Below are 143,555 nucleotides of genomic sequence, written 5' to 3' on the forward strand. Positions count from 1 at the left end.
TGCTGTTTCATAACACCCAACATAAAAGCAGGCAGCTTGCTGCACAACAACAGTGTTGGAGGCTGTGTGGGGGCATGGAGGCTGACTCCTCACAAATTTTCTGGAAAAGCACAAAGATAAGGTTATATTGGGGGACTGTAAACGTAGGTATCAACAATATTTTTGGGATATGAAATCCCAAATACCTGCCCTATGATGTATCTTGGTAACACTGACGATGTTGTGATGACAGAAGATCTCTACTTAAGTTTTACTTGCAGCGAGTAAGAGAACCGTTACCAAAAATTGGCTTAATGTTAACACTCCAAAGCAGGAACAGTGTATGGAAATTGTCCTAGACATTTTTGTAATGGAAAAGTTGACATGCATTTTGACAGTCTAAGAGATTTTTTTTAAATTGTTTATATCTTTTTGAAAACTCAACAAAAACCTAAATGAGGGGGGGAAACATGCAAGGCATTCTGCCATGTAAGCATAGCAGGATAAACATAACTACAGCTAAATTCAAGTATGCCAGCACATCTATTATCACTGACAGACAGGAAGATGAAGTGTCACATTTGCCTATAGTACCGTCAATGCTGGTTGTTTGGTGAACCTAAATCAAATATACCCATTATTAATGTTGTTATCTGCAGCTGTGTTTATCCTGCTATGACCAAGCCTGGCATGGTTTAACCCTTGGATGGTTTTTAACCTGCAGACTGTCTAAAATGGTCTAGTTTATTTACTCTTTTGGGGTTGGAGTGAAAACCGACATGATGGTAGCTCTCCGGGAGCAGGGCTGGAAACTATGGATCTTTTTATTTTATTTATTTATTTTCAATGTTCTCCTTTTCTCCCAATTGTACTTGGCCAATTACCCCACTCTTCCGAGCCGTCCCGGTCGCTGCTCCACCCCCTCTGCCGATCCGGGGAGGGCTACAGGCTACCACATGCTTCCTCCTTTGTCTTGATTGTTCTTTGTCTGCCTGTTCAATAGTTTCCTTATGTATTGTTATGTTTTTACTTCTGTATTAATTGTTGTTTGTTTGCCTGCTCAGGGACTACAGATGCAAATTAGCTGCCGGCTAACTCTGGTGCAATTGTAAAATTGTGCGTTGTCCCTGTCAAATAAACAATAAACTAAACATTTGGAGTCGCCAGCAGCTTCTTTTCACCTGACAGTGAGGAGTTTCGCCATGGGGACGTAGCGCGTGGGAGGATCACGCTATCCCCCAGTTCTCTGCCCCCCAACCCCAACCGACTAGAGTAGGCGCTAGTGCAGCGACCAGGACACATACCCATATCCGGCTTCCCACCCGCAGACACGGCCAGATGTATATGTAGGGACGTCCAACCAAACCGGAGGTAACACAGGGATTCGAACCGACGATCCCCGTGTTGGTAGGCGACGGAATAGACCGCCACGCAACCTGGACGCTCCTGCGCTACGGATCTTACCAACATCAAAATTTGACACACATGCCGGGGGAGCTTTGGTGTCCATGTTAGCAAGAGGGTTTTAATTTCTAAGAATAGGGGAAACCACACATTATGTGGTGCACAACTTTATACCTCATAATTGAGCACAGACCTAGAGCCTACACACAAAATGACATTTCGTGTGTAGGCTCTAGGATATTTTTTTCAGTTGACTTGTGAAATGTGTCCATGATTGATGAGAGCACGTGTGGTTTAGCACATAACCAAATCTCCATACATATTAAAATATTGACAAATGTGTAAAAGAGTCATTCATATGTCCTAGAGGGGAGATGTTCAGAACACACCCACCAATCTGTGAAGACAGTTGTTCAACCTCACTGTAATTTGTGGTCAATTAGGCATGATCTGATATCGCTGTGTTGGTGGTGTTCTCGTGATATCATAATTAACGTTGCTCCAGGGCCATCATTGCAATGGACCAACTGGCTGCTGTGAAAAAATGGATGTTACTAAATTTCCTGCTTTTTAATTCAGATGAAACTGAGATGCTGGTCCTTGACCTGCTATTTGTGTTTAAGTTAAAGCAAGACCGTTTGTTGATTTATTGATTGACCAGTGACTCGACTGTATTCAGGTTTAAATGCACAGCAGCCGTATAGACACTACTGGACAATGCACACCTATTATGCAGTCTGGTTAAAGGTGCTGTAAAAGTATTTTCTAATTCTGTTTAAAGGAACTGTAAAAGTATTTTTGCTCATTTTGTTTAAAGGCACAACGCGGGTATTTTCTTGATGTTTTGTTTAGTCAATTTAAAGGAGCAATGCAGGTATTTTCCTGATGCGTTTCCAATGTGTTTCCTTTGTGTAGTTTAAGGTGACGAAGGGCATTGATATTGATTCATATTTGGGGTTTTTCTTATTGTGAAGTTTCTTAAAAACAATACTATATTTTTCTAATTGCGTACTTTCTGAAAGGGACAATACAATGTTTATTGAGGATTTTGGTGAACATATAAAATATATATATATTTGGATTTTTTCATTACAATTTTGGGACTTGAAGCAGCAACATCATCTCTGTATCCATTCCTTTCACATCCCCCCTTACAGGGGCGTAGCATTTGACTTGATAATTTCCCGACTGCTGCTACTGTGGTGACCCGAGTTCTACTTGACGTTTCCAGAAACGAGCATGGCAACTCCTGCAGGAGTTCTGCGAAACCCAAGCGTCGGCTTGGTTCACACAGACGGAAGCGTAGTTCGCGCTCAGGGGTATTACCGCGGACGCTACCAAGTATTACCATGTCGGCTCAGCTCTCGGGACTTCAGCCACAGGCAGGCAGGGTAGGGAGCATACTCAAGAATCCTCCGGAGCAGGTTACGTAAGGCTTACCTGCTGAAAGACTTTCAGACGCTGACCGAGCTCGCCGGCTTGCCTCTCTGCAAGGACTCGGCGACAGCAAGCCGTCAGAGCTAATGGACAAAATGCTGGATCTCCTGGGAAGCCACCAGCCGGACTTTCTGTCCACCCAGCTCTTTTTGCAGCAGCTGCCTTCTCAGGTATGAGCGGCTTTAGCAACACCATCATCACCGACTGTCGGGCCCTGGCCGAGGAGTCTAAGTTTTTCCTGGCCGGTCTACAACACTGCTCGGCCGCGCTGGTCTCGATCCAGGCCGTTTCATTACCGCAGGGGGGCGCAGCGGTCGTCGCCACAACGGCAATGACCCACCGGTTTGTGCTATTACCACGCACAGCTCGGGCCCAAAGCCAAGAGGAGCGCTCCCTGTGCAGCTTCAGCGGGGCGGGAGACGCCGGGGCCGGTGCGGAGTAACTGCCATGAGCGTCGGCCGAGCAGGGAGGCTGTTTATCCAGGACACTATCTTAGGGGGGCGTTTTCTGTGTGAGACCGGGGCGCAGAGAAGCGTCCTGCCCACTTCAGTGGACATGCTTATGGGCGGGCACCGACCCCTCCTGTAAGCTGCCAACGGCAGCCCCATCCGTTTGTTTGGCATAAGTTATGTGAAACTGTTTAGGGGGGGGGGCAGCGTTTCAACTGGGACTTTGTTACGGCGAAGGTGGCCGTTCCCCTCCTCGGCGCGGATTGTCTGTGCGCATGTGGGCTGTTGGTGGACATTGGACGGCGTCGTCTGACGAACGCTGGGGGGGAACCCTAGTTATATGAACAACGACAAAATGGCTGAGAGGGTTATTGCATTGTGACATCATCCACAATAGCTCGCTGGAAAAAAGAAAAACGATGGAGGTGCATTCCCTGTGCCAATCCCGGACAATATGACCCCCTGTGGTCATATGTCCTCCCACCGACCCCGTATTGGCACGCCCACCGGAAGCGCTATTCCGCTTTGTAAGTCGAACCATCTCCAACTAAATGAGCACCACACCTGTGGCCCGGGTAGGAGGAGAACGGCTCTATTCTCAGCCATTTTGTCGTTGTTCATATAACTAGGGTTCGCTTCGCGAACCCAAAGTTACATTTCACGTACTCCAAAATGGCTGAGAGGGTTATTGCATTGAACAACGACAGGATTCGTGCCTCCGTTCCCTAGCCGTCCAATGAACCCTTCAAACCCCTGGTGGGAAGGGGTACGCGTTCTGATGAGAGCATCCTAAGAGGCCTGCTCCAGAACAGCGTCGGCAACCGACCGCACCTTAACGTGCCGGTAATAATGCCGTAAGAAAGTGGCCTCACCACTCCAAACCGCTGCCTGGCGGATGACCTCCCAGTCGATACCTGACAACACAGCTGTCGACGTAGCAGTCCCTCGGGTAGAATGCGCCTTCAGCTTAGGAGCTGTTTTACCCGCTTTGGTATACGCCTCCGTAATACCATCCACCAACCAGTGTGCTAGCCTCTGGGTGGAAAGGGCATAACCTGGTTTGCTCACTCTGTAGGTCAACAGCAGCCTGTCAGACCTACGAATATCTGCTGTGCGCCGCATGTAAATGCGTAAAGCCCGTACAGGACACGAGAGGTGCAAGCGTTTCTCATCCCTAGTCACCGGTGACGGATGAAACGCGTGTATCACCACCGGGGCCCTACTCGTCAGGACAGACACAGTTTTGGGCACGAAGCTGGGGTCTGTAAAGAGCGTGACCATCAGATCACCAGAAAACACCATCCCCTTGATGGTGAGTGCAGTGAGCTCACAACCCCTCGCTGCGGTGATAAGTGCCAAGAGCACAGCCAGCTTAGCCGAGACATAACGCAAGTCTGCCGTAGACATGGGTTCAAAGGGATCTTTCTCTAGTGCGCGCAGAACAAGGGAAGCATCCCAAGTTTCAGCTGAGAGCTTCTTAGCACCCAACAGGTACTGCGTCATGAGCGGGTGCGTGAAAACCGTGCTACCCTCGATCTTCCCCCCGGAAGAACGTGAGAGCCGATACACAGACTTTGACCGAGGAGAAAGACCATAGTCTATCACTCCTACAGACCTCCACAAAAGTCAGTATAGGGCCAATCCCTACTGACAAAGGGTCCATGTCGCGTTCAGCGCAAAATTGGTCAAATCGATTCCACTACCCCTGGTACCTGGAATACGTGGAGTCTTTACGCGCCGCTAAGATGACACGAATCACTTGCGCACTAAGTCCCATAGCTAAGAGCCTGGCTTTGTAAGCATCCACGCCGCTAATCGGGAGCCTCCTATCCAGGGGCCCTCCCGTAGCAGCCCTCCTGCTTGCGTGAGCGCGTCCGCCCACTCCGGGACGTCGAACCGCTCGCCTACTATCCAGGGCACTATTCGCGGAAACCACGGGATGCTCGGTTCGTACGGGGCCATGAGAACTAACCGACCCCCTGTGCGCTCGAACTTGACCACCAGGTCTAGGAGGCACCTGCGCAGGGGGAATGCGTAAAGCATCTCCTCGGGCCATGGATCTAGTCCAAGCGCGTTGACCCCCAACGGCGCTAGGTCGGACGGGAGCATCGAGTACCAACGAGGGCACTTGTAATTGAGTTTCGATGCGAACAGATCCACTTGAGCTACCCCGAACCTCTCCCAGATCATAGCCACTATAGCTGGGTTGAGGCTCCAATTGTCCGCATGCGGGCCGCCTCTCGAGAGGATGTCCGCTGCTTCGTTGTCCTTCCCAGGAACATGAAGCGCCCTGATTGATAGCGCGTTGCTGTTGACCCAAATCCAAATTTGCATGGCCAACTCTCTGCAACGCTTGGACTTCATACCGCCTTGGCGGTTGATGTAGGCCTTTGCCGTCATGCTGTCTGTCATTATCAGTATGTGACGGCCTACGAGATCCTGAGCGAAATGCTGGATAGCCAGCCAAATCGTCTCCGTCTCGCGCGCGTTGATGTGGACCTTCTCCCCAGACGGCCACACTCCTCGCGCTGTTTTGTAGCCAAGGATGGCCCCCCAATCCGAGAGGGACGCATCCGTATAAATCGTTACCTCGGGTCCCCTAGGGCCCATGGGGACCCCAGACATGTCCACGCATGCTCTGTTCCAGTGGTCTAGGTCCTGCGCTACCACGCGCGGGACCAGGATAAGATGGTTGTTGTACCGGCATTCGTTGCCGTATTTCAAGAGGTGAACTGCGAACCACAATTGCAGTCTCCTCATGAACAACAGACCTAAAGGAACAACTTGGTGAGCCGATGCCAGAAGGCCCAGCAGCCTCCTGATCATCCGATAAGTGACATATGTCCCCGGGACGAAATGTGCTAGCGTGGTCCTGGTGGAATGCCATCTCTCTTGCGTAAGGGTTGCGTGCATGGATACCGTATCCAAACTCAGACCCAGATACGTTGCCTGGCACGAAGGCCATGGCGCGCTCTTCTTTATGTTGATAGTGAAACCCATGTACTCCATGAATTCCATCAACTCCTGAGTATGGAGTATTGCTTGTTCCGGCGACCGGGCCAACACCAACAGGTCGTCTAGGAACCATGACAAGCGCATACCTTTGCGCATCAACACTCCGAGCGCTGCTTTCACACACTTTGTGAATGTCAGAGGAGAGAGGCGATATCCGAACGGGAGGCATGTGTACTGGTAACACTGACCCCGGTAACAGAACCGAAGATACTTTCTGTGTCTTTCTGCAATCGGACAATGATAGAAAGCATCTTTTAGGTCGACCGAAGTTAGCCAATCGGACTGTGTCACCATTGACAGCAGAACCGGTGTGCGTAGCATTTTGAAACTGACCTTCTCTACATACTTGTTGAAGGGTTTCAAATCTAGGATTGGGCGCATGCCCCCATCCTTCTTCGGGACCAGAAAGTAACGGCTGTAAAACCCGTCTTCTCTTTCTAGGGGAGGAACCACCGTGATTGCCCCTTTCGGGAGTAACTCTGTGAGTTCGTTGTCTAGGATTTGTGCTTCGGCCACCGACCCCGGTTCCGTATGCACTATTCCCAAGTACGGGGGTACAATACCGTTCTCGAAAAGGATTTGGTGTCCGTGGGCTATCTGATCCAAAACAGAAGCCGACGGGACCAATTCCTTCCACCTGTGTAACATGCGTGACAGAGGTCTCGTTGCCTCCTGTACCTTGCTGTTCAGGTAGCGCGCGTAAGTTGCGCGTAAAGGGTCTGGGGAAGCCCCGCCCGCCATGCCCTGCATCCATAGGGGGGCTTCGTCCTTGGAAAGGAGACCCAGATGGGGGAATTGGCGTTTTGAACCTTTCCAAATTACCATTTGACCCATCAGAGAGACTAAACATTGTCGCATCATAGTCCCCTCCCAGGGGCTCATTTGCGCTCATGTCATTATCATCCAATATTTCCAGCTGGGATGTTATTACATTGTTATCATCATCTTTACCTATAGATTCAGACAGACAATCAGACTTGCGTTTCAAACCTTTAAAACGCAATCACCATCATCACCAACATAAAAACTTTTATTCACATTCACAACCTTTGGAATAGAACAAGTAGACTGTGCATCAGAAACCAAAATAAAAGGCGCAGTGTTTAGCCCTGCGCACGCTGTGTCCCCTGAACAAGCGTCTATATCGCCGGAGACGGCTCTGGAATCAGTCTGTTGGTGTGGGTCGTAACATCCTGCCGAAACACGTCACTTGGCAGCTCCCTTCTTGGAAGTGTCTGTGCTGTCCGGCTTGGCCGCCTTGGCCGCTGGATCTGTGGAAGACTGGGAGTTTGGACGTGAGCCCTGTCCACGCCCGCGCCCCACTTTACCACCTCTTTTTGGATAAGTCTCTCTCCATTTCTGCTTGCGCGCAGGCTTGTCCCCCTGCCCTGTGCCCACCGCGGGCTTAGGGGTAGGCGGGTTCTTCATCATCGGGAGAAGCTCCTTGTGCAAGGTTTCGCGCTCGGCCTGGGCGGCCTTGTATTTGCTGATAATGTCCGGGGTCGTTCCAAACAGGCCCTGGCTCCCTGCGCAGGAGTGGGCCATCCACTCCTTGCAGAATTCCTCTTTTACCCCGGCTGTCTCTAGCCAGAGACGTCTGCGCGAAAGGGTGGAGGCAGCTGCGCTAGAACCGCACTCTAGAGCGATGGAATACAGCAGCGATCCCAGGGAGTCAGCTATGCGTTCCATTTCCAAGATGTACTCACAACCTGCTTCGCTGGCCACTACGTCACCGAACTCGGCCCCGTCGATACCTGCTGTAGCGATGGCGGCTTTGCTTTGCTCGACGTTTGATAGGCTGCAGAGCTTGCGCATGTACGCCGTTATCATCCCAGCCGTTGAGACGAGTCCAGCTGCGCGTGTACTGGCGTGCCATGCATCACACGCGTAACGATCCACCTGTTGGCCCCACTGCGAAGGGTGTTTGGGAGTATCGCGAGACCCCACCTTGGTGTTAGGGTTGAACGATAAAACGTCCCTCTCTGGTTGCGGAATTTTCCAGTCTTTGTAGTTGAGGTTCCTAACCTCGACTGCTAAGACATCAACCCCCTTCTGACTGAACTTTGAGGACGATTTAAGTAGCGGATCCGCCTCCGCCCGCTTAAACGCTCGTTCGATGTGAGGATAAGGTGGTAGAGTGGAGTCCCTGACCCTCTCTGCCATTCGTGGAAAATCGGCTACCACCGGATCTTGAGGATTGCCCGGCTCGGTAACGATGTCGGCAGACTTGACCGCTCGCGCGAACAGATCGCGGACACTGGCGGGGAATGTTTCGGACCCACGTTGCATGGCGTCGCCATCTTTGTTTGGTTGAGACGAACTTGGCTGGTCGTCTTCCACGCCCTGATCGTCTACTTCCTCAGGCAGTGAATCCTCGGGTTCCGCACCCGCCGAATAACATGCCACGGATTCACCAGGGAGCGATAGGATCTCATTGATCCAGTCCTCTCTAACTATCCCGGATGGTGGGATAGCCTCTGGCTCCGGAGGGATGCTAATGCTAGCCGCCGTCCCGTGACTGTAGCTAGGAAGCATCGGAGGGATGTTGCTAGCCTCCGCCCCATGGCTATAGCTAGATAGCACCATGCTAGCCGCCTCGTTAGCAGGTGCGAAGGGATCTGCAAGTCCCCATCTTTGACGGTACAGGGCAGCCCACCTTTGGCGCCCCGATCCTCTGATGGTTTTACAGAAATTGCAGTCGATCTCATTACGGTCTACATCCCTCAAGTAGCCCGTGTAGTGAACATGCGGGATACGGGAGACACAGTCCGGATGGGGGTCCCATTGGAGCGTCGCCGGTTTAACACACCCGCACCAAGCGTAGAATCCGGCCACATCGACCGGATTAACGAACATCTTGGCGATAAAAGGTAAGCTAACTATAAATTAGTATCTAATATACCAGTATATCACTAGATTACTTGCGTATTTGCAGTTTTCCTCTTAGTCCCAGCGATAGAGAAACAGCCATCGACCGATCTCATTTAGTTGGAGATGGAAAGAGGAATAGCGCTTCCGGTGGGCATGCCAATACGGGGTCGGTGGGAGGACATATGACCACAGGGGGTCATATTGTCCGGGATTGGCACAGGGAATGCGCCTCCATCGTTTTTCTTTTTTCCAGCGAGCTTTGTGGATGATGTCACAATGCAATAACCCTCTCAGCCATTTTGGAGTACGTGAAATGTAACTTTTTGTTCCCACGCGTGCACACTCAGCGGACCACACACCGTTGGGCTGTCCAGCATGCTCTTGGCCGCGGATGAGTTTCTCCGCCTCCTCGCCAAGTTCCCGGATCTCCCGCGGACGATTCTCGTCCTCCGCTGCCAAGCACGGAACGGAACGCCACATTTCCACCACCGGGCTGCCTGTACACCCCAGGGCTCGGTGCCTCGACCCGGTCAAACTCACTATCGCCAAGGCCGAGTTTGAGAACATGGAGCGCCTCTGCTTCATTCGCCGCTCCGGCAGCTCATGAGCTTCACCCAACTTTGAACTTGCGAATTACACTTCCAACTGAATCTCTAGGAACACTCAGTACCTTTTCCATCTTTTTGTATCTTCAAGGCAATGATATTGTAGCAAATTAAGGGGGCAGTACGGGAACCGCCGCACCCGGGACGCGAACCAGGGTCTCCCGTCCCACGGGCGACCACGTTAACCAGTCGACTAAAGGGTCCAACCCGTTAGCCAAGAGCTAACGTCTCTAGTTATCCGTGCACGTTACACTACCCTTCTCCTTCGGGAAATGCGTCCCCGCGCTTCAGCATATCAGCTCTCTATGCCCTCGCGCCTCTGGGCGCACGCGCTTCCGATGACCTCACGGACTCACTATCCCACTCCTGACACCAATGTAGCGAATTAACGGGGCAGTACGAGAACCGCCGCCACAGCCGGGACGCGACCCCGTATCTCCTGCACCGCGGGCGACAACGTTAACCAGTCGACTAAAGGGTCCGACCCGTTAGCCAAGAGCTGACGTGTCTACTTATCCGTGCACATTACATTATCTTCTTTGAACTTTTTGGACAATTCTCATGACTTAGCCATATTTCTAACTCGCAATCAAACGTCACCGTCAACAAGCCCCTAGCCAGTCCAGGTATTTGATGTGTTCTATCTCAAGCATACCTGGTGCACCTAATGAAGCCCTTGATTAGTTGCATCAGACGTGCCTGAGACAACACCTGATTTGCAAATGTGTGCTCTTATGAGGGATCCTATTCAGGGGGTTGAAAAATTCTGAGACTGCAGTAGTCATTAAAAGTAACATTGTGTGTTGAATTTGGAAAAAACCCTTGTAATATTAGTTTTATTGAACTATTCAAACTGTCATTGTGTAATTTGCTTATTGCAAACAGCTGAAAAATATACATTTTGCCAATAAACCTAATATGCAATGGGGGCTGAATAATTTTGATTACAACTGTATATATCAATGGACATATACATACTTCTCTACAAAATCATGACAATAGCAATAATATTATGGTAAACTAATTGTGCTTGCACCCTGTCATAATAATCTATTATTCCAGTTAATGTAATTTACTGAGGACATTTCACAAAAGAACTCCACTCTGAGTGCCACCATGTACTTATTGCAAGCAAACAACATAGAAGGGGAATAATAATAATATGGTGTTGCTTTGTGTCCTCTGGGCTTAGATATCAAGTTATTAATTCAGAAAATAAATATAGACACATCACCAACATTTGGACCACTGCCAAAATCCCGCTGAGATGCAATATAAAGAATGGGGATGTAATGGGGTTTTTTTTACTGAGGTGAGGGCTAATTGAAAATAGAATAAACATTGCTTTTTGATGCAACTATTATATATATATATATATATATATATATATATATATATATATATATATATATATATATATATATATATATATCTCACAACATTGTTCATCTGTATTAGAACTTACATGCAAAATCTGATCCGTTTCTCAGTATTTGATGATTCAGGACAAAAGAGATTGCTGCATCCTACCTCTTACAAATGTGTATTCTTTCATCTAATCAAATTTTGAGCATTTCCTCATGGAACATGATTCTAAAATCTTGACACTAATGAAAAAAACATTTGGATTCCCTTACACTGTCTATACCGACTGCAAAAAATAAAAAATGAGGAAGCAACATTTTGTTCTCAAGACCCTTATCCTTTTGTATGGTAGACATGGACGAGGCATCGATGTGTGGTTAAGGTCTTGTGAATTAAAAGTTGCATGCCTCTTGACTGAAGAGGATGTTTTGCAATCGGTGTAGAAAGTGTGCGGGGATACATATTTGTAATGATTGCTCAACCTATGCATTCTTTTGTTCGGGTGTGAATGAGACTATTTGTTGCTGTTATTTTTGTACCAAACCAGTCAAGTTAATTTTTTTTTGTATAGCCCAATATTGCAAATTTGCCTCAAGGGGCTTTATAGCGACGCAACATCCAGTGACATACAGGACACCTTGCACTTTAAAAGGCACACTATTCACGCCACACAATCTGCTGCATACAGCTGTATCTTCAAATCACCACTAGTGGTCATCAACACCCCATGATGTCTACTACTGCATGCTATGTGATCAGCAGGTGGCATATGGTGTTTATCTGAGAGACCGTGAGCTGTGCCATTCAGGCCACAACCCAGCAGGGGAGACATGGACGATCACACCGGGTGACTGCCTTCTCACCCCTTGGCCTCGTCTCTGCTTTAGGGCCTAGGGCTCTTCTGAGGGCCATACACAGTAAATGTCTTAGTGCCACTCAGAGCAGATCAACACACTTACAGGTCAGGGTGTTAATGAGGACCTGGGCGTTTTCCGCTGAGGTTGACAAAGGCCAGGTGGAGGAGGAGGGGGGGGGCAGTGTAGAAGGTAAAGGTAGCCAAGTGGAGATGTTCTCAGTACCTGTATAGTCCAATAAAACTTGTTCACCTGAAGCTGCAACTGCATCACTGTCCTGAGGTCTCAAAACACAGGTAAGCATTTCTTTGTTTTCTGCCAATTTTCCGATTCTTAAAACGCATGCATACATTAAGTGCCGCGAATGTAAAGAGTTGCATTTGCTGATTCTGAGCATAACTCAACTCACTGAATGTGCCAAGGATAGCCTGGCATACAGCCAAGAGGGATAAAGAGGCAGCAAGCCAGAATGCTCTGCCAATGCTGTAATGCCTGGCACAGGTGCATTGTTAAAAGAACTGTTAAACTGATTCATTTTTCATCCAGTACATTTCAAGATGTCCACAGACACTCTATATAATTTCTAACCTACTGCTTGTCTTTAACCTTGACATGAGTGCCAAACTTTAACTTCAAAATTGAAATTTACCCTAAAAAGAGAAATCAACAGTATTTCATCTTTATGCTTGCTCTGAAAGAGATGCAAAAGACTCTTAAGGTTTCTATTGAGTACTACAGCGGCACCCATTGACAGTGAACAGCAGGCTAACCTTGCGGACACAATGATGTTGTTCATGATTGGAATATTTTAGACATAGCCATATTTCTTAGTTCATACCCGTTGGTGCGTTGGAAAATGCGTAAAATTGGGGGGGGGCAAACTAAAGGGTTAATTTAATCACAAACACTGTTCAAGGACGGACTTTGCTTTATCATTATTTTGCCTTTTTTATTGTCCTCAAAATACAATGACATGTGTGCAATCACACCACAAAGAAACACATTGCCCCGCAGCCAAGTTTAATACAATGCCATTTTACGGCCGTCACGTGTAAACTGATCTCTTGCCGTATCCACCTTGGCTGACCCCAAGTTGAGAGTTAAACAGATTTGAGTCGGATATAATCACATTGCTTTTCCAAAGACCATGTTTCACCATGGCTTTTCATCCTGGCCTTTGATATGGAATTGGAAGGCTGAAATATTGTTGTTGTTTTCGTTACTCCAAAGACCTTATTTGGCATTATGGCAGCACGGTAAGCATCAGTCTTGTGTGTGATATGTAAGGACTGTAGCTACATGTTGACTCTAGGATGTCTGCTTTTGCACAACCCTCATTTGGCATTTCATAGTCGGCTCATGATGACTCCACCGATTTTATAACAGTAAATGGCATTGTCTTATTTGACCCCCCCAACCCCCAACCCCACGAGTCTCCTTCCCCAGTGTTACCATTAAGTAGATTCATTCATCTATTTTGTCTCTTAAAGCTTGGGTAAAAAAAAAAAAGTGCATCTGATGTTTCCTTGTTTGTTCATGTTTTGTTCATTGTGTTCTCCAAGAGGTCTCCGTGCTATGGCCCGGATACCATGGGCTGTATCCATGCTGTTACTGCTGGTGCTGTCCTCCCAAGGGGTGGTCTCCACCCCCACCCAGCACCTGTGTGGCTCCCACCTGGTTGATGCTCTGTACTTTGTGTGTGGGGAACGGGGCTTCTTCTATAATCCAAACCGAACAGCCCACAAGAGAGACCTGCAGCCCTTGCTTGGTAAGACTACATCAGAGCTACAGCAGGTCCAGCAATAGAGGGCCACGTTTAACAAACTTCTACTGTAGGATAAATTCTAATTGTCCCCTTGTTAGTAGGAGTCCAAACAGCAGCTGTGGCTTTGCCACAAGATCTCACTCTGGCTGTGTATTTATGCAACATCGACCCACTGTGTTCAAACATCGGATTCAATTTAATGAGAATGCCAATTTGGATGTTAGCCAGAGGAAAAATATTTAGGGAAGTATGCTGGAGAACTTACTGAACTTAAATATATGAATTTGTCCAGCCCATCATTAGTGTGCGAGTCTTTTCTCTGGCCTCCTTTGAAGTCTATCATGGGGCAAGACTTTTGGTATGGAAACCGTTACCAATATCTACTGTGACCAAAGCAATTGTATGACTCTAGTTAAATCCCTAAATTCCTCATTACACACTCCCTTGAACCACATTTATATATTTTCCTTCTGTTAAAACCTCAAAAGATTCTAATGATATCACAAACTTAACTTCAGAGGTCTAAGCTATGCTATGCCCCTCGCTGGATCGCTCTCATATCCCCTCTCAAAGTGGAGACTTAAACAAGACTAAATGGATTGGGGAGATCAGATTACATAGCCATTAAGTCTCCATTAAACTGAACGGTCTAAATGGTAGTTTGAGGAACTGAAGGTGTGCATTGCAGCTGACTTAAACAAGTCCATGGAAACTGTCTCCTCTTCAAAGGGTTCCTGTCCAAAAGTACCAGACAAGAGAAAAAGCTGTGGAAGGATGTGTCTGGCCATGATGAGCCCAAAGTGAAAAGAGGCATCGTGGAACAGTGCTGCCATAAGCCCTGCAGTATTTACCACCTGGAGAGCTACTGTGACTGACTCTCTACTCCAGATATCACCACTCATAGCCAGGAATAAAATCTTGAAGGCAATCTATGGCCGACTGCTTGCTGGCTATGTCTTACCTTACTAAAGGAAATAAAATGGCTTGACCAATAACCCACTGCTGTCTGTGAGAAAAACTGAAATTGTGTTTTTATTTATTTTCTTTTATTTTTGTGCCTGGAAACTGGTGTAAAATATCATGGGTTTTAAATGGTTAGTCTTAGACTTTTTTTTGGCTGCAGTCCTAGAGTGCTCTCTACTGGCAGTGAAAGGGCATCGTCAAGAATGGAATGGACGTTCAACAGTAGATACCCATTAGTAGAAACAATTAAAACAAACAACTCCTTTGGAAAAAAGTACCATCAGTACATTTGATTTTTAAACAGGGTATCTGCAGGTTACAACAAGTTAAATTTAAGACTTTTTTAGACTTTTTTAAGACCACCATGAATGCAATTTAAGACCCATTTCACATCCATACTGGCAAAAAAAGTATGAAGGATACAAAGGAAAATATGAAGGAGTCCCAGAATTACTTGCAAAATATATTTATTAATGACTATACAGAGCTCAAGTGTAATTTTACAAATTAAGACAAAGGGCTATTTACAACCATGTTCCCTGATATCATATAGAATGACGCAAAAAATGTACCTTATCCTGTAGTACGCTGGATAACAATGACTTGTTGGTTTTGTATTCTGAACTCATAACCAACAACTCTTAATACAAACTCTACAGCTAATGCCTACACTATGTGTGTGTCTGAGTCTGTGTGTGTGTCTGTGTGCCCACACAAGGACTAGGCTACGTTGATCTGAGCTCCTCTCTCTTGACCTCAATCTCCTCCACAATGTTCTTGAGCTCAGCTAATTTTTCCTTGCAGCCCCTCCTCAGAGCATTTGACTTTATTATGAGCTGGGCCATCTGACTTCCAGTCTTGCCTTCAGCCTGTTCTGCAAACTTGTCTGCATCTCTAGCCAGACTTTCAGAAACTTCTTGGGAGGGTTTTCCCTTTTTTCTTTAGTTCTTCCAGGTAATCCTCTGCAGCCTTTCTTTTCTGGGCCTTTGCATCGGACTCTTGCTTCCTTCTCTCTTGATCTAGGTGTGTACGATACCTGGACCTGGCTGATGCTGATGTCAAGAGTTCTTTTGTGAGAGGAACCTTGGTAGCCCCTCCATATTGACTGACAAAGTCACACACCAGTCTGTGTGCAACCATCGTGTCCTCCTGCATGTTGACAGTCTCAACTTCTTTGTTGACAGAAAAGCCTCTTTCCACAAAGGCCTGTCCGTGGTACAAAATGAGGTCTCTATTAATGAAGTCTGCCAGTCCAAATTGCGTGATGTACGCCGTCTTGTCCTTTCCACAGGTAAAGGTTTTAGCGATGTCAGAGTCAGGGAACATGGTCGTAAAAAGCTCACTGATGCCATCGTTGCTGTTATATGACTGATGTTTAGTCACCGTGTGTAATATCCATAGCACCTCCGCTTTCAATGTTGGCGTAGATCCAAATGCTGTCCGAAGGTCGCTAACTGGAGGAGTTGCAGAATGTGTCGTGTTGGGGTCGGATATTGAAGCTCCCTCTCCTGATGTGCGACAATATTGGTTGATAGCGGGCGTTTGCTGCTGCGCTTTAATGGCCACTTTGTGTTTCTCTGACTTCGCATGCGATTGTAATGATTTTAAACCCAACGTCCCATGTTGCAAAGTTCTTTTACATAAGCTGCAGCGGGCTTGAAATTGGTTTTCAGCAGGCTTCAACCACGCACTTAATTCACTGTTCTCCAACCATCTATAATTAAACTTGCACTTACCCATTGTATGCAAGTAACATTGGGTTTCGTTTTTCTAAGTACACGCTCGCTAAGGCCGTGGTTTCACACTCACTTTGCTTCGTCCGTTGTCTCTGCCAACTTCAACGACCTGCCTGGCCAGCTAAGCCCTCATGCTGGGTGTGCTGTGCTCTGATAAATTCTGAGCGGGTTGCAGTTAACATTAATGATTATTGGTTCCACTGTGGCAGACACTAGGGGCTATTGCCTCTCACCCAGCAGGGCTGTGAGCTGGGGGCGTGGTTTACGTTCCCGGGCTCTCTGGTGCAAGGTTGTTCCTGTTGTAGTTTGGTTTTGGAGCTGAGGAATGAAGTTCAAACTCGCCTTCGTCCTCTGTGTTTTTCCTCATCCTGCCACATTAGTGACCCCGAATTGAACATGTTTGGAGCAGAAGAAGAGTGTGAATCCACTTCGGCCACGCCTCCCCAACTCTCACAGCCAGCCGTTCTCGCCACGGCTGTGAAGTTCCCTGAGTTCTGGCAGAGCGACCCGGCTTCGTGGTTCCAGCATGTTGAGGCGCTGTTCCACCTGCATGGAATCTCCGCGGACGACTCCAGATACTATTTGGTCGTCGCTGCGCTGGACCAGCAGTCCACATGCCATGCCATGCAGCTGTTGCGCCCCCCGCAACACGGTAAATACGTCACGCTCAAACATCTACTGCTCCGGAGGTACAGCCTATCTTCAGCAGAGAGGGCAGATAGAATCCTTCCCCTATCCGGTTTGGGCGACGGGACAGCTGTGGATCTCATGGACAATATGCCGTCACTGCTAGGCTCGGACGAAGGTGGGTTCCTTTTCCCGCACATTTTCCTGCGCCAGCTCCCGTTTCCTGTGCGCGTGGCTTTGGCTAACTCCCCGTGTCTGGCCGCTGGTGACTGCCGAGGTTTGGCTGAGGAGGCCGATCGGGTCCTGCTGGCTACCAGACGGTTCTCTGTGCAGAGTGTGGCAATGGAGCCTCTGCAGCCGGCGCCGGAGGACGCGGACCGGCAGTGGTGGCTGGAGTGACTGCCCGGAGACGGCGCGGGAGCAGCCTCTGTTTCTTCCACCAGCGGTTCGGCGGCAAGGCGAGGCCCTGCGTACCTCCGTGCATGTTTGAGATGGCGGGAAACTCCAGGGCCAGCGCTCAGTAGCAGCTGTGGGTGCTGGCGGACGTAGTGAGCTGCTCTTCATTAAGGACTCAATGTCAGGAAGACGGTTTCTGGTGGACTCCGGCTCACAAAAGAGCCTACTCCCTCCAGCTAAGACAGACAGGTCGGCCGAAGGCGGCGGCCCACAGTTGAGTGCAGCTAACGGTTCGTCCATTGCGACGTTTGGCACAAGGTTTGTGACTGTTTGTTTCCAAAGGGCGCCATTTTGAGTGGGACTTTGTAGTGGCCGCCATTACTGTTCCTATTATCGGCGCGGATTTTCTGTGTGCTAATGGTCTGCTGGTTGATGTTGCAAACCGCCGTTTAATTGATGCTGTGTCTTTCACCACTTTTCCGTGCGAGACAAGGGGGAGCCGGGCCGTTAACACACGCTAACTTTTTAGCATTAGGTGATGTTTTTCAACGTTTGCTGGCGGATTTTCCATCGGTGACTACACCTGCCTTTTCCACCGTGGTTACTAAACACGGGGTACAACATTTCATTCCCACTCTGGGACCGCCAGTTTTTGCGCGCGCGCGGTGCCTCGACGCGGTAAAATTGGCTACAGCTAAGGAGGAGTTCGCATCATGGAGCGTCTGGGTATAGTGAGGCGTTCCAACAGCCCATGGGCCTCGCCGCTTCACATGGTGCCCCTTGCGGATGGGTCGTGGCGGCCTTGCGGCGACTTTCGCCACCTGAACGTCACCGCCAATGACCGCTATCCCATCCCACACATACAGGACTTTTCCATACGCCTGGCAGGTACCACTATCTTCTCTAAGGTGGACCTGGTGCGCGGCTATCATCAGGTTCCTGTGCGCGCAGAGGATGTGCCCAAGACCGCAGTGATCACCCAATTTGGGCTTTTTGAGTTAATGCGCATGCCTTTTGGCTTGAAGGGGGCAGCGTAAACCTTTCAGAGGCGGATGGACTCGGTGTTGCGTGACCTTGCTTTCGTGTTCCTTTATCTCGACGACATATTAGTGGCCAGTCCGTCAGCTGAAGAGCACCTGGCGCACCTGAAACAGGTTTTCAGTGGTCTGGACGAACACGGCCTGATAGTCAACCCGGCCAAGTGTCAGTTTGGACTGTCGGTGATTGACTTCTTGGGACACCGCATTTCGCCGCAAGGCGCGGTCCCGTTGCCGTCTAAGGTGCAAGCGGTGGCGGAATTTCCCCGCCCAGTCTCTGTTAAGGCATTGCAGGAATTCTTGGGCATGGTGAATTTCTATAACCGTTTCCTCCCTCGCGCTGCCCACCTCCTTCAGCCACTTTACGAAGCCCTGCGGCTTAAGAAGGCTAACGACCCTGTCGACTGGACTCCCGAACGGGTCCAGGCCTTTGACGGAGCTAAGTGCGCCCTGGCTAACGCTGCCCTCCTCGCCCATCCCACACCCATGGCATCCATAGCTTTAACAACCGATGCGTCTGACATGACCGTGGGGGCTGTGGTTGAACAGCGTGTGGCGAATGCGTGGCAGCCACTCGCATTTTTTAGCCGCAAACTGCGAGATAGCGAGCGCAAGTACAGCGTTTTTGACCGAGAGTTGCTGGCACTGCACATTGCAACCCGTCATTTCCCCTTCCTGCTGGAGGGTCGCTCATTCACGGCTTATGTGGATCATAAATCGCTGACTTTCGCCATGTCCAAGGTGACTGAGCCGGCCATCTCCGAATTCACAACGGACATTCAGCATGTGGCCGGGAAGTCCAACCCTGTTGCTGATTGTCTGTCGCGTGTGCTTGTGTGTCCTGTGCACTTCGGTGTGGATTTCTCCGCTATGGCTGCCGACCAGCCCAGTGACCCGGACGTCCTTGCCCTTAGGTCAACGCGTACCGGCCTCAAGCTAGAGGATGCTGTGATGCAGGAAGGCAGTCCCGCCCTCCCTGCGATGTCTCCACCGGCCGTCCCCGCTCCGTTGTTCCAGTGGCCTGGCGCCGTCGAGTTTCCGAATCGATTCACTCCCTCTCGCACCCTGGAGTTCGGGCGTCGGTGAAGTTGGTCGGTTCCAAGTTCGTCTGGCCTGGCCTCCGCAAGGACGTCAAGGGGTGGGCGGCTGCATGTGTGGCGTGCCAGCGCGCTAAGGTCCACCAGCACACTAAGTCGCCCCTCGAACCGTTTCCGATCCTGGCCAGACATTTCGACCACGTGCATGTGGACCTGGTGGGCCCTCTACCTTCTTCACAGGGTTTTACGCACCTGCTCACAATGGTAGATCGGACCACCAGGTGGCCAGAGGCTGTCCCTCTCCTCCACAACATCCTCGGACGTTGCACGCGCTTTTCTTTCCTCCTGGGTCGCCCGTTTGGACACTCCGTCAGATATCACCTCAGACAGGGGCCCCCAGTTCGTGTCGGAGCTCTGGTCGGCACTTGCGCGATCCTTGGGTGTGCAGATACACCGCACTACCGCGTACCACCCTCAGGCTAACGGCTTGTGTGAACGTTTTCACCGGTCGCTCAAGGCAGCACTGTGGGCTGCGCTCTCGGATGGTAACTGGGTGGATCGTTTACCTTGGGTTATGCTCGGGTTGAGTTCGGCTCCTAAGGAGGACCTCGGCGCTCCGCCCGCTGAGCTGGTGCTCGGTCAGCCGCTCCGCGTCCCTGGGGAATTTTTGCATGTGAGTTCCGCTCCTCGACCCCATCCGGCCGTTTATCCTTTTTTGTCCGACAGCACTCGGGTTCCAGGCCCCGTTCACCACTGTTTTCCGCGGTCGTTCGTGCCTGCGGAGCTCATGTCGGCTCGTTTTGTTTTTGTACGGCATGATGCTCACCGCTCGCCCCTCCAACCCCCATACGATGGCCCATTTCGGGTTCTTGAGACGGGTCCTAAGGGTTTTGTGCTAGATATGGGTGGGCGTAGGGAGCGTGTCACGCTTGATAGGCTTAAACCGGCGCACAGGGTGGCAGGCGAAGTTGTGTTTCCGGCCCAGGTTCCCCGTCGGGGTCACCCTCCTTCCAGGACCCCGGCAGTGTCTTCACGGGTTCAGCCTTCTGCTTCTCAGCCGGCATTGGACTGTGTTTCACCTACTGTTTCGGCTGAGGGACGGCGCAGTCGTTATGGCAGGCTGCTTAAGCCTCCAGTGAGACACGGATTTTCTTTCCAGTAGTCCCTTCTGGGTGTTCGGGGGGGGGGGTGTGGCGGACACTAGGGGTTATGCCTCTCACCCAGCAGGGCTGTGAGCTGGGGGCGTGGTTTACGTTCTCGGGCTCTCTGGTGCAAGGTTGTTCCTGTTGTAGTTTGGTTTTGGAGCTGAGGAATAAAGTTCAAACTCGCCTTCGTCCCCTGTGTTTTTCCTCATCCTGCCACACCATGCTCGTTCCGTTTTGTAGTTTTGTTACAGCGTAATCAAAACATTTCTTAAAATAAAAGTGAGATTGAACTTTGTAACTTTATAAAAGTAACGTTAGTCAATTTTTATTTAAGACCTGTCAAAATCGTATTCAAGACTTAAAATAGACAATTTAAGGCCTAAAATTGAGATTTTGCGATTTTAGACTTTTTTAGACTTTTTAAGACTCCGGCGGATACCCTGTTTAAAGAGTATCCAAACCTGTCTTTACAAAGGAAAAAAACAAAAATAATGTAATACACATACAGTTCAGGGAAGTTGAAAATTAAGACAAAAAAATAAAAATGTTTATATTGGACTGTATTCTGTCTTGCACTCAAAAATTCCATCAGCCTTGGTTGTGTGGCTAATAAAACAATCTAATCTAATGGCTGCAGTTTGCGGGCATAATTGCTCATTATTCTGACAGATGTTAGAGAACAGATAATAATTTCACAATTCTTTTTCTTGTTCTGGCCAGACATTGCAGCCACTGGAAACAGACTGTTGTGCTGGTATCAACTTTACAAAAAGTGTCTAAAGAACATTCCCATCATTTTGGATAAAGCAAAGAAATAAATTCAAGAATAAGTGGAAATGTGTGAACTTTGAAGTGAATCAACAATTGTATAGGAGGAAAAATAGTAAAAAAAAAAATTTTTTTAAAAAGTAAAAAAATTAGTAATTCTAAAAAAAATTATTAGTCTAATTAATAATCCTCTGCTTTTTTGAAGTTTTCTAATGCCAAAATTGGCACTATTCATGAGCAGCTAGCCTCTGCTAACAGTATGCAGACTGACTTTCCAATGGCAAGCACCATTAAACTGTCCCCATCCACTGTCTTATGTGACTTCAGTCTTCCAACCGAAAATTGCATTTCTGAACTTAGTCTAGCACCTCCACGTCACCTGGATCCAACTCCCACAGCCCTAGTTAAAACATGCCTGCCCTCTATCATCTCCCTGATAACCTCCATCAAACAACTCTTTTCTATCCCCTGGTACATTTCCCCCTTCACTGAAGGTTGCCATCATCAAACCAACTCCGAAAAAAAATAATTTAGGTTCTACTGACAAAAACAACTACCAGCCATATAGGTACATGCAACAACCAATCCTAGACAGTCCCTCCACAATATTTTGGTCCTTCGAGCCACCACCTTCTCACTATGGTATGGCAAGGTGTCAACCTGCCAGAGCTTCTCCACATTCTTGAGGAGCTCTGAGATCTGGGGGTTGATAGACATCACCAGGCACTGTTGTGGCCGTAGGGTTTGTCGGACTAACCTTGTATGACCCTGGAGAACCCACCCCAGTGTGGTTCGGACAGCTGCAGGACTACCCAGAGGAGCTAACCGGACTGGCTCGATGGGGGTGATGAGTTGGGGCTGATCGGTGCCAATGAGGGCTGGATTGGCAGACTCGCCAGGTGTATGTACTGCTTTTTGAGCTTGACCATTGTGTAGGAGTGAGCTGCCAGGCTGAAGTGAGTTGCAGTGAAGGCCTCTGTGATGAGGAAGCTGGTCTTAGGTTTAGTTGCCGGAGAGATGCGGAAGGACACCGAAGAGCCATGGAGGGTCTGAACATCCTGCCGGATGGTCCTCAAGGCTAGGTCTTTGGGTGTCCCCCTGTAGACCTAGGTCTTGTGCGGCTGCTGGAAGGAGCATGGTAAACTCGGACCCATCATCCAGGATGGCATAGGTGTCTAGAGTGCAACTTCCATGGTGCAGGAGCACTCGGATGACCTTTAACAAGACACGGTTACCTTCAACTGGTCTGTCCACATACAGCAGTGGAGTTCATCAAGCAACTCCCCCCATTAGTTGACTTTGTGGTTTCCCCAGGTGCCCTAGCATTGATCTCGTGTAGAACCTGTAGGTGTTTTCCTTGGCACAAGCCACAGGGCTTCTTGAGGTTGCATTGGGCAGCTTGATGGGGCCTCGCGCAGCACCTCCTACTATTCTGTATCCACTCCTTGAGTTGCTCTTTGGACAGCTTTGTCACTGCCGTACACTGACTGAGGTAGTGTTCTGAGTTGTCACAGAATGGGCAGTAAGGTATGGCTTTACCCTTCCTTTTAGTAGAGCTCCCCTGCTCAGTAGTGTCTTCCTTTTCTTTAGCCCCACGGTGATGAACCACTCCCCCTGATGACCCTCTTGCTTGGGCACTTGCTTCTCCTTTGTCCCCCTAGCTGTTGACTGCCCATTGAGGTCTTGACACCAGGACTCATAGTGCAACCACTGCGAAAAGTCCAGCAGCGTGTAGGTGGGCCCTGACCGGTTGAACATATGTTGGCGGAAATCTGCTCATAGCGCTGGAGGGAACTTGCTCAGGAGGCGGGCTATGTGTGACCCACATCAGAGCTCCACGTCACCGTCTGGACCCAGAGTTATCAGCAAGCCAACCAGTGAATGGACCTGGAGGGCAAGCCTCTTAAATGCTGTGGTGTCTCCACGCCGGACATCAGGTGAGTCCATGACACTGGCAATCTTCTTCAAAGCCATTTGGTGAGGCTGGCCAAATTTTGCATTTAGGGCTGCCATGGTGTCAGTATAGGGCAGAGAATTGAGGTAGGAATCTGCGACCAGCTTTGCCTCCTCCAACTTCAGGTGATCCATCAGAATTTGGTATTTGAACAGTTCAGGACTATTGATAGGCAGAAGGTTCTTCAACGCCATCTTCAAGTGAGCAAACTCACTCGAATCATGGTGGCTGAAATTGGGGATGGTTGGTTTGGGTCCCCGGTAGGTTTGTTCGGCGACAGCTGCTGAGCTGTTGGGAGGATAAACCAGAGGTTGGGACTCTGGCCTTTGCATCCATGGTGAGTGGGACAAGTGCATCGATGGGTACGCAGACTGGTAACGACTAGGAGACTGTTGAGGCAAGTAGGCTGCTGGATAGCTGGGAGCTCTAGGAGGTGGTGGCTGCGAGGTAGGGCACCTCGATAATGTTGGGATTGTGTTGTCATGGATTGACGAGTAGGAAGATATTCCCAATCCAATTCATCCAAGTCCCAACACAAGTGGGGAGCCACGTGACACTGGGTGACCACCTGCCTTAACTGGTGAGGGTTGGTGAGGGCTAGCTTGGGCCCTCATCAGCTGGAGCTCGGCCATGGTCTGGTACAAACACTTCTCCATAGGCTGGACATCGAGTGGCTGTTCTTGGTTCTCAGGTTCAGGCCATAGTGGGGGTTCAGGTCACTCCTCTTCATCTTCACTGAGCTCTTCTTGGCATGGAAGAGGAAGAGAGTAGCTAGGTAAAGCGGGCTTTGGCCTTGGAGGAGGGGGGTCTGGTGATCTGGCTGTAGTCAATGACGGGTGAGCTGGTAAACTGTTGCGGGACTGGTTCGGGTTACATACAGTCTCCACAGCTTCTTAATATCAGCTCTGACCGCCCGGAGCTCTGCTAGGTCAGCATGCATGGTTTGCTGTGACTGTCGTAGTCTCTCGTTCTCCTTTCTGATTTCTAGGAGCTCATCTTGGAATCTTGCTGGTGGTTCTCCTCTCTCCTGAACCCTATAGTGTGATGAGGGGGATTCTCTATAGGTCTCCTCGTGCTGGCTCTCTGTACAGACCATGGACTAGCTGGGGTTCAGGACCGTACTTTCTATAGCTGCTGTGAGTTTCCTCATGGTACGGGTCCCACTCATGAAGAGCAGCATCCTGTCAGCTCTGGTGGCTGTGGAATGAAGCACATGGAGAGCTGGGGGATGTCATCTTGGCAGCTCCCATCCATGTCTATAGTGTGCAGTGCCTGGGGATGATAAGGCACAGTGCCTCTGGCTGATGAAGCCCATCTCGTAATTGTCAAAATGACGTGGTGGGCGTGTCTGACACCGCGGACCAGGTTCTTCTCTGTTGTACTCCATATTGGTGGGTAAGGGTAACCATATAGGTACATACACTCACTGGCCACTTTATTAGGTACACCTTGCTAGTACCGGGTTGGACCCCCTTTTGCCTTCAGAATTGCCTTAATCCTTCGTGGCATAGATTCAACAAGGTACTGGAAACATTCCTGAGAATTTGGTCCATATTGACATGATAGCATCACGCAGTTGCTGCAGATTTGTCGGCTGCACATCCATGATGCGAATCTCCCGGTCCACCACATCCCAAAGGTGCTCTATTGGATTGAGATCTGGTGACTGTGGAGGCCATTTGAGTACAGTGAACTCATTGTCATGTTCAAGAAACCAGTCTGAGATGATTCGAGCTTTATGACATGGCGCGTTATCCTGCTGGTAGTAGCCATCAGAAGATGGGAACACTGTGGTCATAAAGGGATGGACATGGTCAGCAACAATACTCAGGTAGGCTGTGGCGTTGACACGATGCTCAATTGGTACTAAGGGGCCCAAAGTGTGCCAAGAAAATATCCCCCACACCATTACACCACCACCACCAGCCTGAACCGTTGATACAAGGCAGGATGGATCCATGCTTTCATGTTGTTGACGCCAAATTCTGACCCTACCATCCGAATGTCGCAGCAGAAATCGAGACTCATCAGACCAGGCAACGTTTTTCCAATCTTCTATTGTCCAATCTTGGTGAGCCTGTGCGAATTGTAGCCTCAGTTTCCTGTTCTTAGCTGACAGGAGTGGCACCCGGTGTGGTCTTCTGCTGCTGTAGCCTATCTGCCTCAAGGTTCGACGTGTTGTGCGTTCAGATGCTCTTCTGCATACCTCGGTTGTAATGAGTGGTTATTTGAGTTACTGTTGCCTTTCTATCAGCTCGAACCAGTCTGGCCATTCTCCTCTGACCTCTGGCATCAACAAGGCATTTTCGCCCATAGAACTGCCGCTCACTGGATATTTTCTCTTTTTCGGACCATTCTCTGTAAACCCTAGAGATGGTTGTGCGTGAAAATCCCAGTAGATCAGCAGTTTCTGAAATTCTCAGACCAGCCCGTCTGGCACCAACAACCATGCCATGTTCAAAGTCACTTAAATCACCTTTCTTCCCCATTCTGATGCTCGGTTGGAACTGCAGCAGATCGTCTTGACCATGTCTACATGCCTAAATGCATTGAGTTGCTGCCATGGCTGATTAGAAATTTGCGTTAACGAGCAGTTGGACAGGTGTGCCTAATAGAGTGGCCGGTGAGTGTATGGTACCTAAATATAGGTGCATCTGAAAAAATTAGAATATTGTGGAAAAGTTCATTATTTTCCGTAATTTAATTCAAAAAGTGAAACGTTCATGTATTCTAGATTCGTTACACATAAGGTGAAATATGTCAAGCCTTTTTTGTTTTAATCTTGATGATTACAGCTTACAGCTCATGAAAATCAAAAATCCAGTATCTCAAAATATTAGAATATTACACATTTTCCAGAGGGGCTTGGCACCTGCCTACAGTGCCAAAACTACCATGGTATTACTGTGCTTGATTGGCCAGCCAACTCGTCTGACCTGAACCACATAGAGAATCTATGGGGTATTGACAAGAGGAATATGACAGACACCAGACCCAACGATGCAGATGAGCTGAAGGCCGCTATCAAAGAAACCTGGGCTTCCATAACACCTCAGCAGTGCCACAGGCTGATTGCCTCCATGCGCGTCGCATTGATGCAGTAATTCGTGCAAAAGGAGCCCCGACCAAGTATTAAGTGCATAAATGAACATACTTTTCAGAAGGTCGACATTTCTGTATTATAAATCCTTTTTTTGATTGGTCTTATGTAATATTCTAATATGTTGAAATACTGGATTTTTGATTTTCATGAGCTGTAAGCTGTAATCATCAAGATTAAAACAAAAAAGGCTTGACATATTTCACTTTATGTGTAATGAATGTAGACTATATGAACGTTTCACTTTTTGAATTAAATTATGGAAAATGACCTTTTCCACAATATTCTCATTTTTTGAGATTCACCTGTATATATAACTTTGTTAGAAGAAACTTAACGGTAGGGAAAGTGCTCAACAAATAAGGAGCAAAATAATTGACAGATGATTGCTTATGGCATGTAACAGGCTCGTACTGTCTCAAAAAGAATTTACTTGACTCACTGGATTACATATATAGGTACAACATATAGGTACAGTTGAAAAAAAAAGCAGGCAAAATTGTGAATTTGGTTGTGTAAGTTGTTGAAATTGAAATAAAAACTAAGTTAAAAAAAACTACCAGCTTATTTCCAATTTATCATTCATCTCCAAAATCCTTGAGGGCAGTTGCATCTCAACTCCAGATCTACCTTGATAACAATAATCTCTTAACAATTCCAATCTGGTTTTTGCCCAAAACATAGCACAGAAACAACCCTGGTTAAGATCACTAATTACCTCCTTTGTGTAGCTGACTCTGGTCTACTCTCTATCCTCATCCTCCTTGACATCACCGCAGCCTTTAATAAAATATCCCATCAGCTCCATTTGGATCATCTGGCAAGCATTGGAATTGGGGGCATTGTCTATCAGTGGTTTGCTTCCTACCTTCCAGACAGGACACGTTTTGTACAAGTTCAGAATTACCAGTGAGAAAATTTGATAGTTCCTCATAGAGTTCCACAGGGTTCGGTGTTGGGGCCCACTCCTGTTTATTATTTACCTCCTCCCTCCTGGCAACATCTTCCAGCACAATGGTATCAATTTCCACCGCTATGCTGATGATAAACAGCTTTATGTAACCACTAAGCCCACTTCTACTCTCCCCTCCAGTACCCCCACTGCTTGTCTCCCATGAAATACAGATATGAGTGATTAACAATTATCTGAAATTCAGCAGTAGTAAACTGAGCTACTCCTCACTGGAACTAAATCTACAATCTCAAAAACTAACATTTGCTCACTCCCCATTGCTGGAGCCACCATACCTATCTCCGCTTAGGCTAAGAGCCTTGGTGTTATCCTAGATAGTACCCTTTCCTTTTCCAGTCATATAAACATCTCCCGGATTGCCTTTTTCCATATGCAAAACATCTCCAGACTATGCCTTGCTTTAAACACTCCACAGAAGTCTTGTTCAATGCATTGGTTACATCACGCATTGACTACTGCAATGTGATCCAGAATTCTGCAGCACGGATTATTACACTTTCAAAATCCACTGACCATGTCTCCCCTGTTGATTCAATTACACTGGCTTCCTGTGTCACAGCAGATTAATTTTAAAAATGTATTATTAACATTCAAAGCTCTTCATAATCTATTCCATGCTTATCTCACAGACCTCCTTCAGACTTACACTATTGGCACTATCAGCCATCAACCTCGGCACAATGGATGCCAGGGCTTTCTCCTATGCTGCACCTATGCTCTGGAACTCCATTCCCCGTCACGTCCGCTTACTGGACTCCATTAGTGAATTCAAAACTGCTCTTAAAACCCACCTTTTTAAACTAGCATACTCACATTAACAGCATCAAATTCTTTTTTTTTAACTCTTGCTGATGTATGCTCAATTGCTTATTGTGTTTTATGTTGATTACACTGTTTTTTTTTACTGCTTTGTTTTACTGTATTTGATGTAGGGTGGACCTTGAGTGTCATGAAAGGCGCCTTTAAATAAAACGGTTTTTTTTTATTAAAAACAACCAAAACTTTACATACAATGGCCAGCAATACCGTCAAACAATTAATTAGGCAATACAATGTGCCACAGAAATGGTCAATTCCCATCCAGCAGAGGAGTCCAGCCACACCTAATGGTTTCCTGATGAAATGAAAGAAAACTAAATATAAGGTTTCAACATAATTATACATATGACTACAATTATGTGCAAAGGTAAAAAAATCTGTGGTTGGTTGAATTCTAGATAATTTTCCTAGTGAGATCTTGCTGTTTCAGTATAGGTGCAATGAGAAGTCAACTTGGTACTCACCCTCTTGGAGGACAGCTGGAGACTGCGGCTGCCTGTTTTCTTTGCAGTCATGTTGGAAGGCCTTGCTGAGATCAAACCTATGGCGAGGAGCTCCAGGAAACTTCAATTTCAGCTGCTCTATGTCTTTCTTTTGATGAGTCAGCTGGGATCGTAACTTTACCAGTTCCTGTACAAACACACAAAGTTAATAAAAGACAGCAAATCACCAGAACAGAGCAAAGACAGGATTGAGAAAATGAGGGTGGACAGTAAACAACTCATATACTGAACATGTCTAAAGCTTGAAAAAAATTATGGAACTGTTATCAATTTCCTTTTAAGAGCAAGTTTGCCATTTAATGGGTGGTTTGAAACTAGATATGATGGTTCTCACATCACCTGTTTGAGAGCGATGTTTTCATTTTTGAGTTTCACCACATGTTTGATCTTCTGCTTCATGTTCTGATGGCCCAGCAGACTGGTGTAGGCATCAACCAACTTGTTCAGCTCCTCCTTGTTTGCTCCGTTCTCACTAAGCAGTGCTTCTCGCTCTGCTGCAAACCCATTGAGCTGCTCCTGTTGGCATGCATCAAAATTTACACAACTCAGCTAATGCACTCAGGAAAGGGTGATTACACACTTGTGCATATGCACGTATTTGAAAAACCAATGACAGTGGATCTTGACAACTTCTGACATTTCATGTTGTTAATATTTACCTGGAAGGGCTTGACTTTAGCAAACAGCTCCTCATACTGTCTCTTCCAATGTTCAGTCTCTGAACCTGAAATGCTGAGTATAATGAAGAAAGATACATTTACTATATTTGACTACTTAAAAGATCTAAAAATATTCACCCTCAACTTCCAATGAAGGCCTAAACACAGTTTATTTGTGATTTTTGACCTTTTTGCTCACCTTTTTTCCTTTGCTTCCATTAGTCTTCTTTGGAGTTCCTGTCTCTGCTCCTCCATCTCCCACTGCAGGGTGACCTTCTCCTGAGCCAACACGTCTACTTGCTCCTGCAGAGCCTTTCTATCATGTTTTTGTTCCTCTATCTCCCGCTTAAGAACCATCCTCTCCCCCTCCAAAAGCTCTACTTGGGTCTGCAAATGAACATGTTGTTGCTCAATTCGCTTCAGTTCAGACTGGAGTCGTCTGTTGTCCTCGGCAGTTTTTATCGGATTCTGAAGAGTTAGCTTGTCTTGGTTAGTGAGTACTACTTGGGAAATGAGGGTCTTCATTTCTCCCTCTGTCTTCTCTACGTGGGTCTGGAGCCTCAACACCTCTGCCCTGCCCTGTTGGGATGCTTTCCTTTCTTGTGGAAGTTGTTTTAGTGTCTCCTGTTCCTCTTCTCTGGCCTTATCCAGCAGTCTCTGGGCCTCTTCTTTCTTGTGCTGGGAAAAAATCTGGCCTCCATGCTCCTCTAATTTTTCAAGTGCCTCATCTTTTTCTTGTCTGTAAAGCTTTACCTCCTCCTGTAGTTGCTTGATCGTGGCCATACAGCTTCCTTCCAAGGCTTTAATCTCCTCATCTTTTTGAGCGAGGCTAGTCTGCAACTCCAGGAGCATTCTAGAATGCCAGAGATGGAGGGGAAGAAAAAAAATACAAGTAAGAAGGAAAGGTGGCACTAGTTCCAACAGACACAATGCAAGTGAGAAGCCTACCGTGAATGCTCCTCTCTTGTTTTCTCCTGTGCCTGCTGGGCAGCGATGAGTCTCTCCTGGTGCTCCTTCAACCCCTTCATTTCTTCCTCTTTCTGCTGAATAACTTGTTCCATTTCTTCTTTCACCCGCTGGATCATGTTCTCCACCTCTGCCTCCGTTTCGCTCCCTCTTCCTTCGGCAACCCTCAGGGCATGTTGAGTGCTGAAATCGACAACACAATAATAACCTGGTCCTGAACACCAGTAAAACAAAGGAGATCATTGTTGACTTTAGGAGATCCAGGAAGACCACCCCACCCCCACTGCACATAAATGGTGCAGAGGGGCATATTGTGGATAACATCGAATTCCTGGGAATCCACATAACCACAGAACTCACATGGTCACTCAACACCTCCCACCTGGCGAAGAAAGCACAACAGAGGCTTTTCTTCCTCAGGAAACTTAAACAAGTTGGTCTCCCCTCTCAGCTGCTGGTCAGCTTTTACAGAACCACAATAGAAAGCGTCCTCTGTCAATGTGTCACAGTGTGGTATGCCAGCTGCACAGCAGAGAATAGGAAGGACTTGGCCTGGGTAGTAAAGACAGTACAGAGGACTGTGGGAGCTGTGCTGCTGGACCTGGATGCTGTATATGCTGACCACCTACAGAGGAAAGCCAGCAACATCAGCAAAAACACAACACACCCAGTTCACTGTGTGTTCGTTCCCTTGCCATCGGGGAAAAGATACCGCATTCTCAAAACCTGGACTAACAGGCTGAGGAACAGCTTCTTCCCCTGAGCTGTAGCCTCCATCACCCCCCCCCCCACACACACACACACACACACCTGCTTACAGCTACCGAGGACTAACTGGTACTAAAGCCGCTGCAATATGGACAACTACGTGCAATAATCCCATGCACTATTTTGAGCTTTAAAAGCTGCTGCTATCTTTTATTGTCTCATCATTTTTGCTACCTCAGTTATTTTCACTACTTTACTTGTTTATACAAAATGTTGTTTGTTTTTATCTTGTTTTTTTTTAATCATTTACCTTGTCTAGTGTTTCTGGTCTGACAGTCACCAAATGAAATTTCGTTGTGTCCGCACAATGACAATAAAGTATCTTGTCTTAACACTACTCTTCTATGCAAACACACCACTCTTTTATGCAAACACATTTCCTTGTTTTCACTGAGAGGGCAAAAATGTATTTAAATGAAATGTATTTACCTCAAATGACCTTCCATTCTTAATAATATTTATCATCATCATTACATTTATATAGCGCTTTTCTAGACACCCAAAGAGCTTCACATTGAAGGGGGCAACTGACTTCAACCACCAATGTGTGGCACCCACCTGGGTGATGCACGGCAGACCAGCAAGCCAGAATGCTCACCACACATCAGCTTGAGGTGGAGAGGGAGGAATCACTGATCCAATTACATGGGGGGATGATTAAGTGGCCAGATGGAGAGCGCAAGGTTGGGAATTTTGCCAGGGCACCGGGGGACCCCTACTCTTTGCGATAAGTGCCATGGGACCTTTAATGACCAAAGTGAGTCAGGACCTCAGTTTAACGCGTCATCCGAAGGACGGCATCTTCTACAGCACAGTGTCCCCCGTCACTGCACTGGGGCATTGGGATTTGATTTTTTTTTCCGAATTGGGCCAAAGGGAAGACTGCCCCCTACTGGCCCACCAACACCACTTCCAGCAGCAACTCAGTTTTCCCCTTAAAAGAGTGTTTCTCACCTTTCAAGCTCTGTAGCAAGGTCTCCTATCTTAGTCAGGGAGTTTGCATGCTCCTCAAGTTTTCTTATAGTTGCCAGGTGGTTTCCCACTGCTGCTACCTCATTGCCTTTACCAAGACCACAAACATGTAAGTAATAATGTTTCAGTTTGTACCAATCCTGACTGCTCCCCCAGCACACATAATCTGCTCAATCCACGGAATTACTGTAAACCTATCCCTTGCTGTTCCTGTTGATGTTTTCCATCTTTTTTCTCCATTACTGTGTTTATTCTTAAATATGGGGTGATTCTAGTAGTTTAGAAAGTAAACCTGACATAACTTGGATCGCACACACAAATTCCAATTTTACTGTAATTTGTATGTCTTCAGTCTTCTGTCTTGGGGGGTGGGGGGGGGTTATATTTTAAAGAACATTTCCAGATACACTTAATGTCTGTGATAGTGATGAACGAACATCCATTCCTACCATCTCAATAATAGAAAAAAATCCCAACACCAAGGAACAAGACAAAAATGCACAACAGGAGCGCCAACTAAACAAAATAAATACTGATCTTGCCAACTCCTCTTTTCAATGTGTCTTTGGTTGCTCACCTGTCCAGCAATATCCTGGCCTCACTCAACTTTTCCATCAGCGCTTCATTTTCCTGTTGCAGGCATTGGAGTGCCTCCTGGCTCTTCACCTCTGGCTCCTGCTTCTTCTGCTCCTGCTCTTCCATGGCAGCCAGCTCCCCCAACACTTCCTCCATCTCATCCTTCAGCTGGCTCAAGCGTTCTTCATACTCCTCCCTCTCCTGTTTCAGCAACACCGACATGGAGTCCACCAGAGCCTGTAGAAATAGGGAGAAAACATGTGGGATAGACTGAATAGCTTAGATGTCTGGCATTGTACTGGGAAATAAGTGTGCCATTCATAATAAAGCTGTGTGTGTGTGTGTGTGTGTGCGTGTGTGTAACCTTCTCTTTCTGCAATTCTTCAGTAAGAGTTTCATGTTCTTGCTGAAGCTGGATGTGTTTCTTTTTCTCTTCCCTCTTAACATTTTCAAGAGAATTCAGCTCTTTCTTAAACTCCTCGACTCTCCTACATCCCTCCTCCTGAGTTTTTCCTGGAATCAAAAGAAAAATAAGATCCACAAAATTGATTTCAACACAAATCCCCACTCAGAGGAGGACGTAGCTAGGCATACTTCTCTCTTCCTCGACAATCAGGCATCTCTCTTCAAGTTGAGCCACTCTCTCATCAAGCTCTTGCTCTGTCCTCCTCAGGACCCCCCTCAGCCGAGCCAGCTCCACCTCCTGTTGATGCACTGTACACTGAGAGTCCTGCACATCTTGGCTGGACTGCTTTATCTGCTCCTCTCTCTCACTCAGTGTTTTTAGCGTAGACTTCAGCTCCAGCTCACAGTTCTCTAGTCTGTTCTCCATCTCTTGTAAAGCCTTGTGAGATGCCTGTAGCTCTTGCTGGTATTTTTCTGACTGCTCGTCCTTTTGCCTCAGGACATCTTGGGAGTGCTCTAACTCAGCCAGGAACTGCTGCATTTCTTTCTCTTGTTGACTGCTAAGAAATGACAAATGAGTTTCATATCAGCAGGAATCTTAGTGCACTTGCCACATGGCTTTTGCTTACCTGACTTTCTCCTGCTGAGAATCTGCCACAGTGTGCTCAAACTTGGTCTTCTCTTGTAGCTTCAAGCGCAGATCCTACAGAGGAATCTATCAAGTTATCTTTCCACAAGGTATGATCGAAGTAAAAAGACATAAAATTCCTAAAATAAAAAGGGATATCTAAGGGAATAGTTCCACCTGTATTTCATCGTTGGCAGTGTCTAGGTAGTGCTGCAGAACTTTGATCTCCTCTCTCAGTTCACGGATCACAACTGGAAACAAAAGCATAAGGAAAGAAGCATATAAGCAAGCAAACCAATGAATACACATACAAGCAAGCATAAACAGAACTCACCATGCAGCTCATTTATCTGAAGCACAAGCTCTTCATTCTGTGTTTTGGTCACCTGGTACATTTCCTCTGTAAATGAACAAACAAAACAAATACAAAACAGTTTAGCCCTCTTTTCTCCATCCATCAAACTAACTTGTCTCCATGGTAACCATTTACACTGGATTTAAACCTTACCCAAGTCCTTGTTCCTGTCCTTAAGAGATGTTACGGTAGCCTTGGCAGCTTTTAGGTCTGTTTCCAACACCTTCAGTTGGCCTTCAGAATTAATATGCAGAAAACTTAACTCCTGAGACAAAGAACAAACATACAAAACACAATTTATACACAAACATTTTTATTGCAATTGACAAATATTATGGTAAGATTCTAATGGAGTTTTATGAGATAACATATTGACCTGTGTAGGGAAAAGTGTACATGGCCCCTACCTTATTTTTGACATCCAACTGATTCCTTGCCTCCATAAGTTCCATTGTGAGAGAGCATATCTTCTTTTTTGTAGTGTCGGCAGAAACCTAAGACACGCATTTATTCTGTCACAATATCCCTGGCACATTGTTATAACTGAAAACTTTAAAGGAAAAGATGTCATCTGGGTGTAATCAACTTATAATGTAATGAGTATCTAAATATGAGTAGATAGGCAAAACAGACCTTGTTTTTGAGAAGCTCATTAATTTTCTTGAGCTCTGACAGCTGTCTATCCAGGGTGGTGACACTGGCAGAAAGGCCAATCTTCTCCCTGACTGCTACCAGCAACTTGGCATCCAACTTCTTCAGTTCCTCCTCCAGGGCCAGCAAGCGTTTATCCTGCTCCCCTCGTTGCTGCACAAGGGACCGTATCTAGCAGTAAAGAATGCCAAGCTCAAGACTGATGTACATAATAAGTTCAACAATGACAAGACTTGTTAGTCTGCTGACTGTCTGAAGGCTACCAATTAGAGAAGCACAATTTGATAAGTAAGCTTTATGGTCTGAGGTAAACACACCTCTTTCTCCAACAGCCTCTGCTGTTTCATTTCCATGACGATGCCAGTCTTTTCTCTCTTCACACTTGATCCATCAGCCTATATGACGCAGGTACAGGTGCAGTGTTTATGTGATAGCAATAGTATCAATAGTATATGTAGCAACGGTATATGTGATAGTAATAGTAGATGCATGACTGACTTGTCATCTAAATGATGTTGCTACCTGTCAAAGTAGGCAATCATTGGTTAAACTTACAATGTCATCAAATGATGTCTTCCGGACGTTTGATATAAGGACACTTCTGGAAGGTGACGGCGGAGGAACTGGAGACGTAGCGACAGGGGACAAGAAGACGAAAGATTAGGAACATAACTAATGTGCTATAGCTAAATTTTAAAAAGGAAATTTTTTTACAATAATATAATAAAAAAAATCAATAAGAACACACCACAGTCAAAATCATTAAAAGTACAGATACTCCCAATATTTTAAAAACATTCATACTGCATTGCTTCTGGTATCAAATTGAAAGATATCGCTGAAATGGGCTTTGTTGATAGCAGTGCTCTCCCATGTTCACCTCTCACCGAAATCATTGTACTGCGAAGTACTGAGAACTGTATTCTGGTCCTCATATGGCTCATAACTTTTTGCGTACTCCTCATTGCGCTCCTTTGATAGTTCTCCCAGTCGCTTATGGTACTTCGTAGCTTGAGGTCCCCATCCGCCAAAGCTGCTATATATAAGGGACGTAAAAGATCCTTTTTCTACTGTCAGTACCCGACCGTTGTACTTTCTCATCTTATCCCTCTCTGCCTTTACATAGAGTTCTTCTGGTGCTTTCTTTTAAATAAGAGGGACAGTTTGGATGTAACACTTGGACATCAGAGAACGTTCGTTCGAAAGTGCTCCACATTCCTCTTGAAGATATATCTGCTGCTGACCTGTCCGCCACATACTACTACGTTTTCAAGGGGCATCAGTTGGGGTTCAGTAACAACATCTCTGTAATACTTCTCGTTGCAGCTCTGCGTTCAAGTCTCGAAGGTCATGATGTCTCATTGGGCCGTAGTAATTGAGTATTAGGTTGGAGAGATTTTCTATAATCATGGTCGAAGGGTGGTATTCCCTCTCGCAGCATTCAACTGGATTTGCTATCCCCAGACCTCCATATCGTACAGGAGCTCTAGCTAAATTTCGATGCACTCAGTAGCATTTAACCTACCTGCCTGGGCAGATTTGAACCTTTCCGATTTCTGGAAGGACGTAGCTCCCTTCATCTCCCCCGGTTTAATCTCGTAGGACCCCGGGGGCGGGGCACAACCTTGGGTCAAAAACAAAACAACTAATAACTTCGGGTTTAACCATGTCATATGATAATAGCTATGCACATCCAACTAGCATTAATATCGCTAACGTTAATTTAAAACAAATGTCCAACAACTGGCTCAGTCACAAGATAGTTTTCACTGACTGACTCCCAATGGGGCAAAGTTGTAATTTGTGACATTGGGCTATACAAATGAAATTGTCTTGACTGGCTAAATGCGTAGCACTAGCTTAGCTTTCCGCCCAACGTCAGGTAGTTAAACTATTTGACGTGCAACCATTCCTAACATAACTAGCTTGCTGGAGTGTATACTTACCAACATAATCGTTGAATCTCTTTAAGGGCGCTTTTGAAAAAGACATGTCTGTCAAATAAACTCACGATCGATTCAATACAAGGATTCGCGATATGACAACAAGCCGCTGCAGACACACGTACCAAAAACCAGACAAAACTAAACCTTCCGCTGCCGAACGTTCAAATTTACGTCACACCGGTGTGGCCAATGAGCTTCTTGTCTCGTTTCTCATCTCTCGCGAGAGTACGAATTGGCTCTTCAACGTTCAAATCCAACCGTTGAAGCCCGTTGGCGGTGAGTGTTATTATCAGAGTTGGTGAATTTATTTTAAATTAAAGTAAAATGCTAAACTTGAATGGAAGAATTCACAAAACTGTTACTACTTTCCTCTCGCTTGCTGCCGTTCAAATCACGTCTTAAAATATCAAGTAGTAACATAATTTGTTGTTCTAAAAAGCAATAGTTACATTGCTTTTTAATCCAATGGATGATCGTTATTTGTGTATGAGGAAAGAAGCCAGAGGTCACTAGAAATTAATTGTAACGACTGCAATAAAATGTGTTTTTAATGAAGAAAATGCATTCATTCATTCATTCATTATCCAAACCACTTATCCTGCTCTCAGAGTGGCGGGGATGCTGGAGCCTATCCCAACAGTCACTGGGCGGCAGGCAGGGAGACACCCCGGACAAGCCACCAGTCCAGCATTGGGCCGACACACACACACACACACACACACACACACACACACACACACACACCTAGTCTCATTCAAATTGAAAACTTCCAGTCTGAATGTTACAAATATTCTACTCAGACTGTAAATTGACATATTAAATCAATTATTTTGAGTGCCCGGTGACAACCACATAGGTGGCATTAGGGTATCACTGTTGTAATACTGTAAAGCCTTACAATTGCAGTACAATATTAGGATGCATGAGAATTTCTCATGATGTCCATATTCTTTTGGCTAACACTCCTAATCACAGCCACATGTACAAGAAGAACAACAGCCTTTGGCAAAAGGTGGTGTTCATGTAGTAACTGTAGCTATGACTTTTTATTAACTTTTATCGTGTCAAATATAACTCTTCATTCTTTTAAGTTAGACTTTTTTTTTTATTTCATGGAAATACAACATAATTTCAAATCCTTTGCAGGAACATTGTTGTATATCGTATACTCTTTTCGCTTTTTTTGTATTTCAAAACATGGTCACTCATACAACAATATCATAAACAAAACCTTATGTCACAAATGGAGCCATTGATGACAATAAATTACACTTGCCATGCTAAGTTTTGAAGATGATGCATTAGTACCATCATTTTTTTCCATTAGATTACCCATTGAATGAACATAAAGTCAAATTTTGCAAATAAATACAATAAAAGAACTGCAGAAATTACAAAGAAAGTTTCTTCATTCAGAATGGAGCAGAAAAGATAAGAAAAAAATCACAGGGCTATTTGAAGAGGAATATTTTCTGATTTTTCATTATTTAATCTTTCGTATGAAAAAAAAATAGGGACAAACGTTTGCATATTTTGATAACACTGCTAAACCTAAAGCAAAATTCCAGCAACAGTTAATACTGAATATATTTAGGAAAATGCTTTTTCAACACAACTGACATTTCTTAACCTAGAAGGGACACATCATCCCTCACAGGAATTTTAAATGTGCAGTGAGATTTTTTCATAGGTCTGTCAGGTAGACCCACATATCCATTCACACTCAAAACTGGTTAAACTAGTACAGCAATGTCTCTTTACAGCCTAGAGGTATTTTATCACATTTTCTTATTTCATCTGTTTGCTCTGGAAAAAAAAAAGGAAACACATATGCCCAAATGAAGATGTGTCTTTTCAAAATGGTAAACAATATTATTGTATTCATGTCCAGAATATAAAACTTTTCAACAAACTGACAAGATAAAGAAGAAAATATGAGGTTTTCAGTCAGTAGTAGAGGCAAGTATATCAAGGATCAAAATTAAATTATCAATATTTAAAAACAATAACAATTACAACACTCGACACTTCACTTAGTTCAACAGTAAAAATTTACAGTGGAAGTGGTACCCAATAAAATGTGCCTGGAGGCAAGAAAGCTGGAGGTAAAATAAATAAAAGCAAACCAAAAGGTCACATTTGTTCATTCTTTGAAAGCAGGGAGGTGTTCTGTGAGGAGTATTCAATTGTATCACTATAAACAATGTATCATGAACATGGCCAGACCAAATTAATATGCACATGTGTGAAGAGCCTGAAGGTATCATTATCTAAACAGGTCTAGGCCATAACACAACAATATTGACGCCTGGTAGTAGTACAACTAACAGTAGTAGTAGTACTTAGAGCACCATGTTGGTCTTAATGTCATCTAGGACTTGATTGTTTTTAGTTTTGTAGAATTTATTAGTTCTGCATATAACTCGTTAGGTTTAGTTATTTCTGAATGGTTATTTGGAATCCACTGGTGGGTCTAGACTCCCTTAATGGCTGTATCGCTGGACAATGACACAGACTGATTACAGACTAATACAGAACTGCTCTGTTGGCATTTGTGTCACTGTTTAAATGTGCAGTTGTAAAGCTGTAGGAACAAGAAAAGGCATGCATGAGTCTGAGTGAAAGCCACACAAATTGGAAAAGAAAAAGCATGAGAATGATATACATCTGCCACTGGTCTTGAAAACACTATTGATTTCAAGGGATTTAGAGGGGGGAGATCAGAGCCATAGATGTACAAAAGTAGGCTTGTTCAGAGATATAGAATTGCATGTGTACCATGTCTTCAAGAATCCAAGACAACAATCTAGATAGGAAGAGTTTGACTTAACTGGTCTTGGTATATACTTGGTGCCAGCATGTGCCCTCATAGTTAATCTATAGCTCTGAGTAGAGCAGACCATGGAGAGACAGAATGTGTATCAGAAGAGAAGGGTGTGTGTGAATGTATGTGCACGCATGTGGGTGTGTATCATATACAAGGGCTGTTTTCAGCAGGTGGTGGCCAGAGACTGGTGAATAGGAGGCTGGAAACAGCGAACGTGCTCCACAGTGGAACTGTCCGTTTCCACAGCCTTCATGTACTTGTTGAGGATGGCAAAGATCTCATTGTTCAAAATCTGATACTTCCTGATGCGATCCGCCATCTTTTTCAAGGGCTGCAGGGGAGGACATAGAGAGAGCACTTTGAATGGAGCTGGCACACGCAACCACTTCAATCATATGACATAAGAGGAAGTGGCTATGATAGTATCAAAAGTTTTTGTGTGTGTGTGTATGAGCTTATCTGAGAAACTTTGGTAACCATAGCTACACCCACCACATTTTTGATGATCTCATCCTTGCCATCCTGTCTTTGGACTTTCAGCAGGTGATAACAGAAGTCAAAGAGATCAAAGCGGCGCTGTTGACCCAACAGTACAATAATGGAACAGCCGGCCCAATTCAGTCCATCCCCAAAGCACTGCCTGGAGGGCATAAATGAAACAGGCACTGAATTCACAAGCCAGTACAGAAGTTTTCCTACTTGTTAGGACTGTCATTGACTACACTGATTCCCTAGCCCCAAACCCTAACAATCAGAACTACACGCCCAACCTTAATCCTTACTCTTACTTTAGCCTAATCCTAATTCTAACCTTAACCCAAGTTCAACCCCTGAAATAGGCCCATGAAGTAGTGAGGACCAGCCAAAACGTCTTCACTTTGCGAAAATATCCTCACTCAGGAGTTAAAAACTCAAATTGGTCCTTGCAAATATAGCTGAAAAAGAACACACATGCATATATACACGGGTTATGTTCTTTAATCACGTACTCTGCTGTAAACTCATGAGTGCCCACAGGGATGCAATAAACAAACTGCATGGCACTCCACAGGCGGTGAAATTCCATACACTCATCAACGTGCATGACACCATTGGTGGGTGGTGGCCCACGCCACACCCCGTCCTGCAAGAAGCTGCGGATGCGTGTCAGGATGACCTCAAACATGGAAAGGCCACAGCACAGGCGCTCTTTGGTCAACAGGTCCCCCTCACGAGCTATGGCAATTTGCTGGAGAAAAGACAGTCCCAATACAAATGCATGAAAATGATGGGAAGAAAGAGGAAACAAATCAAAACATAAATATGAAACTAATAATAGTAATAAAGCACACAGTTTTTTGTCATTTATTATTCATAATAGACACAGGACTGCAAGGAAACTGATTGTAGAATTGTTGACCTTTATGTCTGTCTGCCTCCATGGCTGACTATTAGTCTTCATGAGGTGCAGAGAGCAGGAAATACGCAAAGCTCACCTGGGGGGTACCCAGCCTCTCAATTAGAGGCACGAGGTGGAGAGGAGCGTACTTTGCCTCCAGCCTTTTCATTCTCACCTCCAGACGCTCTCCCTCTGCAAAACAAACAAACAACAACAGGGAAATATGCTGGAAAATGCATACAATACGCACACAAACACAATGACTAGGTATTTTAAGAGGTACTATTATATATATGTCCCCCAGGGATCTGTTCTTGACCCTCTCCTATTCATCATCTATGTACGCCCCTTGGTCCTAGAATCCACCGCCTTGGTCTCAGTTTCTATTGGTATGCTGATGACACATGGATCTATAGCGATACCAGTCAATTATGCCCTGCCACCCCTGTCATTAATTAATTGCATCCGTGACATCAAGCAAGGGATGAACTTCAACTTTCTCAAACTCAATACTGCTAAGATTGAAATCTTGACTATTGGCCCTAGATCTATTGTCACTACTCACTCAAATCTCAGTTTTGACATTGATGGTGTTAAGAGTCCATCCCTCACTACCAGTTCACAATCTTGATGTCATTTTTGGCCAGTCCCTCTCCTTTGTGACACGATCTCTGGCCAGAGGACCAGCAGCCTCTGTGACATTTCCCTATCGGCCTGCAATCAACAAGTATGCATTGCACCTGCGTACTGGTTGGCCTGTGAGTATGTGCACCTGTCATGGTCTGTGATCTGGGCTCCCCCATCTCCTGATTGGTGCTTTGGTTCACCTGTGCCCAGTCTCCTTGATGGGCTGGTGATGGGGTGCACCTGTGCTGGGGACTATTTGACTGTGTTTTGCAGAGATTCTGGGTCAAGTCTTGGAGAGGCTTTACATTGGTCTGCAGAAGGTCTTGTCTCCTGAACCCTCATCTGCCTCCTCTGTGCGAGAGAATGTTTTTGCTAAGCTCGTGTATACTGAACCCTCATCTGCCTCCTCTCTGTGAGAGTGTTTTTGCTAAGCTCCTGTTTCCTGAACCCTCATTTGCCTTCTCTGTGTGAGAGAGTGTTTTGCTGAGTTTTTGTATTTTATGTTTATTCAAGTGTGTTTTATTGCCTGCCCTGTTTGGCAGTGTTTTTTCATCATTTTGTGTTTTGCTGAAGCCTAGTAAAGAGACTTCATACTTTACCAACTGCCTCTTCTCTACAATTGGGTCCAAATACGCGGCATCACAATTTGAAACCCATATCAGTTCCATTGTTAAGACTGCATTTCTAACATGGCCAATGCTGAAACCCTTGTCCACATCTTCATTCAATCCTGTCTTGATCATTGTAATGCACTTTCCTCTCATAACCGTCTTCTCCAGATTTTGATGTTTTGGGTTTTTTTTTATTTTGATATACTATATTAATCCCCAAGGGGAAATTCCTCTCTGCATTTAACCCATCCTAGCTGTGTAGCTAGGAATGGTGGACAGCCACTGTGCAGCCCCACTGTTTCCCCTCTTTCCATCTCACCATCTCCTTGATTTATGTCTTGTTAAAGACATACTGCAGTCACATGGTATTTCTGAGTTTTGGTGCCTAATTTCCCATGCTTAATTTCTAAAGATTTGTAATGTATCAAGTTTCTTAGCATAAAAATGGATGGAGTTGGGATGATTATAAGCTGGGGCTCGGATGTCAGGGTTTTTTTTTTTTGGAAACGGAAGATCCGCTGTGGCAACCCCTAACGGGAGCAGCCAAAAGTAGTAGTAGTAGCTTGGACGTCCGGTTTGTTTCTATTCGGTCGACTTGTCTCTGCAGATGCAATGTGGCCCTAATTTAGCAGTGTTTGGTTGGAGGACACACTGTAACTGCGTGGCATCATCAGCATATACTCATACCGTCACATGAGTTCCGGTTCTCCGGAAGACGTAAATATCATATGACTGCGGTACCTTTTTAATGTTCTGTCGTTACGTCTTGAGTGTTAGTGCTGGTTTTTCCATTAAGTGACCCTGAGCTTCGGAAAGGTGCTCTATAAAGGTGTTAAATGAACGTTCCTGATTGTTATTATAGGTTAAAATATTCTCTAGATAAAAAAGAATCACAATATTTATGAAATGCTTGGAAAATTGCTTCTAAACCATCCTGAAAAACTACTAGGAAAAAAACACTCCTTTTTAAACCTGTGATGGAACCAGATTTGTTTCATATTGCATTTGCCACTCCCTGCTGGTGGTTCTGAGTAGTTCCTCTTGTTAACCCCAGAAACGGGAAGAGCTTCACTTCCCCTTGGGATCTTGCTAGAGACGGCCGCATGCTCCTTCTATTGTGGAAAAACTACTATGATTTGAACACTTGACCCCTTAACATACCTTTGATATAGACTCTGGGCAGAATGTTCTGAAAAGGGGCTGCATGAAGCAGATCACACACTTCCTCCTGGGACTGGATTTAAAATACAGCAGAAGACAGGGTCATTTGAAATCAGAGCATATTTCCCAATTTGCATTGCGGACATCTCTACAGAGCATGCAGTTAGCCATGGTGAGATGCTTCTTTGAAAGATACCCAGCGGTGTACGCTTTCTTTTCTTGAAGTCAGCCATTCAAGCCTCAAATCAGAATTTTTACACGACTATAATGTAGTAAGAAAGCGGGCATTTAGCCACAGGTCAATATAAATAGACACCATCTGACTAATAAAGAGAGGCAGATAAGAAATCTGGGATGAGAGAGCCTCTGTGTAAATGATTATATGTATGTTTACCATAACATAACCATTGAGATATTACAAGGATTATAAATGATCACTGTGTAGGTAAGACATCCTCACTGATCTGGCTTAGCACAAAGGGGTCAAATTTACTACCATCAGAACTGACTCATCTGCTTGGGTAAAGCTTTTGTGAGTGACAGGCTTAATGAGAATTATGTGAGTGTTTACGTACATGTTTAATAATGGTTAAGCGTTGTGCGTTAACGTGAATGAATTTGTTATGGATGCTGATCCTACAGTTCTCTGGTGTTGGAAAAGTAAGATTGCTGTTGATCCAGTCTATTGTGCTAAGCAGTAGTCAGAGTGATTGCCAAGTCAAGAAATTCCAAAATAAAAGCAGAGAAGCAGAAACCTGGCCCTGAGGACAATGGATGGAATAAAGAGAAGACCATGCAAAGTTTGATGCAAAACACACTCAACCATACACCCACACACACGATCGACAAGCAGTCGAAGCAACATAAAACCAAACACATTCACATACTGTGCAAACACCCTATATATAATTTTTACAAATTAATACAATCAGAAAGAAAGAGTGGCAGCTAAGTAGTAGATGTGAGACAGGCAAAACAAGCACCTAGATTGAAGGAGGCAAAAGTGCTGTAAGACTAACACAACTAACTAGACATGTACTATCACCTCTGCCATGGAGGACAAGGACAGGAAGATTCTGCAGGGTACCAGTCTCAAATTTGTATTTACTTCTTAACTTGATCAAGCATTTTTCTTCAGTTGTAGTATGCAATTGTTGTAGGTTCACATATACAATTGATTTTTTTCTAAAAACCTGAGTGAACCGATGTAGTCCCAAGAGATAATTATTTCAGTTAAAATAAAGATCTCAGTCCTTTTGCTTCCATGGGTGTGTGGAGGTGAAACTCTGTGCCAAGGTAATATGGCAAAGTAGAAAAAAAAACAAAAAAAACAAAAAACCAACCACAGCAGCTCAAAACAACGAGAAAGAAGGACAAGAGAGAGATGGTTCGATGTCTTGTGTTTTTTCTTTACCCAAGACAGAACCTAAATCCTTACCACCTGTGGTAATTGCCAGCGTGTAATGAAAAATAGAGCAATGATTCAGAAAAGAAAATATAAAGATCAGACATAGGGACTCTTGGACTGGACTGGGACTGGGAACCTGACAGTTTCCATCCATAATTCATCAGCTGATAGCTCAAGATGTAAATCAACATCATAAATTGGCTAAAAACCTTCAGGCACCCAGGTTATTGATCACTCACACAAAATCATAACAGTCAAGATAGCTACACATTATCAGTCCTTTTCACTGAGCATGCTAAGGGACCACAGGGCAAACTAGAAGAACGGGGGCTTAGGAAGAGGTGCAGAAGAAGGAGACCTCAAAAAGAAGAGAAGTATAGAAAGAGAAGTAGAGGAAAGGAGCACGAGCAATCAACACAAAGAAGAGAAGATGAATAAAGGACTAATGTACAGTAATATGGAGAAAAGCAGATAGCAGGAAATGGTCTCACCAGAGCTTGCTCGATGAGCAGACAGAAGAGGATGGCATTGCCCACCTCCCTTAAGCTTTGGAAGACATCCGTCTTCAGCTCAGCATATTCAATGATGTCCTTGAGCTGGTGGTGGAAGAACTCAAGAATACCTGTAATGAAAGAGGGGGGAAGTTTTGGGGGGGCTGGAAACAACTGCCTTTTTGCTCAGATGCTAAACGCTTTACCAAAATTTTGCTTTTTTTCAACTGTCCAAAGGTAAAGCAAAACATCAAGTAAGTATTAACACTTCATAATATCAACTGAGGAGACACTGTCTTGTCTATTTCTATGGGCAGAAGTCGGAACAGTGTCAGTGGGTCTGTGTGGCAGACCGACCCACATACTGTCCTTGATTCAGTCCCATACCGTAGAGGACGTAAGGATCATTAGCTGCTGACAGTATGATCACTGACATTAAGCCAGGCCAGGTACAGGACCCAAAGTACAGAACATCAGTAATCTACAGATTACTAAGACCTTCTCATGGGGATATCCCATCTGACTGGTCTCTAATCTGGACAGACAGCCTGAGCCAATATGCAGAGAGGCAACAGCAGGCAAGAACAGTTTGCATGGCTAATTTCAAAAGAACATCCCTCCCAATCATATGGCTAAAAATTTGATTTTTATTGACAAATAATAATAATAATAATAATAATAATAATAATATGCACTTTGTTTTTGTGACAGTGGGAGCTACATGTTCACCTGGGGAGCCATACTCATGACGTGGCAGGCGGCAGATTTTGGGCATGACTTCTATCAGTGTTTTCACATATTGCAGGATGGTGCCCTGTAACTGAAAAGCGGGAAGGACGAGAAATAGGGCACAGAAGGTAGGGAGAAAAGATGGCATGAGGAAGAAGAGGGGAGAAATTATCGTGAAATGCCAGTTTACTGAGCAAAGATGGTGGAACATGTGTATTAGAAAATGTGACAGAAAGGCAAATACCAGGCTCTTGACAATTTTGAGCAGCTCCTCCATTACCACAGCAATGCCTTGGTAACCAAGGAGACGGCAGATAGTCTTAAAGTGAGGGGGGCCAACAAAGTTCCTGTAGGAGCTATATATGTGGGAGTAGGCAATGTTCAGAGGCTGGGGGGGGGGCAAAAAGATGAGGGGATTCTTTGTGAATATTGTTGCCCACCTAGGACAATAATCAGTTAAAGAGTTGTGTTTTGACAGCAAAAACAGCATTGATGATCATGCAGGTACCAGATCTCCACTTTATGAAATCACTGACACCATACCTTTGACCCATATAGATAGTAAGGCTGCACATTGGCTGGCTTGTCTCTCTGAGGTTCCTGGGTGAAGGGAATTGCTGTGCGAACAAAGCTACAGCGAAAGAGATGTTGAAAATGAATAAAATAATTCAGTTACTAATTTAAGGAGTCTGGGAAGATACATATCCAGAAGACACAGACTGACCGGTTTGTGGATCCATTATAGCAGTAGTTGGGCAGGAAGTCAAAGTTGAGTTCCCAGAATACGTGGAGTGTAATGCGACCATAAGGAGCGGAGACATTGTGGTTGGCCTCTCGGAACATGGCATCAAAGCTGTCCAGAGTCATGTGCTTCGACAGGAGTCGGTGTGTTAGTCTGTTAATCTCCAATAACCATTCCAGCTCCTTAATAGGGGAGAAAGGGAAAGAGACATGGAGTATGAGAAAGCTAGTTAGAACAGAAAGTTCATTACAGGAAGCTTTGAGAGAGAAAACAAATTTTCAGTACTGATAACATCGGATCATAACAAATCAAGAGTTAAAACAAAACCATCAGTTGTCTAATAGAGCGACAGCCAGGGGAGAATGTGTAATAAGAGTCTATGCAACCGTACTACATTAAAAGCAGTCCTTTTAGTGTTGCGAGAGTGTCCTCAGTGTGCTCTCACCACAATGGAGGTTAGATCCTCGCTCTCAAAGCGGCTGATGGCCTGATCCAGAGACTTGTACATGGCCGCTGAGATCCTCTGGGTGATCAGACGATTCAAATCAATAGAGCGCCCTAGTAGCTGGAAAAGAAGGAAGGAAAGGTTTTGGAAAAATAACAGACATATTTTCCCAATAAAATTCAGAGAAGCATGCTAATGACTTCAACACAGTCATACAGCCTTCTTTAATATCACATTGTGTGTTTGAAACAAGACTTGGTTAAAACCTAGTATATGCTTGGACCATGTATGGTCAATGTTCGAAATTGTGGCTAATTTGTTATAGAGATAGTCAGTGGTAGTGTCTATAATGTGAATTCCTGGATATTAAATGTTCATCTGCAATTTTCTGTAGTGGTCCCAGTAATAATTGTCATTAAAGTGTACTGAAGTAGCATATCACATATCATGGTTAAGCTACATCAGAGCACCAAAAAAAAGAGTTATAAATGCAGTTGCAAGAACAATACTTTCCACTCATTTCTTGGGATGTTTGATTTGAAAGGGAGCTTAATTTAACTGTAGTGACAACTCTTGTAATTATTTGTTAACTCCCCCTCTTTCATCTGTCTGCTGATGTCTTGTTTTTCTAAGACTTGCTCTGTACTGACAGGTGAATTCACAAAGAATGGATTGCAGCCACGGATAACACCACAAATTGTACATCACTTGCAACCACTATCTGCCCCATCTCAAGGCCCGATTCACAAAAGATACTGCGGGAATGATATTACAATGCAAACAAGCCCATAAAGTTTTGCAGCTGAGTGCAATTTGCCCTTGTTTTGTGTCTGATTGCAATTATCCATGGGGCAAAGTATAAATGGTGGCTTTTGCACCAAGAACAAAACAGGTTCAATGTCATCCTTGATGTTATCAAGTGTAGCAAGAATTGTCAGACTTAGCAACCTGTATCTGGGAATGATTTCGGTCTCAGTTAAAGCTAGAATGTAAGACTTTTACATATAAATGAATGCCCGTAACGTTCAAGACCACACGATGATGATCAAGCCTGTCACTGTCAGGTAAATCTTTGTATTTCGCAGTATACCGGAGTTTTAAATCTGGTGGCTGTGGCGACATTCCCCCGCCAGCGCACTTGGAGGTGCTAAATTTTACGTCAACCAGCAATGATTGGTTTTTTTTTTACATTTCCCCCCACAATTTCCCCCCTTTTTCTCTCCAATTGTATCTGGCCAATTACCCTGAGCCGTCCCACCCGCCGCTCCACCCCCTCTGCCGATCCGGGGAGCGCCCCGACCGACCAGAGGAGGCGCTAGTGCAGCGACCAGGACGAACACCCACGTCCGACTTCCCACCCGCAGACACGGCCAGTTGTGTCTGTAAGAACGCCCGACCAAGCCGGAGGTAACACGGGGATTCGACCCAGCGATCCCGTGTTGGTAGGCAACAGAACCAGCAATGATTGTTTTGCCAGAGCTGAACTTCCGTGTGACGAAAGCGTTCGCATGCCTCTGATTGGCTTGCCTTCAGGGCTTTCTTTTGGAAAGCTTCCGGGCTTGGAAGCAATGGCAGAAAAATCTAAGAACCATCCAAGAAAAGTTTCTAATGCTCCAGAGAGAAAAGAAACTTGGCGTTCAGGGGACGGATTAAAGTCCAAAAAGAAAGCGATCGACGGCGAGGACAAACACTGACATCCACTGGCGTAAGCTTTTCCTGTGGAGAGCGCTGAAAAAAAGAGAAGTAATTACTATCACTGCCAGAAGGGGGAGACAAAACTTCCGCACTGCAGGTTTAAATCAAAAAGTGACATTCTTCAAAATATCCGCTGACGAGCACGCCTGGCATGGCGACGTCATCACCTGGCTACAATCACTGCCGCCATATTTAAAATGTTAATTGTGTGCATTTATCCCTATTAAGTAATCGCGTTTGCCACGCTCCACCAGGAGTGAGGGGCGAGAAATAAACTACAATGTATCAGATTCATTGCCAGTGCATAGACACCGTATAACCAAACATTTGTCCTGCTAAAGTTACATGCCTAATGTGGGGATGAATGCACAGAATTAACATTTTAAATATAATGTTATCGCTATGGATAAATAGCTATAGTGTCGCAGACACTAGCTAACATTAGCTACCATTTTATATAGACTTGGCTGGCTTGCTAGCATTGGGAAGCAGTATCTACGCACAAGCAACAGTGATATTTCATTTAAAATACACAATTACCAGTTTTTATTAAGTGAAATTATAGTTATTTTAAGAAAAACTAATTCATCCGTCTCATCATTCATCTACTACTACTACTTTCGGCTGCTCCCATTAGGGGTTGCCACAGCGGATCATCCGTTTCCATTTCTTCATGTCTTCTGCATCTTCCTCTGTCAAACCAGTCACCTGCATGTCCTCTCTCACCACATCCATAAACCTCCTCTTTGGCCTTCCTCTTTTCCTCTTCCCTTGCAGCTCCATATTCAGCATCCTTCTCCCAATATACCCAGCATCTCTCCTCCACACATGTCCAAGCCATCTCAATCTTGTCTCTCTTTCTTTGTCTCCAAACCGTCCAACTTGAGCTGTCCCTCTAATATAATCGTTCCTAATCCTGTCCTTCTTCATCACTCCCAGTGAAACTCTTAGCATCTTCAACACTGCCACCTCCAGCTCCCTCTCCTCTCTTTTCATCAGTGCCACTGTCTCCAAACCATACAACATAGCTGGTCTCACAACCATCTTGTAAACCTTCCCTTTAACTCTTGCTGGTACCCTTCTGTTGCAAATCACTCCTGACACTCTTCTCCACCCACTCCACCCTGCCTGCACGCTCTTCTTCCCCTCTCTTCTGCACTCCCCGTTACTTTGGACAGTTGACCCCAAGTATTTAAACTCATCCGCCTTCATCACCTCTACTCCTTGCATCCTCACCATTCCACTGTCCTCCTTCTCATTCACGCATAAGTATTCCGTCTTGCTCCTACTGACTTTCATTCCTCTTCTCTCCAGTGCATACCTTCACCTCTCCAGACTCTCCTCAACCTGCACCCTACTCTCGCTACAGATCACAATGTCATCCACAAACATCGTAGTCCACGGAGACTCCTGTCTGATCTCGTCCGTCAACCTGTCCATCACCATTGCTAATAAGAAAGGGCTCAGAGCCGATCCTTGATGTAATCCCACCTCCACCTTGAACCCATCTGTCATTTCAACCACACACCTCACAACTGTCACACTGCCCTCATACATATCCTGCACCACTCCCACATACTTCTCTGCAACTCCCGACTTCATCATCTCCTCTCTCGGCACCCTGTCCTATGCTTTCTCTAAATCCACTAAGACACAATGTAACTCCTTCTGGCCTTCTCTATTCTTCTCAATCAACATTCTCAAAGCAAACATCACATCTGTAGTGCTCTGCTTCCTTCTCCACTCCTCAGGTATCCTCTCACTTTCCAAGACTGTGTTAAACAATCTAGTTAAAAACCCCACTGCCATCTCTCCTAAACATCTCCATGCCTCCGCAGGTATGTCATCAGGACCAACTGCCTTTCCATTCTTCATCCTCTTCATAGCTGCCCTCACTTCCTCCTTGCTAATCCACTGCACTTCCTGATTCACTATCCCCATATCATCCAACCTTCTCTCTCTCTCTCTCTCTCTCTCTCTCTCTCTCTCTCTCTCTCTCTCTCTCTCTCTCTCTCTCTCTCTCTCTCTCTCTCTCTCTCTCTCTCTCTCTCATTTTCTTCATTCATCAGCCCCTCAAAGTACTCCTTCCACCTTCTCAGCACACTCTCCTCGTTTGTCAGCACATTTCCATCTCTATCCTTGATCGCCCTAACTTGCTGCACATCCTTCCCAGCTCGGTCCCTCTGTTTAGACAATCGGTACAAGTCCTTTTCTCCTTCCTTAGTGTCTAACCTCTTATACAACTCACCATACGCCTTTTCCTTTGATTTTGCCATCGCTCTCTTCACTTTACGCTGCGTCTCCTTGTACTCCGGTCTACTTTCTTCATCTCTGACTATCCAACTTCTTCTTTGCCAGCCTCTTCCTCTGTATAATTTGCTGTACTTCCTCATTCCACCATCAAGTCTCCTTGTCTTCCTTCCTCTGTCCTGATGACACACCAAGTATCTTCCTAGCTGTCTCCCTCACTATTTCTGCAGTGCTTGCTCAGCCATCCGGCAACTCTTCACTACCGCCCAGTGCCTGTCTTAACTCCTCCCTGAACTCCAGACACCATATATTAATCTGGCTTTAAAAACCAAAGTCCAAACTCGCGGTAGCTCAGGAAGTTAGCTAGGCTAGTCATCACCATAGCAACGAAATACGCCCAGCGAGATTTTGCGCGACTTCCATCCGTGGCTGTATCCCATCTAACCACAACCCGCAGTGGAAAGTCTGTGCGTCAGTTACTACCAACTCTCTGAGGACACTAATAATTTTCTCTCTAACCGTGTGTGGCTATTAGCACTGGTGTTTGTGAGTTGCGCTTTTTTTGCAGTGAGGCTCATCTGCATAGAAACGGGCCAATTGTGTGCCAAATGTATGCATATTACCTAATTTATATACACTCACTGGCCACTTTATTAGGTACACCTTGCTAGTACCGGGTTGGACCCCCTTTTGCCTTCAGAACTGCCTTAATCCTTCGTGGCATAGATTCAACAAGGTACTGGAAACATTCCTCAGAGAGTTTGGTCCATATTGACATGATAGCATCACGCAGTTGCTGCAGATTTGTCGGCTGCACATCCATGATGCGAATCTCCCGGTCCACCACATCCCAAAGGTGCTCTATTGGATTGAGATCTGGTGACTGTGGAGGCCATTTGAGTACAGTGAACTCATTGTCATGTTCAAGAAACCAGTCTGAGATGATTCGAGCTTTATGACATGGCGCGTTATCCTGCTGGAAGTAGCCATCAGAAGATGGGAACACTGTGGTCATAAAGGGATGGACATGGTCAGCAACAATACTCAGGTAGGCTGTGGCGTTGACACGATGCTCAGTTGGTACTAAGGGGCCCAAAGTGTGCCAAGAAAATATCCCCCACACCATTACACCACCACCAGCAGCCTGAACCGTTGATACAAGGCAGGATGGATCCATGCTTTCATGTTGTTGACACCAAATTCTGACCCTACCATCCGAATGTCGCAGCAGAAATCGAGACTCATCAGACCAGGCAACGTTTTTCCAATCTTCTATTGTCCAATTTTGGTGAGCCTGTGCGAATTGTAGCCTCAGTTTCCTGTTCTTAGCTGACAGGAGTGGCACCCGGTGTGGTCTTCTGCTGCTGTAACCCATCTGCCTCAAGGTTCGACGTGTTGTGCGTTCAGGGATGCTCTTCTGCATACCTCGGTTGTAATGAGTGGTTATTTGAGTTACTGTTGCCTTTCTATCAGCTCGAACCAGTCTGGCCATTCTCTTGTGACCTCTGGCATCAACAAGGCATTTTCGCCCATAGAACTGCCACTCACTGGATATTTTCTCTTTTTCGGACCATTCTCTGTAAACCCTAGAGATGGTTGTGCGTGAAAATCCCAGTAGATCAGCAGTTTCTGAAATACTCAGACCAGCCCGTCTGGCACCAACAACCATGCCACGTTCAAAGTCACTTAAATCACCTTTCTTCCCCATTCTGATGCTCGGTTTGAACTGCAGCAGATCGTCTTGACCATGTCTACATGCCTAAATGCATTGAATTGCTGCCATGTGATTGGCTGATTAGAAATTTGCGTTAACGAGCAGTTGGACAGGTGTGCCTAATAAAGTGGCCGGTGAGTGTATGTGCTAATACCACTGGAGTACCGAGACGCTATTTGGTTGGCAGCATAGTTAGGGGTGTATTTCATCCTTTGTGGGTGCTTTGAGGATTACACAGTTTCTTTTTGTCTTATTTATGCAGATTTAGCGGCCGCAAAAGCTGCGCAATCCTGTGAATTTGCCAGTGAGTGTTTTGTCAGTGATTGTTATTTGGGGTGCTTTAACTGTGCACTCTCCCTCATGCCTCTTAGCGCTCACCCACCCAATCTCATGCAACTTCAGTGACATTGTTGGGCACCTGATCCAGCGGTCCAATCGTGTCAAACATGATCAGTCAGTCAGTCAGTCATTCAGTGAGTCAGTGACATTCACATTTGTAGGGCTGGCCCGCTGGTCTGGTCCAGTCAAAAAGAAAACCTTCATAAAGAGGAGCTGAATGCATAAAATGAGATAATGTAGTGTAGGAGATTGGAAAAAACAAGAAATTTGTTACCAAACAAGTGTCTTTTAGTATAAGATGCAGGACAAAACATTCTGAAAAGCTCTGGATGAATCCAGAGTATACATTTAAACCTGTTATGCAGAACTACTTAGGATACTATTTCTTTTGATTTTTGGGAGTTTTTTTGGGGGGGGGGGGCTTGCCCCTGAGCAATTCTTTCCAGTACCTGCACATGTCTCTGTTTGAGCAGCGTCTCATAACGGTTTGATGGAGGGTAGGGAATGATCACACCATAGTTTTTACACTCTGCTCTGAAGCGCTTGTCCAGGAGGACACTGTGGGAGAAAAGAGCATATCATTCCTGTGTAATCCATTTTGCACATAAGCTTAAAAAGATTTAGTCTTCAGAGACTACTATGGGCCAGTAATTATACAGCAGAAATGTTTAAAAGAATATGCAAGTCACTTCTCTTACCTTCCAGCCATTGCTTTGTAGTAGGCAAATATCTGATCGGCTAATTTGTAGACAAACTGATCAAAGCAAAGGTTTACCTGAAAACAAGGATGCAACACAGAAAGCACTTTATCAGGCAATGAGAAAAAGTAAAATTTCTTGGCATGCTATATAAGATGGTCTTTGGTTTCAAGATTTAATAGACCAAAAACGGGGAGAAAAATGTAGAAACTCTTAACCCTCACCAAGGCACTCTAAAATGTACTGCATTAAAAAGCCTGTATTATGATGGCATATCCATTAAAAAAAAAAGTTTAACAACCATGTATACTGCTTGCCATCAAGGGTTTTAACCAGCCATCACAATAAAATGCTTTTTACTATAATACAGTGTACAATGCCATGGTGGGTTTTTGGAGTTTACTTATATTTAATTTTTTTCTGTTTTTGGTCACTTTATCAAGCTTCTGGTTTAAAGGTAAATATCAATGCACTGGATTCTAAAATGGCAATATTCTTTTTAAAAAAGCATGTTGGATATCAAACATTACCTCAGCCTCAATTTCATCGTAGAGGAATTGTTTCTTGAACTTTGTGAGGGCATAGTAGCCACTGTCATTGTACAGGTCTAGAGGATACAGCACATATCTGGGGGCGAGAATATTTGTAGTTTCAATATTTATTGTGCACTGCCTCAACAGTCGAAAAAAATACAGATGCAGTCTTTTAAGTAAATCACTCAAACTAAGCATATCCTTAAAAGTCCCATGAAATGTTATTTAGAGCACCGCAAACTCCCGCAATTTGATGTATATATTCAAATGAAAGATCAGTGGAACTCACCTACTCCTCCATCTCACTCTATATGGCTCAGGGACATTTTGTATTTTATTAAGATGGAGAAAATAAGATGTGTCACAAAGGAATCACCAACCAGATTTTATAAAACATGGGGTCCTTTCTTTAAAATTGTTAAGGAACTGCAGTCACTTGACACCCCATAAACTTGGGGTAATCTATTTACATGTGTGGTGATATGGGCGTATCCCTTAACTATTTTTTTACCATTATATTTTTTTCTGTATAATCTATAATTTCATTTTATAATATTGTTTATTTGTCTTGAGTGTACAAGCTGTGTTTTCTCTAATTGGCTAGGTGGCCAGGCTACGTATATCTGTTTTGGTTTTTTTTTTCTATGTTGAATTTTGGTTGCTGTTATTTTTTTGTTTTTGTTTTTTTCTCTATATAAATATAAACACTGACTTCATATATATGTCTGTACAACATTTTGATTGTCAAATTTCAATAAAAAAAGTTGTGAAAAAAATTAAGTGGAGGGAATCTGATTTGCCCAACAGCCAATAATGGCTGGGGAATTTTTAGAGGAATGTGGACATCAATATGCTATTGACTAGTTTGAAGTTGGTAGTAGAAGATCTTTTGTACTCTCTCCATTTCATGCCCTGTTCATTGGATTTTTTTTTTAAGTGTACACCCGCAAGTGCAGGGTGACGCAACCTAGAAATTATTGTATTTTTCAGGGAAAGAAAAACGTTAATCTCACAAAACAAAACAAAAAAAAATAACACAAGTTCTTTTTATAATATTCTAGAACGTTGTGTTAAATAGGTGTAAATCAAGTGCAGATAAAAGTGTTAATAAGAATGAAAACACATTTTTCATTTCATGGGACCTTTTAACAGTTAATTTTCACATGATGAAACAGTTATTGGGACTATGTCTTACTCCATCATGGAGGGCTCCTTGGTCTCCAGGATGTGATCGGTGAGGATCCAGGGCATGGACATTTCGATGGGGAACTGAATTCTGCGGCCCATGGTCAGCTCCAGGAAGAACTCCCTGAACCAAAGCTGGGACAGGTCACAGCACTGTTGCAGGGCCTCTGGAGAACAGGACAGCATGAGCAGAACAAGTAAGAAAGAAAAAGAAAAAGTTGTCATGATACCAACATTTTCAACTTCAATACAATACCTGCAAAAATATTGATATTCAATACCATTTTTGATAACACATAAAAAAACAAAACCAAGAACAACAAAAATCTTTTTTTTTTTTTTTTTTACAGAATTTCTATTGACCAAAACAGAAATCCATCCATCCATTATCCAAACCGCTTATCTTGCTTTCAGGGTCACAGGGATGCTGGAGCCTATCCCAGCAGTCATTGGGCGGCAGGCGGGGAGACACCCTGGACAGGCCGCCAGTCCACCACAGGGCTGACACACACACACACACATTCACACCTAGGGACAATTTAGTATGGCCGATTCACCTGACCTACATGTCTTTGGACTGTGGGAGGAAACCGGAGCATCCAGAGGAAATCCCCGCAGACACAGAAAGAACATGCAAACTCCACACAGAGGACGACCCGGGACAACCCCCCAAGGTTGGACTATCCCGGGGTTCGAACCTAGGAGCTTCTTGCTGTGAGGCAACCATGCTAACCACTGCGCCACTCAAAACAGAAATAGTTTATAATTTATTTTCTATATAACAATATTTCTATACAATTGAAACTCAAACACCAACAGTTACAGTTAATACGGCACAAGTATAGCAGTGTATTTGGAAAAGAAAGTGATACGTCGCTCGCGCTCCCTCTCTCTGTCAGTACCTGTGTTTGTGTGTGTATGTGTGTGTGTGTGTGTGTGTGTGTGTGTGTGTGTGTGTGTGTGTGTGTGTGTGTGTGTGTGTGTGTGTGTGTGTGTGTGTGTGTGTGTTTGTGTCTCCAAGTCATTTTGACAAATCGGAAACAGAATCTTTATTTGGCCATGTATGTTTGCACATACATGGAATTTGACTCTGGTTTAGTGACTCTCAATGTACTTACAGCACAAAAATCTTCAGGAATATGTATATATACAAGGATTGACTATATACACATGTGAAACAGGAAGGCAATAGTCCAATAGTACAGAGTGCAAAAATGCTGGAATAAATATGTTTGCAGGTTACTTATGTACATGAGGTAGGTGGACATGTCAGAATATGCATGTATACCTAAAACATAAAGTATATACAGCATGCTTAGATTTATTATGACAATGTTAAGTGTTTAGCAGAGTGACAGCATAGGGAAAGAAACTGTTCTTGTGTCTGGGTGTTTTGGCATACAGTGTTCTGTAGCATCAACCAGAGGGGAGGAGTTGGAACAGGTTGTGACCAGGGTGTGATGGGTCTGCAGTGATGTTGCCTGCCCATTTCCTGACTCTGGAGATATATACGTCCTGAATAGTGGGCAGGGTGGCATCAATGATTTTCTCAGCAGTTCTGACTGTCCGTTGTAGTCAGTTCCTGTCCCGTTTCGTGGACGATCCAAACTAGACAGTGATGGATGTGCAGAGAACAGACTGGATTATTGTAGAGTAGAACTGAATCAGCAGTTGCTGAGGCAGGTGTAACTTCCTGAGCTGATGGAGAAAGTATATCCTCTGCTGGGTCTTTTTGATGATTGTGTCTGTGCCCACCTTAGGTCCTGGGAGATTGTGAATCCCAGAAACCTGAAGGTTTCCACAGCACACACAGTGCTGTTGAATATGGTGGTGATGGGGGGGGGGGTGTTGGAGGGTTCCTCCTGATGTCCACTCTCATCTCCATAGTTTTGAGCGTGTTCAGGTCCAGGTTGTTATGACTGCACCAGAGGGCCAGCTGTTCAATCTCCCATCTGTATACAGACTCATCACTGTTCCAGATGAGGCTGATGGTCAATGTGTCATCTGCAAAGGTCAGGAGTTTAACAGATGGGTCACCTGAAAAGCAGTCATTTGTGTAGAGGGAGAAGAGCAGAGGGGAGAGCACACATCCCTGGGGGGGTGCCAGTACTGATTGTCTGGGTGCTGGATGTGATTTTCCCCAGCCTCACCTGCTGTCTCCCATCTGTCAGGAAGTTTCTGATCCACTGACAGGGGGGGCTGGTACAAATGAGCTGGATGAGTTTGGAGTGCAGGATGTCTGGGACTATGTTGTTGAACACTGAGCTCAAGTCCACAAACAGGACCCTTGCATATGTCACCGGGGAAGTTGAGGTACTGGGTACTGTAAGATGTAGTGCTGTCCCATGATAACAGCATCATTTGCTGACCTATTTGCCGATAGGCAAATTGCAGGGGGTCCAGTAGGGGGCCTGTGATGTCCTTCCGGTGGGCCAACACCAGTCTCTCAAATGATTTCTAGGTGACAGACGTCAGGACGATGGGCCTGTAGTCATTTAGTCCTGAGATACAGGGTTTCTAGTGGAGCTTTTGAATCAGGGGGGGACTTACCCCACAGCTCCAGTGATCTGTTGAAGATCAATGTGAAGATGGGGGCCAGCTGGTCAGCACAGATTTTCAGGCAGGAGGGAAACCTGCCATCTTGGCCTGGTGCCTCCCTGATCTTCTGTCTCTGGATGAGCTGACACATATCTGACACATACACAGGTTTCAGTGAGGCACAGGGTGGCAGATCTTGCAAAGTCCATGTTTGTTCCGTAGAGGAGCAGCAGTTCGTCCATCTTTTTGGCCAGACAGCGGACATTCGCCAGGTGGATTGATGGGAGTGCAGTTTGAAATCCCTGCTGTTGCAGTTTAACAAGCACTCCGGCTGGTGTCCCCCTGTCGTCGGCTCTGGCGAAGCCCATACAGAGCTGCTGCTCCTCCAACTAAAAGCTCAGTAAAATTTTCCAGTTCGATGAAAAATTATTAAAAAAGTTTGACCAGTGGATAGTTGGGGGTTTCAAAGTTCTTCCCTGCTGAATGTGAGCAGAGAGTGAGAGCACGTGGTTCCCTTGTAGGCAGAATAGTGAGACTTATACATTCTGACCAGTGAGTCCAATGTCAGGGAAGTGAAAACCTTCATGAACTGGAACTTGAAGCAGCAAAACTGGCTGCTACATATGTATATTTTCATGCTTAGTCGTATTAAACAATTAAAAAAGCCCACATAACAACTAACCAAGATAAAACAAAAATTACTGGCATCGGGATAACGTGGATCTGCAAATTATTTTCACACACCAGAAATGCCCACTATTTCTGGCACTTTTCACCCAATAATGTTTCTTTTGTCTGTGTCTCTGTAATTTGGCAGAACCGAGGCATACAGTTCAGCAAAATTCACCACGGTTAATCAGCATCTCCTCCACGGTGTCAGAATAAGGTAGACTAATATTTGTAAGGGGGAGAATTTTCACAGCAGACATTCCTCTCATATCCAACCGGTTGCTGCTATGCGCATTTCTTGCAAGGTGGGATTAAACTTTCAACTTTTATTTGAATTTCACCACCAGCTTACCTCGTGCCACCAAGTTATCCATCATGTTCTGGACAAGCGGTTAGCGGACTCTTATTTAAAGTGAATGGAGGTGGCGGAACTGAGCAGCTTCCCCACTTCAAGTGTGACTAACCAGGCTGTTATCGAATGCGTGGCTCAATGGAGATTGATATCGTAAAGCATTCAGAATTGATCCTTACTGTTAAAAGTCAATATTTCTGACAACCCTAGTACAGATGAATCCAAAACATGTGAAAATATTTTAGATTAATGGGTGATTTCAACAACAATCTCATAGTTATAACTCTGAAGGCCTTAAGATAGATCTATCCATTGATTTTTTTCTTCTTTTTTTGCCAGAGCGGCTCTCCAATAATAATGATATGACTCATGAATAATTTCACGAGTCATATCAAGTCAATTTTATTTGTATAGCTCAACATCACAAATTACAAATTTGCCTCAGGGGGCTTTACAGCAACACAACATCATTATCATCGTCGTTCCGCCTTGTGGGTAATGTAGTGTGGAATAGATTTGTCCTCACCGCTGAAATTTAGCAGATGTGTGAAGAAGAAAGACTGTTTATGGAAGTCTTCTATTGCCAGGACTATGGGTCCATCAAGACTGCTGCGCAGAGTCTTCTTAGAGCCACTCTTATCTGCTATCAGAGACTCCAGCATAGTACGCACCATGTACAGCTAGACAGAGGACACAGGTGATGAAGTACCGTCATTTAAAGAGGTTATGCAATGCTTCTAATTGAATTACAAAAATGATGTCAATGAAATATGAAATACAAAAATTAAAAATACCAGTTGTATCAATTTTTGGAATATTCTACATACTATACATCTGCTGGCCTGACGATAAAGTGTACTTGAAGACAGGTGACTTGGGAATATCTATATGTGTATTTGACATGTTTTGGAAAATAACTGCATAGATAATGTAAGAATGTTTACAGTGAAAAAGTTGTGCTTGGAACCAACAGTGAAATCCTTTTCTTCCCCTTGCACCTTGTCTCTTCCCCTGACTTACCTGTGTGCTGGAGGGTCCTACCGCCCGGCGGGGAACCTTGATGTCGAAACCTCCTTTGGGATCTTTTTCGCCCCTCAGACAAGGGTCATTGGGAGGTTCCCTTGCCCCCTCCCAGTCACAGATAGTCTTACGAATGGCCTGAAGAACACTATGACAGAGGAGCAAGTCGTATCAGATGACTTGCAATATGTCAACAATTTGCCACAATCTACTAACATTTACATTTACAATGTGTTATATTATGTATATGTAATCTGTAGCCACTGTTTGTTAATAAAAACATTGTTCCAGAGGTAGTAATGACTTAAATTCTGCCCTTAATGGCCACAGATCTCTGTTAGGTTTAAGAGATCAGGGGACATGTCTGTGAATGTTCTCATTCATCCAGGTCATGGTTATCCAAAGGAGTTGAATCAAGTGCAACTGGACTTGGTATATATCCGTGAAGACGTTTCGCCTCTCATCCAAGAGGCTTCCTCAGTTCGTGCCTTTCTGACTAGACCAAGCTAGTCTGACTGGCTTGGTCTAGTCAGGGGACATGAAAACATAACCACATCCACTACGTTTATCGTCAGATCTCTGCTCTCCAGGTGTACCTGATGAGGACATTCTTCTTTTTACGCACGGCCTGACGCAGAGGCTCTCTCAGGGTCATCTGGGCAAAGTCCTGCAGTGCTGCATAGATGGTGTTCCTTATGGCCTGGTTAAACACTGACTCCATACGGCCCATCAGAACCTATATGACATACACCCCAACATTATCATGATCAATGTCACGTTCTCAATGGTCCACATCAATCGGGTAATGGGGTAATTGGCCGAGTACAATTGGAGAGGGAAAAAAAAAAAAGAAACATTGTCAAACTCAGGTCTGTTGTATCACAACCTGAGCTAAAAATGATTATTCATGCTTTGATATCATCCTGGCTAGACTACCACAATTCCCTTTTCACCTGCTTCAACAAATCGTCCCTGGACCATCTGGTCCAAAACACTGCTGCAAGGCTGTTGACCAGGTCCAGCAGGGCGACTCACATTACACCCATTTTACTGTCTTTACATTGACTTCCCATCAAGTTAAGGATTCATTTTAAGGTTCTTGTTTTCACATATAGAGCCCTGCATGGTCAGGCAACTGTGTACATCTGCGACCTGCTCCATCCCTATAGCACCGGTAGGTCGCGTAGGTCTTCTGACCAGGGCTTTCTGGTTGTCCCTCGCTCTTGTTTGGAAACAAAAAGTGATCGTGCCATTGAAGTTGTAGCGCCGACACTGGGGAATGCTCTTCCTAGAGACATACGACCTGCGGTCTCTGTTGACGCCTTTAAAAAGCAGCTGAAGACCCGTTTGTCTCGCCTCGTGCTGTCTAGTGTTTGTAAGTTTGTATCTTTTTAAGGTCTTTTATTGCTTATGTTTTATTGTTTGTTTTTTTTACTGCTTTTATGGTCTTATTTTTAGCAATATTACTCTTGTGACGCACTTTGTGACCTTGTTCTATGAAAGCTGCTATACTAAATAAACTTTTCTTACTTACATCCACTTCCAAGACTTCATACTTAACAACTCAGCATTAACCATAACAGTGAAACATAAGGCAAATGCATCATTTTTGCATCTAAATTCAATTATCTAAATAACTGTATGAGTAATCCTAATAAAATCCCTGTGTGCAATAGCGTTATCGAACGCCCTACAAGGACAAAGCAATGGACAGAAGTCTTACATGGTTGCCAGTGTTTTACCTGCAGTCCTTTGATCATAGCAATGACCTCGACCAGGGCAAATTTTTCCTCACTGGTGTAATTGTAGCGTGTGGCCCGCTCATACTCCTCTGCTGTGCCTGGACAGTCCTTGTTACAGAACTTATCTGTGGGGTGGACTAGCTTCCACGAGTACTGAAAAAAAGACAATGGGGAGAAAAAAAAGATGAATTTGACTAATGACCACGGCCCAGGATACATCAATGAACAATTTAAGAGTGGCAAAAATATTTGACATAAGTCTTTCATATATTCCTTAACAACCCCCCCCCAACACATACACACACACACACACACACACACACACACACACACACACACACACACACACACACACACACACACACACACACACACTTGTGAATGTGTATGCACGAATATGCGCCACTATTCATCCTTTACTTACCACTTCCATGACATGCGTGCTCCACTTGGACAGCAGCTGGAGGCCTCTAAGTGCCAGGTCAAACAGCTCTCTGTACTCCTCATCAGACTTCTGGCTGTCCAGGCCAGAGCCTGTCACCACTTCACTGTTGCTATAGCGTGCCAGCTCTGAGATGAAACGGATGTGGTCCTCTCTGATCTGCACCATCTGCTCACACAGGTTGTACTGCGGCGAGATGCTGCTCTGGGTGCATGTCCATCTAAGCAAAAAGAGGGCAAGGTGGGGTTGGGGAGAGCAGATGGCGAGCTGGTCAAGGGTTGGCACTGGGCTGTGGCTCAAGGAAGGCCTTTGTGGGTTTGGAGCTGAGTGTGAGCACTTCTGTGATTGGTCGAATAGGTGAGCAGTCCATGAGTCATACAAGGATTTGGGGTGTTCTTACTTGGACTTGTTTTCCTCGTAGTGAGCGCTGGTCTCAATGTAGCGTGACAGCTCTATCTGCATGTCTCCAAACAGTGGCACCACTTGGAGCTGAAATACAAAGGTGGTACGGGTTGCCTCTCACATGTGGCAAATAGGCATATGAACCACCAGGTGAAAAAGACAGAAGTCAGGGCCATCCTTACCTTGAAGAATTTGTCGATCTTGCTCAGGTTGATCCTCTTTTTGGCGTCTAGTTTGTAGATGTTACTGACATTCCCATCCATCAGGTACAGACCAAAGCCCATCACCTGACACACAGAAAAATATTATTGGGTTTACATCAGACACTTAGCTAATAATTGCAGGTTTTAAAACATCCATTACAGCAGTTTAAAGATCATAATGTGTACCTTCAGCAGCATGTGTTTCTCGCTGGGTGTCAAATACATCTTGTTTTCATAATAATCTACACTGATGTTGACTATGTCTGCCAACAACTCCTCGTAGCCTGAAATCACCTCCAACTGTTGGTGCAGGCACTACACAGAAAAAGCAGTGGTAGGCAGGATGCATATAGACAAAACGGCAGTGCTTTCTCAAACAGAAAACAAGAAAGGTTAACACGTCACTTGACAGACATAACCAATGCTGCTGGGTGAAAACACTTCAACTACTAAAAGTCAAATTCTCGAAATAAAACAAAAACAAGAGACAAACAACGGTGTCTTTCTGAAATTATGTGATGGGTTTTGAATTATTTTTTTGGCATCATTAAACTGTTACATTCAATTCATTAAACTATCACATCAGGGACTAGATTAAATTTCAAGTCATGTGAGGATACTGAAAAACAATAACAAATTAAAAAAAAAGCGGCAAGAGAGTGGAAGATGTGATGGCATGCCAACCTGAGTGATCCTGTTGTGGTTGGCTAAAAACATTGAAAGATTTTGGGACTCTTGGATGGACTGAGGGTCGGCCATCTTCCTTAGGAACTGGGCTGCCCTGGAGACACACGGAAAAAAGCAACACTTAAGTGTGCAAAGAAAAAGCAACAAGAACAAAAGACAAAATCCCCCCCCCTTTTCTCCCCAATTATATCTGGCCATATCTGAGCAGCTTCCCCACTTCAAGTGTGATTTCAACCTGGCTGTTATGGAATGCATGGCGCAATGGAGATTGATGTCGTAAAAAATTCAGAATTGATCTTTACAGTTAAAATCAATATTTCTGACAACCCTAGTACAGATGAATCCAAAACATTTGAAAATATTTTAGATTAATGGGTGATTCTTTCTGGCCAATTACCCCACTCTTCCAAGCCATCCTGGACGCTGCTCCACCCCCTCTGCCAATCCGGGGAGGGCTGCAGACTACCACATGCCTCCTTCGATACATGTGGAGTCGCCAGCCGCTTCTTTACCCCCCAGTTCTCTGTCCCCCCTGAACAGGCGCCCAAATCAACCAAAGGAGGTGCTAGTACAGCGACCAGGACACATGCCCACATCTGGCTTCCCACCCGCAGACACGGCCAATTGTGTTTGTAGGGACGCCTGACCAAGCCGAAGGTAACACGGGGATTTGAACAGGTGATCCCTGTGTTGGTAGGCAATGGAATAGACCGTTACGCTACCCGGACACCCAGAAAAATAAAAAAATTAAAATTAGACTATGCAAATTGCAATCCCTGTAACATTTCTTTAATTCATGGCACACTACCTTTTGTAGGCTGAGTGGTCATTTTTGACACTACACTTCATGTTCTTGAGTTCGTCCAGCACTGCAAACATGTTGATGAACTTGCCCAGGGTGAGCAGGTAAGCCTCCGACACAAAGTCCTTCCTTCTCTCAGCATGGCACAGGCGCTTCACTTCACTACAGAAACGTTCTATGGCCTTACGCTGGAACAGCAGAGAAATCTGGATGTTTGGAAGTTCTGAGCATTTCATCAACACACAACACATTTAAGAAATTACTTGCCACAACTTCATAATGTTTCCCATGTCTTATAAATGGAAAATGGACTGCATTTTATATAGTCCAGTCAAGTCAAGTCAATTTTATTTGTATAGCCCAAAATCACAAATTACAGATTTGCCTCAAGGGGGCTTTACAGCAACACAACTTCCTGTCCTTAGACCCTAAATGCTATATAGCATTTTCTTCCAAACCGCTTGACAATTAATGCCTCACATATTCACACACACACACACACACACACACACACACACACACACACACACACACACACACACACACACACACACACACACACACACACACCAATGGCGGTGTCAACCATGCAAGGTAACAACCAGCTTATCGGGAGCAGTTAGGGGTTTGGTGTCGTGCTCAAGGACACCTCAACATTTTTGCAAGTAACCCTGCAGTTACTGGACGCACTGTGGAAGTTTCGCTTGCTAAAAAGTCTGGTTTAAGTATTTTCAGAACTGGACACCTTGATGTCAAGGAAGCCGAACCTCCAGTACCCAAACAGGTCAATAGGACCATAAACCCACCCTGTTCTCCATCAAAGGTTGCGCTGGTTTCGTTGACTCTAGTCTTCACAACCTGTGCCTCACCTGAAAGTACATGAACTTCATGAGCTTGGTCACCTCAGGCTCCAGCACCTCAACCGTCTTCTCGTAGATCTCCACTCTGTTGGGCTGTTCGTTGCATTTCACCTATGGAACACAAGAGGGCGATGTAATCCAGCTTGACTCGTCTGCTCAAAGGCAATGACGTAATTCCCTGGCGAGAACCAGAGCACGGGGTCTTTGAGGTTGCATGGTACATGTGTCATAGCACTCTTCACGGATAACCTTGTCCATAACCTCAAGGGTTTCAAGAGCTGTTTTCTTAATCTGGGTGTATAGGGCCTCTGTTGGCAAACAGTAGAATTTTGTCTTTTTCTTTCACTTTTTGGTACAAGAAATGGGAACCCTCTTCATCACGATTCCTGCAAAAAATCTTAGTTACAAATATATTTTTGTGCAGCATTTAATACATGATGTGTGATTTTTTTTTCCAGTTGAAAACAGTGCTTCCAGCACAGCTTTAATTTCTTGGTCTATGGGTATATGATTTATGGACCGTAAAAGATATAGATCATCTTTCTCTGAGGCGGAAAGTTAAAAATTTGAACTGAAAGCAAAATATGCAAGTAACTAATGATTTGAAGTTGGCTGCCATGTGACACTTTTTACAACAGTCACAGCAACACATATTGTTCAAGACATTTGGAATAAAGAGAAAAAAATACTGAAAATAAGATGAGAAAGAAATAAAGAGTGGATATTAATTCTCTCATACCAGTCATAAGGTTATTGAGCTTTATAAGTTAGTGGATGAAGAGGTTTCTCAATTGACGTCATGAAAAGCGAGTCGGTGTGTGTGTGTGTGTGTGTGTGTGTGTTACCTGAGGGATGGCTCTGGAGCAGCTTCTCCAAGTGTAGAGCATCACAGCATACTCATGTCCCTCCTCAAGCATCTCATTCTGCACAAACAGACAACTGTTATAGCCCGGCTGTTGCATTATATAAACACACATATTTAATTTTTCCTGATTTTCACTGGAAACAAGTTTAAAGCAGATACAGCTGAGCCAGGAAGCTAAGTGTAGCCTCTCCCACCTGTTCTCATGTTTCGCTTTCAAAGGTTGCTCCTGAAGCTATCAGAATCACTACTACTACTGCTACTACTACTACTACTACTACTACTACTACTACTACTTTTGGCAGCTCCTGTTAGGGGTTGCCACAATGGATCATCCGTTTCCATCTCTTCCTGCCGTCTGCATCACCCTCTGTCACACCAGCCACCTGCACGCCCCCCTCACCACATCCATAAACCTCCTCTTTGGCCTTCCTCTTTTCCTCTTCCCTGGCAGCTCCATATTCAGCATCCTTCTCCCAATATACCCAGCATCTCTCCTCCGCACATGTCCAAGCCATCTCAACCTTGCACCTCTTGCTTTGTCTCCAAACCGTCCAACCTGAGGGGTCCCTCTAACATACTCGTTCCTAATCCTGTCCTTCTTTGTCACTCCCAGTGAAAATCTTAGCATCTTCAACTCTGCCACCTCCAGCTCCACCTCCTGTCTTTTCATCGGTGCCACTGTTTCCAAACCATATAACATAGCTGGTCTCACAACCATCTTGTAAACCTTCCCTTTAACTCTTTAACTATCAGAATCAGAATCATGTTTATTGACCATGTAGGTTTGCACATACATGGAATCTGACTTCGGTTTCGTGGCTCTCTCAGTGAACTATGCAACGTCAGTGAACACAGATAATGTAGCCCAAGAATGTGTTTTTAAGAGACTAGCTTAATCCATAATGCAAGCACTGCCTATAATTTTCCTGCCAATACGTTTCATTTTGTGGGGTATTTATCTTTCAGTCAAGTAGCTAGGACCTACTGGATGATTGCACAAATTAAGCCTCAGTAAAACAAACGGTTCTTGTCTTTCCTCTGCGGCTGTTTCCATCAACGCTTTCATGCGACTTTTGAAGTTCAGAACAGATAAACTGAATGGAAACATCACATTTAATAAAAAAAAAAATTACCAAACATCACAAAAAAAAACTTCTACACCTGCTTGAGGCGGAAAAGTTAGCATGTCGAAAGAGGAGATGCAATAAAGGTGATGAAAATGCATAAATAAAGGAAGATGTAATCGTGACACGTCCACGAAACACAATTGGGATGATAGTAAAGTGAGTAAATTGCCTTTGCTTCAGCCATTGTAATACCACCCCTTGAATTACACTACAATCTTCATCTTCTGCACATCGGGGAACCCGGCCAGGTTCAGCTAACATCATGTTATAATGATTACTCCTCAACTGGCAAGTACATATCTGAAAATCCTCCATTTCTCTCCCCGAGGAGCTGGCACTTGTTAGCTGCTGCGTTAGCTGTCTACCACCTTCATCTGCGCTCTGCTGATGGCATAGCCCTGTGGAGCCACAGGGCTCCACAGTGGTTTATTCGCACAATACTAAGTGACAGAAACATGCTGATATGCATGTTCTACTCTTCAAACTTCCCACAGCATCTGGATAAAAGCGTGACTTGTGCAGCATTGTTCTTTCGAAAGAGGAAGTTTTCAGAAGTCGGTGAGACGGGCTTTTCTATCCCTCGGGCTAAAAGAGAGAATGCCCTCAAATAGACTGGCTCCACCTCAGTGGGACTTCCTGATTTAAATAAGGTTAAATAAAGCACTGCTTCCTCTGTTTGCCAGTCAAATCACACTCCCCATTCATTCCCCATCATCAGAAAGAGGTTTAGTGGGCTTCTGCATGCCTGCTTCATCAGTATGTGTGGATCGAGTGTGTGTGTTTGTGTCCAGCCACAGCCGAGCCAAAACCTAAGAAAGGGAACCAAATGATAAGTAATCCACACACATACAAAGCACAAGGCTTCCTTTTAGTGTGTGAGGGCGCATCTAACAAATGACTTTGTGTTGGCTGAAGCAGAGATAGCACTGCACGCACCACCCGTGCCAAAAACTGTCATTCAAAGCTCGAGTCTGTGAGACATTCTGTTGAGTCCAGGCAGCACTTTTTTAAACTTTTTTTTTTTTTTGGGGGGGGGGGGTTCCCCCCCTTTTCTCCCCAATTGTTCTTGGCCAATTACCCCACTCTTCCAAGCCGTCCCGGTCACTGCGCCACCCTCTCTGCCGATCCGGGGAGAGCTGCAGACTACCACATGCCTGCTGCGATACATGTGGAGTCGCCACCTGACAGTGAGGTGCTTCGCCAGGGGGACGTAGCGCGTGGGAGGATCACGCTATTCCCCCCCAGTTCCCTCTCCCCCCTGAACAGACGCCCCGATCGACCAGAGGAGGCACTAGTGCAGCGACCAGGACACAACCACATCCGGCTTCCCACCTGTAGGGACGGCCAATTGTGTCTGCAGGGACACCCGACCAAACCAGAGGTAACACGGGGATTCGAACCAGCGAGTCCCATGTTGGTAGGCAACAGAATAGACCGCCACACCACCCTGGACGCCCAGTCAGCACTTTTTACACATTTTTTTAACATCCTTTTTACTTCTCTTGATTGTGTATACCCAGCAACACAATGAGCATCATGAATCAAGTCATAATAAATTGTTATGGAAATGGATCGCTGGCCTTTGTCTTACCATGCTGGAGTGGACTGTCGCCTGCTCTATATAACGTGCAATGCCAGTCACAAATGCATTTCTGTCCTCAAAGTTGGTGTCAAAGTTTGCCTGAAAAAAAAAAAGGAAGGGAAAATGGGTTGACAAGATAAAATTAAAAACGCCTTTTGGGACACTGTGTGTGTTTGTGTGCATGTGTGCGCGCTTGTGTGTGTTCACCTGATACATGATGGAGGAGGGAGGGGGTTCGATGCATGGCTGCTGGTCAGGGAGAGGCAGCTCCTCCAGCAGGTCCACATTGGAAAGCGCATCCTCCAGGGTCACGTGGGTTGTCATGGTAATGAGGGGTCACTCACACAACACCCGAGTCTGACATTAAATATAGAGGAAAAGTGAGGAAGGCTCAGTTTCATGGGGTCGGAATAGCCAATAAATATCTGTCTGTTTCACAACACCTATAAATTACGAGGTGAAATGCATAGGAAAGGCTCCGCATCACAAATGCGTCTGAATATACATTACACCATACCCACATAACACCAGAACTCCCTTCACTCTTGAAAGCCTGTTGTCGGACTGTGCGTAGACTTGTTGGTTTTTAGCTAGGAATGGGTACCGAAAGCCGGTATTAAATGGGCACCGGTGCTAAATTATTAAAGACCGTAGTATTGATGAGCTCCGATGTTAACGGTTCTGCTATCGGTATTGGAAAATTAAGAAAATACATTTCCTATTTATTTAGGCTACATAATTATCTTCTAACTTGCAACAAGATCAATACATCTATATCTGATACATTTTCGCTATTCTCAATCCAGGAGAGAGACCTCTATCTCGGAGGCTGTCACATGTGCAAGCCGAGGGGCGGGGCTAGCTCCCTGTCTCTCTCAGACGGGCGTGCATCCATCCACCCACCCACCCATCCACCCATGCATGCACACACACACACATACACACACACACACACACACACACACACACACACACACACACACACACACACACATGCACGCACACACAGCCAGCTCTTAGTGACAATGGCAGAGAGAGAACTAAATGGTCAAAAGTCTGGTTACACTTCACTAGAGCCAATGCTGACAATGCTCGTTGCAACAAGTACAAGTGTTTTGCATGTAAGGGTAGAAACACAAGCAATCTTTCGAAACATTATGTGAAAGTCCACCAAATACAGGTGGAGAAATGCAGTTTTCGACTGGCTAGCTCGTAGTTCATCTCTCGTTGCCCCATCCACCTCAGGTATGTTATGTATGCGAGCAGCCTGGAGCCCACACGGAGTTACCTATATTATACAAACACAGGTTAATGCTAAAAAGTCATGAGAAAATAAAGCAATGATAATTCTCTTCTTATTGTGTTATGTTTTTTCTCTTTAAAAAAAAAACCGATAAGAGTACCATTAAAGTACCGGATCGCACAGTATCGGTAAGAGTAGTAGTACTGTTAAAATCTTAACAATACCAACCCCTATTTTCAGATTCAGTTCCTCTTAAATAACAACAAAGTGGGCCTTGAAAATGTGCTTTGTTTCTGTCTGCGTTAATTCCTTGCACCTGTATCCTGCCCACTTCACTATATTTCTATATGTGACAAACTCTGGGGAGGGAAGTATGGTCACACACCACTGACTGTTCCCTTTTATGCCCAAAATCCTTTATAATAAGCAGATAACATGAGACTAGTCTGCATTTTGAAATGGCTAAAACCAAAACCAAAAGAAAAAAAAAGAAGAAGAGAAAAACCTCAAAAATTACACTCATCTGACATAAAAATGAATGCAGAAAACCGAGTGACACCTGAGAAATACAAAATGTGCGTTCTTGCAGATGCAAGAATGTGTTGGAAGAATGCGGGAGAGCTGAATCACATGCCTCCGAGATGTGAGTGTTTTATACCTCTGGTATGACGGACAGGGTTGACATGGCTGACAATCACCCCAACAGCCCCAGCCAAAGAGAGCATTAAGGATGACCGATGAGAGAGGGCCAGGAGCTGAGTCATAGTGGGAAAGGAGAAGAAGAGAATGGGGGGGCTTGTGTACTCGAGGACAAAGGCTGACTCCAGAGATGAAGGATACAAGTCTAATGAGGTAGTAAGAGGCCTAATGGCATTAATACAGCTTAATTAGTAATTAATTAATTAGTACAGCTGTAAAAGCCAAAGCTGTAAGGTCGTTGAGCTCTTGTGCAGTTGTAAAGTCTCTCTGATTTGTGCTAGCCGTCATCTGTATCAACAGGCTCAGAAAGGCAGACATAATCAGCCCAGCCCAACTCTAACACAACACTTTGGCTTACTCTTTACTAAAAATCTACTCACACACCAGGCGGAGTTCACACATCTGCCCATCAAACCAATACCCAGTTGACAACTAACCACTTCGTGCTGTGGCTAAAAGTGAACAGACAAAATTATTCTGCCAGTTTCAGGATTCAACAGCGCACATTTCTGAGGTCAAGTTGTGTGCTGCAGTATTAGGGGCATACAAGAGGAGTCACATTGTCTAACTTGAGGACAGTATCTTTACTGGTTTGGGTTGACAGTAGTCTAAATATTAAATCTGTGGATCATGTCTTTCCTTCCTGCATTTTATCTGTGACAACCAGGTATTTAAAATACATCTAAACATTGGGATTAGATGTAATTTCATCTAACTGAATTTTTAATCTCACTATAGCTGAAAAACTACATCCTATAAACTAAGGGTAATTCGGTCAAAATGCTTCCTATTACAGCAGGACTCCCTTGTGGCCAGTACCAACACAAAATACACTAATTCATGAAAAAACACATGCAGAAAAAAATCCACATTATCGGGGGAAAAAAAATGTTTTGTTTTGATTTTTTTTCCCCCTCTTTTTTCTCCCCAGTTGTATCCGGCTAATTACCCCACTCTTCCGAGCCTTCCTGGTCGCTGCTCCACCCCTCTGCTGATCCGGGGAGGGCTGCAGACTAACACATGCCTCCTCCGATACATGTGGAGTCGCCAGCCGCTAGTTTCCACCTGACAGTAAGGAGTTTCACCAGGGGGACTTAGTATGTGGGAGCATCATGTTATTCCCCCCCCCCCCCCCCAACAGGCTCCCCAATCGACCAGAGGAGGCACTAGTGCAGTGACTAGGACACAAACCCACATCCGGCTTCCCACCCGCAGACACGGCCAACTGTGTCTGTAGCCACCCGACCAAGCCGGAGGTTAACATGGGGATTCGACCCAGTGATCCCTGTGTTGGTAGGCAACAGAGTAGACCACTACGCTACCCAGACGCCCCTGATCATACTCATTTTTGCTGGCATATTTTCCTTGAACGATAATTTATTAATGCAGTGTTTTGGTTAAGTATTTAGGAAAAAAATCATACGAACACACACTGATGTTTACAGGCTCATCTTTTTTTTTTTTTACAAGAAAACGGAAACAGGAAAGTTAAACTGTAAGAAGCTTTTCATTTTCCTTACCCTTAGCATGCAAACAGCCTGTAAGACAAACACAGACTACTAGGGATGGATTAGAAAATAAATGTGTCATACTGAGGATTTTGGCGAGCAACAATCGTGTGACGGGGCTGAAAAGGTTTGGCATGCTAGGGTAGTAATTGCAATTTAGTAGTTAATTGGGCCATCTGTAAGCTTATAGAAAAGGAGATATGTTTAGCTGTTATGTACATGCATTGTCAGAAGGGGTTTTACCAAGAAGACAAATGGGTTTAGTATAACCGAAAACCCATCTGTGCTTGGGAATACAGACACCTCCGAAGTCTGGGCTGACTGAATAAACTTTCCCACACTGGACCAGACACTTCAACTGTGTGTGTGTGTGTGTGTGTGTGTGTGTGTGTGTGTGTGTGTGTGTGTGTGTGTGTGTGTGCGTGCGTGCGTGCGTGCGTGCGTGCGTGTGTGTGCGTGTGTGTGCGTGTGTGTGTGTCTACAAATAACAAAAAGGCTCCGGCATTCCCGTCTGCAATCTTAGTAACCTTACTACAAGCCTTTGTAACTATGGATTGACTAACCACACTGGTGGAGACAATGGCTCTCCTTTTTGAACTTACTACATGGGTAAGTTGTTGGGTAAAGTAAATCATATGGGGAAAATCAGCTTCTGCCTAATGACCAGTCAAACGCTTGAAGAGCAACAAAACCTAATACTACTTTCATGAGTTTGCTACAACTTAAAGCAACATTGCCAACTTTGGTCAAGTATTTGGAGTGAGATCTTAATTTTTTCATGCAAGTGGCCTGCACACATGCACGTTCGTTAAACTGCTTAATCGGGCGTCCGGGTAGCGAAGCGGTTTATTCAGTTGCCTACCAACACAGGGATCGCCGGCTCGGATCGCCGGCTCGAATCCCCGTGTTACCTTGGGCTTGGTCGGGCATCCCTACAGACACAGTTGGCCGTGTCTGCGGGTGGGGAGGTGAATGTGGGTATGTGTCCTGGTCGCTGCACTAGCGCCTACTCTGGTTGGTCGGAGCGCCTGTTCAGGGGAGAGGGGGAACTGGGGGGAATAGCGTGATCCTCTCACATGCTACGTCCCCCTGGTGAAATGCCTCACTGTCAGGTGACAAGAAGCGGCTGGCGACACCACATGTATCGGAGGAGGCATGTGGTAGTCTGCAGCCCTCCGCAGATCGGCAGAGGGGGTGGAGCACTGACCAGGACGACTCGGAAGAGTGGAGTAATTGGATGGGTAAAATTGGGGAGGAAAAAAAAAAGGGGGGGGGATAAAAAAAACTGCTTAATAAGCGATACCATCCATTCATCCATCCATTATCCAAACCGCTTATCCTGCTTTAAGGGTTGTAGAGATGCTGGAGCCTATCCCAGCAGTCATTGGTTGGCAGGTGGGGAGACACCCTGGACAGGCCACCAGGCCATCACAGGGCCCCAGGCCATCACAGGGCCTTAAGTTAAGCCATACCCTAACATCAGTTTAAAGTACAGTATCTCACAGTTATTAGTATGTACACCAATACTATGCTGCATCAATGATTGGCAGAGACTAAAATTTTTAAGGTTTGGGTCTTACGGAAGGTCTTACGTTCCCCCTTGGGGGGGAGGGGGAACTGGGGGGAATAGCGTGATCGTCCCACGTGCTAAGCCCCCCTGGCGAAACTCCTCACTGTCAGGTAAAAAGAAGCCGCTGGCGACTCCACATGTATCGGAGGAGACATGTGGTAGTCTGCAGCCCTCCCCAGATCGGCAGAGGGGGTGACGCAGTGACCGGGACGGCTCAGAAGAGTGGGGTAATTGGCTGGATACAACTGGGAAGAAAAAAGGGAGGGAAATCCCCCCCCCAAAAAAAGAAAGAATAAGAAAGAAATGGAGATCCATCAGCTCACCCTCCTAACAATTGCGCTGTAGAACTCCGTCTAACCAGACAAACTCAGCGATGGAGGAGGCTGGTGTACATTGCGATGTTCTGTGCTGCAGTCACGGCGGGCTCGACTTCCCGTCACTTCGGATTTGAAGTCATCATTTTGTGTGTCAAGATATGAGTGACGCAAAAGACAGTCTGAAATCCCACTTGGGCGGTCTGAGCATCTGGACTGAGATGCATTTGTAGAAATCCGATTGGAATCGCACCTCAAACCGCCTCCAAATGTGGTTTAGATCTGACTTGCAAAAATAACATTTCATGTAGTTCTTTGCTGTCCAGACCTTCTCAAATCAATCTGGATACAATCTGGAATAGCCCAAAAAAAAAAAAAACAGATTTGGGCTGGCAGTCTGAACAAGGTCATGGAGTCCCACTGCCTAAAGGTTAATGCCCAGATCAAACACAATTGAATCAGTTCATCTGGTACGTTTATCGACAGATCCGTTTCATCACTCATCAGTCAATAAACGTTGTATCCAGATCAATGGCGGTTGGCCAGTACAGGGCGGTGGGGCGCCGCCCCCTTCAAATATCAAGAGATGAAAATCTACTTAAACATGTTAAATATAATTTGGTTGTATACTGCAAATGATTTATGGAATAAAAGTGGTTTTCAGTCTGTGAGCATGTCAGCAGTCATTAAATATTGGTTCCAAATGGTATTTGGTTGATTTCTGTCTGGATACATATATTTCCTGGGTGAGGGGCGCCGGCCAAACGATACCATATGTAAGCCCCCAAAACTTTTGGCGAGCAGGTGACCTGAGGCTGCTGTCTGATTGGTTTCTCCAGATGTGTGCTCCAGATATTCCCACTTTTATTGGCAGCAAACTGGTATTGTTTTCTGATCTAATGTGATTGGACAATTCTTGTGGCTGTCAATCATGTTCACACCCACCACGACGCCTCGTCTCGACTGTCAATCATCCACCATCTACAAACCCTGATAAAATCTATAGGCTATATCGTAGTTCTTAATAACTCTGGGACTGTGTGGACATTAAAGCAGCAGTCAGGTGTGCTGCGCCAAGGTAAATTGCGCCCCCCCCCAAAAAAAATTAGTACCAGCTGCTGCTGATCCAGATGAACTGATTCAACTTTCCTTGATTTTCTTACCTGGATTATTGAGTAATGCACAAAGACATTCATGCCCAGAAACAACCCGTACACAGCAAAATAAGAAAAATAAGAAAATACAGGCAGAGGACAGGGTCTCTGCAGATACAGACACTGCCACACACGTCTAGTGGGTCATAAGTGATGATTGACAGTGATTATTTATGTATGAGTCTATACATTGATTTTTTAGGAAAATCCTACTCATTCTGCCTTTATATTTTATTCCACATTTGTCTAATTTATTTGTACAGAGCACCTTACGGGACATAGGTAAGTTAAAAACAAGTGATAGGAGATTCATGCAATTTTTTTTTCCTTGTTAAAATGTTTTACAGGGCAAACACAATTTAGAGGGGCAAATGCTCAGTCACTGGACGTGACATATGCTGTGATTAGAAAAGTCAATTTTAAATGGTCACAAGCACAAATATTTGTTTTCTGTTTTAAAAGGCTCTTTGTAGCTTTTAAATTATGGCACTTTGTTAGTTGGGTTTGTAGCTGTTTAAATTGTTTACAAATCTTCCAATATTTAAATATATCCATCCATTCATTATCCGAACCGCTTATGCTGCTCTCAGGGTCGCGGGGATGCTGGAGCCTATCCCAGCAGTCATTGGTTGGCAGGGGGGGAGACACCCTGGACAGGCCGCCAGGCCATCACAGGGCATTTAAATATATTGAAATAAAAATTATATTAAAATATACTCAAAATGTTCCAACTGTTAATGTTTGCCACGCATATAATTTTTTACACATCTCAACACATTGCATTGGTCTCCTGAAGACCTGAACTAACATTCCAAATATGTACGGAGGTGACACATCGAGTTGACTGTGGCAGTAAAGCCAGACCGACCAATGTCGCTTTCACGCAAAATTACCACCTAAACCTTATCCTGAGACAGGAAAACCCCTGGAATACAGCAGAGAAAGAGAAAGACTGCTAGCTTCTACAACTTTGTTGAACAGATGAGGAAATGCGGTCAGCAAGGAGAAGAGGAGTGGGACTGAGCATGATGGAAGTAGCATGAGCGTGGACGACACACTTTGGAGAGAATTGTGAATTCTTTTTTTTGCAGTTTCCTTTTCTTTAACATTGTCTGCTGCTCTGGCTATATTTACTTTCTAAATGGCAGGATGGAGAGCGTGGGGAAAGAGAAAATAAAAAGGAGGGGGGGGACAGAAACAGAGAGAGAGAGAGAGGAAAGTGTGTCAAGTCTGGGTTATACCACCCGATGGAACCCAACCCCCAGGCTATCCTCATATTATGTTGTCATCTTCACACTCAGGCCAACTCTGATTGGTGGAGACGAAAGGCAGTATGGGAACTATACCATGGTCTTTGGGGAAGCTCACTTTTTTACGGGTGTGGGGGGGGGGGGGCTGACTGTGACTCTCGTTGCAAAGAAACATTCATAGCTGCAAGTATGTAGGCCTACTTGCTTTATGTCAGCACCACATCAGACCTCCATACAGGTATCAAAACCAAACATCACTGTATGACACAATACGGCCAACTAAAGCAGGGCACAGTATACTCTGCACACTGATGTGCTATATTCTACAGTTTGTCGGCACAAATAACACATAGATACGTCAAAAAGCAAAACTCATGTATGAGCATTAAATCGAAAACAGCACGCCAGGCCGCCTACAACGGATCGAGTCCTCATCAACAACGGTTGAAGTTACACATCACATACAGCGAGCCCAATAATTTCTCGGTACAATTAAAACATCAAATGCAAGCGTCACATATCAACAAACCAGCCTATAACAACACACACACATGCACGAGCACTGTAAATACCAACAAAAATAGACCAGGCTGCCTAAGAGGGATCTATGTAGTCCTCATCCACACCCATCACATACAATGAAGTGCTAACAGTGAATAATAGTTAATACCTTTTTCACAGCAGCCATTTTCAAATGAAATAGTAGGTAAATTATTTATATTAAATTATTAATGACATTAATGAAGGTTCTGTTCTATTTTGGTACAGAACATTAATTAATGTGAGTTGTAACACCTGTATTTACCTACTATTTCAAGTCAAAATGGCTGCTGTGAAAAAGGTCTAATGGGAATAGCCCTTACCTTAAAACTGAATCAACCCCAGAGGCCACTGGCTCTGGTTGCTCTTCAGAGTTGATTGGCTTAGGTTTTTTTTTTGGGTAAATCCAAAATTTTCAAGTAAGCTTTCTTGTTTTCTTTTTGACATATCTGTACAAAGCAGAGAAATTAATACTAGCGAGTAGGCGCGCAGACTGAATGGGACTTGTTTTTCTCTGATCTTTGAGTTAAAGTGAGTTAAATTTGAGCTATTCACCATCGGCTCTGTGTCGATGCAGTTGCCCACTGGGGACTGGGGTTCGCGCCCCGGTCTCGTCAGATCCGACTATGGCCGGACTCGACGAAGCAGCGATCATTGGCAACGCTGTCTTCGGGAGGGGGGCGGAGTCGGCTTGTGTTCGTCACGTGAATGCGTCTCTGTGTGTGTCGGAAAAACAGTGGTTCGGCTTGGAGTCGCCTTGTCACGAAAGTGGCGAGGCGGTCTCCTTCGAGACTGCCGGCCGGAGAGATGCAGTTGGCGAACGCATACAGTGCGAGGGTGGGTGTTTGAATTAAAATAGGGATCGATTGGCCACTAAATTGGGAGAAAAAGGGAAAAATCAGAAATAAATTTATAAAAAAAAAAAAAATTTGAGCTATTCACAAAAAACCGACTACTGTAGTTTGTCATTTTAATCAACTTTCAGAAGGCAAAATAATAACGGGGTGATAAAAAAAAACTTCATGCAACAACAAGGTTACAGCCAGATTGTAACCACACCAACAACAGAAAATAGGACATATTGATCACGTTTACATAAAAGACATTGATCCTAAAATTGTTAATGTGCAAATAACGTCCACATACTATACAGCTACCATGAATGTATTTCTATGGAAGTATTACTTGATAGCTTGGGCCGGCAACAGTCATCACGAAAGCAGGTTTTACATATTTTGCAATTTCGTGTCCTACCACTGTCTTGAGTGAGCGTCCGCGACAAAATCAGTGATTGCTTCATTTTCTATTGGGACGTCCTAACTGGCCGCGTCCTTTTGAGCTGAACGTTGGACGAGGAACGTTCCCAGCCTGATCTCGAGCGCACAGCTGATTGGTCCATGGCTTGCTTACGTGGAGGTTTCAGCGTGGACGGAGAGCGCCCGACGCGACGCGATAGTCGGACGCTCGCTTGCTGTTACGACACGACATAACTGGACGCAAGTGTTCCACTGTCGCGTCGCGTCGGACGCAGGAAACTGCGGTGCGAGCAAGCGTCAGCGACAACAATTAACAAAACTAACTAACTAACTAGCTAACTAACTAACTAGCTGTGACGCGATAGTCGGACGCTCGCTTGTTGTTAGCTCGTCTCCTACCAGTGTCCTAACCGAATGCGATGCGAGCGAGCGTTAGCGACAAATTCAGTGGCTGCTTCATTTTCTATTGGGATGTCCCAACGGGCCGCGTCTTTTTGCGCTGAACTTTTGTCTGACGCTGTGTTTCTATTTACTTCCTGTTGTTCACACTGAAATACGATGTGTCATGGACAAGGACCGTCTCCGGTCTGATCCGAAGCGCACAGCTAAGGTGTACCACGTGGTTTTGCGTTTTCAGCGTAGACAGACAGCGACCGCTGCGACGCGATAGTCGGGACACTCGCGTCCGGTTAGCACACGATTGCGCCGCCACGCTTCAGTGGTGATGGCAGGAACAGCAACGCATGCCGGCGTCTGTTAAATTCAGTTAGTGGTGAATCCCCCTCATGCACGAATCATACATCAATAATAGCATAATTTTACGCTTGATCCATGATGATGAAGATACAGATAAAGAGAAATGCATGGTAAAAACAGCATATCGTCAATATTTTAGAGCCCCCCCCACAAATCATGTTTTCAGGGGAGCCAAGCACCACTTGGCTCCCCTGTGGTTCGCACCCTGACAAAAGGGAACAGAGAATAAAAAATCTATTTGAACAAATGTAATACTTTTTTCCCCTCACACACACACCCCCAAAACAAAACACCCACATAGGATCCTATATAATACACCTGTACACACGCACGCACGCGCACGCGCGGTCATAAAAAACATGCTTCACAAAGACACAGATCACATGTCAGTTCCAGCAGGATCCATGTAGTCTCGAATTTGTCATGGTAGGAGGACGGTGGCTCGGGCATTTGCTCTTGAGTGATGATTGCCATTTATTTAGACCATGGGCAACACGACAGTTCAATAGTTCAGCAGCTGTTGTCTCATGATCCCCACGATGCCATGCTTCCCTTGGTCATCATCAATGAACAGCACGTAAATATTCGAGGGGGGGGGAATGCACGAGCCTGAATCACATGACCGAGCTGTAACGGGTCAGTTGAGCAGATAGCTACCATAGAGAAAGGTGGACGGACGGGTCCCTCTCTTTGGCTTTCAAATAACTGAGCGATATAACGATCCCGTTTACACTGGCTCATGTTCTCTGGTGTCGGCTCATGTTCTCTGGCGTCAGCTCAGTGTGGCGAGGTGAGACGAGAAGCGAAGGATCTGATCCCCCACCATTACATCACTCCTCGCTGAGATGCATTGTTTTTACAACTCATCTAGTCACAAGCAGCGAAATATTTCGACGCCAGACAACGTGAATAGACGCGCGACCATCCGGCCGCGGAAATGAAAAAACGTTACCGAGATTCAAACAGGAAAGGAAGCAGGTGAACCTGTCATCTTTATCTGGCAACAGGCCTAAATGTACTCAATGCACTGCCCCGTTTATTCGGCTGCTGCACGGCTCGCTGGTGGATGTCGGTGCGGTGCCTTCAGTGTTTCCTGATAGCCAATAAATCGAACACCGATTTGGTGGCGGGGCGGCGGCGGGGGCTGAAAATATGAATGTACATTAAAACAAGAGACGCCGGGCAGATAGTAAGGATGCATTTTCACCTAAACACTTCCCATTTCGGCTTCGTCTCGTCGAATCCGACGTCATCCAACGTTTGGCGGAATGCAGAGACTGGGACTTTCCTCGTTTTAAAATGAACGTTTAAACAGTTTGCGCTTGCAACACGCCGACACTCTTCTCACCCCACCCTTCTTCTCGTGGAGTAAAAGCTACGATGCCGACTGCTATCAAGATGAAGGCTAACGGGATCCCCCCCCCCCTCAATTCATGTGTTTGCATAGGTGCGCATTTCCAGAAAAGAGAAAGGGGGCATCGAATCTGGTGCGGCGAGGGCTACTTATAGTGAGAAGTGAGAGATGCGTCTTGTTTGATCGTGCTCGGATTGTTAAGTGGCGAGGAGAGAGAGGATCTGCTCCGCTGCCGTGCACCGAGAAGGTCCCCAGCCATCATCACTACACACACACATCCCCGTTCACAGGCGCGCCTCGTCTCATCTCAGTAACCTCCCAGCGTTTTGCACCTACCTGTTAATTGCATGTCCGTCCGGCAAAATATGGGCGGACAAACGTCGCACTCCGCGAAAGGGAATCCAACGTTTCACTGAGGGGTTTTTCTCGCTTTTCTTTCCCCCCCAGATTGATGCTCTCGTCTCGCCCAGTGCCTATCCGCTAATCCACCCCACACAAAGAGCAGAAAATGGCTGCAAGTGCATTTTCTTAAAGAGACAGTCGCAGCGGGCGGAATGTGGTGCTGATGGGGCCAATTTCGTTGATTTCAAGAACTGTCTCGTTCGACGTGTTCATTTTGACTAAAAACGGCTAAAAATAAAAAAATAATCAGTGGATTGTCTTTCAAAGGGCCAGCGGCTGCAGAGTTTCTGCGAATCTTGCACCGAGGGAAACCGCTTTTCATACTTGCAGCACCGCACTTCTCATGGGGAAGGGGGGGGGTGACAATCGGTTGTACTTTGGCCAACGGTTCAACATCGAGTGCATTGCCCTCTTATTGGGCAAAATTTGCAAATATGTTACTATAGCATAGGGAATTTAATCCCAACAAGAGACGTCAAAGATGCAAAACAGATGTTTGTACAAAATTGTGTGCTCTTATATGTTGATATTTTTTTACAGCCTTTCAGCCCAGTCGTTGCCTGTTAGAAGACACACACCTAAAACAACCCTAAACAGAGGCTGTCTGACTTTGTTGTGAACAGAAAACACAGGACCGCGTTCTTGTAAGAATACAATGTCGACTGAAGTGGCTTTCATTCATAAAGTGGCTTTCATTAAATTTGCAATTAAGAGTAGGCCTTGTAATGACTGCACATTTTCAACTGATTAGCCAGACACATAACATTCTAATTGGGCGCTTAACATTTGAATTGTAAAATAAACTGATTTTTGCATGGTTCAGAAGAGCTCAAATTGGCTTGGCTGCATCCAAAATCACATACTAGCAGCACACTATTTAGTATTCCAAAATAGTATGTGATGGGGGTTACACGAGTTCATAATTTTACAACTCGACTACTCCTTTGCTGACCCCCCCCCCGAGACTCGAGGGGGGGGTCGTGCGGGCCTTGCATCAATTAAACGACTACGCCACTAAGGCGATGTTGGTCTCAGTACATAGAGCAAAGCGTAAAATTCATGGTATGGTGTGGGGAAGATGGCGGCGAGAATTCACATTTGCGGCGGCCTCACCCAGTACCGTTGACGCAGAGTCTTTGTCCACGTCTGCGTCTAAATTTTTGTCTTCGTTTGTTGGCTGGGAGAGCAGGCACTGGATCGGGTGCGAGAGCTTGGTCTGCTGCCCTGTGGGCCCGGGGACCGCGGCCCTGCCCAGAGCTGCACCCGAGGAGGTAACACCGAGGGCGGTCTGACAGGATGCGGAAGCGGGGCAGGCTGTGCTAACTGCTAGCCCATGCAGATCGGCAGTTCCGATAACACCGAGGGCAGTCATGCGGCAGCCTCACCTGGCGTTGACTGGTGTTTTTGATGTCGTCGTGTGGAGTGCGGGGAGCATGGCCGGATTAACCCACCAGGGGGTCCCGGGGCACGCACGTCCATTGGACCCGCCCCCCTGCCCCGCCCCGTCAGATAGGCTACACAAACAATACTAAACATTGTTAAATGTAAAACTAATGCAAATACCTAACATGTTAGTCGACGCTATGCCAATCTGCATGGGATTCGGATGGCGACTAAAAAGTACAACACTATTGTAACGTGCATGGATAAGAAGACACGCTGGCCGCTGGCTGGCGGGTCTGACCCTTTAGTCGAGCGGTTAGCGATGCCTCCTGCGGTGCGGGCGATACGGGTTCGCTTCCCGGCCGCGGCAGTTCCTGTGATTGCGTTGTCCCCCGAATTCGTTGCACTATTTAGAATCACAAAACGAACAGAGGTGAGAATAGCTTGGGGCCCTGCATCAGCAGAGATTTTGTAGCTTGGGGCCCTGCATCAGTTGAGACTGTAGCTTGAGGCTCCACATCAATAGAGATTTTGTAGCTTGGGGCCCTGCATCAGTTGAGACTGTAGCTTGAGGCTCCACATCAATAGAGACTTTGTAGCTTGGGGCCCTGCATCAGTAGAAACTGTAGCCCCCCCCCCCCCCCCCCATCAATAGAGACTTTGTAGCTTGGGGCCCTGCATCAGTAGAGACTGTATCTGGGGGCCCCCGCATCGATAGAGACTAGCTTGGGCCCTGCATTGCGACGCAGGGTTGGAACAAACGTCCCTTGTAGGGTATGATTGGGGATCCCTACTATAAGCGAACACAATACCCCTGACCTTTTGGGGCCCCTTGTGGTCTGGGACACTCACCTGGCATGCCCAGTCCATAATCCAGCCTCGGTAGGGAGGTGTGTCAAGGTTGTCTGGCTGGGAGAGCTGGCGCTGGATGGGCTGGGAGGGCTTGGTTTGTTTCGTCTGGTTGCCACAGGGACCAGGCCCCTGCCTGGAGCTGCGCCCGAGGAGGAAACATGTAGGGCGGTCTGACAGGACGCGTAATCGAGGCAGGCTAGGCTAACTGCTAGCCCATGCAGACCGGCGGTTCCGACAGTCATCCTGGCTGGCGTTTGTTCCCTTGGACAGTGATTTATTTTATTTATTTTTTTGGTTTGGCTGTGTTAGTTTGAATATGTGTGCTCGTTTAGTTCTTGAATGTGTTTTGTCTGTATGTCACACTGCTGTGGGCTGGGGGAAACGGCATTTCGTCATGTGTGCAAGTACATGCGATGACAAAAAGTGTTCCTGATTCCTGATTAAAATAATATTTGGTCTTATGGTTAAGATACCAAAGATGTTTTAACGTTATTGTTACCAACATTCTACAGTAGCCCAAGATCTAAAGTTCAGTCAACAAAGTGGGTTTTTTTTCACTAAGTGCTTTAGATACACCGCTGTTATTTATACATAATTTTCGTAAATTCGGTGAGACCTGGTCACCGTTAGTAACCGACTTAAAAAGGAAATCAGTCATGTTTGCTTGCATCTATTTTTAACATTGTTTAACCACTTTAGTGTAGTAACATGCGACAGACTCAATGTTAGAGCCATCCTACTCACTCAATTGTTGCACATTTACAGTTTGGAAAGAAATTTTGCAGTTAAATACAATAATAAAGCAAACACACCTTCGGTGCTGCGAACTGCGGAAACTGAGTACGCATGCGATCTAGTATCACGTGATTAACGAGTACTCGATGTTTATGTAGAAACTCGATGTAACTGCACGAGAACTCAAATGCTCGAGTACTCTGTGCAACCCCTAGTATGTGAGTGTTTTCAGTATGTCCGAAAACGCTGTAGCTATGCATCAAATAGTATGCGAAAAATACCAGGATTACATAGTACTACATGCTGAGAAATGTCGGGAGTTTTCAAACACTGGACACCAGGCTGGTATTAATGATCCCACAATCCTTTGCGATAATTAAACGCAGCGACCAACAATGGCGAAGTGCGTTACACAACCGAACCAGCAGAATGGCTGAATGGTTTCAATTACTTTTCACTATGCTAAGCATACGGTGGCGAAAGCCTTGTTGTATTTTTACATTTAAAAAAAATTGTGATTCAGCACACCAGTGGAGGTTTGTTTGCAGCGCGTCAATAATGATGACGTCATATGTCCCAACAGCCCTTTTCTTCTTTTTTAACTCACATACTAATAGTACACTGGATGATTGTACACATACGTATTATGTAGCAAGTATGTGATTTCAGACGCAACCCTTGTCTGTCTGACTCATGTTTTAGCTAGCGTCCAATCCAAAGAAGCAGACAGACACATCAGAAACTAATAAGAGCTTTTACCAAAAGATTGATTCGCTTTAGCTTGTTAAAAATTATAGAACACATCTTGCTTTCTACTGTCTGGCCTTTCCGTGAAATCCTACTTGAAGGAAATTAGTGATGTGCGAGTCATGAACGAATCGTCCGAAACGAACGACCCCCCCCCCCCGCACTGAGTCGGGAGTGTCAACTCCTCGTCTCCATTAAATCGTTCACTCGCCCCGCCCGCTAGCTAGTGCTGTCTCGATTGTGCAACTCATATCAACTATTTGTGGAAATGTCGAGTAAATTACTGTACTAACCTAGCCCTGTGAGAAGAGCAACCACTTAGGTGCTTGTTTAAACTCAATACTAGCTCTCCCAGCCCGGAGCTGAAGGTCTCGGGCTACACGAATCACTCACTCACCCACTACTTCCACGCCAGTCAGTAACCGTCCATGAATTTTAATTTGTCCTTTTAGTGGTTTACCACTATTGTTCAGTCATGAAATTCAACAGTGTAATTCCTGATTAGCAGACTGTCTTGTTATTGGTGCAGTTTTGAGGCGTTATTATGAAACCCACTGCTTTTCTGGGCACTTTGTATCTGATTGGCCAGTACTCGTACCCGTTTCCCTGAACTCTGCCTCTGATTGGCTAGTATTCGTCGCCTCCGTTGGTTAAGGTTAGGGTGGGGTTAGGGATAGGGTTAGCCAATCACAGATAGAGTAGGGGCGGGTCTTCCTAGTCTTGTCCAGAAAAGCAGTGGGATCCATAAAAATGCAGTTTTGAGATGTGACTGACTGCCGTTCACACTTTTTTTTTTGAAACGGAAAACAATCATTTTAAATCAATACAATTATTTCAGCTATTGTTCATTACCAAAATTTGTATAAGAGTTATTTTCTTTACCTCAGTGTTGGTTTAATTTGTTTAACGCTGCAGTGTGTTGGTCAGCTGGTCTCGTTTGTAACTGTTGTCAATGCTCCGCTCGTCTTTGAGTGACGGCGTGGAAAGTATTCACAATATACTTAATGTTTATCTCACAAAGGTAATTAAATACTTGTAACCACGCTAGACTGTCCGTGTGCTGCACTCCTCACAAGGCAGCATTTTCCCCGCACACACTCATTGGAAAAGGAGCAGCTGTAAAACCGTGGATTTTTTTTTTTGAGCGTCACAAGCCCAAGGAAATGACTCATTTTATTACCAGAATTTGACTCATGTGGTCAGATAAAATTTGGAAGGTGAAGAAGAGCTGCACGATTAAATTATTTTTTATCCAATTCAAGATAACGGAGGAGGGCTAAACCGGAAGTTGGACGGCTCGCCGCTAAGGCCGACTAACGCTGGTGCGCATGCTCTGTAGGCGCAGGGGTCGGAGGGCTATGTTTTAATACTCGTTTCTGATTGGTCAATTAAAGCAATCGGTTATTTCTGAGGGATGGACCATTGTCGAGCTGCCACCTCATCCCCGTTCCTGTTCTGTTCCAAATTAATGCTCTTCCTGAAGCCTCTGTAGGCTAATATTAGTAAGCGAAATATACAGAAAGAAGCCCGGAAGCTTGTGGACCTTTCTGTCAATCTATTGACCTCTTCCGTGGGGTAAAGCTGTGTAAAAGACACAATAATCCACTTCCAGGTGGTCTTCTATAGAAAATAATGACCTTCCCCTCTTGGATGAGTGACCCCTTACATATGGGTGTTGCAGAAAAAAGGCACATTATCGTATATTTTCTTACCAGTCCCCCATTGGTAATTATAAAGTTAATTAAAAAGCAAAATCTTTGTCTTATAGTATCATCAAGGCTCAGCGTTTTCCGTTTGTATTTTTCAAAGCCACCCAGCATGCCGAATTTCGCCACAAGAGGACACTGTTACGTAACCTCACACGAACAGGAACAACTTTTGGATCCGTAGAAACATAAAATCCTGGTGAAAGTCGGTTTAAAACCGATCTGCTCCTTTTAAAAAACAAAATCTGGGTATTTTTCTGTGAAAATCGGTAAAAACCGAAAACGCTGAGCCTTAAGTATCATATGATTTTAAATGCACTCACTCAAACACTTTTTGGAAGGGCTGGAAACCCCTCCCCCAAATCTAATTATTTCATTAAGAACATATAATTTGAAATGTTATTACAACTAATGTCTAGTAACCTCTGGCTTCTTTCCCCATACACCCACAATGATAATCTCTGGAATAATCATCATAATGAATATTTCTATTTAGAACAGCAAATATCATTTACTGTAATCAGAGAAAGACGTATGACTACATATACAAAATGTAAGACAGACAGAGGAAATTATTCAAAGTACTTTAAAGTTTAGCACAACGTTTTTTTTTCATTTACCTTGTCAATTTTCCTTTAACTTAAAAGACTATCATCATCTTATGTGAAAGAAAAATGCAAAATAATAAAACACCAGCAATGGTGGCAAAGGCAGTTGAGATGTAATATAATTAGCAACATATATAATTAGCAATATATAGACTATTAACATATGAAACTTCTCTGCTTGAAAAGCTTGTGGGACTGGTCATAAACTCAGCAATGTGTGTGGTTTGCGTGCGCCCTCTAAAGGGCAAAAAAAGAATTTAACATGCCCTCAAAAACTCGGAAAACTCCCAAGAATGATCTGTACATTACAATAATCCAGCACTCCAACAACTAAAACTTGTTTTATACAGTGAAAAAGTATTTGACACAAAATAAAAATCGGTAAATAAATTAGATAAATACATTTGTGTTGTATACTACTGTAAATCAGATTCAAAACAAACTTGTTTGGGTCACAGGTCTGAAAGGGAAGCCAACTCGTGCAGCAGGAGAGCAAAGGATGGACGGTCCTCCGGTTTCTTAGAATGAAAATAGATATAGGTCACAGGGTCAGCATATAAAACACACCAAAGACAAATTTTTTTTCTGAGGCACAACCCATTTCTGCATTGTGTAATAAGTTACAGTGTGAAATTGCTTCAACCTATGCAAGTGTACACCCCCCCCCTTCCCCACCTCCTTCCAACACCACTCCATGAGCTGTTGGATATCATCTGGGGCCAGGCGGGGCTTCAGCAGCCGCAGGCCTGCGTTCAGGGAGTCCACCACCTCTGCATTAGTACGGTGCTCATAGGGCATACGGCCCTCACTGTACACCTCCCACATTAACACACCTGAGTTGGGGCGGACAGAGAGACCTCGGGTGTTAGCAGCAACATGAAGTTAAACTGGTGGTCACAAAGAGGTTAAAGGAAGACATATAACCAGAAGGACAACAAGTATGACCGACAGAGAAACACTGCTGAAAGGTAGCAATGTACACAGATGAGCATACCAAATGACCAGACATCAGACTTGCTGCTGAACTTGCTGTATCTGATGACCTCTGGAGCCGACCACTTGACGGGGAACTTGGAGCCGTGGGAGCTAGTGTACTGGTCATCAAGAACAAATCTGCACATGCACACACACATGCACACTTTTTAGTAAACTACATATTTGCAAAACAAAATTTCTAGAAAAAAAATATACATAAAAACATAGAAGGTCCCTGATTTAAATTTACAGGTGTAAACCTTTTATTTTGAAAGTGAAGTGTCAGACCTCTTCCTTCGTTAACCATACCTTGTCATGCCAAAATCAGACACCTTAACCTCATTGCAATTTGAAACCAGACAGTTCCTCGCAGCCTAAAAGAGGGAGTATTAACAAGGAGCACATACATATTAAGTTAAAATGGACAGATATAGAACTTGATTGTAAAAAAAAAAGAAAAGAATGAAAAAACAACTAAAAAAGATATATGTAAGTCTACCAGATCTCTGTGGATGAAGTTGGACCGCTCTAGGTATGCCATGCCATCACTGATATCCAAACACATCCCTAGCATGGTGTCCCTAGATAGATGCCCTCTTCTGGCTTGGAGGTAGTCTGACAGGCAACCATTCTCCATAAATTCAAACACCAGACACATAGGAGAATGCTGGGTGCATACGCCATACAACTGAACCAGCTTACTGTGGGACAGCCTCCTGTTAACACAAAGAGGCATTTACCCATTGTCAGTTACCACCAACCTATTGCCTATTGGACATCCTCTTGAACACTTATACAGTAAAATGCATGCATAAACACTGAATCTCTACACCCTAGTGCTCACACACACACACACACACACACACACACACACACACACACACACACACACACACACACACACACACACACACACACACACAAATATAGTCTGAACTGCTCAAATGAATATTACTGATGATCAGTATGACTTGCCACAAAGAAGTCTGCTTACGTCATAACCCTTGCCTCCTCTGTGAACTCATCCTCTGACATGGCCCCTTCTCTCACCATCTTAATGGCCACCTTCTTGTCTCTCCAGTTCCCCTCCAGAACAAGCCCAAATTGCCCACTGCCAATCTCTTGCCCCAAGCTCAGTTCTTCTCGGTCCACCTCCCACTGATCTGCTCAGGAACAACAGAGTGGTGAACCAAAATGTCCCCCGTTCTGTCCCTCTGTGGTGAAATAACCAGTCAACCACATTGTGAAATGCAACAAATGGACATGTTCTTTATCCTACCGTCTACCTTTTGTTTTGTTTTGTTTTTACATCCTGCCCTTTTTCTCTAGCACTTCCAAATATGAAATGTGTGGCTACATCAGGGTTACATCACTGTGGCTATATCATATCCAAACCTCTGATTTCATAATGTGCCTCAAGAACAAATGGCCGCTTCATCAGATATGGATCCAAACATTTCTTTCTTTCTTTCTGTCTCAGATTGTCAAGTTTCAAGTCAAGTTTATTTGTATGGCCCAAAATCTCAAATGGGTCCCGAAGGGCTTTACAATCAGCGCAATGTACAACACCCCCTATCCTTAGACCCTCAACTCAAATGGGGGGGGAAAAACCTTATCGGGGGGGAGAGAAACCTCAGGAAGAGCAAGAGAGGAGGAATCCCTCATGCAGGATGGACAGACATGCAATAGGTGTCAAAAGCACAGAATAAAGTAACAGACTTACAACCAGAGATTACAAACAGAGTGACGTAATGCAGAATATATACAGAGATGTTAGCAAAGCAAATCTGATGAATGATGAGAATTAAAATTGGTATGAAAAAATCGATGAAAAATTAATGAATGAGAAATGAAAAAAAATGAAAATGAAATGAAAAAATGAATGATAACGGTAATGTAATGGTAATGAAAACTGTAATGAGAGAGTGCAAAGAATATGGGGTGAATATGTGTAAAGAAACTGATAATTTTGTGTATACAAAATGATAATTTTACATAATTAACATGCCTATACTTGCCAACCAGGGATGTTTTATGGGCCATTGGTAAGTGCCCATCCATCTATCCATCCATCCATTATCTAAACCGCTTATCCTGCTCTCAGGGGCGGGGGGATGCTGGGGCCTCTTCCAGCAGTCATTGGGCGGCAGGCGGGGAGACACCCTGGACAGGCCGCCAGGCCATCACAGGGCCGACACACACGCGCGCGCACGCACGCACGCACGCACGCACGCACGCACGCACACACACACACATTCATACTTACAGACAATTTAGTACAGCCAATTCACCTGACTTACATATCTTTGGACCCACGCAGACGGGGAGGACATGCAAACTCCACACAGAGGACGACCCGGGACGACCCACCAAGGTTGGAATACCCCGGGGCTCGAACCCACGACCTTCTTGCTGTGGGGCGACTGCGCTAACCACTGCACCACCGTGCCGCCCTTGGCAAGTACCCTCATCTCCATCTAAGCCCACATAAGATAAATTTTAAAAAAAAAAGGAAAATTACCTTTAATGTATCTTAATGTATATTAATTTCACAGACCACAATAAACTTAAAATAACATATAAACAAGTATTCAGTGTGTAAGAAAGTAAAATAAATATATTCCTTGTTAAAATGACGAGCTGTTTGTGTATATGTGTGTGTCTGTGTGTGTGTGCTGACAGAGGTCAGTCCACCACAATGGATGACTTCTTCTGATGTGGTTTGAAATCTGAAATCTCATTCCCAGAAGCGAGAAAATCAACTCAAGTGTTTTGAATTCTTCTCTAAAATGATCTCATCCATTTTTGTGCAACTGCCGCCTGGCCTCTCAATCCAAATAAAAACGATGCGTGGGGGGGAAGAAGGGAGATTAAAGGCGGGAAATGACCCAAAACAAGAGCACAGAAGAAGAAAGGGTTACAGAAGGAGACTCCCACCAAAACAACGGGAGAGTTGGCAGGTATGCGTGCCCAAGACGTGAATAAGATTCTTGCGTGGCCCATCTCCAACAGCTGAAACATCTGCACAACAGTAGGTAAACTTCCCTTTCTAACCTGTGGGGTGTTTGCCAAGGTCTGGGGAGCCGGTTCTGTGTTTGGAGACAGGGTGTCTGAGACGTGTGATCAGACCTGCGGAGACACCAACACACCAAGAATCCCCCCACACACACACACACACACACATGTTTGCTAAATAAATAACTAGATACTTATCCTACATTGACAAAGCAACTGTATTGTAAGCAAAATATTTAGCATGTATATATTTCAACATTAAAGCCCCCCTGAGTAAACAGCATGGCACGTGACATTGGTAGTGGTGGTTGGAAGTTGGAAATTTCCAACCTGAAATATCGGTGTACCAAATTGTCTTGAACGCAGCACAAGACAGAAGGGGGACAGGACTTTGTCTATGGGGTTCATGGCAGATGCCCAACAGGCAATGCTTACAAAATATGTCTCCTTGTTCAGAAAGCTGCAGCTCGTCTGGTGTTCAACCGCCCTAAGTTCTCCCACACAACTCCCCTTCTCATGTCCCTACACTGGCTCCCGGTAGCTGCTCGCATCCAGTTTAAGACTCTGGTGCTAGCCTACAGGGCAGTGAAAGGAACAGCTCCTTCCTATCTCCAGGCCATGGTCAAGCCCCACACCCCCGCCCCACTACTTCGCTCTGCTGCTTCGGGACGCCTGGTTGCCCCGTCGCTCAGAGGCCCCTGCTGCCGATGGACCCGGTCACGGCTCTGTTCTGTCCTGGCCCCACAGTGGTGGAATGAACTCCCCACTGATGTCAGGACAGCGGAGTTGCTGCCCATCTTTCGGCACAGGTTGAAAACTCACCTCTTCAAGAACTACTACCCTGTTACTTGTGCTTAGCACTTATTGTATTCACTCATTTAAAAAAAAAAAAATCTCTTTCTTGTGCTTTTACTTTAGCACCAGTTTGCTCTTAGATGCTTGTTTAGATGCACTTATGACCTCTGATGACTAGTAGTTCTCCTGATTTCCCACGTTAAATGCATTTATTGTAAGTCGCTTTGGGTAAAATCGTCGGCTAAATGACTGTAATGTAATGTAAGCCGGAAACTGCCTTGCAAGAACAATACCCTCATACTGTTAGTAAGCGATACGCTGAAAAAAAACACCTTTTATATGCATAGATTATCAACTAATACAGATACACACCCCCAGTGGAAGTTTGGCTGGGCCAAAGTCCTTCAGTACCATGTGAAAGTACCTGAGCAGTGGCAACTGGCAGAACACTTTAAAAAAGGTTTCTTTGCATGCCATGTAATACACCCCACATTCAAACTTCACCTCATCCTGATGTGTAAAATCGGGTAACTTCTCCTTTAAAGAAGTAAGGAAACACAACGAAAGCCCGCCATTTATTGAGAGAGGCCCCTAATCATTGAGAATCTCAGGGCAGTAAGCTCTGCACGATTTTTGTCTCTCAGCGCTTCAGCAAATATAATCGTCTAATGACCTCAGTCCTAAACAGGGCGGATCGGCACCGGTTCCTGAGGGAAAACATCTGCATGATGCGCGGCGGCCAGTGCCACTGCTCGGCAGAGACCAGTTCATTTACCCGCAGCGTTGTGTTGGTGGTAATGGATGAGCTCGGGGATAGTCTTGAACAGGTACTTCTCTGCCAGGTAAAACTTGTTTTCCTCCGTGTCTGTCTCTCTGATTTTGTAGTGCTTCACTCTCGGATTCTTCTCCCCATTAGACCTAAGGGCGGATGAGTAGCGATTCTATCAAGTCAAGTCAAGTTTATTGGTAACACTTTAGTATGGGGAACATAAAAAAACTTAATTACTAGTGAATTAGTAGTGATCAAGATGTCACTTTAGTATGGGGAACATATTCTAAGTAACAAAAACTTAATTTACAGTAATTTAACACTATTAACACTTGTAGTTTTGTGTTTTGTTATGCAAGAACAGACCATATTCATTAAGTGTTAGTAAGGGAGAATAACTCTTCTTGTGGTACTACCACCTTATAAAGTCCATACTAAGCAAAGCATATTGAGATGGTACTACTAATAAGCAATAATTCTGAGGTTATAGAGGGAAAACTCATAGTTAATGGCTTACTGGTTGTATAATAAGGCCATGCAGAATAAGGCATTGATGAGTACGTAATAATGACCAATTAAGAGCCAATATGTTGCTAATTTGCATGCTAATAAGCACCTAATTAATGGTGACTACGTTCCCCATACTAAAGTGTTACCAGTTTATTTACTATATAGCACATTTAAAACAACCACAGTTGAGCCAAAGCGCTGCACAAGCTTAAAATACAATATAAAATAAGTAATACATATGAATATAAAAAATATATGTAAAAAAGACATAATAAAATAAAGAAATTGAAATGTAAACAATAAAACACAAGAGTAGAAGTATATTTCCACAATAAAATCACAGCGTCAAGCTCAACTTCAATTGAATGCCAGCGAGAAGAGGTCGGTCTTTAACCAAGATTTTCTGAGCAGATTTTATGTGTACTGGTAAGCTGTTCCAGAGATCAGGGGCAGCCATACCTATCCTAGGTATGGCGTAAGTACACAAAATGGCAAATAATAAATATAAATAAATGGATATACAAATGAGAAATGTGATTTTTAATTGAACTCGTGTAGAGTATATATGTAAATGTAAGATGCAAGTGTAGAGTCATGTCGGGGGGCAAGTTACCGCCGATAAAAAAGGCAGATTATTTCGACCAGTCCTGCAGTTCTGTCACTATTAATCAAACCAAAATCCAAACCCACAGTCAAATGTCCACTTAAATTTGTTGCAAAACAGTTTCTCAGTCCCGCAGTCTGCACTTGATAAATGAGTCAGTCTGGGATAAGAAGACATGAGGAAAATCAAATTACCCTGGTGCTTTGGTGAAGACCGACACTGTGTAGACCCCTGCAAGTCTTGAGTCACGCACAATGAATGCACCTTCCTTTCCCTAAAAATGCAATTTTTTGAAGTTTACATATTGATCAAAAGTTGTAGTGCAGGTTTAAAAGACGTATGGAAAGGGTTTGTTTGTTTACTTCAGCTTCACCTTTTACCAGCATTGGGGGGCCGTTAGTCCTTTTATACCACAAAATAGCCGGTAGCCAACGATGATGGATAAAGTTGCTCATCAGATTTCGGGTTGTTCTTGCAAAACTGAGCATGACACCATTACGGCAGGAAATCCTGAACTGAACCAAGCCTTGTGGTTTGGGTGCAAAGCACATTTTGCTGCATTGTTCTCGGGTTCTCTCCCACATTATGAGCGCTGCATTCATTTTGCAAAGGTAACATTTGCATCAGTGTGGCGCAGGTGGTACAGGCACAATGAAACCATACATCAGATCACACCACCTACTGTGCACAACAATATGCCAGCGTTGTTTTTGCATTATTCACGCAGAGATCAAATTATTTTTTTGGCTGACAAAATAGGTCTGAGATCTTGCCAAATGCTGGATAATTCCCCTCATCCCAGATCGGCACACTACTATGAATTTACCTCTTTCATTAAGAGCTCCTCTGATTGACCTCTGTCAATTTCTTTACTGTACCACCTAGGAAAAGACAAACGACCAACAGTCAAAACCAAACAGGCTTTCCCAAAAGCAGGTGAGATGAGAGAGGGTTTTCATCATTGGAGTTAGTAAGTCAAAAAAGTAAACACGGAGTTCATACTCACTTAAATCTGTGAAAGTCGGTGCCAGATATTTCAGCTATATATGTGCTGGGTACGAAGCCTGTGTTCCTTATGCGATAAGATAAAAAAAAAAACTAAAAACACGCTTGAAAACAATGATTATAACTACCTGTACATACATAATACTAGATGTTAATTTTGATCAATTATCATTATGAGATAAAGTGCTAGTATTTGCACTTGATGCTTGGGTGATACGGAAAACATTATTATCATGATAATCAAGGGAAATATTACATGATGTTCAAGTACGCCACAACATCTGCTTACACAGGCAAAAATACCATATTCGAAAAGAGAGATTCTTGTTATCATTAATTTTGATAATGTTGGGTACCACGATAAATGATAATAAACTATCGCCCTGCCCCATTTGAAATGCATTACGGAAGTGGGCGTCCGTCTACGCTTGACATGCTGTACCCCATGTCATCCTGTAATTTCCACCAGTCAGAGTGGGAGCTGTCTATCACGACGTATTCCTGGTCTTTCTGAAGGGGCAAGTCATGGTCTCCAAAGGGTGTGAAGTCTTGGAGAGCCACGACCAACTTCTGCAGCTGGTAATGCGGAGTCCCCTGCCAGCCAGAGATAAAGACAAAACAAATGGAGTGGCAATACAAATGGTCATGACACATACCCACAGCACAACCCAGTTATCATGGCAATACTACATGAGAGGAGAAGGACGATAGCGTAAATGACGAGGGGGGAAATTAAAAAAGACCTCTTTTAACACTGTATTTACACAAAATTCATATAGCCCAAAAATCAAACTTGTATTTTAGGAGATGACCAGCCCCATGCTATTATTTCCCATTGGATGATAACATGTATGGTATTTGCCAGCGCAAAAATCCAACTGTCATAAAATCTATCATTCACATTTAAAGAACTTGTACCTCTTCTTCCCGTATCTTGGGGAGGGGCTTTTTAGAAACTGTGGAACAATAAATATATGCACTTAGGTTAATAGGCATTAACACTGGCATACAGGGTTTCATAATAACTGTTTGTCTAAAATAAATCACACATTTGTCATCCCAGCCAGATGTGAGAAGCTTTTGCAAGAAACTCTTGCAAAAGCTTCCCACAGTATTAAATTGAGCATCCCCCCCACACTCACACACACACACACCCCTGTCACTTTCAGTTTTCAATGGGACAACTTTGTTGGGGCCAGATCTCTTAAATAATGCAAGGAATCGCCCTAAGATGAATCCAGTGAGCAGAGGATACAAACCATAACTTATTGGGTCATATTCTTGACAACCTTTCGCCAGCTTCTCTGTCTGATGGCAGCATCTCCATCTTCCATCCATCCAGAAGTTTGGGTGGTAATTTACAACCAAGTCATTATACTTCGTCTCTAGATTAGGGAATATAAATTTCAGAAGTATTGTATGAGAGAAATAGAGGTCCGAGTCATCAAAAACTGCCGTTGCATTCCACAGCACCATGCTTCTCCGTTACGTGATGCACTTCTACTACCGACTGGGACACAAAGCTTGGAAGCTGCTTACCCTCCTTCAGAGCTCTGACCCATCTCTGACGGCAATCGTTGTCCGGGGCAAAAATATAGAGGTAAAGGTTGTCATGAAACACCTGGGGACAATACAGCCATTGTTGTATCATATCAATAGTCACCTTTTGAACACACGTGTATTATATATAGTCTCTGCACCATTGCACTTTATCACCTCTTATTGCATCTGTATATAGTCAATCCTTGTGTATATATCTGAAGATTGTTGTGTTGTAGTGTTTTTATTCTATGTTAAGTACACCGAGAGAGCCACGAAACCGGAGGCAAATTCCATGTATGTGCAAAGCTGCATGGCCAATAAAACATGATCCTGGTTCTGATGCTGTGTTTGTGCATGTGCAAATGTTGAGAAGTGATCCGTTCTTAACTTCAAGGTGTATTTTCTGAGAAACTGTAAATGTGTTACCTTACCTGGAAAGGGTATTTGTTGCTGCATGGTATAGGGGCGTCACTATGCACAATCTCAACACACTTGATTGCAGACAACTCTATGCAGCCCTTTAGTATTGGCTTTTTCTGAAAGAATTCATGTTTAATTCTCAACAATTACTGGCAGACACTGCAGTCTAGTAGCTTACCTGGCGGCTGGATTTCAAGACTAAATCTTTGACTGCTTCGTGTTATACGGCTGTAAAGCCAAGTGTGCTCGGTTAATGCGTACTTACCCCGGGACGGCGTTCAGAATATTTCAAGTCCTGTGTGTCTAGGACAAAAAACCTCTGCTTATAGTTGCATGGTGAAGTCCTTCTCTTCTGCTGGGATTTCTTGATCATCGTTTCCTTCAAGATAACTCGTGGGTACATGGCAGACAGCAATCTGCTAAGACAGAGACAAATGTGGAATTTAGGTTACGCCGATGAATTAAGTAGCAGGATGAGCAAAAAGTGACTGATGATGAACTGCAAGCTTCCGGCACAATATACAAACCACATCCTTATGCAGAAGACACACACACACACACACACACACACACACACACACACACACACACACACACACACACACACACACACACACACACACACACACACACACAGCCTCTCCTTCTATATTTTTCTTGTTGCAACAAGCCTCTGAATTGACAGCAAATAATGTTACTACGTTAAATATTGCATATTTATTATAGGTCTGGACACTGCCTGGCATCCTGTGCATCATATTCTTCATAAATGTTATAATTCCATTATAATTCTGTTATCCTCTTTCAATGTTTATTCTGTAAATTATGTAAACACAACATCCATTGCACGTTGTCCGTCCGTTGCTTTCCCTGGGGTTTCCTCCCATTTTTTCTCCCTGTTAAAGGTTTCTTTTTTTTTTTTAGGGAGTTGTTCCTTATCTGATGTGATGGCCTAAGGACAGGATGTTGTGTTGCTGTAAAGCCCCTTGAGGCAAATTTGTAATTTGTGATATTGGGCTGTACAAATAAAATTGACTTGACTTAAAGCGCCTCATAGTAAGAAGGTCCTGGGTTCGAGCCCTGGGGTAGTCCAACCTTGGTGAGTCATCCTGGGTCGTCCTCTCTATGGAGTTTGCGTGTTCTCCCCTTGTCTGTGTGGGTTTCCTCCGGGGACTCTGGTTTCCTCCCACAGTCCAAAGACATGTAGGTCAGGTGAATCGGCCGTACTGAATTGTCCCTAGGTATGAGTGTGTGTGTGTGTGTGTGTGTGTGTGTGTGTGTGTGTGTGTGTGTGTGTGTGTGTGTGTGTGTGTGTGTGTGTGTGTGTGTGCCCTGTGATGGCCTGGCGGCCTGTCCAGGCTGTGTCCCCGCCTGCCGCCCAATGACTGCTGGAATAGGCTCCAGTATCCCCACAACCCTGAGAGCAGGATAAGCAGTTCAGATAATGGATGGATGGATGGATTGAATTCGTTCCTTTACATATCAGGTTATATAACAACAAACGGGACAACATTTGATCTCATGTAAATGTAAATTTTGTTATAAGCAGAATTGCACAAATGTGACGTGTTATGTTGGCGAGTGAATCACAGGAGACGAACAAACTGTTACTTAACTTCATTTCGCAACAACTAGCTTTCATCCCCCGTGTCTGCGGGTTCCTGTGGGGGCTCCAGTTTCCTCCACAGTCAAAAGATATGTAGGTCAGGTGAATCGGCCATACTAAATTGTCCCTAGGTATGAATGTGTGTGTGTGTGTGTGTGTGTGTGTGTGTGTGTGTGTGTGTGTGTGTGTGTGTGTGTGTGTGTGTGTGTGTGTGTGTGTGTGTGAGATGGCCCTGTGATGACCTGGTGGCCTTGTTGTGGCTTTTCCTTTATCCTTTTAATGGGCTCTTGCCCCAGCAACCTCTGGGGAGAATACACATCGGACAAATATTAAAACAAACAGAGAATCTTTAATGCATCTGCAGATGGAGAGACATAAGGCCACACAGAGGTTCGTCTGTGTGGATATGCTCTGCCCCTGAGCTGGAGATAGTGGTTTTTTTATAGAACAGTCCGTCACGTCGTACACTATGTTTCCTGCATCAACTAAGGTGTAATCTTACAAAGGAATGCTGGAAACATCGACGTTAATCACGTTCTGTGCCTTGTGAGCGTCTGTAAGTTCGTTACACTTATCTTTGGTGTACCAGGCCGTTCCTGGGACGTGGCAACGGGCAGGCAAGCATGGTAACAGTTGCTATGTGGCCCCATGGAAGGTACGCATGACAACAATGGGTATGTGTGTCTGCAGTGACTGAGAAGTTTCATGCACACAGAGAAGTGGAAAAATACAGAGTACATACGGAGTGCATATGGAGTACATTTTGTACTCCACAGCCTGTCCAGGGTGTCTCCCCACCTGCTACCCAATGACTGCGGGAATAGGCTCCGGCATCCCCGTGACCGAGAGCAGGATAAGTGATTCAGATAATGGATGGATGAATGGCTAGCTTTCGCCCAACTTTGTCTTCGCTCCGCTTGTTGTTCTTCTGCCCCCTTACAGCAGTCCCTCTCCGCCAACCAACATCTCACAGTGCCACCCAGTGGCGATGGAATGTAGTGTCCACAAATACAACATCTCCCCCATTACTCATGGAAATACTACCATCTCATTATGACTGAACTTAGCCCAAGCAGCCTTAAACGTTTTCCTTCTGTAATGTAACATTATCAGGTAACTTAATGTTCCATACTCATAGACCTGAAAACATCTGAATACATGAATGAAAATATCTGAAAACATAAGGTTTCTGTAACCAATTTAAATTCTCCATGGTATTTCAAGTAAGCCTTACTGTATAAGTGCAATTGAATGTGCGTCATATATAATACTCAAAACACTAACGTAGTAACTAAAATTCACATTACTGCCATCTTAACTCCAATTCACAATTATATTTTACTCAATTTCTTTTCCCTTTAGTTTCACTTTTCTTTTTCTTTTTCTTTTCATAGGGCAGCGATCCGTCTACACCCTTTACATGTCTTCTTGTTTTAGGCTTAGACCTATGTCATCACATAGTCTTTTGTCCAAGCTGGTAGTTGTCTCTCTTTATGATGAGCAGCTTGTCTTGTTGACGTCTTTGCTGGGCTGATGTTTTCCTCAGCTATACCAGCCCACGGTAACTCCTCTGGCTTCTCTGGGCAGAGAGAAAGGCGTGCTGCATTCCACCTTTTCCCATCACCTCGGATAAAGGTGCTTAGCTCAGTCTGCTGCTGCACAGACAAGGGGTCAGTGTACCGTCTCTCTCCCTTTCCCACGTGGAAAGGCTTGGGTACCCCAATTTTATCATCAACTGTGACCTTGGGAGGTTTCGCACATCTCTTGGCGTCCGTGTAGTGTTTATTCTTGGCCTGCTGTAGGACAACTCTGGCCCTAACTTGATCATATTTCCCTCTATCCTTGGGAGGTGGTAGGACACTTAGCTTTGTCCGCATTGGTCTCCTCCTCAGGAGCTGAAATGGGGATTCATCGGTCGTTGCATGAACTGTTGGGTGGTAGCTATGAAGCATCTCAGTGACTGTAGGCTTCCATGGTTGTTGAGCTGTCTGTGTTGCCTGAATAGTCTTTCAGCACCCTGTTAAACCATTCAATACATCCATTAGCTTGAGGGTGGTAGACACTCGTTCTGATATGCTTGATGCCCCTTTCTCTCAGGAACTCAGTGAAAGCAGAAGAAATGAACTGTGGCCCTTTATCTGTTGTAATGGTACAGGGGTTTCCTTCACGTGCAAAGATGGAAGCCAGGAAAGTCATTACTGTGGTTGTAGTTGCAGCTGAATTAAAGGCTACTTCCGGCCATTTGCTGAAATAGTCAATGAGGGTGATGGCAAATCTGCAGTCATAGGTCCCATGTTCCAACGGACCCACAATGTCAACAGCCACATGCTGAAAAGGGCCCCCTGGAAACTCAACAGGCTGCAATGGGGCAGGAGGAGTTTTAGCTGTTTTGTCAGATGATTGACAGATTGTGCATGACGACAGAACTGTGTGGACTAAGCCATCCATGTGTGGCCACCAGTAAAGGTGTCTGAGGCATTGTTTTGTGCGAACTATGCCCTGGTGTCCTTCATGTGCCAGATGTACTATCCTCTCTTGAAGGGACTTGGGAACCCCAGGCATGTTCCATGGAAGATCAGTGGCAACTAAACAGCAAGTACATGTTGCACTAAGAAATATGGCTGTACATTGCTTGGGAGAGACTTTTTCACCTTAGGCCATTCTGAACAAATGAACTGCTGCAGTTGTGTAAATTCAGGACAGTCCTCACATTCAGCTTTGAAATCTGCAAGCGAGAGTGTGGTCAAGAGGGGAGAGATCTCAGCTATCTCTGTGAATAAGTCTTGCTCAGAACCCACAGCCATGCTGGAGTTGATTAGGGGAACACGTGAGAGGCAGTCTGCCACAACATTCTAACTATCTGGGCAGTACTGCACATTGTACTGGAAACACATCAGCCAAGCTGACCATCTTGCAACCCTCATACAAGCTCTGTTCATTCCTTTGGTGTTGAGGAGAGCGGTGAGAGCTTGGTGGTCAGTTCTGAGAGTGAATCTGTGTCACGTATGTTCGTCATCATTCCACTGCTCATACACAGGCCAGGGCATCTTTTTCTGTAGTGGAGTACTTCCTCTCGGCGGCTGACAGCGTACGGGAAGCGAAGGCAACAATGCATTCAGCATTGTCTGAGTGCCACTGCGTCAGGATAGCTCCCAACCCGTAGTCTGAGGCGTCTGTAGTGATGAAGGTAGGTAGCTTAGGGTCATAGATGGCAAGAGCTGGACTTTTCAGTAGCATTGTTTTAAGTTTGGTGAAACTTTTGTCTGCTTCATCATCCCACTGTAATTCAGCCTGAGTGTTTGTTCTGAGCAGCTGTTGCAGTGGATCTACCATTGTAGCATAATCTGGCAGAATCTTGCTGAACCAGGAAGTTAAGCCCAGGAAGGAGCGTAGTGCTGCCATGTCTTTTGGCACAGGAGCTTCTGCGATGGCAGTCAGATGAACCAGGCTCGGGCGCAGACCCTCCTTAGAAATGACATGCCCCAGGAATGGAATGCTTGTCTAACCAAATGAGCTTCTGTCAAAGTTGATCTGAAGGCCGGTGTCTCTAAGACGCTGAAGGACAGCTTGCAGGTGCCTGTCATGAGTTACTTTTGTGTCTCCATAGACTATTATGTCATCCAAGTAGTTTTGTACTCCAGGTAGATCTTTCAGGATTGTCTGCATCATTTTCTGGAAAGCATTTTGTGCTGACGCATGGCCAAAGGGGACTCGTGTGAATCGGAAGACGCCATCATGGGTTATGAAAGCAGTTAAATTGTGGCTCTCAGGGTGCAGAGGTAGTTGGTGGTAAGCTGAACTCAAGTCGATCTGGCTCTACTTGATGCAGTCGGGACCGTTCTGGCTGAAGCAAGCAGTGTCACATTTTCAACCGCTGCCTCCACCTGGCATGCGATTGTCAGAGCTTTGTCCAGTGTGAGATTTCCCCGCCAGTAGCAACTTGTCCTTTACAGCACTGAGATAAGCATTTGAAATTAGCTGACCTCGTATCATCTCACTCTCCATTTGTCCAAAACCACACGACGCAACTAAGGCTCTCAAAGCTGCCACATACTGAGACGCGGTTTCATCAGCTCGTTGAACACTTTGTCTGAAGGTGTGCCTACAGGGATTCCATGACAAATGCTCACAAGACAAATGCTCACAAGACTAAAAGAAAAAGAGACAAATGCTCACAAATTGTTTTATAATCTATATTTACAGCGAAAAATGATAGTATACAGATATACAAATATGAAATATGTTTATATATCGATTTAATTATGAAAATATGTACAAATACTTTCAAAACCCAATGCACTAGTAAAATATGAGCATTTGTCTTGTAAAACAATTTGTGAGCATTTGTCTCTTTTTCTATTAGTATTGTGAGCATTTGTCTTGTGAGCATTTGTCTTGTGAGTATTTGTCTGCACACCACCAGGCCACCACATTAACTTTCGGGACAAAGTGCTTCTCGAGGGTGGCCATGGCCTCCTCATATGTTGTACCTTGTTCTGCCAGAGTGTAAAACAGACGTTGTCCTTCCGAACCCAGACAATGTAGTAAAACTGCACGTCTCCTTGCTTCTGGCCATGCGTTTCCTGTAGCATTTATCGCTAGCATGTAGTTGTCGAACATCTTCGACAACTACATGCTAGCGATAAATGCTATGATGGCCTGACGGCCTGTCCAGGGTGTCTCCCTGCCTGCCGCCCAAATGACTGCTGGGATAGGCTCCAGCATCCCCGCGACCCTGAAAGCAGGATAAGCGGTTCAGATAATGGATGGATGGATGTAGTTGTCCAACATCTTCCGCCACGTATCAAACAGTATTGGCGGTGGACTCGGTACTGACACGCTCATCCTCGTCGCCAATTTGTTATGTTGGCGAGTGAATCACAGGGGAGGAATGAACTTTTACTTAACTTTATTTAGCAACAACTAGCTTTCACTACTTGTTCTACTTCTGTCCCCTTACAGCAGTCCCTCTCCGCCATCCATCGTCTCACAGTGCCACCCAGTGGGGATGGAATGTAGTGTCCACAAACGCAACACTAAGGAAAGCATCTTTTAAGTCTGAATTGACCTTTCGCAAAGTCCCGTCCCCCTTAGTTACTGTTGCTATGCCCGTCAAGCATTTCAGAACTATCCAGGAAGTAGCCGGAAAACACCAAAACATGAAGGAAGAAATCAGCGCACTGTGTGGGTAAAAGTAACAGTAATAATACGTTAGCTGTATTAGCTATCAATAATAGCTAGTAGCAAGCTTAGCTTGGAGCAGAGAGGTATTTATGTTGATTTTGGATGGATTAAGCTGGCCATGGGGTCTGCTGTACTGCGAAATCTATTGCCGACATTGCGCTTCTTGCGTTCTGGGTTTCGGGAAGGGAAAGAAAATTACACCCCCTGCAAACTTTTCACATATCTAGTATTGTGGCGGACACTAGGGGCTATGCCTCTCACCCAGCAGGACTGTGAGCTGGGGGCGTGGTTTACGTTCCCGGGCTTCCCGGGGCAGGGTTGTTCCTGCTGCAGTTGGTTTTTGGAGTTGAGGAATAAACATCAATCTCGCCTTGGTCTCATGTGTTTTTCCTCATTCCTGCCACATTGGTGACCCCGAATTGAACATGTTTGGAGCAGAAGATGTGTGTGAATCCACTTCGGCCGCGCCGCCCCGACTCTCACAGCCGGCCGTTCTCGCCGCGGCTGTGAAGCTCCCAGAGTTCTGGCAGAGCGTCCCGGCCTCGTGGTTCCAGCATGTCGAGGCGCTGTTCCACCTGCGTGGAATCTCCGCGGACGACTTCAGATACTATCTGGTCGTCGCTGCGCTGGATCAGCAGTCCACACGCCGGGCCATGCAGCTGTTGCGCGCCCCTCCGCAACACGATAAATACGTCGCCCTCAAACATCTTCTGCTCCGGAGGTACAGCCTATCTACCGCAGAGAGGGCAGATAGAATCCTTTCCCTATCCGGTTTGGGCGACGGGACGGCTGTGGATCTCATGGACAATATGCTGTCGCTGCTAGGCTCAGACGAAGGTGGGTTCCTTTTCCCGCACGTTTTCCTGCGCCAGCTCCCGTCTCCTGTGCGCGCGGCTTTGGCTAACTCCCCGTGTCTGGCCGCTGGTGACTGCCGAGGTTTGGCTGAGGAGGCTGATCGGGTCCTGCTGGCTACCAGACGGTTCTCTGTGCAGAGTGTGGCATCGGAGCCTCTGCAACCGACGTCGGAGGACGCGGACCGGCAGTGGTGGCTGGAGTGACTGCCCGGAGACGGCGCGGGAGAGGCCTCTGTTTCTTCCACCAGCGGTTCGGCGGCAAGGCGAGGCGCTGCGTCCCTCCGTGCACGTTTGAGACGGCGGGAAACTCCAGGGCCAGCGCTCAGTAGCAGCTGTGGGCGCTGGCGGACGTAGTGAGCTGCTCTTCATTAAGGACACGTTGTCAGGAAGACTTCTGGTGGACTCAGGCTCGCAAAAGAGCCTACTCCCTCCTGCTAAGACAGACAGGTCGGCCGAAGGCGGCGGCCCACAGTTAAGTGCAGCTAACGGTTCGTCCATTGCGACGTTTGGCACAAGGTTGGTGACTGTTTGCTTCCACGGGCGCCATTTTGAGTGGGACTTTGTAGTGGCCGCCATTACTGTTCCTATTATCGGCGCGGATTTTCTGTGCGCTAATGGTCTGCTGGTTGATGTTTTAAACCGCCGTTTAATTGATGCTGTGTCTTTCGCCACTGTGCGAGACAAGGGGAGCCGGGCCGTTAACACACGCTAACTTTTTAGCATTAGGGGATGTTTTTCAGCGCTTGCTGGCGGATTTTCCATCGGTGACTACACCTGCCTTTTCCACCGCGGTTACTAAACACGGGGTAGAACATTTCATTCCCACTTTGGGACCGCCAGTTTTTGCGCGCGCGCGGCGCCTCGACGCGGTAAAATTGGCTACAGCTAAGGAGGAGTTCGCCATCATGGAGCGTCAGGGTATAGTGAGGCGTTCCAACAGCCCGTGGGCCTCGCCGCTTCACATGGTGCCCAAGGCGGATGGGTCGTGGCGGCCTTGCGGCGATTTTCGCCGCCTGAACAACGTCACCGCCAATGACCGCTATCCCATCCCACACATACAGGACTTTCCCATACGCCTGGCAGGTACCACTATTTTCTCTAAGGTGGACCTGGTGCGCGGCTATCATCAGGTTCCCGTGCGCGCAGAGGACGTGCCCAAGACCGCAGTGATCACCCCGTTTGGGCTTTTCGAATTCATGCGCATGCCTTTTGGCTTGAAGGGGGCAGCGCAAACCTTTCAGAGGCTGATGGACTCGGTGTTGCGTGACCTTGATTTCGTGTTCGTTTATCTCGACGACATATTAGTGGCCAGTCCGTCAGCTGACGAGCACCTGGCGCACCTGAAACAGGTTTTCCGTCGTCTGGACGAACACGGCCTGATAGTCAACCCGGCCAAGTGTCAGTTTGGACTGCCGGTGATTGACTTCTTGGGTCACCGCATTTCGCCGCAAGGTGCGGTCCCGTTGCCTTCTAAGGTGCAAGTGGTGGCGGAATTTCCCCGCCCGGTCTCTGTTAGGGCATTGCAGGAATTCTTGGGAATGGTGAATTTCTATAACCGTTTCCTCCCTCGCGCTGCCCACCTCCTTCAGGCACTTTACGAAGCCCTGCGGCTTAAGAAGGCTAACGACCCTGTCGACTGGACTCCCGAACAGGTCCAGGCCTTTGACGGAGCTAAGTGCGCCCTGGCTAACGCTGCCCTCCTCGCCCATCCCACACCCACGGCGTCCATAGCTTTAACAACCGATGCGTCTGACATAATCGTGGGGGCTGTGGTTGAACAGCGTGTGGCGAATGCGTGGCAGCCACTCGCATTTTTTAGCCGCAAACTGCGAGATAGCGAGCGCAAGTACAGCGTTTTTGACCGGGAGTTGCTGGCACTGCACCTTGCAACCCGGCATTTCCGCTTCCTGCTGGAGGGTCGCCCATTCACGGCTTATGTGGATCATAAGCCGCTGACTTTTGCCATGTCCAAGGTGACTGAGCCGTGGTCTGCTCGTCAACAGCGCCACCTAGCGGCGATCTCCGAGTTCACAACGGACATTCAGCATGTGGCCGGGAAGTCCAACCCTGTTGCTGATTGTCTGTCGCGTGTGCTTGTGTGTCCTGTGCACCTCGGTGTGGATTTCTCCGCTATGGCTGCCGACCAGCCCAGTGACCCGGACATCCTTGCCCTTAGGTCAACGCGTACCGGTCTCAAGCTAGAGGACGCTGTGATGCAGGAAGGCAGTCCTGCCCTCCTCTGCGATGTCTCCACCGGCCGTCCCCGCCCCGTTGTTCCAGTGGCCTGGCGCCGTCGAGTTTTCGATTCGATTCACTCCCTCTCGCACCCTGGAGTTCGGGCATCGGTGAAGTTGGTCGGTTCCAAGTTCGTCTGGCCTGGCCTCCGCAAGGACGTCAAGGGGTGGGCAGCTGCATGTGTAGCGTGCCAGCGCGCTAAGGTCCACCAGCACACTAAATCGCCCCTCGAGCCGTTTCCGATCCCGGCCAGACGTTTCGACCACGTGCATGTGGACCTGGTGGGCCCTCTACCTTCTTCACAGGGTTTTACGCACCTGCTCACAATGGTAGATCGGACCACCAGGTGGCCAGAGGCTGTCCCTCTATCCTCCACAACATCCTCGGATGTTGCACGCGCTTTTCTTTCCTCCTGGGTCGCCCGTTTCAGCACTCCGTCAGATATCACCTCAGACAGGGGCCCCCAGTTCGTGTCAGAGCTCTGGTCGGCACTTGCGCGATCCTTGGGTGTGCAGGTACACCGCACTACCGCGTATCACCCTCAGGCTAACGGGTTGTGTGAACGTTTTCACCGGTTGCTCAAGGCAGCGCTGTGCGCTGCGCTCTCGGATGGTAACTGGGTGGATCGTTTACCTTGGGTTATGCTCGGGTTGCGTTCGGCTCCTAAGGAGGACCTCGACGCGTCACCCGCTGAGCTGGTGCTCGGTCAGCCACTCCGCGTCCCTGGGGAATTTTTGCCTGGGAGTTCCGCTCCTCGACCCCGTCCGGCCGTTTATCCTTTTTTGTCCGACAGCACTCGGGTTCCAGGCCCCGTTCACCACTGTTTTCCGCGGTCGTTCGTGCCTGCGGAGCTCATGTCGGCTCGTTTTGTTTTTGTACGGCATGATGCTCACCGCTCACCCCTCCAACCCCCATACGATGGTCCATTTCGGGTTCTTGAGACGGGTCCTAAGGGTTTTGTGCTAGATATGGGTGGGTGTAGGGAGCGTGTCACGCTTGATAGGCTTAAACCGGCGCACAGGGTGGCAGGCGAAGTTGTGTTTCCGGCCCAGGTTCCCCGTCGGGGTCGTCCTCCTTCCAGGACCCTGGCAGTGTCTTCATGGGTTCAGCGTTCTGCTTCTCAGCCGGCTTTGGACTGTGTTTCACCTACTGTTTCGGCTGAGGGACGGCGCAGCCGTTATGGCAGGCTGCTTAAGCCTCCAGTGAGACACTAAGTTTCTTTCCAGGAGTCCCTTCTGGGTGTTCGGGGGGGGGGGCTGTGTGGCGGACACTAGGGGCTATGCCTCTCACCCAGCAGGACTGTGAGCTGGGGGCGTGGTTTACGTTCCCGGGCTCGCCGGGGCAGGGTTGTTCCTGCTGCAGTTGGTTTTTGGAGTTGAGGAATAAACATCAATCTCGCCTTGGTCTCATGTGTTTTTCCTCATTCCTGCCACAGTATCCGATTTGCAGATCCCATAGGCACACCGTTTCAGCATTTTGTTGTGTGTTTGAAAGCTTGACGGACCGTTGCTAAGGTAGGATTGGACAAGCACCGTTCTGGGGCGGCACTTTGCGAAAGGTCAATTCAGAGCGAACTTGGAGTACCAGGCCAGGCGTACGTATCTCCCCTTCTCTGGTGTTCTAACTCTCCTACCAGGAGAAGGGAAATACATGCACATACGGACAGAAAAACCAGTGTTTTTTCTGCCATTATAAGACTTTCGCACAGCTCCCAAATTGATTGAACGGGAAATATGGAGAAGAAAAAGTTGTTAATATGCAGCACTCAAGCTAAGAAATCTCATCTCATCTCATTATCAGCAGCTTCTCCGGGGCAGTGGCAGCAAGCTAAGTAGGGCACTCCAGACGTCCCTCTCCCCAGCAACGCCCTACAGCTCCTTCTGGGGGCTCCCAAGGCGTTCCCAGGCCAGATTGGACACGTAGTCCCTCCGGCGAGTTCTGGGTCTACCCCCAGGTCTCCTCCCAGTTGGACGTGCCCGGAAAACCTCCAAAGTGTAATGTTTTGTGCTTCTCATAACATCAATAAATGGACAGACAACAACTGGAGCAAACGATGGCTTTAGTGAAGTCTCACAGGATATATTTACACATGTCAGGTGGCGCCTGACTACCTAGCTGGCGACCATATCCTCATATCAACAGGGGGCGTACTTAGACTAGAACACAGCCATAAAGACTATAGCTTGTAATGATCTGCTTGTGGACATTACACAAAGGAAGGCGCCCAGGAGGCATCCTAACCAGATGCCCGAACCACATCAACTGGCTCCTTTCAACGCGAAGGAGCAGCGGCTCTACTCCGAGCTCCCTCCGGATGTCCGAGCTCCTCACCCTGTCTCTAAGGCTGAGCCCAGACACCCTACGGAGGAAACTAATTTCAGCCGCTTGTATCCGCGATCTCTCCCCTTCGGTCACTACCCCAGAGCTCATGAGTCATGACCATAGGTGGGGGTTGGAACGAAGACTGACAGATAAATTGAGAGCTTTTCCTTCCGGCTCAGCTTCCGCTTCACTACAACGGTCCTGTACAACGTCCGCATTACTGCTGATGCTGCACCAATCCGCCTGTCAATCTCTCGCTCCATCCTACCCTCCCTCGTGAAGAAATCTACCTAATAAAAACGTAAAGCGACCAAGTCTGACATGAATTGACAGAGATCAGGCTATCATAATCTCAAAGCAATGATTAAAAGACTTCAAGTGTGTTTAGCCATCGCAGTTTTCACGATATAAAATGAATGAAGGTGAATGGCTGCTCTGCTGATTGACTTTCAGTCATACAACAGCAGTAAGGAAACATAGCTCAGCCATGGGGAACATTTTATTGTCGCTACTAAGATTATTTCCAGCTGTGGCTGATTAATCCTACTCTTGAAATCGTATTTTCATAGTGGAGTTTTAACATCGGAGTCAAGTTGCATTTGATATAACGCTTTTTCTAGCTACAACAGCCACTCAAAGCGCTTTACAATTAATTAATTCACACACACACACACACACACACACACACACACACACACACACACACACACACACACACACACACACACACACACGGGTTGAAAATGCTTATTCTGATGGTACAGATATGAGGAACACCACAGGAAAGTGTTATCAGCCCAGTGCTATATAACGTTATGATAAATGATATCTTTCAAGACATTGGGCCTAGTTTTGACTCTCCATATTTGCAGACGATGAAGCAATCTGGAAAAGAGGCAGAAATATTAAACAAACAACTGAGTGAATGCAGGAAGCCCGTAAACAAAATCTTTAGCTGGGGTGCGAAGTTGAGATTCAAGATTTCAGTGGAAAGAAAACAGCAATAAGATAGTTGTGTCGGGGTTTATTTATGTACAGACAAGCAATTGAGAGGGTAAAAGAATTCAAATTTTCGGGAGGGCACTTTGATGAAAGGCCAACATAGAAAAAGCAGCTAGATGATGTTGTGAGTAACTGTGAAAAGGTGATAAATGTAATGCGTTCCCTCTCAGGAAGTTCATGGAGTGCTGGCAAGGATACACAATTAATGATTTACAGAGCAATGATAAGGTCAAGGCTAGATTGTGGTTGTTATAGAAGAGCAGCTAAATCCAATCTAAAGAGGTTGGCTGTAATACAGGCTAAGGCACTGAGAATATGCTGTGGGGCCCTCTGTACAATGCCAATGCTTTACTTGTAGAGATGGGGGAAAAACACCACTGGCAATACGGTGAACTAAATGGGCAATGCAGTATATAGTTCAACTATGGGGAGATCAAGGAGAGCAGTGGGGGGGGGGAAGAAAGAGTGTCTCATAGTTAATATGAGTAAAGAGCTGGCGAAGCTGGGCTTTGGAGATGTAAGGGTGGCCCCTCAAGTACGCTGGTCGGTTATATCACCATGGATTCCACCCACACCAGAAATAGACTTCAGTATATTAGAAAGCATAAAACATAAGATAGTCCTGCATATCTGGGCATGGTAAAGGAAAGGTTAAAAAAAACTGGGAACATTATCTCCAGATATATACAGATGAGGCTCAAGATCCCAAAAACTGGAAAATCTGGCTTTGCTTGTTACATCCCAGATCTTGAAATTGTAAAGCTCAAATGACTGAGGGGACTTTGATATATACAACACAGCTGAAAGCTATAAATAATATGGACACTACAGTGGGTAGAGGTCAGGCTGAGGAGGGCAATCATATGCTCAGACTGAACCCCAGTTCTAATGACACTGAAATAAAACAAGTTAGCCTCACCACACCTTGTGATGGAGCTGTTGTCTAAAATTGAACAGGCTGGAAGGTCAGAGGCTCGGTGGGTTTTCTTTGGCTGCCAGCCCATGTTGGGGTAGAAAGGAATGAGGCATGGAAGCTAAAAGGGCACTGAAGAGAGACATTGGTCTGAGTGTATGCATTTGGGATATCTGAACGTCAATCTATCATCAAGGAAAACATAACAGCTGTGTGGCAGAAACAGTGGGAAAATGAAAAGAAGGGACGTCATTACGTCTCGATACAAAAGAGTGTACTGACAGAGCATTGCTATTTAGACAGTGAGAGAAGGTACGCTGTCACTATGACCACACTAAGGCTAGGGCACTATTTGCATGGGATTTAGTGAAGATAGGCAAGCATGAGGCTGGAACCTGCAGAAAGCAACAAACTGTTAAACATCTACTTACGGAATGCAGCCTTTAAGAAGAGCAAAGAGCACAGTTAAAAATCATATCGCATTATCTCGTATGAGAACGGATGATCCGCTGTGGCGACCCCCAACGGGAGCAGCTGAAAGTAGTAGTAGAAAGTAGTAGTAGATTATCATGTATGGGAATACAGATAGTCACAATGAGGAGCCTTCTCAATCCCAACGAGAATCAGTAATAAACTGTGAATGCAGTCCTTGGATTCATCGCCGCAACAGGATTACTTCCATCCATCCATCCATCCATCCATCCATCCATTATCCGAACCGCTTATCCTGCTCTCGGGGTCGTGGGGGATGCTGGAGCCTATCCCAGCAGTCATTGGGGGGGCACCTAGACAGGCCGCCAGGCCATCACACAGGGCCGAGTGTTGCCAGATTGGGCTACTTTTTATTTGATTGGGCAGCTAAAAATGGCTCTGATAAACATAATTATTATTACATACATACACCGGACGGACAGAGGAACCTTCTACTAAACAGCAGTAAAAAAAAAAAAGAAAAGAAAAGAAAAAAAAAGGCTATTTTGGGCTCTTCAAATCTGGCAACCGGAGCACCCGGAGGAAACCCACGCAGAACATGCAAACTCCACACGAGGACAACCCGCGACGACCCCCAATGTTGGACTACCCCGGGACTCGAACCCAGAACCTCCTTGCTGTGAGGCGACCACCGCGCCACCGTGCCGCCACAGGGTTACGTACGTCTTTAGAAATAGACATACACCGAACTGCAACCTAATTCCAACCTCCGGGAGGCAGCAATGCTGCCTGCGACGGTCTAACCTGCCGGAAATACATAAGAAGAAGAAGAAGTTCAGCAAGCGTCGATGTCGTAGCATTGGCTGCTGTGTAGAAAAACTCCGTAAGTGTTATTTTAATCTCTCGAAAAACGCATTCAGTATCGCGGGTTGATTTGAGAGGTATGTGAAACATTGTCACGGTGTTTTGTGTATTTGTAACTGCAAAGCAACGTCTTTAGTTAGCTTTAAACGCAAACTGTTAGCGTTGACTGCTTTAATGACGCTAGTTTGACGCTAGCCAGCACCAGCTAATGCTCTAAGCACTGTCACTACTAACTACGTTCATTGACTTTTACCTGGCACATTTTCTTAACTAACTCGGTTTATATGACCGATTTTTCGCAATTTTCGAATATTTGTCAGTTTAGTGAACCAAAAGGCAGTATTCGGGTTTAATCCAACTAATGCTAATCATGTCACGTTTACAGTTTGCTAGTGTCCGCTGCCTCTCATTCTTACGGCACCTTGCGTCTTGTCCAAATAAGTTGCGATTGGGAAAAAAACCCCAAAAACGTTGTGCTGTCTCTTGGTTCATTTTGCACGTTAACGGTATAATTGATAAATATTGCATTCAGTATCTTGCAGGACATGGCCTTAGACATTTCTGCATTGGCACGATTCATTTAAGTCAGCGGTGCTATTCGAAGGTGTGCTAGTGTTGGGTGGGTTTGACACTCGAGTGACGAGCGGAAATGGCATTGGAGTTGGACAGCGAAATTGGAAATGAAAATGAGGACACGAGAAGGTTTGAAAATAAGAAAAGGAAGAAGAATACATCAGATTGTTCAAGCGATTCTAGTCAGTCATTGAGTTCAGAGGAGACGTATCTCGTTGGGATGATAGCCGTGACAAGAAGCCGACATTTTCAAGGACCCACATGAGGTCGGGATGTTTGTAGGGAGAAAACTTAGGAGATATACGATTGATCAGAATAACTAGAAGTGGGATTGTTATCATTGATTGTATCTCATAGCGCCAGAGAGATTGAGCCCTTAAGATCGAGGTATTTGGAAATTATTTCTGTGTGACTTGCTTCCCACTCTGATTAAAAGCAAAAAAGGGAGTGATAAGTGGCGTGCCACTGTCAGTAGAGGCTGAGTCATTTCGGGAGCGTGTGTGTGTGTGTGTGTGTGTGTGTGTGTGTGTGTGTGTGTGTGTGTGTGTGTGTGTGTGTGTGAAGAAGAATAATGACTAGATTCCAAGAGGTATGACTGTAATTCTGTGTGTTTGACTTTTGAAGGGTAATTGCCAGAAAGAGTGTACCTTGATTTATGTGAGTTACAGGGTGAGGCCATATGAGAGAGCTCCCCTCAGATGTTTTTGTTGTCAAGAATATGGACATGTTGATGCAGTATGTAATTGAGTCGGAAGATGTGGGGAGGACAGCTGCAATGTGGAAGATTGCAAAATTGAGAGTGTAAGCAAAGTGGCTGCACTCACTACAAGAGAAATTATGATACACGATCAGCACTGTGTCCAAAAATAATTAAGGTAGAGCAATTGCGTAAGATGACAGCAGAGAAGGGATTGTTGTAGCCCGAAGCTGCTAAGAGAATAGAGAGAAATGATGAGATGATGTGAGACAAGAAGTTAAGGCAGACAAGTCAGTCAGGAAGCATGCTTGAGTTTTGCTTTGGTAAGGATCAGATGAAGTTTTTGGCAGTGGTAACTAACTGTACTGCTGGAATATAAAGAAAATCTGAGAGAATTTATATTATTGTAGATGCAGTAAGGACCTTTCTGGGTGTTGTGGGAGTTTCTGGAGAAGGTGTGCATTAGCTGCCGAAAGGCTTTTTGTCCCTCTCAGAAACACGAGAAATCGAGAAATTATAGCAGAGTGGGAAATGGGTGTGGAAGACTTATTATTTTATTTAGTCAGTGGAAATTTTAGTTTAGATTGCTGTAATGCAATATTTTGGATGCCAACCACCACTAAAAACCAAGAAGTAGGAGGTGTGCTGAACTATGATCTTAGCCAAGCTTGCCTCAATTGCTGGCTGTCTACCGGGATCATTAGCAGCTCCTCTCAGAAGAAGGGAAATAACTCCTTCTCTAAAGCTGATCGTCAGTACTTTTATTCGCTAGCCAAGTGATAGTGTTTTTTTCCTGAACCAACGTTTTAACAAGTTGTATGCAATATCCTAAAAATCAGATTAATTTTGAACTATTCCATAATGCACATATGCGTCTTCATCCGTCGAAGAAGACACATATGCAAATCACAAAGCCTAAAGAAGTATGATTTTTCACCTGCCGAAGACCCTGTTAATGGGTCAAAATGTTGCTCAGTATTAGATCATTGGGAGCTAATCAGTGTGCGGACATCCGTTCCTTTACTGAAACTTAAGATACCATGCCACCGTTGCTACTGCTCTGCTGTGAGCTAGTCCATGTAAAACCTTTTATAAGTAAAACATCAACATTTGAAATCACCTCATACTGTGTGTGCTGGTGAAAGAAAACACAAAATACCAAACATGGCAGTTATCAAATTTGTAGATAGTGATACATAATCTGCCTCTTTTGCAGGTCATCAACATGGGTGAGCCCCAGCAGGTGAGCGCCCTGCCTCCCCCACCAATGCAGTACATAAAGGAATACACAGATGACAACATCCGCAAAGGTCTGGCACCCAAGCCGCCACCACCTATCAGAGACAGCTACATGATGTTTGGCAACCAGTTCCAATGTGATGACCTCATTATCCGGCCTCTGGAGAGCCAGGGAATTGAGCGCCTTCATCCTATACAGTTCGACCACAAGCGGGAGCTTAAAAAACTCAACATGTCCATTCTGGTTAACTTCCTGGACCTGCTCGACATCTTGATCAAGAGTCCTGGCAGTTTAAAGCGTGAGGAAAAGCTTGAAGATCTAAAGCTACTGTTTGTTCATATGCACCATCTGATAAATGAATACAGGCCACACCAAGCCAGGGAGACTTTAAGGGTGATGATGGAGGTGCAGAAGAGACAAAGGCTAGAAACAGCTGAAAGGTTTCAAAAACACTTGGAGAGGGTGGTGGAGATGATCCAAGGCTGCTTAGCCTCTCTACCAGATGACTTACCTCAGATGGAGGGTCCCAATGGAGCTGGTGATGGGACGAGGAGTGGATCAGCAGCCAGTGGTGTTGGAGTCTCCTCTGGTCTAGGGTCAAGACTGAAAACAGAACCTATGGATTTGGAAGAGGCAGGGGCCAGCTGTATGGCAGCAGGCCAGCAGGACAGGAGTATGCCTGTCTCTTCAATGGAGAAAGTATGGGACAAAGATGCTGCCATGTGCAGTATTATTGATGAAATTGCTTAAGTTTTTTTTGTATGTGTGTGTGTGCGTGCATGTGTGTGTGTGTGTGTGTGTGTGTGTGTGTGTGTGTGTGTGTGTGTGCGTGCGTGCACATAAGATGTGGCTTTTTTGTGTGTATCAACATTGTACCTAGCCCAGTGATCTTTTTTCCATGTGTATTCTTTGAAACAAAAATCTTGAAATCCTACCTTGAGTAAGACAATGTTTCGATGACCATATTGTAGTTATTTTTCAAATACAGCCAATATACCAGAAAGCTTTACATTTAGAACTTTAGATTTTAACATTTAAATTATAACACTACCAGCTTTCAGGTTTTAGTAATTAATAAAGCAACTTCCAGTTGATGATTTGATGGGAGCCTTGAAATTTCTTATAGTCATTAGCTATTGGGGAACCACAATGAAAGTGTCCCACTTTTATGTTGTCAGTCCACTATGTTGAGCCACAATGCTTCAGTTCTTTTCGTTACAGTGGGGATTCACTGTACACTTCGGCTTATCTAGCCGTGCATTATACAAGAAGAGGTTGGGGATAAGGTGAGTTTGTAGGTCCTTGTTCTGCAGTGTAATCCTACCTACCCCAAGCTTATCCATTTTGGGAATTTAAAAGAATGTATAAGTGTTACATGGAGTAATGAATCAAGTCAAAGTCCTGGTATGTTCAAAACTTGGATGGCAAATAAAACTGATACTGACTGATTAGCAGTCTTGTGCGACTCTTAACACGTCTTGTAAGTGGTTCCTACATGTTCGAGTGTTAAAATGACATACATCAGGCTGTCTGCCAAGGCCATCCTATTCAAGTACAGTTGATGTAGAGGCACACTGCACCATAAAGACATGCCGCAAGCTAAATTCTGATATAACACAAAGAGAAAACTCCATTATACATGGTAGTGTCAGATTTTTCATGTATTTGAATCAGTGCTGAAGCTTAAGCAGAAATCCATGCAAATTTAAAATGCCGAAATATCACCTAATGTCACACTTGTGGTTTTGAGAAGTGTACTTTTGTTTAAAATTTTACCACAGTTTAGATGTGAACTCCTGTCTTGCTTCAAAGTCACAGATGCAATTACTTCATTCATAAAAGCCCTAAAAACCTTTTTTTTCTTTAATTTTCCAGGCCTACCTTGATCCATAGATGGTCTCTGATTTGTATACTGATTTGCTGTACAGCGGAGTTATCTCAGTCACCTGCTGCTAGAGCTGGACAATATATTGATATCAAATTGGTATCATTATGAGACTAGACATTGATTGGGATTTTAGTAACATTGTGATGTAACAACTTGAATGTCATTCCCTGCTTTTAAAGGCTACATTACAGTAAAGTAATACAATTTTCAGAACTTAGTGTACTGAGTGTTTTTGCTGAGTGAAATGAACAATGAATGCCTCTGTTTATTCATCATAACCACATTACTAATAATCATTTCTCAAAATGTTCCTGAGCAAATATCAAATGGAAGCACCAGTAGTTATCCCCAAAAATACCGTCACATTATTGATATTTAGGTATTCAGTTAAAAATATTGTATTTGATTTTGTCAACATCACCCAGCTCTACTTGTTCTTATTGTGTCAGTCACCATTGGTGCTCTACCCATCACTCACAGACTTTGCATTTGAGAAGTCATGCACTCTGGACTATGATGCAGCTGAGATGGTCATTTGTGGCACTGTCCAACTAATGTAATTTGAATCACCTGCTTGCACCACTGCTGGTGATCCACCTGTTGCACACGTATACTCATTGCATGTGACATGATATGCTGTCTTGAGTATGATATTGACTGAATGCTCTAAAATGCCTGAAGGTTTACACAAATATATCTGCTGAATTTCTGACTAATGCAAGGTGTTTTGCAATAGTTTTGCAAAAGGCCACACTATAATCCTAAACTAACTGCAAGTGATGGTGGCACTACTAATATTGATTATTCACAATGGACTCGTTTTTGCAGTACCCGAGACGTGACTAAGAGCCTCTGTCACTGCTGGGAGATAAAGCTGCATGAAGATTTTAAATTGCACTCTACTAAAGCAGGAAGACAGCACACACATATATATATATATGTATATACATGTATATACATATATATAATTTCTCCCTGTGGCAACAGTTAAAGAGAATGTTTAGTGGTTACACCACTGTGTCCTAGTTTAGATGTTTCTTCACAAGTACTGATATCATGAGATCAGAAGGGGACTAGGCTAACATGATTTTTTTTTGAAGACCCAGTTTTGAAAGACAAGTTCAATTTAAGTTATAGATTGTCATCGTCAGAGCTGTCTTAAAAGACAAGATTCCTCTCCAGTTCAGCAGAGCCAAGTAACTTAAAAACAGTCCGAATGGGTCTCACCTAACCTGCTACCCTTGTAATGGATAAAGAAGAAGAAGAAGAAAAAAAAACCTTTTACGTCCTCAGTTGTACTACATTTCAAAGGCAGGACTGTAGGCCTGACTGTTTCATAAGCAGTAACGGAACACCCCCCCCCCAAGATTATCCTGTTCTGATTGCTGCCTTCGACTGGAGATCTGGAATACTATTTTTTTTAATTCATTTCAACTTTGCGATTTTTAAAGGCACATCAACGCGACCACGTATCTCATTATTAAAATGCAATGGAACAACCATTATCGTAAAGGGATTGTGCCATTTAAAAAGAAAAACGCAATAGATGTCACTATGATTGTATGCTAGGTCTGGGTGACGCAGCCACCCAGCCTGGGTTTTTTTTTTTCTTCTTTTTTTCCTTGTGCTCTGCACCGGGGATCCCATTGACTCTATCATCCAGGGCACTGTATGTATACGCCTAGTTAAAATATCACAGAAACGACGAACAGCCACGTGGGGTTTACAACTTTTTATCCCCAAGTGCTGTAACGATTTGGTATTTAAAAAAAACGCCAGAATTTACATTCAGTACTGAAATTGTGTTATGAAACTCGGCTTCATTAGGTTTCACAACAGGGTGGTACGCCAAGCTCTCCGCCAATCGGCTTGCCCGCTGCCGTATCACGTGGTCTTTATTTATGTAATGTAATGTAATGGTGTTACTTAGCATTGTAGCTCAGGACCTACCTTGGCGGGGGTAGAAGCGGCCACGGGGTTGGGTTTGAGAAGAAAGAGACATTTGGGAGGCTGTGGAGGTTGCCCCCCCGACCCTAAATCGTGCGGCGTTGATGGAGTTCAGCACGGCGAGAAACGCGGCACACGGACCCGAACGGGGACTTTCAATTCATCCTGCTCGACAAGGGAAGACGTTATGTAGTCGTAGCCAAAGACTTGGGTTATGACTTGACAGAGGATATGGTCGATGAATAAATGTAATTTGGGCTGTAACCCAAGAAGTTAGATTCAAAAAAGGGAACGCCGTGTTTGTCCGTGTGTGCGCGTGGGGGGTCCAAACGGTGTGTTTTCGAGCGACCAGCAGCGGTTCAAGCTAAGAAGTGCCGGTTTGGTTTTGGAAAGGATCCGCATAAGACTCGTCTCGCTGTCTGCGCGTTATTTCACTCGCTTGGTTGTGTTCCTGTGATTCCCTCTCGTCCATGATTACAGAAGCGGGGGTGTGTGTGTGAAAAACCCCCCGAAACAAAACAATATTCAACACTTGATGTGGGACACTGATAACATTAGACACGACCATGGATTTCCTGGAGTGCCCGATCTGCTCATTCTTGATGTGTGAACCGGTGACCGTGACGTGCGGTCACTCCTTTTGCCGGAGGTGCGTGGGGGGTTACCTCCCGTCCAAGTGCCCGTCATGTAAAGAAAGGCTAAAACAAAAAGACGCCAAAAGCGTTAAGAACAACGTTCTGCTGATCCGAGTCGCTGAGAAGTGCTGCCCCGATGAGACCAAGCTAACGTGCCACATCCAGGAGCGGCTGAAAGCCAACGAGTTTACGCAAGCTTTACGCATCGCAAATGAGGGGATAGAACAAGGTAAGATTGGTCCGCATGAAAACGGAAGAACTTAAAAAAAAGAAAAGAAAAGAAAAGAAAGAAAGTCCAGAGAAAATCCTTACGCAACCCTTGGCGTAAGACCCAGGTCACCGAAAGTCTGAATATCGAATCTCAACCCTAACTGAATAAGGCGCGCTGCGAGGAAGAGTGTACGTTGTGTAACGTGGGGTTCTTTGCTTCTGTTCATACCGATGTTACGCAAGCGGACGTCTGATCAACTTGTAGATTTATGCGGTGCAAAGAATGCAGGTTTGCGGTGGTTGTGAAACCACGGACAGGAGGACTCGGGGCTGCTACTCGATACGTATACTCGCCAAACACCTACAGTGCAGTAAAACGCAACCACTTCGGCTATTTTATCGTAGTCCCGGTTTTACGCACGGCTCATTTGGTGCGGAGGGACGCTACCTCCACTAAAACTGTTCAAAGACAGCAATGTGGCAGTCAAGTGTAGGAGGCGAAACGACGCCTAAGTATACAAGCAAAGTTAGAAAGAGATCATATTCGAAAGATGTTATCTCCGCTCGGTGGATAAAATATACGGACGATGCAAGTTAGGGACCGTCAACAACTTACATGATCGACAGTGTAAAAAAAAAACATGTTGCATAACTTAACATGTAACCAAAAGTCTTGTTCCTGACCACATGATGCACAGATTGTACCATACATTTCTTTGATTTTAATGTATTTAATACTTAACGAACTTTATATGCTCTTAATTTTAAACACCAATTCCAATAACTCCTTAACTGTACCACAAATATTAATAAAAAAAAGCCAAATATATTGAGGGCATGCTGCCACAATATGCACAGGTTTTTTTTTCCATTGAAAATGAAAATTAATTTTTATTTGCATAGTCATGATTATTGTTTTCCAAAACTCCTGAACTATGCCACTTTGAAAAAGAAAACTAACACATATACATCGTCACGGGATGCCACCCCAAATAGCACATTATTTAGATTTCTCAATTTTTGTACTTTTTTTTAATGAACATTATTTTCAATAACATCCAAACCGTACCACCTAAGGAGGACAAACTAATGTCAATATTTTCAAGGTTCACCCCAACAAATTGCATAGCTTCTGGATTTTTCGAATTTCCCTTTTATTAATTTTATGATAATTGTTAATCATGTTATTATGAATGTTACTTTATATAACTTCTGATTTCTATTACCTAGAAGGGGAAAACACTGTGTGTGTGTGTGTGTGTGGGGGGGGGGTGTCACCCTGAAAACACTGACATTAGTCTCATCCGCAGGTATGGGCAACCTGATCCAGAAAGTGCCGGTGTGGGTGCAGGTCTTTTCTCTAACCAAGCAGTTACACACCTGATTCTAGTAGTCAACCAATAGACTTTGCTCAGGACCTTGATTTGTAGACTCAGGTCTGTAACTGCTTGGTTGGAACAAAGACCTGCACCCACACTGGCCCTTTCTTGATCACGTTGCCCCTCCCTGCTAGGGGACTTATTGAAAATAATATTCATAATTATGCTATTAAATATTGAAGGGTAATTTCACTGATGCATCCTGTGTATGTGCAATGAGTACTGATGAGTAATGGAGTTGATTGAAGCAATAAAGGCCTCACCTGTGTATGTACTATGTTGATAGAGAAATCGTTGTTTTCATGCTCTTTTGCACAGCACCTACATGTACCAGATGCATTGCTGCACGCTAGCTTCTGTGTCGTCATCCATAAAATCCTTTGCACTAATGCTGTAGGATGTCATTTCCACCAGAAACTTAGCTTAGATGAGAAAACATTGGTTTTTTTTTAACAGTGTCTTTAGAGTAGATTAGAGTATTAGTGTATTGCAAACCCTGGCAGTCTGTAGTTCTACCAGCCGCCAACTGACATCATAATATGTCACTTGGCGGCCAGAAAAAACTGCAGAAAAAAATTATACATTCAATAAAATTAATAAAAGGGAATTGAAAAATCCGAAAGCGATGTAATTTGAGGGGATGGACCCTGCAGATATTGGCGTTAGCTTAATCCTCTTAGGTGGTGCAGTTCAGAAGTTATTGAAAGTACTATTCATAATTATGCAATTAAGAATTCATGTAAAATCAATAAAGGGCAAATTGAAAAATCTGATAGCTCTTCAATTTGAAGGAGTTGAACCTGAATATATTGGTGTTAGTTACTAGCTGGGACGGTTCAGATGTTATCGACAATAATGTTAATAATTATATGATCAAAAATTATTTAAAAAGAAATTGTACAGAAATTGAGAAATCCTTACATAACTTCAGTGCCTTATTTTGTGGGATTTCTGATTCCTTATTTGTTGTTTTTATTATTTCCTTAAATATAGTTTTTAAGGGCCGAGAGAGCCAGGGCATAAACATTTCATTGCATTTGAAGGTACATGTTAGTTTTTTATGTATTTGACAATAAAGTGAAACTTGAACTTGAAATCTAAAAGCTGTGGTATTTGAGGTGGCATACCATGAGGATGTGTGCGTTGGTTCTGTTTTCCAAGGTGGCACGGTTCAGGAGTTATTGAAAATGATGCTTGAAATGAAGTGATTAAAAAAGCTCAAAGTATAAAACACATTTGAATCAGAGAAATACATGCTGTTGCAATTTGTGCATCCTGTGATAACCCCCCCCCAAAAAAATATGTTTGGTTACAGGTCATAAAGTTATGCAACTTTTGATTTTTCTTATTTTTCATCATTGTTGAATGTGTGTATTGTTGACGGTCCCTAACTTACATCATCTGTACTTCTGCTTGGGGAGATATGTAAACTTTTCTTTCTCGTGAGAAGCACAAGACAGCTTCCCCTGCTGGCTAAGTAATATCTGCCGAATAGCCAATGTCTTTCTGTCTTTACCACAGTAAGTAAACCCACATCCATCTGCAGGATGCTGTTGTGACTTCTTGGTTCAACAGTTCCATTCCCCAGTAGAGCCCCAGTGATAACAGTGCTGTTCTCAGTCAGAGGGTGTTATTTGTGTTCTCTTCTGGCCACAATGACTCTTTTAAATGGTAAATATTAGCCTTAGATATTGTTGATGTTATTAATCTTCTCGTGGATTGCCACCTTGATGTGGTGGAGAAGCTTGCGTGTACTATTGATCCCAAGAGCTATGCCGTCCGGAGCTTGGCTCCTGGTAGGGTCACCAAAGGCGGATAGGTCAAGGGGGAGGTTCCAAATGAAGCGCGATCCAACAAAGACCTCAATGGCCGAACTGGCGGAAGACAATGCCAGTGAAGGCGGATGAAGGCTGCAACAGAGGGTGGTCCCCAATCATCTTGGTTCTTCATGCCATTGGCCACCCCCTGCCAAGGACCATGTGATGGCTGGAGGTGCATCAGCCACTCCACGTAAACAGCTGTTATGTGCAGGCGTCCTCCTGCAAGAATACCCACAAGGACCTAGAAGGAGGACAGTCATACTCGACCCCGAGTGACTGCTGATGATGATGATGATGATGATGTTATTAATAATTGAGATTAAAATATTTTGGATATTTCCAAAGGTGGCCTGAATCAATGTGATGGATGAACAATACATCCATTAGTGAACGGAACATGAGGAATAGCTGCTCAGTCATTCCTCCATTTCACATTTTATGCCACAGTATTGTTATTAATGTTTTCCTTTCTTGTTTTATGGCCAAAAATACAGGCAATGCTAAGATGATTTTTATTTATTTTTTTAATTCTCTTATTGAGCCCATATGAAAGGGGTTTGGATTTCACTGGTTTGGAGCACACAACTATCCTGGTATATGGCATGCTGATTTCTTCTTTTTTTACAATATAATAGTAACATTAAAATAACTTTTAATGCAGCATAACTTAACGTACTTGTCAAAGTAATTCGGTGTTAATTATCAAATGGAGACATGCCCTAAGACAGGATTGGCATGCTTCGATGTTTACTCTTTAGCAGTCCCTTTTAATTAGCATATGTCTGTGTCTGTGCCTCATATAAATGTGGTGAAACTGCTGTCATCATATCATGTCTCTAGCTGTTGTATGAGAAACCATCTGGGAGACTGATGTTATGAAACATGCATTTCAGTGTAGTGGGCCGAATAGACTAACTTCCGGTTTAAAATTGTGGTTTGAAGGGCGGTCTATTCCGTTGCCTACCAACACGGGGATCGCTGGCTCGAATCCACGTGTTACCTCCGGCTTGGTCGGGCATCCCTACAGACACAATTGGCCATGTCTGGGGAAGCCGGATGTGGGTATGTGTCCTGGTCACTGCACTAGAGCCTCTTCTGGTTGGCTGGGCGCCTGTTCAGGTGGGGTGGGGTGGGGTGGGGTAGGAGGGGACTGGGAGGAATAGCATGATCCTCCCACAAACTATGCCCCCCTGGTGAAACTCCTCACTGTCAGGTGAAAAGAAGCGGCTGACAACTCCACATGTATGGGAGGAGGCATGTGGTAGTCTGCAACCCTCCCCGGATTGGCAGAGGGGCTGGAGCAGCGACTGGGGAGGCTCGAAAGAGTGGGGTAATTGGCTGGACACAATTGGGGAGAAAAGGGGGGGGATTATGGATTGACTAGCAGCTGAGCATACAAACAGTGTACCCTGTCTTAATGCATGCTCAATAATCCAGGTAATAAAATCACAGAAAGGTAAATCAGTTCATCTGGGCACAACATTTAAGGGGAGAAACCTTTCATCACTCATCCAGTTGGCTTCTTCAGTCTCAACTGGTAGTGTATACTGTTTGTTTATATGGCTCATGCAATGATTTGGGGACAAGAAAACCACCTTTAGTTATTTAGATTGTGTCGAGCAGTTTTACTTTACAGTCTATACTAATCTCTTGCACTTGCGTGTCGCAGCAATTGACCTTATTTTTCTTGCCGCAGCAGTCAGGAAGCATAATAGACCATTTGTGCCCTAGATTGGTTTGTTTATCTAGTCAATGCAGGGTCTGGGGAATATGTAAATGTTTGGGATATGCCACAGTGAATCAGCATACATATGAACCACCCACTGCTTTACATGTCTGCAATGAAATACTGCCTTTTTCCCATTCTGATCTGGGCTTTTGAGGTTTGAGGTTCTTGTGTAACTTTTTATATGCAGACTTTAAGTATCTAAAAAAAACTTAGTGGAAAACTGAACTGTATGGTTTCATTTTAATAATAATATACAATGGCAAACTGACAAAACAACATACTAGGTCACACAGGATGCCATCATTTGCAGAAAAAAATAAAAGAAACTGTGCATCAGTGGGATTTTAAAAACCTATTTTCACTTAGGTCCTCTGTGTTGGACTTATAGGGATCACAGAAAGTTGAATCAGTTCATCTGGACACAATGTTTATTGAGAGAACCGTTTCATCACTTATCTAAGTGACCTCTTCAGTCTCAAATGACTGCAGGTATCCCCACCCTTATAAACAATACAGTGGCATAGCGACTGAAAACAACCAGTCTCATATGCAAATTGCCATGAGCATGAACTAGAGTTACAATGGCCATATGTACTTTTCACAGAGGATTGGGGAATAGTTGCAATCACAGCATTGTAAGATGGTGACAGATGTACTCTCAAGTCCCCCCACCCCCCGGTTCAGGGATGGTCATTCCCTCATCACATAGATGGCCTGATGGATGGATAGATGGCCGGGGACTGATTCAACTTTCTGTGATTTCCTTACCTGGATTACTGAGCATGCATAAAGACGACTCCTAGGGATATTTCTGAACCATCGCCTCAAAATTGCATGGTCTTGCACCATGGATAGCTGCACTGGTGCATGTTCACCCACTTGCAAGGTGCATTGAAATGGCAAGCAATTGAGAAGTGCAAAAAAATTCTAGCTGCTTTTAGCTGAGGGATTTTTTTTCATGTGTAGGAATAAACCAACAACTTTCAAACCTATTTCTAGACTAGAGAACAGTAGTGTTGATCCATGTAAGACCACTCCTGCATGACAAAATGCATCACAACACGTTCTGACATCCATTTACTGTTTTCCAGACAGGAAGATGACATAAAAATGACCAAAAATATGCTATTAATATGCTCATGATTAGCTCTGATGCAAGACAAGTATATGATTTTCTTCCAATATAGTTCAACTCGGTGAAAAATGGTTGCAGAAATTGTCCAGAAATAATGAATCGAAGAATTAGATTATGAAAGTCTACAATATCAAAAATAGCAAATAGTCCGAGAATTCGTTTCAAAGCAAATATTACTATTTTTTGGTACTGACGTGGCTTAAAACCTTTACCACTGAATAACATTTCAACGTTTTTACCAGCGGTTGCCATTCAGTTTCCAGCCTATGCCATTCTGTTTGATAACATCTCTAAAATTTTTATAAAAATTGTTAACTTTGTTAAGTCTGAAAAAAATCCCAAAGTCCAGAAACTCTTTTTTTTCCCTGTTGCTAGTTGCAGCACAAGAGGCATGCACATCACATAACGGTGCCCACTGCTTTAACCTATTTGCATAAACTGAGAAGAAGGGAAGTTGCAACCAGTTTCAGTGACGTATTTTAACCAACTGTCGTGTGTCAAAATGTGGCTGAGAAAATCATTTCAGGAAGAAAGCAGAAACCTACATTTTTAACACAATGCAGACATGCAAGTCATCTGATGATCACCACATACCTGCATGCCTTACTATGAACACATTGTGCCCTTAGTATGACACGAAGTGAAAACTGGTGACACTGAATGGGCAGCATGAATGAGTGATTGTTGACTCACAGAATGAGTTGTAGCAACATTTATGAACAGGTGCACCACGTGCGCCTCTATATCTGCAATATCCCCCATTTTCATAGGGCAGTATCCTTACTCTCTCCTTCATTATTTAAGAAGTAGCTCCGTTTCCTAGTCACAATACCTCAAATAAGTTATGTAGGCTACAAGAGTTATCTACTCTTCAGATTTGAGAGAGTTGTTGATTTTTACATATTTAACTACTGAAATCAAAGGAAATATACAAGTGATTTGCATTTAAGAGTTGGTTTCTCTAGCTGTTTCAAAGCTCTGATACAAAGATAATTTGTTTTGTAGCTGATTGAGGGCTGTCATTTTTTCAAGGTTGATTATTGGGGGATTATAACATTGATTTTTTTTTCCCTATCCAAATTTCTGTAGGTTAATTGTCTGTGCTCTGCATTTACTTAGTAATCGAGAGTACGATTTGTCATAAGATTGTATAATTAATTTCCTTTCATCAGTCTCATTGGTGGTCTCTCCACAGCCACGTCTGTGTTTATGCACCATTGCGTGCATGTGTGTGTGTGTGGGGGGGGGGTGAATGAGTGGCTGTGCAGCACAGCTTTTGAAAAGTTATTACACAACGTTACAATGTCAGAACCTTTTCCAGTTTGTCATGTTCTCCCCCTCACTCCTTCTCTCGCCTTGTCTTTTTCTTGTGTTCTTTGTTCCAGGTATGAGTTTAAAGGTTTACAGTGTCGAAGCTAATTTGGGGCTGATGCGCTTCGCTGATGCCCTGACTGATCTTGATCACCTCTGTTGCCTTCAGCCCACCTGGACTGAGGTAAGATGTGGGATGAGAACATCCAACGAGCATGCATTACCTCTTTCTTTTGTGACGCCCTTCTCCATAATGGTGTTGAAAAGCAAGTACTGCCGAGCCCTTGTCTACCTGTTTAACTTTTACAATAGGAATATATCGTATTTTCTCAGTCAGTTATAATTGTGCCCGGATCCTTGTGATTACATCCGAATCTCTGTGAAAGAGAAGAAAACAATCCCAAAACTCATTATATACGCTAGTTAATGGTCACAGCAATTTCATATGAAGCCAATCGTTGTTTTAAGTCATTATGCTGCTGTATTGTTCATAAGGGTGGGGATATCTGCAGTCAGTTCAGACTGAAGAGGTCACTTAGATGAGTGATGAAACGTTTCTCCCACTAAGTATCAGATGAACTGATTCAACTGTCTATGATTTCCTTACCTGGATTATTGAGCATGCATAAATACATATTTTCAATTCTTTGAGAAGAAAAAATGCTAGTCATATCTGATGTATTTTGTGTGTGTGTGTGTGTGTGTGTGTGTGTGTGTGTGTGTGTGTGTGTGTGTGTGTGTGTGTGTGTGTGTGTGTGTGTGTGTGTGTGTGTGTGTTATCAATAACAAGCTGAAAGACTCATATCAGTTCAGTTGATATCTGTGAAAGCAAGTTTTTGCACAGTGTACCTGTAGGACATTTCATTGTCTTACTAGAACTGAGGCCCATAATCTCAGAAATAGGACACTTTTTGTTTTCAGGATGTCAAGTTGACCCCTTTTATACAGTGTTTCTCCTGTGGTAGCTTTCATAAATGTTATGTCATTTAAGAAGTTATGCAAACAACTACTTATGTAGTAATGTAACTGGATCATTGCCCCTGCAGAGATAAATAGTTACACTACCGTTCAAAAGTTTGGGATCACATTGAAATGTCCATATTTTTGAAGGAAAAGCACTGTACTGTTCAATGAAGATAACTTTAAACTAGTCTTAACTTTAAAGAAATACACTCTATACATTGCTAATGTGGTAAATGACTATTCTAGCTGCAAATGTCTGGTTTTTGGTGCAATATCTACATAGGTGTATAGAGGCCCATTTCAAGCAACTATCACTCCAGTGTTCTAATGGTACAATGTGTTTGCTCATTGGCTCAGAAGGCTAATTGATGATTAGAAAACCCTTGTGCAATCATGTTCACACATCTGAAAACAGTTTAGCTCGTTACAGAAGCTACAAAACTGACCTTCCTTTGAGCAGATTGAGTTTCTGGAGCATCACATTTGTGGGGTCAATTAAACGCTCAAAATGGCCAGAAAAAGAGAACTTTCATCTGAAACTCGACAGTCTATTCTTGTTCTTAGAAATGAAGGCTATTCCATGCGAGAAATTGCTAAGAAATTGAAGATTTCCTACACCGGTGTGTACTACTCCCTTCAGAGGACAGCACAAACAGGCTCTAACCAGAGTAGAAAAAGAAGTGGGAGGCCGCGTTGCACAACTGAGCAAGAAGATAAGTACATTAGAGTCTCTAGTTTGAGAAACAGACGCCTCACAGGTCCCCAACTGGCATCTTCATTAAATAGTACCCGCAAAACACCAGTGTCAACATCTACAGTGAAGAGGCGGCTGCGGGATTCTGGGCTTCAGGGCAGAGTGGCAAAGAAAAAGCCATATCTGAGACTGACCAATAAAAGAAAAAGATTAAGATGGGCAAAAGAACACAGACATTGGACAGAGGAAGACTGGGAAAAAGTGTTGTGGACGGATGAATCCAAGTTTGAGGTGTTTGGATCACAAAGAAGAACGTTTGTGAGACGCAGAACAAATGAAAAGATGCTGGAAGAATGCCTGACGCCATCTGTTAAGCATGGTGGAGGTAATGTGATGGTCTGGGGTTGCTTTGGTGCTGGTAAGGTGGGAGATTTGTACAGGGTAAAAGGGATTCTGAATAAGGAAGGCTATCACTCCATTTTGCAACGCCATGCCATACCCAGTGGACAGCGCTTGATTGGAGCCAATTTCATCCTACAACAGGACAATGACCCTAAACACACCTCCAAATTGTGCAAGAACTATTTAGAGCAGAAGCAGGCAGCTGGTATTCTATCGGTAATGGAGTGGCCAGCGCAGTCACCAGATCTGAACCCCATTGAGCTGTTGTGGGAGCAGCTTGACCGTATGGTACGCAAGAAGTGCCCATCCAACCAATCCAACTTGTGGGAGCTGCTTCTGGAAGCGTGGGGTGCAATTTCTCCAGATTACCTCAACAAATTAACAGCTAGAATGCCAAAGGTCTGCAATGCTGTAATTGCTGCAAATGGAGGATTCTTTGACGAAAGCAAAGTTTGATGTAAAAAAAATCTTATTTCAAATACAAATCATTATTTCTAACCTTGTCAATGTCTTGACTCTATTTTCTATTCATTTCACAACATATGGTGGTGAATAAGTGTGACTTTTCATGGAAAACACAAAATTGTTTGGGTGATCCCAAACTTTTGAACAGTAGTGTATGTCATTTTTAGTGTCTTAAATTTGTTGAATGGTTACATAATTATTTTTTTCCAGCTGGCTTTTTAAATTATAAGCTTTCTTTTTATTTGAGTACAGCTAATCTGCATCTGTCTTTTTGCCTGTTTTTGTATCTATTGGCTCTTGTTTCCATGTCCGCCCGTGGTTGTACTGTCAAATTATGATGTTCTTTTAGTGGGATTTCTGTGGCGTGTCATGTCATATGGAGGTAGCGCTGTATGACCTCTCTTCTGTCCTTGTGCAGGGTTTCTTTTGTAAAGGGAATGTACTGCTAGAAATGGGCCGGAAGACAGAAGCCCTTATCCATTTTCACCGCTGCCTAAAACTTCAGGCTGACTTTCTACCTGCAAAGACCCAAATAAAAAAGGTTGGAGGCTCACCGACTCACTGCATCGTAGCAACTTCTGCATGGGCATTATTTTCACGCATTTTATTTGGTTCAGTAGATGATTTATAAGAGGAAGCCTCATGAAAGTGTTCATGTTCTATGCCAATGCACTTTGATAAATCCCTGTAGTATCTCATCCTGTCTCTACAACCAGAAGTGCAGGTTTGTTGTGATAAAAAACAAAGTTCAGCAACCTAGAGTTTGTCAGCCCGTGTTGGGTTATCTAAGGTGAAGACGGTGCCAGGAATAGAATGGCATAGTAGCACCGTGAACTGAGCTATACATAGATTATTTATGAAAGTTGGTAATGGAACGCAGTTACACAAGTGGAGCCTTTGATTTCAGAGATGGACTTTGAAGTACATGATGAATTTATATTCATTAACAGATTAACCATGGGCTATATTTCTAGAAAGAGTGAGCTTTCTTGCACCGAATCTGTTTTCTATTGACTGTTCGATGTTATACAACTAATTTTTTTCCAATATTGGTGGGTGTTATATCAGACTCTGTCTTGCTCTTATCATGCGGGCTTTCCCGTGAACCTTCTTTGCTGTGGCATGGGTTGGGTTGACAGATCCTGGAGGCAGATGGCGTGGTGGTGCCAGAAGAGGTGCCTCGTATCTTGCAAGTGGTATCTGAGTACCTGAGAGGGCCCTGTGCTATCACCAGCCTCAGCTGTTCTCAGGGGACCGCACAAGCTGAGGGCCTCAAACCCCCGCAGGGCGACGAAGGAGTAGGCAATGAGAAAATAGAGGTACACCAGGTAGACTACACAAAATGGGTTGTGTGTGTGTGTGTGTGTGTGTGTGTGTGTGTGTGTGTGTGTGTGTGTGTGTGTGTGTGTGTGTGTGAACATTGTTTTAAAATTTGAAATTGATGGCATCCAGGTAGCATAGCGGTCTAGTCCGTTGCCTACCAACACGGGGATCGCCGGTTCAAATCCCCATCACTTCCAGCTTGGTCGGGCGTCCCTACAGATACAATTGGCAGTGTCTGCAGGTGGGAAGCCGGATGTGGGTATGTGTCCTGGTCGCTGCACTAGCACCTCCTCTGGTTGGTCGGGGCTTCTGTTCAGGGGGAAGCGGGAACTGGGGGGAATAGCGTGATCCTCCCACGCGCTATGTTCCTGTGGCGAAACTCCTCACTGTCAGGTGAAAAGAAGCAGCTGGCAACTCCACATGTATCGGAGGAGACATGTGGTAGTCTGCAGCCCTCCCCGGATTGGCTGAGGGGATGGAGCAGTGACCGGAACGACTTGGAAGAGTGGAGTAATTAGCTGAGAAAAAAGGAGGGAAAAAATCCAAAATTGGTGAAAACGGAAGAACATTTTATGTCCACCAGTCCATACTAATGTTTGTGTATTGTCATTTGTATTTAGCATGCCATCAGTAAAGACTTACTGCACTTAATGGGAGGTTTTCCTATGTTATGCTGTGGCCTTGGTTTGTTACTGTTGTGTAGCATTACTCTATCGTCATGTGTCAATACCTGTCGGCAAGGTCACATTCCTTGTGCCGGTATTGTGTCTGGTAATTTGAGGTAACTGTGATCCTTACTCTTGTTCTGCTGTTGTAGGACTCCAGGGTGAAGCATGATACCAGTACTGAATGCTGCCTCAGTCTCTGCCAAGCTGTTTCTTTCCTACCCACCGCAGATGAGGATGAAGAGATGATGATAAAGAAGGAGGAAGGGCACAATAAGGGTATGCATGCACAGGAATACACTGAACATTAAACTTTTTCATTACATTTTAGGTTTTTTTTTCTTTTTCTTAAAGTAACAATCTGAAAGATTGGCGCTTAAATTAATATCTGACAATTCAGCCTAATCGACACTGATTAAAGCCCTGGCATTTGCAGTAATACGGAAAATGTAAATGTGTCTGGCAATCTTCCCATCAAAAGTCTCTGATGACATGTAGTGATGTGTTTTATGTCACCCAGCAGCGGTTTGCTCTGCCAGAGAGGATAGGTGGCACAAACACTCTGTCCCAGTGGAAAAAACTTGTTAGCGATGTGGAAATGACTCCAGGGAAGTGCATGGCAAAAAAGGCCGCAACCAAAATGTTAAAGATTGACACTTAAAGTAAAAAAAAAATGTAAAAAAAATTGCATAGTTGTTTCACACTAAGATAGTTTGCAAAGGCTCCAAATAAGGGGGGAAAAAAGAGATAAGTACAACCTGAATATCACAGAAAGCTGAATCAGTTCATCTGGACACAATGTTTAGTAAGTAAGTAAATATTAATTCATTAATTTAGTTATTCTTATCCCCCACCCTTTTCTCCCCAATTGTACTTGGCCAATTACACCACTCTTCCGCGCTGTCCCGGTCGCTGCTCCACCCCCTCTGCTAATCCGGGGAGGGCTGCGACTCCACATGTCTCCTCAGACACATGTGGAGTCGCCAGCCGCTTCTTTTCACCTGACAGTGAGGAGTGTCGCCAGGGGGACATAGCACGTGGGAGGTACAGGACCATGGTGGTGAAGAGAGAGCTGAGCCTGAAGGCAAAGCTCTCAACTTACCAGTCAATCTTTGTTCCAACCCTCACCTATGGTCATGAGCTTTGGGTAGTGACCGGAAGGGTGAGATCGCGGATCCAAGTGGCTGAAATGAGTTTCCTCCGTAGGGTGTCTGGGCTCAGCCTTAGAGATAGGGTGGGGAGCTTGGACATCCGAAGGGTGCTCGGAGTAGAGCCGCTGCTCCTTCATGTTGAAAGGAGCCAGTTGAGGTAGTTCAGGCATCTGATTAGGATGCCTCCTGGGCGCCTTCCTTTGGAGGTTTTCCGGGCACATCCAACTGAGAAGAGACCCCAGGGTAGACCCAGGACTCGCTGGAGGGACTACATGTCCAATCTGGCCTGGGAACACCTTGGGATCCTCCAGGAGGAGCTGGAGGGCGTTGCTGGGGAGAGGGACGTCTGGAGTGCCCTACTTAGCTTGCTGGCATCACGACCCTACCCCGGAGAAGTGGCTGAAGATGAATGAATGAATGAAAGAATTTCTTGACTGAAGAAAACAGGATTGGACAAGCTTAGTAACAAAGACACTCTGGTCAAAGATGATGCCAAGATTTTTAGTGGTAGGTTTGATATTTGAATTGAGTTGACCAATAAAATTAACAACTATAGTGGCAAAGTTCTCAGGACCAATCAAGAGAACTTCAGGTTTGTCAGGGTTGAGATGGGAGGAAATTAAGGGACATTAAGTGGGAGAAATGTTTCATCACTCATCCAAGTGACCTCGTCAGTCTCAACTGACTGCAGGTATCCCCACCCTTATAAACAATATTGTTGCATAACGACTGAAAACAATGATTGGTTTCAAATGTGAAAAGGTGTGACCACCAACTATAGTTACTCAATGGCCATGTGTACTATACACAGAGGATTGGGGAATCGTTGTAATCACAGCATTGTAAGATGGTGACAGATGTACTTGGGCCCTCCCCTCGGTTCAGAGATGATCATTCTCTCTTCACATAGATGGCCTCTCTGACTCCCCATTCCCCATCAAGGATGTACACATCCTTATCCTTGAAAGAGTGGCCACTGGCCTGTAGATGGGTGTAGACTGCAGAGTCCTGGCCTGATGTGTTAGCTCTCCTGTGTTGTGCTATCCTCTTGGCTAGCATCTTTTTGGTTTCCCCGATTTACAAGTCACAGCAATCCTCCTGGCACTTAACAGCGTACACTATATTGCTCTGTTTGTGCTGGGGTCCCGATCCTTGGGGTGGACCAACTTCTGGCGCAACGTGTTTTGTGGTTTGAAAGCAACTGAGGCATGGTGTTTGGAAAATACGCGTTCCCAACTTACAATGCTGTGATTGCAACTATTCCCCAATCCTCTGTGAATAGTACACATGGCCATTGAAACTCTAGTTAATGGTCATGCTTATTCGCATATGAAACCAATCGTTGGTTGCGGTCGTTAAGCATCTGTGCTGTTTATAAGATTGGGGGATGCCTGCAGTCAGTTATGACTGAAGAGGTCACTTGGATGAGTAATGAAATGTTTCTCCCACTAAACGTGTCCAGATGAACTGATTCACCTTTCTGCGATTTTCTTACCTGGATTATTGAGCACGTATAAGGACATCCTGAATATCATTATCATTGCCTTAATCACAATCATCAGCTTTGCCATCACCAAGATCTTTGTCATGGTAAAGACCATCATCATCTCCAAGCTTCCTTTTACATATTGCAAGTTCTTATAGCCTTGACTTCACTAATAAAGAAGCCTCATTGTACATGCTAGTCAAAGTAGCTCTGTGTTATGTCATCTTTCTCCTAGGTAAATGCAGACAAGGCGGAGAGAAGTGTCTCAGTGTTCTCACCGTATCTGACTTTGAGTGCCCCCTCTGCATCAGGTCAGTGTTTCAGAGTGCTCGTTTGAATCAGCGATGCATTACAATGCACAGATAGATGAACACTACAATCAAATTGCAGCTTCACTTCACTCTCCTCTCTTTGCCTCTGCTGTTGGTTAACAGTCAGCACACACAAGAGCACAGAGTCTCGCACACAAACAAAGAAAAAAATATATATAAAAAGAAAATCCCAGTTGGTAAATGGCTAGGTGGTGTAAAAGAAAAAAATTAATGCATATACAAGCACATATGCATTTATACACACAGACACTCACTGCATGCATACACAAAAACAAACATGTCCATGCACACATGCGATATGTGCGCAAAACATGTAGAAGCGAGAGGGTTTTTTTGTAAAGTAAGCTTCTATTCAAATGAACTTTATTAGAGATCACCCTTCAATTTCACATGTCTTGAAACACCTTAAACATCAAACTATTGTGAACCATTTAACATATCACTCCATGTTCTCACACCAACACTCACGTCCCCCAGCATTTCAGCAGATATCATCCACATCAACTTCACACTTTCAGATCAATTCAATGACAAGTACACACCATACAGCATTTGTCAATGCTGAACCACAGGCTTGGACTCAAAACGCAGACTCAGTCTCAGTTCACAAAAATCAGTCCTTTTAATAAGAATGAGGTCAGTACACAGGTGATCAGATAACAAGGCAACAGTGTCCAAATCGGCAGGCGAAAGGCGAGGTCAAAAAGGCAAAAAACAGGTCAGGAAACTATAGGGCTTAAGAAACTCACGCAAGGAAAAAAAGGCTGGAACGCTGTCACAAGGAACAAGACAAACTGGCACAGAAGGAAGGGAACACTAAGACTATATACTCTGGAGGAGGGGAGACAATGAGACACAGGTGCAACACATTAGGGCAGGGCAGGTAATCACACAGGAGGAAGACACATGAGGGCAGGAAGTAAAGGACCTGAAACGAGACAAGAGGTGAGTATCAAAATAAAACAGGAAGTACAAGACAAAGAACACTGGGAGAAACAAAAAGATAACTTAACTACCCAGACGGGGCGTGACAGCATTCAGATCAGATTATATAAGCAGGACAACTATTCATCACAACATTCTACTAGTGTGATACTCGTTCTACACTTCAACAGACTAAAAGATAGAAAAAGTTGCAAAGATAAAAAAGGAGATCTTGAAGTACTAATCAAAGAATGTCCATGTTAGGGGAGGAGCTTGTAGCATCTGCAGCTTCCATTTACACACAGAAGCAGTCACATTGGGCTCTTTCACTGCACAACCAGTCCTTTTCACTCATCGTTTAACTCTTCGCCACAAGCCAGTTCATAAAAATCAGTTCATAAAAATGTCGGTTGCGCAGTTCTTTTCATTTACAAGTGGATAAAAATTAAAACACCCACCGTCTTTTACAACATGCATAGTGAAGCCATTCCTTGATGGCATAGCATTTATGGGTGGGAAGAGGGAGAGTGATACTGATATCACCAAGAGTGCAGCCAAAGAGGAGCTTCCTCCCAGGAAAATCGAAAAGAGGTGAACTGCAGAAGAGATTTTAGTAAAGGCTCCTCCATGGAACTTGACTGCAAATTAAGTTGCACTTAAAACAATTGTGTTTCAACCAGATTCGTCCAAATGCAAGATTGCATTCAAAGTGGATGACAACAGAGCTGTGTAATGAATGGTGAGCCAAACATTACCCATGCGTTGTCAAAATGAGCATGTCACATTTTACAATGCATGCATTAGAGAATCCAGATGAAATCAAAATAGAAATAAATGAGACAAAAATAGCACTTAAATTGAACATCCTTGTAAACAATAACCTCAACACTTTCTAAATTAAATCTTTAGCATTTTCCCAAATGTACAAGAACGTCTTTCACAAAAGTGTTCAATATTTCAGATATGCATAACACCAGAAATAAAATGGAAAAGACTTCTCTCCTTTCCAGTACTTACAAAATACTTAACTTACATACCCCACCCTGATGACGTGGACTCCATACTGGACCCAAATACTGAACTAAACCCACTGCCACTGGCTGAAGAATTAGACCCAGTGCTCCAGCCCAGACTTGCTGAGCTAGTGCCATAGCTGCAGCCATCATGGCAGGGTTCAGGCTAAAGTAGCCAAAGTTAGCCAGATTGCTATTAGCGCTGCTCCCTAACCCACTACAGCTAGTACCAAACCCTTGACCCTGAAAACCATTCCCAAACCGCCCGGTACAATCCATCTGTCCGTTGCCATGTTTAGGCTTAGGATTTGAAATATGCACACTGACCCCCTTGACAATCAGGTCCTCCCCACACAGAGACTGGGCAACCTGATCATTTGCAAAGGTGACAAAAGCAAATGCACGGAACGGTTTAGCGATGAAAACATCAGTGACTTCGCCATACTGCATAAAGAACTGTCGCAAATCATCTGTGGTCGTGTCCTTTGTACAATGACCAACAAACAATGTACTGCTTCTCAGTGGCTCACCAGGACCATGCTTGAAATTGGAGTCTTGTACCACTAGGTGGTGCTATGTTAATATGCTGTTTCCTGTTTTGACGTGAAGAGAGAATGTAATGATGGCTGCCTACATGATCCTTGAGTTAAGTAAACGTCCGTTCTAATCCGACCTGCCTCCTCGTGATTGTGCACCATCCAACACTACAGCAACCACCTTATATATAAAAAAAAGAAAGAAAAGAAACGGGTAAAACATTTCCCAGTTTCCCCTCTAGTGGTCAACAACGGTATTGCAGGTGGGCTGCCTGTGTTTACTTTCGTTTTTTTAATTGTGATTTAAAAAAGAGGCCTAAAATGCATACACTCAAAACTTTTTTATTTACTGAAAATCCTTGTTAACGAAAACAGGAAAATGTTTCTGTACGTTGCCCCCCCCCCCGAAGTTGTGTAATAAATAGGAAATGTTTTGTTATGACTTACATTCATCGTGAATCATGCTACTTACTGGCTATGGATGTGGCAGTCAATTTTAACTAAATGCAAACAGTATTTGTTGATCATTGGTTGGTTGCTGGATTATATGGATGCGAATTATTCATTAGCAGTGAATTGGGTTTGCAAGACTTGGTACAATTTTCAATTGAATGCTTGCCTCTGTTGATAAAGTAAACATGCTGCTGTGAAACAGGCCAGTTTACTCTTGTGTATTTATCATTCAGCAGTAATAAAAGGGTCTGGTGAGCTACAGATTTCTTCCTGATTTCTGAGTGGGCCGCAGGGTTCTTGAGTTTAGGAATGGTTAAGCTCGAAAATTGACTATACAAAAACTACCATTACATAAATTCATACAAAAAAAACAATAAAAAAAGTGTAATTGTTCTTCGATGCTGCTTTCATTATGATCAAACTCTTTCCTTCTGTGTCCCACAAAGGTTGTTTCATGAGCCTGTCACCACTCCCTGTGGTCACACCTTCTGTAAGAACTGTATTGAGAGGAGTCTGGACCACAACCTTCGGTGCCCGCTCTGTAAACAGCCTTTGCAAGAGGTAAATGCCCACAGTTTCTATCCTCTTTTCTTCCTTTTTTTTTTATTTCTTCATTTCACTGTCTTCGTCTTCCATCTCCAATTTTGACTTCTTCCTTTGATTGTAAATACTACCATCAAAATATTTGACTGAAACATGTTGTTATAACAAACATTTGATTTTAATGGTTATTATTTCCTTATTACAGTTCTTCAAAAACAGAAAGTACAGTCCCACGGTGCTACTTCAGGACATCATGACCCACCTCTTTTCTTCGCAATTGGCTGAAAGGAAAGAGGTCCATGAAGCAGAGATGGCTGAATTGTCCAAGTAGGCATATGTCAAAAATACACCACACATACCGCATCCATACCTCGTAATATAAATACAGGAGATAATAGATCATAGATTAGATAATACCTCTTAGTCACACATACCTAATTTTTACTCGGACTGCTACCGTCATTTTATTGGCTATCTGCCCTACTTCTCTCACAAGTAACCGAGACACTCAGTTAACTCAATTGCAAAAATCTTCAATTATGATTTTTTTGCCTTGACTTTGTTTCATATATTTATGCATGTTTAAACATACCTGGGCATGTAGAATGGCTGCAAAGTGCTCAGACAATTGTTAATGTTGCACTGATGATGCAGCGAATGATTTGATTCAAGAAAATGGATGAAAGCTAAGAGGAATAAAAAGAAGAGGCAAGAGCCAAAAATGTCCGAAAGTGTTCGTTTGGGACCATTTTCAACTAAACTGCAAAGAAATGCAGTAGTCTGCAAGCATTGCAAAGCTGTACTTACACAACATCCATGCTGCAACATCTCAACAGAAAGCATCCTGCCTACAGATCTTACATTTTATTTGATTAGTCCTTTTCTGTATACTCAGGGTCACCTCACAATTAAAAGATGTAATAAAACAAGGACAACATAAGAACATGAACCAGAACTACCAGAAAAACATGGATCAGAAACGTGTATCACAAAGAGGGAGATATTATATTACACTGGGCAACAGCGGGGGAACCTGAGTGTAAACTGTAGGCCAGAGTGAATCTCGTTTCATTTCTGGTCTTCAGTAAAACACTTTGAGGTGCCGTTTTCTAATCCTATTAATAATGTGATTAATCTTCAGAATAATCCATAGATTATTCCATGAACACTGCACGGAAGAGAGCCGTTGTTCTCCCCCTTTTATTCCCCTTACCTGCTTCTTCTTAGATGTACTACTTTTACAGGGCGACCAGGTAGCGTGGCGGTCTATCCGTTGCCTACCAACACGGGGATTGCTGATTCAAATCCCCGTGTTACCTCCGGCGTAGTCGGGCGTCTCTATAGACACAATTGGCTGTATCTGCAGGTGGGAAGCCAGATGTGGGTATGTGTCCTGGTCGCTGCCCTAGCGCCTCCTCTGGTCAGTCGGGGTGCCTGTTCGGAGGGGGGGGATGGGGGGGAATAGCGTGATCCTCCACGTGCTACGTCCCCCTGGTGAAACTCCTCACTTTCAGGTGAAAAGAAGTGGCTGGTGACTCCACATGTTTCGGAGGAGACGTGTTGTAGTCTGCAGCCCTCACCGGATTGACAGAGGGTGTGGAGCAGCGACCAGGACGGCTCAGAAGAGTGGGGTTATTGGCCAAGTACAGTTGGGGAGAAAAGGGGGGGGGTGTACTACTCTCACACGATATCATTCAAATAGACCCTGATCCTAAATCTGGTTCTGAACAGGGGAACTACTTTGACTGCTTCTCTTTGTCTTTGTCTCCTTATACCAGCCATTCTCTTTTTTTCCTCCCCTCTTTCCTTTTCACTCTTTCTAAATTCTAATGTTTTAATTCTAAAATTTTAATTTTAAAATGCTTCTTTCTCTTTTTAGCCTCACCAAGGACATCCCTATCTTTGTGTGCACAGTGGCATACCCTGGAGTGCCCTGCCCGCTGCACATCTTCGAGCCGCGCTACCGTCTGATGATGCGCCGCTGCATGGAGACCGGCACCAAGAAGTTTGGCATGTGCAGTTTTGAGCACGGTAAAGGGTAAGCCGCCCACGGTTTGTCATTATTTTCATTTTTTCAAATTGTCTGACAGTCAGGAGCTTGGAGATAAATACTGTATTTCACATAAATATATCTTACTAAGGTAAATAGTAACATTGTTGACTTAAGTGCTGCAGAGATGTCGCTAGAATTGTTACGATACTTGTTTTCATCAAGATAACTTTTAAGATGACAAGGATCATGATGTGCCTCACATTCTCCAGGTTTGCTGACTATGGCTGTATTTTGGAGATTCATAATCTGGAGCTGCTGCCTGATGGGAGATCCTACGTGGACACAGTTGGGGGCAGCAGGTTCAGGGTGCTGAGGAGAGGTCAAAGAGATGGATACCACACTGCTGATATAGAATACCTTGAAGATCTTAAGGTAAGGATCAGGCATTGTGTACGATGCATGGTCCCGATCACAACAGATGAAATTTACAGTTGTTCAATTACATGGACTGGGCTAGAGTCTTGAAGATGCTGTTGAAAAAATGAACACAGAAAAGATTATTGTCTCCTCTCCTCTCCTCTCTTCTCTTCTCTCCAAGGCTGATGGTGCTGAGTTGGAGATCTTGCAGCATCTCCATGACAGTGTGTACCAGCAGGCCCAAGACTGGTACCAGCGCCTTGGCAGCCGCATCCGGGAGCAGATCAATAGACAGTATGGAGTGATGCCTGACCAGGAGGAGAACATTCAGGTTTGAACCGCAACTTAACTGTTGTACCAGTACCAACTCTAAAGCAAATACTTTTTTGACAGCATTTTTCACTTTTTCTTGAGACTCAAAAACAGTCATCATGTATGCGCACACACACACACGCACGCACGCACGCACGCACACACACACACACACACACACACACGCACACACACACACACATTCATCTTTGGGTATACTTTGATTTAAATTATCTCTAACCTCAGGCTTCAGCCAATGGTCCAGCATGGTGCTGGTGGCTCCTATCTGTCCTCCAGCTGGATCCTGCCTACCAAACCACAGTGTTGTCCCTCACCTCACTGAAAGACCGCCTGGGACACCTGCGTCTTGTCCTGGAGTATTTCTCCCAGAGCTAGATCACATGGTGCTGTGGTATTGTGTCTACTGAATATCTCATAGAAATGAGAGCCTGAACATATGCTGCCAGGCATACTGGCTTAAACCAATGACAGCGTGGCATATTTACAAAGGAGATTGGGTTTGGCTTTGGTTAGTATGTACCACAAGGAGGCTTTCTGCAAGTCACTGCTTAAAGCCAGTGTATACGGCCAATAGCAGAGAAAAAGATGAATTTATTGAAAACACAGCATAACTGCGTGAGGATGTATGATTTGAAAAATGCTCAATTGGTTTCCTCCGAAATTAAGGTTAATTTAAGATTTTCTTTTCAAAATCTAGAATAAATATGATGAACTTGTTTGGCTGTATTAATAGAAACTCTACAAGGATACACCAAAGATGATTTTCATTCAAGACCAACAATAATGGCATTATCATTATTTTTATTAATATTTTTACAGTTCATAAATAGCTTGGTTTATTTTGAGGCGATATTATTGAAACAGACCAGCCACTAGGTGTCACTGTTACTTCTCCTATTAATGAAAGAATGTTGACCACACATACTTTTTCTAGCTAATATTTATACACACGTAACCTTCCCAAATGAGAACTTTGACTGTGCTTTAGAATAGCTTGGATTTTGAAGGTAGAAAAAAAAACTTGAATCAGAAAAGACGTCAGCTTGCAGAGTGATTCTCTAGTCTAGACTGTGCACAATAGTTAAAAGAACTTGGGTTTATGCATTGTGTAAAGATAATACTTTAGGATATTTTGAATGATTGTCCCGATGTCTCTGAGCTGAGTTGCATTTATTGGTCTTGCATACAGCCACTTGCTAAAGTTTATATTACAATTGAAAACATCTCTGAAGAATAATTACTTTTACTCCATACCTTTAGCAAGAATAATTATTTTAAGAAATATGGCACTAGTGATCACTGTTGACACAATAAGAAAAAAAATCACAGATGAATTTCTTAGTATTTATGAATGAATGCTGCTAGCCTGGCCTCAGTTTCTCTGAAAAGTCAGTGAAATTTTGTGAATGAAGAGATAAAGAAGGTGAAGGACAGACAGAAAAATGTTAAAGTATTGCTTTATCACAGTGTGATCACATATGTCTTTGCAGAACGTACACAGATTTACAGTATGTATGTCTGTGTCGATGGCAAAGTGTGAATGTGGCACATATTGTACATCTGTCAACTATACAGATATTGATGCTGGAATTTTCATCTATAGCTATCTTTAGTCAGAATTTTTTATCTGGCAGAATGGCTACTGTCATGTCCAGTCCTTGTGGGCGGAGGGTTTTTTAAAAAAATTTTTTTTATTTGAGATACTTAATTGATCCCTGTGGGGAAATTACTCTCTGCATTTGACCCATCCTAGCTGTGTAGCTAGGAGCAGTGGGCAGCCGCTGTGCAGCACCCGGGAACCAACTCCAGTTCATCTTGCCATGACTCAATCAGGGGCACAGACAGGAGTATAAACCCTAACATGCATGTCTTTTTGATGGTGGGGGAAACCGCAGCACCCGGAGAAAACCCACCGCAGACACGGGGAGAACATGCAAAGTCAAAACAGAGGATGACCCAGGATGACCCCTAAGGTTGGACAACCCCGGGGTTCGAACCCAGGACCTTTTTGCTGTGAGGCGACAGCGCTAAGCACTGGGTCACTGTGCTGCCATTGTTATGAATGCAGTAGCAGTATCAAGACATTGCCCCTGACATGTCTTATGTGGGAACAACTACAGTATAAGTAGGACATGGCCGCAAGGTCTCTTCATCTTTTTGGTCCCTTTTGGTGATAAGAGGTCTGACAAGGGGATAGTCCCCCCATGGTCTGTCTCAGCTACAACACCAACCTCTGCCCCCTCCAGCTCCCTTTTTGACTGGCCTCTCCATCATGACGGGTCTGAGTGCCTGGGCCAACCAACCCACATGGGGAGCTGGATCTGAGATGAGAGTTACTATGCGTAATGGAGGGCTTAACTGACTTATTGTGTTGTTTCTGATCTTTGTGGGGTGTTTTTGGCTACATTCCATCAACTGCAAAGACATATGGTTTATTTACTAACTCGGGCTTGACTGGGTGAAAAGAAGAGCTGAAATTTTTTTACTCTGATAAGTGTGCCATTAATTCTTTGTCTAACAAGGAAGAGCTATAGACAGCTTAATAGTCCCAATATTTACTTTCCCCTGTATAACAGACATTAGAATTAGTTAATTTAACCCCCTCTCGCCTTTTGTGTGATTGACAGGGAGGGACTAGAATCTGAACATGGTCTATGTATGGTTTCTATCAGATGGTCTGGAGTAGGTCAGCACACACTGATGCACAATTTGGACACATTACAAAAAAAGTTCAGTAGCCATGCTAGTATGATATTGAAGGTATTGTGTAGATAGATTGTGTCAAACCATAATGGGTCACTATCCGAGCTGATAATATGCACAAAAAAATGTCCACTCTAGTGCAAAGTGAAGAAAAGATGAATGGAACGGCGGGCTACGCTTGGTCACGTTGGTTTGTCTGACTGATATCTAAATTTTAATCTGGAAATCAGATCAAGAAACAGTTTTTCTAAAAATGATTAATCCATCTATCTTTCCTATGAATTTACAGCTTTGCGAAGGCATCTTGGAATTTGGCATCATTCTGACACACTTGTGTCCTCATTTCCAATGTGCCAGTTATAAAATGTCTCCAGGTTGGAGGAAAAGATTACTAATGGGGTACTTTTTGGATCACAAACATGCTTTTCCTGTAACCTGAAATAACTAGAGCATGCACAAGTCAAAAAGGGATCATCATGTAGGAATACCCATCACCTCACCAGAGTTGATCAGAGGTTTATCCAAGAGACTATAAAAAGAAAGGCCTTAACATTGAATCACCGACCACAGGAAGATGGTCACTGGGTGATTTTTACTCACTTCTACCACTTCTTATTGG

The 143,555-nt window shown here is 44.6% G+C and overlaps 6 protein-coding genes across 7 annotated transcripts; 3 read left to right on the plus strand and 3 right to left on the minus strand.

Annotated features, from left to right (window-relative positions):
- The first annotated feature begins 12,184 nt into the window (after window positions 1-12,184).
- On the plus strand, window positions 12,185-14,619 carry insb (preproinsulin b). The gene is made up of 3 exons (XM_056273368.1): window positions 12,185-12,275; window positions 13,542-13,747; window positions 14,474-14,619. Exons 2-3 carry the CDS (start codon window positions 13,555-13,557, stop codon window positions 14,617-14,619), a joined length of 339 nt encoding a protein of 112 aa, XP_056129343.1. The 5' UTR covers window positions 12,185-12,275; window positions 13,542-13,554.
- A 13,859-nt stretch (window positions 14,620-28,478) lies between these two features.
- On the minus strand, window positions 28,479-36,829 carry hmmr (hyaluronan-mediated motility receptor (RHAMM)). Its single transcript, XM_056273378.1, has 20 exons — window positions 36,729-36,829; window positions 36,308-36,406; window positions 35,338-35,405; window positions 35,100-35,177; window positions 34,765-34,953; window positions 34,539-34,625; window positions 34,285-34,396; window positions 34,111-34,176; window positions 33,954-34,027; window positions 33,778-33,851; window positions 33,338-33,705; window positions 33,108-33,256; window positions 32,746-32,980; window positions 32,150-32,261; window positions 30,410-30,610; window positions 29,661-30,314; window positions 29,462-29,534; window positions 29,142-29,318; window positions 28,764-28,929; window positions 28,479-28,594 (listed from the first exon to the last, which is right to left on the minus strand). Exons 1-20 carry the CDS (start codon window positions 36,772-36,774, stop codon window positions 28,584-28,586), a joined length of 3,039 nt encoding a protein of 1,012 aa, XP_056129353.1. The 5' UTR covers window positions 36,775-36,829; the 3' UTR covers window positions 28,479-28,583.
- A 2,413-nt stretch (window positions 36,830-39,242) lies between these two features.
- Window positions 39,243-80,954, minus strand: cyfip2 (cytoplasmic FMR1 interacting protein 2). Its single transcript, XM_056273271.1, has 30 exons — window positions 80,833-80,954; window positions 69,060-69,209; window positions 68,862-68,951; window positions 66,124-66,201; window positions 65,288-65,389; window positions 64,425-64,606; window positions 63,614-63,710; window positions 63,116-63,244; window positions 62,909-63,013; window positions 62,725-62,813; window positions 62,307-62,544; window positions 61,883-62,035; window positions 60,737-60,876; window positions 60,141-60,288; window positions 59,647-59,800; window positions 55,572-55,728; window positions 54,374-54,470; window positions 53,844-53,920; window positions 53,595-53,703; window positions 47,148-47,267; window positions 46,685-46,884; window positions 46,504-46,591; window positions 46,205-46,348; window positions 45,961-46,051; window positions 45,232-45,362; window positions 43,333-43,405; window positions 41,031-41,125; window positions 40,545-40,783; window positions 40,048-40,195; window positions 39,243-39,886 (listed from the first exon to the last, which is right to left on the minus strand). Exons 2-30 carry the CDS (start codon window positions 69,174-69,176, stop codon window positions 39,719-39,721), a joined length of 3,759 nt encoding a protein of 1,252 aa, XP_056129246.1. The 5' UTR covers window positions 69,177-69,209; window positions 80,833-80,954; the 3' UTR covers window positions 39,243-39,718.
- A 5,688-nt stretch (window positions 80,955-86,642) lies between these two features.
- On the minus strand, window positions 86,643-96,994 carry itk (IL2 inducible T cell kinase). The gene is made up of 17 exons (XM_056273389.1): window positions 96,830-96,994; window positions 96,576-96,680; window positions 96,142-96,223; window positions 95,862-95,987; window positions 95,521-95,558; window positions 95,045-95,196; window positions 94,604-94,669; window positions 94,424-94,478; window positions 93,792-93,871; window positions 92,490-92,632; window positions 90,959-91,033; window positions 88,899-89,067; window positions 88,404-88,620; window positions 88,214-88,278; window positions 87,924-88,042; window positions 87,605-87,762; window positions 86,643-87,447 (listed from the first exon to the last, which is right to left on the minus strand). Exons 1-17 carry the CDS (start codon window positions 96,965-96,967, stop codon window positions 87,382-87,384), a joined length of 1,854 nt encoding a protein of 617 aa, XP_056129364.1. The 5' UTR covers window positions 96,968-96,994; the 3' UTR covers window positions 86,643-87,381.
- Window positions 96,995-111,945: 14,951 nt separating this feature from the next.
- Window positions 111,946-116,581, plus strand: med7 (mediator complex subunit 7). Of its 2 annotated transcripts, XM_056273348.1 has the most exons (3): window positions 111,946-112,053; window positions 114,463-115,185; window positions 115,708-116,581. In XM_056273348.1, exons 2-3 carry the CDS (start codon window positions 114,472-114,474, stop codon window positions 115,774-115,776), a joined length of 783 nt encoding a protein of 260 aa, XP_056129323.1. In that variant the 5' UTR covers window positions 111,946-112,053; window positions 114,463-114,471; the 3' UTR covers window positions 115,777-116,581. The 2 variants fall into 2 exon arrangements, with proteins under 2 accessions (XP_056129323.1, XP_056129332.1); XM_056273357.1 differs by having other exon boundaries at window positions 114,463-116,581.
- A 2,293-nt stretch (window positions 116,582-118,874) lies between these two features.
- On the plus strand, window positions 118,875-140,608 carry lonrf1 (LON peptidase N-terminal domain and ring finger 1). Its single transcript, XM_056273335.1, has 12 exons — window positions 118,875-119,194; window positions 126,615-126,724; window positions 129,483-129,605; window positions 130,204-130,392; window positions 131,205-131,331; window positions 133,925-134,000; window positions 137,394-137,508; window positions 137,696-137,817; window positions 139,370-139,528; window positions 139,753-139,915; window positions 140,082-140,231; window positions 140,459-140,608. Exons 1-12 carry the CDS (start codon window positions 118,888-118,890, stop codon window positions 140,606-140,608), a joined length of 1,791 nt encoding a protein of 596 aa, XP_056129310.1. The 5' UTR covers window positions 118,875-118,887.
- Window positions 140,609-143,555: the final 2,947 nt, after the last annotated feature.

The sequence above is a fragment of the Lampris incognitus genome, chromosome 1 (assembly GCF_029633865.1).
Source record: "Lampris incognitus isolate fLamInc1 chromosome 1, fLamInc1.hap2, whole genome shotgun sequence".
Classification (NCBI taxonomy): Eukaryota; Metazoa; Chordata; class Actinopteri; order Lampriformes; family Lampridae; genus Lampris; species Lampris incognitus.

Excerpts from the sequence above, each read along its gene's own strand:
- med7 (XM_056273348.1), top strand. The coding sequence starts at position 114,472 with ATGGGTGAGCCCCAGCAGGTGAGCGCCCTGCCTCCCCCACCAATGCAG. Across the intron at positions 115,186-115,707 it reads CTGTCTCTTCAATGGAGAAA|TGGGGATTCACTGTACACTT; the intron begins GTATGGGACAAA and ends TTTTCGTTACAG.
- hmmr (XM_056273378.1), bottom strand. The coding sequence starts at position 36,774 with ATGTCTTTTTCAAAAGCGCCCTTAAAGAGATTCAACGATTATGTTG. Across the intron at positions 34,397-34,538 it reads AGTTGGATGTCAAAAATAAG|GAGTTAAGTTTTCTGCATAT; the intron begins GTAGGGGCCATG and ends TCTTTGTCTCAG. Across the intron at positions 34,177-34,284 it reads GGACAGGAACAAGGACTTGG|AGGAAATGTACCAGGTGACC; the intron begins GTAAGGTTTAAA and ends GTTCATTTACAG.
- insb (XM_056273368.1), top strand. The coding sequence starts at position 13,555 with ATGGCCCGGATACCATGGGCTGTATCCATGCTGTTACTGCTGGTGCTG. Across the intron at positions 13,748-14,473 it reads AGACCTGCAGCCCTTGCTTG|GGTTCCTGTCCAAAAGTACC; the intron begins GTAAGACTACAT and ends TCCTCTTCAAAG.
- cyfip2 (XM_056273271.1), bottom strand. The coding sequence starts at position 69,176 with ATGACAACCCACGTGACCCTGGAGGATGCGCTTTCCAATGTGGACCTG. Across the intron at positions 68,952-69,059 it reads CCTCCTCCATCATGTATCAG|GCAAACTTTGACACCAACTT; the intron begins GTGAACACACAC and ends TTTTTTTTTCAG. Across the intron at positions 63,711-64,424 it reads GACCACTCAGCCTACAAAAG|GGCAGCCCAGTTCCTAAGGA; the intron begins GTAGTGTGCCAT and ends GTGTGTCTCCAG.
- lonrf1 (XM_056273335.1), top strand. The coding sequence starts at position 118,888 with ATGGATTTCCTGGAGTGCCCGATCTGCTCATTCTTGATGTGTGAACCG. Across the intron at positions 137,818-139,369 it reads GAGATGGCTGAATTGTCCAA|CCTCACCAAGGACATCCCTA; the intron begins GTAGGCATATGT and ends TTCTCTTTTTAG. Across the intron at positions 139,529-139,752 it reads AGTTTTGAGCACGGTAAAGG|GTTTGCTGACTATGGCTGTA; the intron begins GTAAGCCGCCCA and ends CACATTCTCCAG.
- itk (XM_056273389.1), bottom strand. The coding sequence starts at position 96,967 with ATGTACCCACGAGTTATCTTGAAGGAAACGATGATCAAGAAATCCCAG. Across the intron at positions 95,197-95,520 it reads CCAAGATACGGGAAGAAGAG|GGGACTCCGCATTACCAGCT; the intron begins GTACAAGTTCTT and ends TCTGGCTGGCAG. Across the intron at positions 92,633-93,791 it reads GTCTTCACCAAAGCACCAGG|GTCTAATGGGGAGAAGAATC; the intron begins GTAATTTGATTT and ends ATCCGCCCTTAG.